Below are 136,422 nucleotides of genomic sequence, written 5' to 3' on the forward strand. Positions count from 1 at the left end.
CGCTTGTACAAAAGAACTAGACAGAGACACTATTCAGGCAATTTGGGATGGCAGTCGTGCTGCAGAGTCTAAAGATGTTGCTTATGTAGCCGCTCTTGACTTAGTTCAGACAACCCCAGTACCTGATCTCTTACCAGCCATCAGTCATGCTGAATTGGTAAAAGCACAACAAGATGACCCTGTTATAGGCCAAATTGTTAAACTAAAAGAAACGGTCAAAACACTCACTAGTGAGATGAAAAACAAAATTAGTGGTCTTGCCAGAAAATTGCTTTATGAGTGGGATAAATTACATATTCAAGACAGCTTACTTTACAGAAAGACTAGTCACAGACACCAACTTGTCCTTCCAAAGCTTTACCACGAGACAGCTCTAAAGCTCTTGCACAATGACTTGAGTCATGTAGGCACAGAAAAGACACTGACATTAGTGAGAGACCGCTTTTACTGGCCCTACATGAAAAGGGATGTAGAGACTTATGTGACAAGAAAGTGCCCCTGCATTAAAAGTAAAAAGCCTGTCACCCACATTAGAGCACCCATGGGTAGCATCACAACCAGTCAGCCTTTAGAGCTTGTGTCCATTGATTATTTACATTTGGAACCTAGTAAAGGTGGTTACCAGTATGTCCTAGTTGCAGTTGACCATTTTATCAGATATGCTCAGGCATACGCGACTAGAAACAAATCAGGCAAGACAGCTGCAGAGGAACTTTTTGAAGATTTTATTCCCAAATTTGGCTATCCACACAAATTGCACCATGATCAGGGAAGAGAATTTGAAAATGACCTATTCAAAACCCTACAGCAGTTAAGTAAAGTTGGACACTCACGTACAACTCCCTATCATCCCCAAAGTAACCCAGCAGAGAGGTTTAACCGCACTTTGCTCCAGATGCTGAGGACTCTGGGAGAGAAAGAGAAGGAGAGATGGAGAGATCATCTAGCACATGCAGTTCACGCCTATAACTGTACAAGGCACGAGGCCACGGGTATGTCTCCATTTTACCTAATGTTTGGCAGACATCCGAGATTGCCTGTGGACCTCATCTTTAATCTTCACCCTGAACAAGACCCCTGTACTCCTCGAGGTTATGCAGAAAAGTGGGCTGTGAGGATGAGGGAGGCATACAAGATCGCCACAGAAAATAGCCAACAGTCGAGTGCAAAAGGGAAGAAATCTTATGACAAGCACCACAAAGGCACTGTTCTAGAACCAGGTGACCGTGTGTTAGTACGTAACTTGGGAGAGAGAGGAGGCCCAGGTAAATTACGATCATACTGGGAGAACACTATTTATGTTGTCAAAGAGAGGATAGCAGACGGTCCTGTGTACAAGGTTACAGCTGAAAATGGAGGTAACAGAGTCAGAACACTTCACCGTAACCTGCTCCTTTTAGTCAATGATTTGCCAGTAGACAAGCCCCCCAACTCACCCGTGAAAAACAGACTAACACATTACACAAGAGTGCAGAGACAGACAAAATATAATCAAAGACTCAGTGACACAAAAAGCAATACATCTTCAGATTCAGAGGATGAAGGAGTTCAGTACTGGTTAAGGATTCCACAGCAGGTACCAAGAGCTCCGCCTGCTGGACAACAAAGACAAAACACAGCTGTTCCAGTAGAGCCCAGGATTCACATTCCTGTGAAGAACACAAGACAAACTAATCCTGTACAAGATAGGCTGCATATGAATCCAGATCAGCCTGTACCAGTTGCAGACTATCCCGAGGAAGATGCACCCAGATCACCTGTGCCTGTGGAGGAAAAAGCTCGGGGTGACACAGACCATGAGGACATCGGTGAGCCAGCAGCCCCACACCAGCATACACCGGCCAGTGAGGGAGAAGAGGATGAGCCACAGGTCCGGAGGTCTACTCGTGCCCGCAAGCCACCACAGATGCTCACCTACGAATCCCTGGGTCAGCCATCGCTCCAGTCAGCATACCAGCCACCACCTTCTGCCCATGCAGTCAACGCCTTCTTCCCGCCAGCTGTCTGGGGAATGGGCTCTAGCCAGATGGTATATCATGCACCCTACAGACTCATTCCACAGCATTATGTATATCAAGTTCCTGCTCCTATACATCACATGCCTGTTTATTAAGAGACATATAAATGCAGAAGAAAAAAAAAAATATAGTTTTGTTTATGTAGATAAATGTCCGGAGCCATTTTCTGTTGTCAGGGAGCGTGTGACGCACACAAAATGTGCAGTCACATTTTATGTTATTAATTTTTGGATTATTTACAAAGAGACTTACTTGAGGCTCCTGTTGCTTTAAAATATACTAAATCTTTCAATTATTATACATTTTTAATGTGACTTGTTTTATTTGAGATTTTTTCATGTTTTGGGAGAGTGCCACAAGGGGGCGGTGAAATGTAGCGGGTCTTCCGGTCCGACCCTACCTGGAGCGTCTCGTGCAACCCTCTTTCATAATATGAAGCGAGGCTGCACAGAACCGAGCTCACTGCCTGTCGTCTCATTATTTTTCCTGGTTTTTCAGGTAATTTAATGTTGTTCACACATAAAACTGGATACAATGATAGTATATATTATTTAGGATGTTTAGCGCCAATGTAAAAGTATGTCTTTATAAAAGTAGACCGTGAAATAATCATTTTCATTTCTGCAAGTTACCGTGAATTGAACACGAGGTTCTGTAATGGCGTTGCTCTTCTAAAACTTGAACGGCCATGTGAGACAAGCATGTGTAATGAGACTTTATTGTTAATGTTAAGAAATCACTTTTTGCACTTGTTTTATTAGTCAGAATATTTGTAAAAGTTGGTAAATGTTCAATAGTAAATAGAAAATTGTGTTAATGTGTTAGCCAGACTTTTAAAAGAGTAAATTATTATTTCAGATATGCTTAAGTAAGAAACTTAATTCAGTAAATGTATAAAGTAATACAGATTTACATTTTTATAAGTATGAGTACTTATTATGCTGGTATTTTGCATATGAATGTGTTTTTGTTTTAGTAAAAAAAGGTGATTTATTTTCATGAAAGTAATTGGTGAATGCTATTGTCAAAATGTGTATTTTGAATTATTTGTCATTAAACATAATATGAAGCGAGGCTGCACAGAACCGAGCTCACTGCCTGTCGTCTCATTATTTTTCCTGGTTTTTCAGGGATTTTCTTCTGTTCGGGTCTGCCCCCTAGACCGGACCCGTAACAATATCAATGGGCAAATATAACGTTCAAGGTGATTTTTTCTCAATTGTAGCTACTTCATAACTTTAACAAAATATACCTTGTGAAAACATAATAACAGAGATCATTTTTACATTCATAGTCTATAAACCAGAGAACACTGATTAGTTGTACATAAAGTTGGGACATTAAAGTTTAATGATTCGGTATTTGCGCAGGTTTCATTTGATCTGTGGCTAAACCACTTTAATACCAGTAGGGGGCGCTGTTTACCTTCTATGCCGTGCCAGTTCATTAGGCCCGAGCCTGGGACAACGTCCCGGCGAGGGACTCATTAAAACCGCGTCTGGAGCGTGGAAAATGGCAAAAATCAAGTAGTAAACACGCCCCGACATGGCAGTGAGTGGTGTCAGAAATTAGAACTCGACGAGCTCTAATTGTCACAAAAGACCCAGAGAAAAAATAACGAAACATGACTCGGTAGCGCCACCTCAAACTTTGATTTTCATGGGGCCAATTGGAGCCCGACTCGGAAAAAAGTCAAAGTAAAAATCTGAAACTCACATAAAAAAATTGTACATGTCGAGACATGACAAAAATGATATTATGGCCCCGCCCTATAATGTACAGGAAGTCTGCCATATTGGAACAAACCCGGGAACGACAAAAGTGCACACCCTCGCATTCAGGACATTTTCTCGCACAGTTTTCATCACAAACATGTCAAATTTGGTCAAATCCCACTAAACACATGTGTGATTAAAGATTATCAATTATATTTTGATTATGACTTTGGGTGTGGTCAGGGTGAATTTTCAACAAAATCGCAATTTTTGGAATAATTCCAAAAAATATTTCTCTTTCACACATTTTTTGTTGGGAAAACGCTAATACAGCGTTTATGCACATTTGTGAGCTGAACGCAATGATATGCAAATCAAGGCACTCTCTCACAAAATGGCTCTCTAGCGCCCTCTTCAAGTTTCATTTTCAAAAATTCGTTGAAGACAATCGATTTGTCGTGCACTTGTGAAAAAATTCACAGGGGCCTTATTTGTGATGGGGCACAATGTGAGAAAGTCACATGACTGTAGCTGTTATGGTTTAGGAGAAAAATAATGGGTGGAAAAAAAAATTTCCATTATTATTATACGTGCCGGATTGAACTCATTTTTGACCCCCTGAATGTTAATGAAAACTCAATTTTATTGGATCCAAAATTCAAGATTGGCGAAAAATTTAGTTTTTTTTAAAATTCCTACTGAAAAATATTGATGATTGATGCCCGTTTGCGCATGCAAAGCCCGATTTTGCTCAAATTCGAATCAGTTGTAAAACATTCCGGCCTAATTCTAATGTTTGTGAAAGAATTAAATTTGGCGCGACAGCGCCCCCTACAGAATAACAAATAAATTTGTATGGAAGGCTGAAAATTTCGTTTTTCTAAATGTTACCAAATTTGACACAAAATTCCATTGGGTCATCCCAATCAATAAAGTCATTCAGACCCATGTGTTTTTTTGCACCGTGTTGCCATGGCAATGCACCAAAGTGCCAATGTTATCCTAATGGGAAACCTTCCAGTTTTTCCCATTCATGGGAAAAATATTAGTTTGATGGAATAATGTGAAATTTGGCACCATGACTCTTCATGTCATCCTGATCAAAAAAGTCAATCAGACCCAAGTCATATTTTTCACTGGGTTGCCATGGTGATGCGCGAAAGCGCCCATGTTATCCTAATGGGAAAATTTCCAAATTTTTGTACATTTCAAAGTCTTATAACGACTTATTACCGTCAACGACGAACATAAAATTTGGCACAGTGATTCTTCACGTTGTCCCCGACAAAAAAGTCCGAGGGGCCAAGTTTGTATTTTGCACGGTGTTGCCATGGCGATGCCTGGAAAACCCATGTTTTTGCATTTTGTGCATCAGCACTTCCAATGTGTTTTGACTTGTTTGGTGACAAGTGCAGCCCAAAGCCACAATAAAAAAGGGACAAGTGGCGCGTTAGCGCCACCCACAGGGAGTGCGGGGTCGGCCGAGTGCGAAGCACGGCCCGCGAGGGCCGTTCGATGCCGCTTGCGGCTTTAATTTTCATTGTTTTTTATTTAAAAAAGTAGCTTCTCTAAAAAAGCAGGACTAAGGCTGTTCCGCTTTTTTGTGAGGAGTTCTCCTGCTTTAGAAAATATCCTCTCACAGGGCACACTGGCCACATGTACATGGTGGCCAGTGTGAATAAATGTGGACATTTATTTGTTTGCCTTCTCCAGTATTGCAGTGGGTCCTCCCGTCTGTCTGTTTTGTTCTGCCAGGTATTTCTGTACTTCGATGCATTTACTGTCGGTGATGTAGATGTGTGTATACATACATATATATATATATATATATATATATATATATATATATATATATATATATATATATATATATATAGAGAGAGAGAGAGAGAGAGAGAGAGAGAGAGAGAGAGAGAGAGAGAGAGAGAGAAAGATAGATAGATACATATACTGTGTATATGTGTGCGGAAAACAGCCGCTCACAGGGCACAAATGAGGCAGGCGTACACAAGAATGCCACATATACATGGGCTCTGGATATACATTTTTCTGTCTCTCCCAGTATTGAAGGGGGTCCTCCAGCCTTGCAGTATTTAGCTTCATCATGTAGCGTTGGACCTCAATAATTGCGTCTGCTGTCACGTTTTGTGTTAGTGCCTGACACTGTCATCCAGGCGACACCACAGGTCGTTACCTAAATCCGAACCATTTTCTGAATCAGTCACGTGGTACAGCCGGGCAGCGAGGCTTCGAATGTCATCATTTTCAGCTCCTCCCCTAAATGAAGCCTCGATACACGCATCACGGAAACGTCCCCTCCCCGACTCGACACACGCTCCGAAGCCTCGACACGGAGGACACATCACTACTGCTCACCTGCCCACCTGTCCTGCCAGCCCAACGTCTTTATTGACTGTAAATAAACCTATTTGATTGCACTTCTGTGTTCTGCTTTCAGGTCCTGTATCAAATCGTGTCAATCCAACTTAAGCCTTTCACTTTTGAAATTTTAGCATGGCGACAACACTAGTAGGAAGGGAAAAATCTCTGTGTTTGAGCATAGAAAGTCATCATTTGGCAGTATCACTAAAATCGCATATTTCCACAGGAGTCAAATTTTAATTCAATGCATATGTCATATCACCAGTCCCAATTCAAAATGTATGAATGCTCAGGTTGATTTGTTTTTGTTTTTTTTTCTGATTCAGCAAAGACCCAGTTCAGGTATAAAAGATTAAGCTCCTTTCAGATATTGAAACTTCATTTTCATTGCCACTATACATGATTTCTCCCTGTATCTTCTTTTACAGCTTTTATTGAGAGAAATGTTGTCTTTTGATGTATGTGTTAGCCCTTTAACTACAACCACTATGCAGGTTATTCCCCACCTAAGGCCCATAGTAGCTCAGTATGACTCTAGGCACTGCAATGGGAAAAAGATAAATTACCTTTTCTTATTTACCAAGGTGCCCCTTTATTCTCACCTTTGGTCTGTCACATTCACTTCTGAGAACCATATATCATGTTTTCAATTGTGGACGCTCAATTTTTATCTTCAGCAGTTTATGGAACAATCTGCTACAAATACAACCACATTCTGTTTCACATCTACTACACTTTAATGTTTATTTTGATTATATCCCAAACATCTCCCAAGTTTAACCAAGAAACTTTTCTTGCTAAATTGCTGGTATAGATTGCAATCAGCTGTATGCACACATGTTGCACGGAACGGTCCCTTAGCTCAACTACAAATGACTGTATTCAAGCAACAGCACCAGCTTATTTAGCAAAGCGAGAGAGAAGACAAGAGATGATCATCTCCAAAGATCTCTCAGGATATACCGTCTGGGAACTAGTTTGTTTGATTTGTATAAGGGAATATTGAAGTTTAAGCTTGGTGCCATTGAGATATGAATAACCTTGTATGAAATGTCACTTTATTATAGGCCACACCAAGAATTACCTTCAGGTTTAAAGTTTGCTGGTGTCAAATGATAATATTAATTTAATTGTTTTGCCATTGAACTTAATAATAAAAAAATAAGGCACTACTTACATTATTTTTCTCAGTGGGACCAGTCTCAGTGGGATCAGTCTGCTTCTGAACACGTGCTGTACTAACACTGACAAAAATGTATTTCCAGATCCTTTTGGTTTCTTGGGACTGTATTCGGTTATATGGATGATAATGAAGGATTTTAACCCAAAAATATCACAATAGGTAAAATCCTCCAGCTAAGGAAGTCCTAACAAAGCTTAGCTCATGATCTGGACCCAGTGACATTGAGGAACTGATGACAGAGAGATACTTTTCACCAACAATAGAAAGGTGATTTAACATGCATTTGTTTTACAGGGACAAGAGAACATCATATGTCCAGTGGGTAAACAACAAGCATTTGTTTTACTCTCCATCAAGCCTAATGCTGACCTCTGACAAGCTGCTCATCACCAATACATGTCTGCACATGCATTTACAGGGTACCTGAATGCACCATTACACAACAGTAGCTCAGGACCCCACAACAACTGTCCTGACAGGCACATTTCACTCACCACATATATGCATGGTCACAGTGTTACTATAGTGAGGGAATAGATGCACCCCAAAACACTTTAAGAAAACAGGTCACTATTTGATGGTATTGTCAGAGATTTCTGGGTCAAATGCATTTTCACAGTGTGCTTTGTTCCATTTAAAGTCTATTCCAGTGTCTGAAGTAATAGCTATAATTGAACCTGCTTTGTGTTTTGTGTGTGGAATGTGGATAGAGGCAGAAGTGTTGCAGTTGCAGTAAACGCTCTGTCTTTCTCTCTCGTTCCTGACAAAACCAAAATGTGCACACATTTCACCAATGTTCTACAGTGGCCATTGTGGAGCTGGCAGTTTGTTTACCATCATTTTGTTAGAAACATATTTTGATGTTTTATTTATATCATTAGTTGAAAAATATGATGACAAAATGACAATGACTGAAGACCCTGGTTTAACATTGCACATTACCCCTGTCAGGGTTACCATCTGATGTCAGTTTGAATCAAGTATTTTACAAGCATTTTACATTTACATTGTTACCACTAGTAAAATAACTATGTCTTAAGGCAATCCTGCATCTCATCTAAATATATAATAGAAAATAATGAGGTGTATGGAGGATCAGAGCCTTGACATTTGAAGCATTATATTTTCCCATGGGCAACCACTTAATATTACAACAACATTTCAAAAATGTAGATCAGATGTGCATTTACTACGGCCATATTATCTGTATCTGTTACGCTATATATTCTTTCATCCTAATACAAATCATGTACAATGTAAATAAAACTCAATGAATATATGCCATATTTTCTATACATGCTGCTTAATACATTATCATTTCAAAATTATAATCTGCTCTATTGGTGTGCTATGCCTCTCCATTCTCCACCTGTTTTGCTGTTTTCTGTTTTGCTCTCTCAAAATGGAATAGTATGATTACTATCTTAGTTTAACAAGTGCAATAGTTCTGAAACTGATATGTGATTGTGCTTTTATAACTTTTAGATTTCAGATAATAATAATCAAATCTTTCAAGGAATTATCGGTATTGATGTTCATAATGACATTTAAATTCTTGTTTTTGTGCCTGTCATGCCATCCAGACATTCTTTTAGTTTAAAGTTGCAAATTGATCTATGGAGAAGCAAGCCCATGAATATATACATGAACATATATTTTAAGGTATTTTGTAGCCACAAAAAAATGCCTTTAACTGAATGAGATATACAGTTGAAACCAGAGGTTAACATACACAAAATAAAAAGATGCACATGCTCTTTTTCTCACTGTCTGACATGAAATCAGAATAAACATCTCCTTCTTAGATCAATTAGGATTATCAAAAATCTAAATTCCAGAATAATAGACTGTTGTTTTTGTTGTTGTCAATTTGTCATTACTTTCTTTAGAGTCAAATGTTTACATTCTGCAGAATTTGTATTTTGTACCATTGCCTTTAAACTGTATGACTTGGGTCAAACATTTTGGATATCCTTCCACAAGCTTCTCACAATAGTTGACAGGAATTTTATCCCATTCCTCCTGACAGAGCTGGGGTAACTGAGTCAAGTTTGCAGGTCGCCTTACTCACACATTCCTTTTCAGGTCTGCCCATAAATTTGGGTATAACTGAGATCAGGGCAATGTGATGGCTACTCCAAAACATTGACTTTGTTATTCTTAAGCTACTTTGTAACCAATTTGGCAGTATGCCTCAGGTTACTGTCCATTTGGACAGCCCATTTGGGCCCAAGCTTTAACTTTCTGGCTGATGTCTTGAGATGTTGCTTCGGTATTTTCACATAATGTTCTTTCCTCATAATGCCATTTATTTGTGAAGTTCACCAGTCCCTCCTGCAGCAAAACAACCCCACAACATGATGCTGCCACCCCCTGTATTTTACATTTGGGATGGTGTTCTCAGGCTTGCAGTTTCCCCCTTTTTCCTCCAAATGTAACAATGCTCATTATGGCCAAACAGTTCAGTTTTAGTTTTATCAGACCACAAAAATGAAGGTCTTTGTCTCTGTTCACATTTGCAAACTGTAATCTGTTTTTTTATGTTTCTTTTGGAGTAATGGCTTCTTCCTGGCAGAGTGACCTTTTATCCCATGTCGGTACAGCACTCGTTTCACTGTGGATAATGACACACTCTTACCAGCTTCAGCAGCATCTTCACAAGGTCTTTTGCTTTTGTTCTTGAGATGATGTGCACATTTTGGACCAAAGCACGTTCATCTCTGGGACACAAGGTTGGCTGGACATTCCCACGGGGTTTTTATTTACTTATAATTGCTTGAACAGATGAACGTGGCACCTTCAGGCATCTTGGAATTGCACCAAAGGATGAACCCGACTTGTGCAAGTCCACAGTTCTCTTCCTGATATCTTGGATGATTTCTTTTGGCTTTCCCATGATGTTACACAAAGAAGAGTTCTAACAGTAGTAACAAAAGAAGAGTGTTTCAGGTGTGCCTTCAAGTACATCCACAGGTGTGTCTCCAATTAACTCAAATGTTGTCAACAAACCTATCAGAAGCTTCCAAAGACATAACATCATCATTTGGGTTTTCCCAAATTGTTTAAATGCATAGTAATCTTACTGCATGCAAACTTCTGACTTTGAAGAAAGTAATGAAAAAATACCTTTAAAAAATCCTTCTCTCATTATTCTTGCATTCAGCACATAGAAATAATTTTGGTAAATCTAACTTACCTAAAACAAGAAAAGTTTGATTTCATGATTAGATAGTGTGCAGGAAAAAAGTGCGTTTGTCTTTTTATATAGTGCATGTAAACTTCTGGTTTCAACTGTATGAGTTTAATGCCATAATTTGGCACATAACCAGACAAAGCAATAACATCCCCATGGAAACAAGTACCCTCGACCATAATGCACCTTTAATATTAAGCTTCTTGTACAGTATTTCTTTTTGATAAAGCCCTTAAAACGAAGAATGTTCTGAGAAATTCCATGAATACTAATGATTTTTTTACTTGGTAAGCCCCCTCACTAAAGCCCTTTCTGGAATACTCCTGTTCCCTTGATAGGATTAAACTTGTGAATTTAGCAGTACTGGGAAAAGTGCAATGACTGCATTAATCTACACTTACACTATTTTAAAGCCTATAATATCAATCGAGTGCAAGGGAGTGGCCTGGGAATCTCTTTAGTGCGTCCAGTAAAAATGTACAGTTAGTGACAATAAAAGAATAAATAAATCTGTCATTTGAAATCCAATGTGATAAATTGATAACTGTACCCTAAAGTTCGTACAGTTTGATTCATTTATCAATGATTATGCAAATGTACTTCTACGCTTTGTTACTTATGTTGTAAGCACAGGAATTAACACATGAACTTGACAAGCCTCTTAACAGATCTGACCTGTAACCTCACAACCACCAGAAAAACTGCATATTTAACAAAATTTTAGATGCTGAATTAGCACTTATTATGTTTAACTATCATAATTAAAAAAGATTGAGAGTTTCATCAAGATAATGATATATATTAATTGATATTATATAAAATAAAGGCAAGAGAGACAGGTGAACAATGCTGTGCTAAGCAATTTTCAGTTCTTTTGGCTTCCAGTAAGCGCCAGGAAACACATTACTATAATTCTTCTTTATACATAATCCAATTTCTATAAAGCTTACCACCAACTTTTTTCCAAATTTATCCACATAAAAACAGAAAAATAATATAGCATTAAGAGTATAAGTTAATAATCTTAAGAGCAATAAAGCCATCCACATCTCGTTATTGGTTGGTATATACAAAGTGTGTGTGGATGTGTTGGCTCTGTGGCCCCCTTTGGTGAAGCACTTTGCACTAATGAGGAGGTGTCAAGTAAGCCTGGCCAGTGATAGATGGAGCAAACACAACCTTGGGATACATCTTTGGCATGGCACCTTCCTTATGAGTGGCAAAAAGAGAGAGGCAAGAGAGAGGGTGAATAGGGTATAGGAGAAAGAGGGGCAAAAGAGGAGAGAGAGAGATTGCGGAGAGGAGAAAGAGGGAAAAAATAGGGGAGACAAAGACAGGAAGGGGTAATGAGTTTAAAGAAAGAGAAAGCAGAGAGAGAAAGAGAAAACAGGGAGAAGAAACAGGAGGGAGAGAAAGGGAGGAGAGTAGAGAAAGAGGGAGAGAGAAAGGGGGAGGGAGTCAAGAGAGAAACACAAGACAGACATAGACAGAGGAGATATAGAATGTGGTATAGAAAAAGGAAGGTGATAAAGGCAGAGATCAAAAGGATAAGGAGAGAGGGAGAGAGAGCAGAGAAAGAAAAGAGAAAGAGATAGAGCAACAGAGAGGAGAGGAAGATGTGATTGATGCCATGGTGTCCAGGCACAGCACAATCTGGATAATCTCCTCACTGTCACTGGAGCCAAAGCCTATATCAACAATTTACTGATGGCATCTGGATATACTTTATCACATGTTTGTCATTTACAGCATGGATTGGATCAAAAGAAGCAGTAAAAATTGCTTCTAATATAATGTAAAGTATGCTTATGACTATGAACGTGTTTGATTTGACAGATTATAAAAGTACAAATTGATCCTATATACAATTTTATATTAAATTTATTGCATTCGCTGGTTTTCATTCTTTGTGTCTTGAAGGAACAGATACAGTAATGTTTAGAGAGTATTCTACTTTAAAGCATTGAGAAACTAGACTAGACTACTGCAGTGGTCCTTTGTGGTTGGAGGCTTTCCCATGCACCCTACCCAAGCCTGGAACATCCTAATTAGATTTCTAGCTTCACAACTGACTGCTGGTCTTACACTCAAATCCCTGTGAAACTTTGGATTTGCTCCATTCACTCCTCTCTGCAGAATTTCAAAGCAAAAACTGTTATTCTTTAGCAATAGAGAGTGGATATTATTTGCTTGTCAACCTTGACCACCCACTGACAACAAGGCTGGGGATGAGTCTTGCTTACACAGATCTGCTTGTGAAAAAGAACAAAATTAAAAACTGCTTATTAATACATAACATAATTTGATATTTGACACTTGCATTATTAATACATTTAATTCCATGATGTGGAAAATTACAGACAAAGCAACAATATCCCCATGGAAATAATCATGTGGTGGAGTTAAAAGTTACGTTTGTGGAGAGGCAAGTCTGCTTCATAATGAAATGAAATAAATACTATAAACAATACTTTATTTTTATACCAAAAAATGTAGTCACGTTGTAATAAGGTAAAGTTACATTCTGCGTCTTACTGCTTGAAGCTACATCTAATGAAACACACCCTCTATGATAGTGTATGTTTCATTTGGCCATGTGCCACATTAATCGCAGGGTAATGGGTTGACAGGCCTATTGACCTGTAGTCCAATAGGACAGAGGGCCAGCAGACACAAATCAAAGCTGTCCACTGCATATTGACCAGGCTGTCCACACTGTGAGAGATTCATGTGTGATGTGGGAGACAGAGCGGCCAGGAAGGGGCTGCAGTGGTTACAAAAATTACTACCCAGATAAAGAAATGTGGGTTAAATGTGCATTTAATAGGCTAAACATAAACTCAAAATGATGTAATTGGATTGACATAGGTCAATCCAATTACATCATTTTTCTATGTATCAGCGTAAAATAAAATTTAAAGTAGAATTTTTCACCTTTTACTTGTTTCTGTATGGTAGATTTAGCTGAATGCAGCAAGGACATTTTACAGCAGCATACAACTGCCAAATCCTTAAATAAAAATAATCAGTATCACATTTTATCGTCAGTATCACATTTTAACACTATCATGAAATTACGTGACAGTATCATATGATACTATCACACAATTATGTGATACCATCACAAAATGACTTATGATGTAGTAGTTTCATGTTAAATGTGAAAAGAATTTATCAGGAAATAATGTGATATATAAAACAAGTAACTAAGAATAGGACTACATGCTCATGCGTAAATGGCAAGGCCGCATCACCAATGGTAAGATGAGCCCATGAGGGAGCACTGAAATACGGCAGCATTCAGTGTCATTTCTGCACAATAAAAATCACCAGGTTCACGTTTTAACGTGATACTTCTTATTCATATTAAAATGTGATACAGTGTTATCATGACAAAGAACTACGGCAATAAAGGAAGATTTATCCACTTTTGTGCATTTGTATGGCAAGATATAGGCTATGCTAGTGATGTTGACATGGCTTTTCCCACCTATAGTAGTACTACTAGTAGTGCTACTACTCCTCCTACTGCTGGTATGTGAATGGCAAGGTAAATAGCAAGTCCATGACTGTGTGAAGTCAGCTCGGAGCTATAGGAGACGGATGACTTGAGTCGCCCCCTCTACGCACATATTGAGGTACATGTCCATAGTCTACAGCTGTGCACACAGCAAGAGGCAACTCTCTGTCATTAACAAAAACCTACACATTTAATAGCACCTACTTAGCCAGCCTCTGTATTCTCATTCTGATCCATCATCTGTGTGCCATGCAGTAATTATCCTCGTGTGCAAAGGTGCCGAGTGACAGTGGTAGGATCTGGAATCGTCAGACGTATAAACTGCACAGCCTACAATAGATGTTACATTTGTAGGAATAATGTAAATTAAAATTAGGACATTTTTGTGTTGGTCCCGCAAAGCTCATCTTCCAGGAGCCAGCACACCAAAACTTGTGAATGTTATATATAATATCCACAGTCCCAAGAATAACGGCGTGCAAAGAGTCCACAGTGAAGGACCAAACCCCGACTCTCTGCAGTGAGTCAGCCGCAAGAGTAGCCTCCAAGGCTGATAGACAGAACAAGGGGACAGTGGATGGCTCCCCAGCCCCCCTAAGGCAAAGAGACAGCTCGCCGAGTGTGGCGTTCTGTCTAGCAGCCTAAGGTACTGATCACTCTCCCTCTGACAACAGTCTCAGAAAAGGGGAGCCTAACTCGCAGACAGCCCATCCACACTCTTACACCAGGAGTCTTTCACCTATTTGTGGCTTTGCTTCTGTGCAGCACCCGGTGCTCAGTGCGCTTGCCCCAGGAAGATGAGCTTTACTGGACAATGGGCCAGCATGGGTTGTAGCAGGGCTCCTCCAGAAGGAAAACATGGACCAACACGAAATCCTAATGTTGACTGACGCTATTCATCCGAATGTAACATCCATTGTAGCCCGTGCAGTTTATATTTGTGGCCACATGCTCCATCCTACTGCTGCCACTCGGCACCTTTACGCACGGGGATAGATTACTCTGTGACAATGACAGCAGAGGAGCATCAGACAAATTTATTTACTGAAAGTGTATGCTTTGGTCAGCGACAAAGAGCTGATTTGCTGTGGGCACAGATGTAGACTATGGGCATGTACCTCAATCTGTGTGTAGAGAGGGCGACTCAAGTCATCCGTCTCCTATAGCTTCGAGTTGAGTTCAGCCATGGACTCGGATGTGGAGGAGCACAGACAGATTACAGCACTGGCACAGTCATTTCAGTGCCCCCTCATGGGCACATCTTACCAACTGTGATGCAGCCTACGTACGGACAAGCAGTAGTCCTACTTCTAGACAATACTACTACTACTACTACTACTACTACTACTACTACTACTACTACTACTACTACTACTACTACTGCTACTTCTACGGGTGTTAAAAGTCATGCTAACTTCAGTAGCATAGCCTAAATCTCGCCATACAAACGTGCAAAAGTGGATAGATTCTCCATTGTTCCCATAGTTCCTTGTTTTACATATCACGTTATTTCATGATAATTTCTTAGCACAAAAATGTCATGATAATTTAGTATCATGTTTTAATATGAAACTATCACGTATTTTTTAAAGTATAGATTTGTCAGTCTCACGCTGCCGTAGCTGTAGTCTCTTCAGATGGAGTGAGTAGAAATCCCAGCACAGCCTCCACAGAATGCTGCGCTCAAAGGGTATGATTGCTGTATGTGACTGACCCCTTGTGGTCAACAAATACAGCTTCTGTAATGCAAAAAGGCTGAGTATTTGAGTTATAGATAATGGGGGGCTTATAGTAGGACAATTGAAATTATAAACATAAATGATAGCTTCAGTTTTGATAGACTTTATTGTATCTAGTGATACCCCGTTAATTTATCCATCCCAGGCATACTTTTTTACACAGCCAACAAACCTTTTAGTAGGCCAGGACTTGTAGAATAGCCTCTAACAACAACCTTATTATGCGCATGCCTCCCTGGCAGTGGTGATTTCATTTACATCGAGTGACGTTTTACTGATGCAGTGCTATTCATTTTCACAATGATTTCTTATATTACAGTTGTCCATTCGAGTATGGACCCTGTTATTTCTCACGGTGTGAAGGCGGGGGTGGTTGCGGAGTCTATGGGCGCGGAGGGCGTCGTTGCCATGAGACCTGTCAGACCATCAGCACCAGCGACCTACACGGCACATCAATAGTAAGCATTTTTGTTCAGTCTTGTTTTTGCATTGCATGTTTCGTTGCGTGTTATTAATTACGTGACTAGACCAGTGCTACCGACAGTGCCAGCAGGCTATAGTGTTCAGTGCGTCAGTAAATAGGCTACAACGCCACATCCAGGATAATGCCTTTTCTCTAAGTGCGCAAAGGTTCCCTTCAGGATAGTTTCTGGACTATTCAGTGTACAGATGTAATTACCACGTAACGACGGATGGGCTCATTCACTGTTGTTGTCAATAAAATCTGTGTGTGCAATTTACTTGAAAAGCTCATGATGGTTAATGTTGATCCGAGCTTAAAATGGGTAATCTATAGACTACAATGACTGAACAAGGATCTGATTAGCCTTTAATTAAAAGCTGACACCAGACATATTACACCTGTTAGACCAGCAAAGCACACACGTCAGCACCAGGACTTTTTAATACAAAACTGACTGGTTTATTTTATTCTAAATAGTACCACCAGTGTATTAGCCTAATATTTGTTGACTCTCTGTTGTCTTGCATAGGCCACAATGATTTGACGCTCATATAAAACCTTGATGACCCTCCACACTGTGAAGATGCTACTCAAGTGTATGAGAGAAGACAACACATTTCCATCTACTACTGCTGCCTTAGCCGTGGGTATGGTTGTGTGACTCATTAGCTGGCACTAAAAAGTGAACATGGTTTTCAGGGTGAACTGTTGTGAGTAGGTGTGAAGCCTCAGGTGTAGCCATGGGCTGTGGGGGGAGCAGGACGGACGCGCTGGAGCCCCGGTACCTGGAGAGTTGGACCAAGGAGACGGAGTCAACATGGCTGACTGGCACTGACACCGACATCCCCTTGTCATCTATCCAGAGCATTCCCTCTGAGAACTCTGAGGCAGGCTTCTCTTCAGAGAAAACCATCAGTCCAGGTATAAAAGTAATGAATACATCTGTCCAGTAGCGTAGAGTAACATGTTAGTAGATCTGTAGGCAATAAAATGGGTAGTGCTGTGCTGTACTAGTGATTTTTTACTTAAATCAACTGTACTATAATCAGGTATAATAGTTTCAACGCTTGGTGGTGAAGTGATTAACATTTTATTCATTTCTTCTTGACATATAATGGTTGTGAGATTCTTTATGGTATTCATATTTAATACACAAATCTTGTGGGTGTTCCTGACTTGCAGTGCTCAAGTTCTCCCTCAATAATAGGCAAGTGCATAATATGTTTTAGCTGATTAATTGAAATCTGCTTTCTGTTCATGCCTGCAGCTTTCTGTAATGAAGGCTAGAATATAAAAATACAAAAAACTTACACTTTTGGCTTACTCAGAGCAGAGTGTATACTATAAGAGGTAGTTTGTTACTGTAAGTGCCCACTTACATGAAGTTGGTCTTGTCTCTATAAGGTGCAGTGCTGAATGTCACTAAGCTTTCTTTGAAGCTTTGAGGAGATGAATCAGTAAAAAGCTACTTCAAAAGCCACTGCTCTCAAAGGGACTCGGCTCTCATGGCAACAGATGCAGCTGTTAGTTAACAGAAGAGATTTGATTTGACCTAGACGCTTTCAAGGTCAATGAAAACTACTGCACAAGTACATGCACAGTTGTACACCAGTGTCAAGTTGTGTAATAATTAAAGTAATAATTGAAATGTACAAATGTGTTGTAGGATGTTTTCTCAAAAATATAGATAGGCCTAAAGAGGAAAAACAAAAACAACAGTAATTTTGTTTTTTACATTGCGAAGTGGGGGTACAAAGAAATCTTAAATAGATCTAATTTCCTTGGTCACCAAACAGCACCCTGGCATTTGAGTGACAGCCGCTCATTAACCACCCAGATGCCCGTCAACCCCACTCTCTTTTGAGAGCAAATAGGGAAATAGGGGATTTAGGGAAACTAGGGATTTGGAGTTTAATACATCATATACCTCATTTACCTTCATAAAGTGAAGGTGATAGTCTGTTTCAGTTCCAGATTTCTTTGAAGATGGCCTCCCTCCCCCTGCTCAGGCATACCTTAAGGTTTGCTCCGCTGTGTCTGAAGCCAGTTTGAATGATGTGAAGCCCAGCAGTCCTCCTGCCATGCTGACCTCTCCACAGCAGGAGGCATCGCCTCCTTCATCAGGCACCACAGTGCAGCGCAGAAGTGTTCTACACACTGAAGAGATTGTAAGCCTGTCCATTGATTAGCTAAAAGTCATAAATCTCATGCACATTTTTATGTTATTGTGTGGCACTTTTTTTCTTTAGACAAAATGGCAAGACAATCGAATGTCCACAAAGCAAGTAACTATCACAGTGACCCAGAGCATTCATCAAGTGGACAAAAATGGAAAGGTGAAAAAGTCGACAACCACATACGAGGTCATGAAGCCAGTGGAGTCCCTCCAACAGGTGGCTAAACAGAACTCTTGAACAAAGCTGGGGTCAGTCAAAGTCACTGGACAAACTGTGAATGTATTTATGTGACCAACAATGCGACAAGCACAAACTTTGTAAGATTTGACTTGTCAAAGCAGAAAACCAGTCTTAATGTTACATTTTCCATTAAAGGTTCACACTGTTAAAATAATGTAACATGTATTTTGAAGCTATTGGAGTATTTTTCTGTACTTGGAAGCCAAACATGTAAAAGATAGGTTTATATCTAAAACTTGTGAACTTTTCTTAAATAGCTTCAAAGCATAGGACAAATTTAAATGTGTCTGTATAATTTTACAGGGTTCACATGGTATTTTACAATGATGGTTAACATTCAGTAGCTGCTGCTGTGGCTCAGGAGATTGGTTGCACTATACACAGTGAAGCCTGGATAGGCAGAAAATAAGCAGAATATTGTATTTCTCTTTATATAAACACATTTTCTCAAATTATACATGTATGTTTTTCAAATGTAGAAACAATTTATACAAATAACAAATGGGCTTGTCACAACAAATAATATATAGACTTATCATTCAATATATGTTGGATGGAACAATAAGTTTTGGAGGTCAATATTTATCGTGGGTACTACTTCTTAGTAATAGTTAACTTTTTGTTATTTTTCCTGTTTTACGATTAGTTTGAGCTGCAGAGGGTTGAATAAATAACTTCTATGGCTCATTATAGATGAAAACTAACTACTAAGAGTTGCATTCTGCTATTTACTTATTGCTGTTTGTGTTTTTTAACCACATTGTACATTTAGAATAGTTTGTTGGGGCTACTTCTACTTTAGGGTTATTGTGTCAGTGGCATAAATTAGTTTGAATAATATTGCTTATCGTCTATACTTTCTCCAGCAATATATTGTACTTCAAAATGCGTTATCAAGACAGGCCTATGACAAATAGAAAACATATATTTAATAGTGTATTAAATATACAGCATGGCTGAAGCTATGGACAAAATATAAAAAGGAACCTGGCAATTGTGGACAGAACATTTGGAAGTAAACAAAAAATTACATTAGATGATTATCAGTTGTGGCATCAGCTCGGTCTTGAAAGTGTATGGATCAATTTATGCGTATCATAAAAGGCCTTTCCAGCTCTATATGAGGGCTCCTCTTCTTCCATCCATCTGCCAATGCAGAAATCAGGAAAGAAGAAATTTATCTCTGTATGTGCGGACTCTACAGAATCTGTGGTCAGAAAAAAGAAAATTCATCATTCATTTACTATTGCATAAAAAAACATCTCTTTTGAATAACATTTCATGAATAATGTATATAATCCATATACCACCTGAGCCATGGGTTGTGTTTCTTGTGTCTGTGAGGCCAAACTGACCCCTGATTGTGTCAGGGGCGGTGTGTCTGGCCTTGAATACTTTGGTTGGCCCCATCATTTCTCTCCAGTGATGTATGGCATCATCTCGAGCTAAAACATATGCCCGCATTGGACCACTATAGAAGATAGATCATGTGTGAACAACAACTAACCATATTTTTCATTATAGTTATTATAGTGCTTTATGAATACTGTTTGGAATGAAAGGCAACTTTAAAATTATTGCATTATCTAGGTAAAGCCAAGTTGTGCAGCTCAGAGCTGTTTCATTGTGATTCTAATTAGACCAACAGGTTGCTATAGCAACTACATCTCCACCGTTAGGTTGAAAGAATAACAATCATGTGATTACTAAAACCTCAAAGACATCTGCCGCATGTGGATGGCTGAAAGCTGACAGTTATTTTCTCACTACAGCATTGAGTATGACAGCTTGAAGACCTCTGCTGTACGTGTGTGATGGCTTTACCTTGACATAAATTCAACCAATCGTTGATAGAAGAATCTCCCTGAATAAGTTTGTCAAATGGTTAAGATTCAAATACTTGTTTGAACTTATGTGTTTTACTTGTGTGTTTAAGTCTTCTCATACCTGAATGTTCAGCATAAAACATCTCAGAGTTCTCCTTTTTCCAAATAAGATCTTTGCGTCTGACAATGATAAAGTTATTTTCCAGGATTTTCTCATGAAGGGTCTGGTAGGCAGTACATAAAAAAAAAAAAAAAACAAAACCAAAAAAAAAAAAAACCAAACAAACAAACAATAAAGCCGCATAAGATCTTAGCCATAAGAACAGTGTTTCATGCAGATCATGCAAATGAGACCAAACCCAGAGTTTTTGGCCTATCACTAAATAAATGTAACGGGTAATGTGAATATGTAACGTTGATATAAGTAGTAATCTAACCTCTAAGATCAGAGGATGAGCAACAGCATCGGGCTTGATGACCGCAAGGGTGAGCTGCAGGACTCTGGACAGTCGAGGCACAGTTATAAACATCTGAAATGAGAACATTATCTTCAAACTGGAATAAAGCTTCTTACATTACTTACACGATATAAATAACTTAAAAGCAACAATTCGCATGACAGGTCCTGAGAGCTTACTAACCTTTGCAGAAACAATTAAATGTCACCACATTTAAGAACGTCACTTAAAGTCCGCGCATCAAAGTCTATAACAAAAGTTGTAAACACTGCGCTGTGGTATTCAATCAAAGATAACTTGAGTAAATATTTTTTATCAGCTAAATGAACTGCTCTGCCCATTCTGTTGGATCGGTCCGTTATCAAATACGGTCCCTGGAAACACGTTCTCTGTTTTGAGTTCCTGAGCCAAGACCTACAAACTGGTTTGTACCAAGTGTTTATTTTTCTTATACTGTATATCAAATGATTTCGAGGTTTATTAAAACTAATAAAATAGACTAAAGACATAAGACGTATTGACTGATTGACCGTGAGTGCGATTTGTCATTATTCTCTTCAAGTTTTTTTTTTTTTTACACGTTTTCTTTCTTTTTTTTTTTTTTTTCAAGGGCTTTGCAAAGAGTGTGCTATGAGCCCAACTATTATGTCGCCCAATGTCTTATATTGTGCTCTCCCTGTGAATGTGGCTATTATGAACATATTTTTCAATTTAAAAAGGAAAAAAAAAGAGTAGGGTAGATGCTTAGTAGAGTTTTGGTGGTGGGTATGAGGTTGTAGGACAAGCCACAGTCACAGGCTTTAATAGTTTGGGACTTTTTATGAGTGATATTTCATAAATGATAGACGTCACACACAGGCAGACATTCCAACTATTTAAAATGAAGACCACACCCTTAAAAAAAGATGTGGATAGGACAAGAGAGAGAATAGCAGTAGTACTGGAGTTCCACCTGCCCGCCTCATGTGATCCAAAGTCAGACCACAGCTGTTGCCTCCCATGAGGCCCAAATAGTGTAGGAGACATTTTGGGTGGGGGGAATATTCAAATTATACAGCACAGACAGTTTTGTCTGGAATTTAACTTTTCAGATTCTTAGCTGTTTAAGTTACATCTGTAAACACCACCAGGCCTACTGTAGGCCAAGATTAACATCTAGATGGAGAAATCCTGAATTTAGGTGATTCAAAATATCACAAAAGGGATCTGAATTCAAGAAAAAAAAAATCTGTTCTACAATTTGTTGTTCTAACCATTTTACCCAGTAAATTTTACATTCAAACCTGATACTAATTACAGAGACTACAATTAAACTAAATTGAGACTAATAATAATAATAAAAAAATGTAATTCATTGAAGTTTAGGGCAACCAGTATGACATAAAACATGTAATAACTTTCTAAACACACCACCGTAGAGTGTGTGCATTGTGCTAGTACAAGGCTGCTAGGAGTGTATGAAAGTAGGGCAGCAGTAACAGTGCTGGGCTGATTCAGCTTCTGCTCTGTACATAGACCTCACGGCTGCTGTATGTGGGGTTCTGCTGCAGTTGTCGCTCCCTTTTGGTCGCAGCAGGCAGCTGACTGACCCCCACAGGCTCCTGTATATTCATTCATGAATCAAGAGCAACAGTGGGCTAAAATGCTTATGAAAGCATGCTTCACATACTATAGCAACATGAGATACTTTCATTTTTAGCTAGCTTTTCTGACAAAATATTCAGTTTTATATCTTTAAAACTGGGCTACATAGTTGTAAACAAAACACAGGCCTCTTATTACATGTGTCTTATCTGGAGAATAGAAAAAAAACACCAAAAAAACAAATTTAAACCTAATAAATAAGAAAAGCAGAACTGCTACTATTGTTGTCACATTTTCTGTGAGACTGGGTGACCTAATGCTGAGTTGAGCAGGACACTGTGTCTTTCATGTTCTACTGTATTGGCTTGAGGTGAGAAAAGTAGAGGGATGAGTTTCCTGTTTTAGCACCTTTTTGCTCTTTACTAACAGATCTGCCTCATTAGACTTTTGAAGTACACTTTTGGTTCCCACACCTCTGCTGTTCACACATCTGTGTCTTTTTGACAGTTTAACTGACACCTGTAGTCAAAAGAGTGCAAATGAAAATATAATGATTCTGAGAAGAATGAAAAGATACTGTACATAAATGCCAGATCTAACCTTGAACAATATAATGTTTACTTTGTTCCTTTTTTAGGGATGTGCAATATTAGCAAAAAAGAAACAAAACATTTAATTAGATTTATTTAGAATTAGTTTGTGCACCTTGCTACATATCTTTTTTAATATATCTTATGGCAGTTACAGCAGAAATGGCCAAATGGTTGTGGTTGAGGTATTAAACAAAATGTGAACGAACGGTAACATTAACCACAAAAGTGTAGACATATGACATCCCTTTATATGCTTATACTTTTTAATCTGCTCTTTTTGCTTCTTGTGGTATAAATGCATCAATGTTTTTCCCTTGATGCGCAAATCGTGGCTTAGACTTAGTCTTTCATTTGTTGTGCTGAGTATCTTCCATTACTGACCTCAAAACATCCGCTCTTTGTGTGACGCACAGGAATGAGATGCCCTCACCTCACTGTCACCTGTTCTCTGTTTTAGGCTAAATGCTGGTGACCTTTGACCTTTGAGCCCCACTGCTTCGCCAACACACGGGAGCTGGCTTCCTGCAGCAGCTGTGTCAACCTCAGCCCTGGCAACTGCCGTGCCCATGCAAGGACACAGAGTGGCATAAAGACATTCCTCCTAATGAGTCAGCATCACAAGTGATGCTCTCTAAGTGCTCTTATGTATCCTTTGTTTTACACTACATGAACATCATAGCTCAGACGGCATATATATATATATATATATATATATATATATATATATATATATATATATATATATATATATATATATATATATATATATATATATATATATATATATATATATATATATATATATATATATATATATATATATACACATACACACCCCCACACACACATACACATATATATTTCCTACTTTTTCTCAAAGCTTCCTACTTTTTCTCAAAGCTGTTCATAATAACAATCATACTGTTATCTCAGATATTTTTGTCAGATTAAGGAAAGTCTTCTCCCTGCTTCCTGTACAGAATTGTTAGCCTTTGCTAAGGAAGTGAGCAGTGTTGTGACCTCCCAGACGCTGTGGGTATGACAGAAGGGAACAAAGTCATTAGCAAACCAGTGCCCGCTATGGGAACACCAGACTAAAATAAACTCATGGCCCAATTTGTAGACAACAGCAGTGGCAGTCAGAGTTCAGAACTTGTGTTTGATTTCACCAAATGTGTCTAGTATGACAAATCAAGTCATTTTCATCCAGGCTTGAGACTTATAACGGCCTGTGGGCCATGTGTTTTGCCTTTGCAGCATATATTATAACTAAAAACAGAGAGTTTGTTACAAAAAACGCTTGTGATGGTGTTAAATGAAAGAGAATGAACATGATTAGATTGGATACTTTGATGGATATGTTTGTTTGAAAACCACTGGTATAGCCGTGCCTAACCGCCAGTATGTGCCAATGACCAGCTGTCCTGTTAAGAGGAACACACGGATTACAACGTGTCTTAACCATTGTGAATGACCAAAAGAATTCACTCAACAACAAAAGCCATCTGATATTCCCAGTACCCAGATATATACGTGATGAGGCCTTGGCACATAGCTGACATTATTGGAAATGTTGCATTTGTGATACACCCTGGCTGTGAGCCATGGGAAATATTGAACAACTGTCGAATTTAGATGACATCCTGTGGCAAGACAAGAAAAAACGGGAGCTACAAAGATGCAATGGGTGCTATTTGTGGACAGCGAGTGCCTCCAAAATAGCGAGCGCATTGGGTTACAATATAAGCCTCCTCTCTCTGAGCTGCAGCTTTCTGTGAATGAGGCCCGGGTTCCTATCACACCCAGCCCTGAGCTGATTTTAGAACACAGGTGTTGACCTTAGTGGAGCAGCTTGTGCTTGCACCAAAGGAAAATGAACCCTCTTTGCCTCTCCAGCGTTACCAATCACTGTATGGATCAGGGCTGCACAGCATTATAAACCTGATATACACAACTATGTAAGGACAAAGCAATGTAATTATTTGGTTATTCCTATAAGAGCAATTTAATTTAAATACATGAGGAGATATAAGGTTATTCAAAACTGAAGAATAAACCAGCTCTAAAATCAAAACGGACTGTATGCATTATAAAAGCTTGAACAAAATATGTAACACTTAAGCAAAGATGCCACCATCTAATTGACATTTTCGATGTTGTTGTGAAGTGCCGCAGTGGTGAGATACTCACCTTGAGAATTTATTGCTGGCTCTGTGGTGCCACAAGAACTCATATAACTTATTCATACCTCTCACATATCACTGGCTGTTCTTATGGCATGGTCTGCATTACAATATGTCATACTTACATATAACACACTTCAAGCAAAGATTAAATGTGGCTGATAAAGTTTCAACTACTTTATTCTGAAATATGTATTTTTGCCAGTTCCAAGCCTGGACAAATGGGCATTTGCCATTTTATAACAGAAGACTTCATAGGAGGCCGTAGATGAATATGAATGTGAAGACTTTTTTCACTAATACAATCGCTGGCCTTTCTATTCCAAAAGAAGCGCATTGACATTGGATGTAAAATGGAGGCCATGGAGGCTGGTACGGGGTATGTTGGAGGAGCAGTAGGAGGGTGTAGGGTGTCTCGAGCCCAGTGCGAACAGCTGAGAGGTGTGATTTCACAGGCTGGCTCCCCCCTGTCAGGGTCCTGATTGGGCCGGACAGGAGGCGCAGGAGAGGCCCGGGGCTTCTAAAGGACACCAACAGGTGGGAGGCCTCTTCGGAGGGGGGAGCTCCTGGCCGCCATAGAAAAGGGCTGGGGACCAGGCCTGCTGTCCACACAAGCGCCCCGGCAGTTTAGGGCAGGCATCACGCTGGAGCTTCCAAAGAGGAGTAGGAGGTTGGAGGGATAGTGTGTTTCGGCCATGTTTAGGAATAAAAAAGAGCCTATTTTTCAGTGGTAGATACAGAGATCTGTGTAAGGATTGGCAGTGCTTTTTTGTGCTTTACAGGCCTCTATACTCAAAGTTTGTTGCCTCTGTGTCAGTGTTCTTAGCATTCAAATCAGTGGCATTGTTTGTAAATTGTTGTATCTAGAGTGATCTCTTTTAGGAAAGGAGATGGATAGGAATAAGCTGGGATGTTACTGATCTAGAGTGCTTTATGTAAGTCTATGCAGATTAAAAGTAGTTGAATGATGCTGATCCAGCAGAAGAATGAAAAGGAGTGTGTAGGGAAAGATTTCTGTGGCCTTGATTTCATAACAAGACAACTCAAAATCAGAAGGTGAGTAGAAATGATTCAGTCTGTTTAGTTTTCAAAATTTTTTTGAAATATGTGTGGCTTGTCAGTACTGTTGAAGTGTCTTTTATAACTTTTCAATTATTTCTAGCTCTTTGTCATTCTATCAACAACATTCAAACACTAGCTTTAAATTAACCTAACAATTTTTCAGTCATTATCAAAATTCAAAATTGCTGGTTTATGTGACTAACATTATATAAATTTCAAGTTGTCTGATGCCATTGCTCCAGCCGTCACAGTTAACTATTGTCAAGCTGCCGGTTGACGCTTCTCTGCATCTGTGGCTATGAAAGGGTGCTTTGTGTCCTCTGAGCATCCAGTTGTTGCCCCTTGCGAAGACATGCTTCCTTATATCCCCATATTAATACGCCTCTTATGGAATGTAAGGAAGTGTGTGGTTGCAAGGGGAAGTATGCACAGATCCACCACAGAAGAAGAAGCCTGTTTTTAGACTTTTTAGGAGTTTGTAAGATGGAGGACAGCCTGTGTGTTTTATGAGAGGGAAGGGTGTGCGCCTGCAAGTGTGGCCAGAGACGACAGGTGAAGGGCCTGGTGTGTGTTGCTTCAGCTCATGGACGTAGGATTACTCTTGTGTGCCGCTGCTGTTGCTGCTGATCGAGTCTCAGGGTCCCTGCCCCAACTGCTGACCGTCAAAAAGGATTGACAGAGCACAGCTGTCACCCATTATAGCAACCACAGGGCTCTCAAATAGGGGAAGAGGGGGGAGGAGGGGGGCCGGGATGTGGCACTGTCACTGTGGACTGGGGTTTACCCCTATAGGCTGCTTTGGGAACAAACTAGGCTTCCCCCAACCTCAAAATAGAACCTGTCTGCTTGGTAACATGTCTGACTTGTTCTGTCTTGCAGCATCACTAATCCTGGCTTTTTTGTGTGTGTTTTCAGGTAAGAATCACATGAAGAAAAGATGAAATCCTTCTTTCCAGTTTTCTGTATCTGCATTGTTCTGCTCCTCTCTATCCCTGGCTCTTGCAGCTGAAGCAGCACACCTTGCTGTGGCTGGTCAAACGGAACCAAGTCAGGTGTTACTGTGAGGTTTGGTCCCCTTCAACCAGCTACTGCGTCGTGAATTCAAACAGCAGACACCCACGTGGAGAGACAGGGGCGTTGTGCTCTAAGGCTGCATTCTCTTCCTTTTATTCTTACTGTTTTATACTGTTTTTTATGTTGTTGTTCAGTTGAAAATATAATAAATACTTGACTATTTCAAAGACAAATTTAGATGTCTGTAATTTTTGCAATAAAATGTAAAATCATGTATGCGATATCTACCCTCCTTCACCCATCTCAAAAATCATTCCACCAACACTGTATACATGGCATTGCCTCTCTATTCATTACTGGCTGCAAATGAATACACTACTGTATTCGTACAGAGCTAAATTACACATATGTAATTTTTATTGACTTAAGTACTAGTTAATGACATAATATGTTGCTTTGGGGCCCTAACATGTAACTCCATTAACATTTACAATATTACATCAAAAAGGCCTACAGATTGCAGAAATGTTTTTGTGGGTCTGTACCATTTATTCTTCAATGTCTTTGTCAAGTATAGAAATAAAACTAAAAATATATTTAATAGACTATATAACTATTCAAAAAGAGTTAGCCAATCCAGTAGTCTAGTAGGCTAATAGGCTATATAATCACATTGCCTACAGACTAGCATTTAGATTAGGTTAGTTATAAATAAAAGTGTGCATTACGTTTAAACTACATTTGTAGTAGGCCTATGCCATAAATGTTTAGATGGATGATTAACATTTCCATAATTTTAACGTTTGTTGAAGACCAGCAGTACGTTTTACTTCCAGTAGGGGTCAGTATAGTTTAGGCTGCCCCCGCAGCAGCAGGAAGTGGAGAGCTCCGTAAACATGGCGGACAGTGGAGTGACAGGTGAGGATGGCAGTTTGTGACAGCTGACTTTAGCATATTTTCTTTGTATCCTTATGGTGATATGTTCAACGCAGCCCCGTAAAATCTTTTCCCTCATATTCCGGTATGAGCCCTTGGGGAAAACAGGTATTATAGGCTACAGGTGCTAGCCTTAGCGGCAGAATGCAAAAGGCTACTCTTCTCTCAGTGGGTTTGTGCGACATGTGTTGCATCATCTCATTATTGTGAATTGAATGTTAATTTAATGTATGGGAAATATCAGACTGTCAGGGTTAGGGTTATTATTGTAGTGAGGGACCAGACATGAACCTTACAACGCTTCAAAATAGAAACACTGCAGTAAGATTTAAAATACAAAACATTTATTGTTTCAGATGTATCTGAAAATAAAGGTGAAATTGATCGAGCAAAGGTTTGTGTACTTTTGCATTACATTTTTGGATTTCAAGGCAAGATTAGGCTTCTCTTTAAAATGTATGTATGTTTTGCTTAACAATAGAATGAGGGCAGAGAGTTGACTAAAGAAGAAAAACAGCGTCTCAGAAAAGAGAAGAAACAACAGAAGAAGGGGAAAGAGAAGAAAGATGACAAGGCTCCAAAGAACAGTGAAAAGGAAAAGCCTGCACCCTCCCCAGCTGCAGTTCCACAACCACCAGCACAAGCTCCATCACAGAAAGGTTGTTTTACCATTGTCTTTATATGATTTGAATTACGAAATCACAAATCTGTATTCATTGCATTTCCCTTTTTTGTTGGTCTGTATAGTTCCCTCTACAGTGCCAGCTCCTGTCGTGATTGAACCTGTAACAGAGACGACCACAGCTTCAGAGAAACCCACAAAGAGCAAAGCTGAGCTGAAAGCCGAGAGGAGAGCTCGTCAAGAAGCAGAGAGGGCGTCCAAACAAAGCAAGAAGGGAGATGGAGGCCCACAGGCAGCACCCAGTAAATCAAAAGTAGCACCAAGTGAACTACAGCCAGGTATTGGGAAATACTGGTGGTAAATACAACATTTAACATAATTACAGATTGATAAAGCCTTGATTTTTACCTTTTCAGTGGTTAAGAGACTTCCTGAACATATTCAAGTTGATAACCCAGAAGTTTTAAAGAAATTAGCTAAAAAGTTGGAAAGACAACAAGTAAGCTTTTATATTTAGCTATTCTAAGATATATTGCACCATAGAGTTTTTGGAAAACAATACTAATATCTTTATGTAAATAACATTTAAACAAAGTCTAAATGCATGTGGTTGGACCTAACATTTTTTCAGACACCAGGGAACATTGCAGTTAAAAAGGTACAACACTGAAGTGAATTGCTATTTTAGTGTTTTAATATTTATTTGGGTGAAAAAGATGGTATGTATCCAGTTGAAAGCTTAAATGGGGATTTTTTTTGCCTTTATGTGCTGTAGTACAGTAGTAGTGTGTCCATAACGTTTTATTTGCAGTTATTATTTTCTAACAATGTACTCAATGTAAGCAATGCTTGACTCTTTGATGTGTAGTTACATGTTTCTTTGCTCAGATTCCTTTCCGCTCTGACTATGGGTACAAAGTCAGCTTATTTTCCCACCTTCACCAGTACAGCCGAAAAGCTCCATTAACACAGCAACTTAGGTAAAACAACCATTTTATATATATATGTGTGTGTGTATATATATATATATATATATATATATATATATATATATATATATATATATATATATATATATATATATATAATTAATCACATTATTGTAATTTTTGTAATTATTTTTGTGGCAGCATTCCTTCCACAGTGATCCATCCTGCTATTGTACGATTAGGACTCCAGTATTCACAGGGAATCGTAGCAGGATCCAATGCCCGCTCTGTGGCTCTTTTACATGCCTTTAAACAGGTACAACTCAGATACAAAACCTAGTACACATCTGTATTTGAGACAAAAAAAAAACATGCATTCTTGTTTATAATCCTAGCTTATGTAATTCTTTGCAGGTGATAAGAGACTACACTACACCTCCAAGTGAAGAGCTCTCGAGGGACTTGGTTAATAAGCTGAAGCCCTATATCAGGTAAAGTATTTTTGTATGTTTTTTTTTTTTTTTAAAGAACGATGCTTTTTGTTTTTAAAGGTGATTGTCTTTTCACCCTAACCCCCTAGAAACTGTTTTTACTTTCCCCCCCAACAGTTTTTTGAACCAGTGTCGCCCTCTATCAGCCAGCATGGGAAACGCAATCAAATACATCAAGAAGGAAATCTCTAATATCCCTAGCCAGTGTAAAGATAAAGAGGTATCACATCTTAAAATAATGTAATACAATTATTTACCGTTAACATGCTCCTAAACCATCTGATATTTATTAGGCTAAAAGCAAGTTGCTGTACTGCATTGATTGCTACATTAATGAGAAGATCACTCTTGCTGCTAAAGCTATTGCCAAGTGTGCAATAGAAAAAATCAGTGATGGAGATGTAATTCTTGTGTATGGATGGTAAGCAGCTTAACCACACATCTAGAACACTATAACACTATACAGTGGTCCCTTGTTTATTGTGGTGTTACATTCTAAAAATAACCCGCAATAGGTGAAATCTGTGAAGTAGTCAGCTTTATTTTTTAACAATTATTATATGTTTTAATAATTACTTATACACTTTTCTCAGACAGACATTAACATTATCTCACATTTCTCTCTTGTTTGATTAATTAATAGTGGCTCACGCATATTTCACAGTTCCTCTGACTGTGCCTCTTTGTCCTGGCACCAGTCCACTATAGTGTTGATCGAATATTTATGCAAATTTGGCAAGCTTAACGCATTCTGTACTGTACAGCAGACATGGCAGAGGAGATTGACTGACAGTGGTCTACAGTCCCTTAGCCAATCAGGATGCAGAACACAATGCACATTCATACACTGTAAAAAAGCATGCAAAATTGCACCCAAAAAAATCAGTGAAACAGCGAGACTGCGAAAGGTGAACCGCGATATCGCAAGGGACCACTGTTTATTACATATCATGTCTTGACTGTCTCTCTTCAGCTCCTCACTGGTCAACAACATTTTGTGCGAAGCCTTTGAGAAGAACATAAAATTCCGCGTGATTGTGGTGGACAGTAGACCACGACTGGAGGGACGAGAGGCTTTGAGGCGTCTGGTCCAGAGGGGCATCAGCTGTACCTATGTCCTTATTTCAGCTGTTTCATACATTCTTCCAGAGGTATCAGTATTAATGCACTTAGCTTTGGTATTCATATTTATTTTAAAACTATTGTCCAATCATGCTGTACAGGTGTCAAAGGTGTTCCTCGGTGCTCACGCTTTACTCGCCAATGGGTATGTCATGTCTCGAGTAGGAACCTCTCAAATTGCTCTAGTGGCCAAAGCCTTTAATGTGCCTGTCTTGGTGTGCTGTGAGACTTACAAGTTCTGCGAGAGGGTCCAGACTGACTCATTTGTGTCCAATGAACTTGGTATGTTACAATATGTTACAATAGATATTAATAGTTACACAAAATGCTGAAGTAAAACTGGAACTGTTTTTTGCCAGATGACCCTGATGATCTCATAGTTACTCGTAAAGGGAAGACACAGTTGGAGAATTGGCAGGAGGTACCTCTCTTAGGCCTTTTGAATCTGGTCTATGATGTGACTCCCCCAGACTTTGTGGACCTGGTTATCACAGATCTGGGCATGATTCCTTGCACCTCGGTTCCTGTGGTGCTCCGTGTAAAAAATGTGGACATGTAAACTGCACTGTCGCAGTTAAACATAAATGAAGAAACACAATATCATGCTTCTAGCATGCAATAAATGTATCTCAAACTGCATTCACTTTTTAAACTGTGTTTGAATTTCTTTGGTAACAGATTTTATTGCAGATGCTTTTCTAACAGCTCTCAAAATACTTCATCATCACAAATTGCTAGTCATTGTCATCTTGGTAAGCTCTGTGTCTTGTTATTCAGCAATAATAGCTAATTCAATTTTACAATGTCTTAAATTGTTTATTAGTTGCATAAAGAACAACATCATTGATAAACCAGGACATTTAGTCCAAACAGAAATAAAACACGTCAATCACTTAAAATAATAACCACAGTAAAGTGTAGCTTTGTAACGCAATGTAACTTTGTCAGTGCAGGAAATAATGTAAACGTTTTCCCTTTTTATAAATTATTTTTTTCAAATAAACAAAAAGTGGTTTTGCACAGTTGACAAAATATTTTTCCTTGCATGTCAGCTTTAAAAGACAATCCATTTAAAAAGCTATAGAGTGTCAACTCATTCCTGATCCCTTCACTTTTAAAATCAGTAGTCATTTGGTAAATCAAAATCAGAGTGGTTTGGCCATGCGTCTTTGTGTAAACCACAGCACAAAAGAGATGACCACAGTTGATGCGCTAAGAGGCCCAAACACTTGAAGAACTGGAAACTCCCCCTAGTGGCAAGAAATACATTGTTAGGCAAAACAAATGTAAAGTTTGTTTTAATATATAGTTAAGTGTTACATTTGTTTATATTCTAGTTCAGGGGTGGGCAAACTTTTTGTCACATGGGCACATGGTTTCTAAAATTTGACAGAGGGGCTGGGCCAGGAGATATATATATATATATATATATATATGAGATATGGCCTGTAACAAGTAGCAAAGCATAAATATGCAGGCTCATTGTACAAACTGTTTTCCGAATGCATTCTTTTTAAAAATTGGAGAAAGGTTTGCTAGCTTTTGCTAATGAATGTCAGCAAAAAACTTGCCTTGGTAATTGACTCTTGAATCTGTTTGCCGGTTAAAAAAAAAAAAAAAAAATGTTACTGACTGTAAATTGGCTGCCAACCTCTGAGCCGTAGCCGCACGTTCCTGCGTTGACTTCTTGCTAGCGTAGTTGGCATGCTTCGTAGCAAAGGGACGGCTGATATTGTACTCTTAGAAAATTGCGACAGTTTCTTGGCATATTAGGCAAAAGTGAAAAAATATGTAAAAATATTTTGTTGTCCACTCCGTATTAAACACTCGGCGCTCACTCTCCACTTTTCTTTGACAAGATAATTTCTGCAGAAGGGCTGATAAGAGAATAAGAGAGTAATACACGCGAACAAGGTTGATATATTTTTTGGGAGAAACACTGGCATTACAGGAGAAAGGTAAATTGAACACGGTTTACCCTTACCTATTTTAATATAATTTGGTCACATTTGGCGGGCCGGATTAATAAGCCCCAAGGGCAGTGTGTGGTCCCCGGGCCATAGTTTGCCCACCCCTGTTCTAGTTTGTTACTGAGGGACTAACCTCCCGCAGACACTTGTACCCATGGTAGTTGTCAGCACAGCTGCATTCAAACAAACCAGGACCAAAAGGAGCACATTGGGAGTTTTCAGGACAGCCTGTGGCTTCAAAAGAGGATTACCAATCATTACAATGCCTGTTTATCTTTGACTCCTTAATGGGGACCTTTGTGTTATCAGTACTTACACATTTGTCTGGTTTGATTGCACATACTGTTCTGGCCTTCACAAAAACGATTTCCTTTCTTCTCCTCAATTTTCTTCCAAGATATGGCACCACCAGGACAAAGTACTTTTACTGGTAAGATCCTAAGAAACACAAAACCGTTTCAAAACACACAAACAATAAGGTTCTTTACTAAAGAAACATACTTACAGATAATCTAACTCAATAAATCCTTGAAATGAGAAATCACTGATGTTGTCAATTGGGTTGAGTGAAAGGTCTCTGCAAAACAACAAATTATTGACACGTGTTGATCATTCTTCAGTTTCACAATATTTAAATAGTATTTTAACTAAACAATTTTCAGTAATATATCCCAAACTAAGATTTACATACATAATTGTTGCTGTAGACGCTTCCTGAAGATTTCCAACCTGAGCCAAAGAGCAGTTGGAAAGGTCCAATCTGCCCACAACAATGCAAAATGAATAAAGGATACTTAGAATAATTATGGCAGTTAGTTTTGTTATGTTTATTACAACATAATATGACAACCACAACACAAAATAAACTCATAAGGCAACATGAGACAACAAGTACCCAGTAATTCTATCGGTGTCGCCCGAGGTTCCATTATTGAGACAGCAACGCCCCCCAATCCGACCTGCAGACGAAGAGCAAAACAGTCCCACTGTGCTGTTGCTCAGGACCGTCCCGTTACACAGCTTACATACCTGTTAAGAAACATCTGTTACAAGAATGTCTGTCGACGAAAACGCGATTTGTGCAATTGATCTAAGAACACACTAACAGTAGAATATGGTTACATCTAAACAAAATCTTACCTGCAGTTCACTTGAGTTAGACACACCATAAAAACATAGCTTAAAAACCAAAACAATAATCAGCGCAGGGTTTAGCTGGCAGCTCCCAGCTTTCATTTTTGTCTTATGATCATGTGATCAGTCAGGGCTGACATGTGACAGGAAGTAGTCTCCTCCAAATAGCATCCGAAATTAATTTATAACTAAAAAAACAACCGAGCATTGATAAAGAATAGATTAAATATCCATAGTATCATTTAATAAACGTATTTATTTTTTTAAGTCATTTGAACTTTGCTACGTTTTTTGCTGTCACTTTGGGTCGTACCAAATTAGTTTAATTTATAAACTCTCATCTTGGCCCCATACTAAAAAAATAAATAAACATTGCCTGCCAGAAAAATCTGACTCAAGATATATTTGACATAATAGTTAGTTATTCGTTTATATTTTTATTACAGATGACCAGTACCAAAGGCACTAAACAACCCCCCAAAGGAAGATGGTTCAGTCCAGGGAAATTGTTGCGATGCCTCCGTAGAGCTACCACAGCACAGACAGATTGCACAATGGACTAGTGGCAATAATTTGTGTGCAGTATTTGTGCTTTTAACCTTGCCTTATTTTACGTATGATCTCCTATGTTGTTCAAGACATATTTGGTCAAATGTAGGCAATTCAAGAGTCACGTAAAACCACAACACGTGCTGCTAGCTCCAATCTTATTTGGAAAGATTTTTGCGACGGCTGTGCGACGCTACTGCCGCGGGACTAGGATCCCTCGGCACCTCATCCTGAACTTCATCTGGCTCTCCTAATAACCAGGCATACCCGGACACAGTGAGTGGCAGTGCATATCCGATCGCTTTTTACTCCAAAAGTGGAATATTTCGTATGCAACGCAAACTGTGAATGTGTATCACTTAACACATTGCAACATGGCTGCTCCGTGGACGCCAGTGACAAAAGTTTAACACTGACGCTGGAGAGATTTGCAGTGAACGCTGGCTGGTTAATGACTTATTTGCCTGGCACAGATTTGGTCGGACTATTAGACCAGTGGGCACGACGTGACAGCCGCGTCCTGCTCCTCTGAGGGTCCCCACTGATAATCACTGCAGTGGGCTTATTGAAGAAGAGCTGCTGCTCTTAACGCCGTGGACTGGTGGCGTTTAGAGAAAGAAACATCTGGCACCAGTCTGTGTTTCAACTTAAAATGCATTTTTCCATACCCGAAACGGAGGTGTGTACAGGAGAAAATGGATCAACCTTTGTGGTGAGTATTCTTTGGGTTGGGGTTGTTAACAAGCCAGTAGACCTGCATAGCCAGCTGGCTTCAGCCTGGATCATTCCCTGGTATCGCAGTAATGCACATGAGTTTGTGAGTAGGCCTGTCTTTCCAACTGTTTGCCCTTAAGTAATTCTTACCTGAGGTTATTGTACTAGTAAGTTATGGTTTTTGTAGTACAGCAAGTTAATATTTAAATCATGTCACAAGCTTGTATACCTTACTGTCAAAGTCACTTGAAAAAATGTGCTTAATCTTTGATCCTTTGGTTTAAAACGCTTGTACATTTAGGCTTACAAACATTAGGTGTACAGGCAATCTTATTTTATAGGTCTAGGTAAAATATAATGAAGAATGGTAGAATTAATATTGGTTTGAATGGGTCTGCATACACACTTGTGGCCTATGCTGTGCCCTTTATATGTAATGATTATAATTTCCTTTCTTAGACTGAGCAGAGACTGGACTATACAGATAATTCATTATGGCTGTTCAAGAACAACTGTAGTACAGCATTATCAGTGAAGTGAAGTAAACTCAACTACCTCCAGAAAGTACTTGCACTGTGGGTATTTAGTGCCTGGAGGAGGATATGGTCAACATGCTGGTGTGTGGATATGAGGCTCTCCATTTGTGAATACAGTGATTATGTTGCTTGGAAACAGCTATGGTTGAAGTTGATTTTTCTGTCAGCCATTGATATGTGTAGTACATGCTTTTGTCCCATTCTTCTTAAGAGCTTTGAAATGCCATGTGATCTGGGTCTGCTCACAACGGCTAGTTTCTCAAAAATAACTCAAAAATATTGAACATTAACTTTGAGAGTTAATCTATTTTGTATAAATAAACTTCAGCTTCATGTATAGAAAGAAGCACAACCTTTTGAAGTGGCTACAAAAGATATGCTGAATTTGAAGTAACTGCATTTTCAGTACACTTAATGTTTCCTTTGGGAAGGTTCAGGTTACTTAATATCTAGTAGTATTGTTTATTTTCAGTCAGCTTGTTCAATGGTCCATGCTATGTTGTTATTGTACAGTATATGAAGAAGAAAGTCACCTGTTTTGCCCTGTCAAGCTCAGTTCTGTGACCTTCCTGCGACCCGCCCACAGGAAGCCCCTCCGTTGATTATAACGCTGAACGATGGCTTGTGTACCTTGGAACTAATACTGCCATTCTATTTGCTGAGTTTGCACAGGGTTTTTAGAATAACAGCCCAGCACATTTTAAATATAGTCCTGTTTTCACAGACACATTATTTCCTGATACAAGCACATAATATTTTATCAGATTATGAGATTGACCCCCATGGTTTGTGTAGCACGTGTATATTTTTTTAAACTGTTTTTTAGTGTGAATGTGACTGTAAGATTATTGGAAAGTTTACAAACATCATTTAGAATTCAACATATTGGAAATGATGTGGATTTAAAGTGAAATGAAAGAACTTGTTTTGTGTCTTATCGAGCTGCACTAAGCCTGCAGTAATTCATTCTTCCTTCCTGTGTGAATTTTGTCCAGTGCCTACAGTCACATATTTGAGTTTTTGTTGGCTTTTCTGTAAATGCTTCAATCCTCATCTTTCACAGTAAATAGTTATTATTATAGTTTGTGTGGATTCGAATACTTTTGTGTTGGGAGGTAAATGCTGTGTTAGATTAGGCTGCAAGTTGATCAAGACTATTCACAGGGAAAGAAGAAGAGGAAGACGAAAGTGCTGACTCTTTGTCTTTAACTGGCTGACAGCTATTGCAGAGTGACCACGACATACTATTAAAGTATTTATTGTGCTGATAGAATATCCTGTTTAGCTCTGATGTGGTGTTAACTTAGCTGTTTTTGTCAGATGAGCAAGTTTAAAAGGAAAATTAACTGACTATACACGGAAAGCAGTAGTGAGCAGTGGATTTGTAATGTTGGTTAAGCTACAGATGGCTTCTGTCAAAACAGAAATTGCTCAATGCTACAAGCCTCCTTTAATGTACTTATTCATCTGTGTACCTGTTATGGCTGTAAAAAGCAGGAAATCATATATTGTAAAGTGTATACTAATTCTATATTCTCTCTTCACAGGCTTATAACATCCATGTGAATGGTGTGCTGCATTGCAGGGTTCGTTACAGCCAGCTCCTCAGCCTGCATGAACAGGTATAAACCATCGACACATCATCAAATATCTCTAGGTCTGACATGAAAGGCCCCTGTGTGCTTCTGCTGCTAATCCAAAAAACACTTTAAATGTCACCACATCAACATAGTCCGGCTTTTCCATCCTCTGTGTAGCATGCTGTTCATTATGGCAGTATTTGCGCATCTAGAGGTGTACTTTATTTTTGGGGGAAGAATAACCCACTTCAGATGTTCTTAGAATGTAAAATGCTTTTCTTGTGCTACCACTGTCAGTGGGAACTAAGTACATGTGTTAAATTAACACTCATCTGGGTTGAATAATAGTAATGAGTTATGAGTAATATCTTCAACTGTCTTCACACTAAAATTGGTCCAACTGACAGCTGTTCCATGGTTACAGTGTGACTCTGATGAGAGCGTGACCCCCAAACTGATGATTACACATATTCTGATAAAACTAAGTTAATTGTTTTAGTAGCATCTTTAGAATCAGGGCAGTATTGGTCTGTAGGTTTGAGTGGTTCTTTGTATGTGATATTAGATGGAAACACATGAGTCAAAACCCTGGCAGACAGTACACTTGGAAAGGCTGTATTCCCAGACCTCCAGATGTGTCTGTCTGAAGGCTCTGAACGGAAACTCCAGCAAATACTTCTCAAAAGAGCTCAAAATAAACCTGTGATTCATTTTCAACTGTATGAATGTACCTACGTCTTTTACAGCACTCCACTGACAATACTAATTTTGTCCATATATTGATTAGTTGAGTTATACTTAGAATTAGAGAATTGGTCCTGCCTTAGTTCAGCAATACGCAGCTGTAGCATTGAAGCATCTGTTTTACATTGGCAGATAAAGAAAGAGTATGGCAGTAATGTGGTGCCCGCCTTCCCCCCAAAGAAGATTTTCACACTGACCCCCGCCGAGGTCGAGCAGAGACGAGAGCAGCTGGAGAAATACATGCAGGCTGGTGAGTTATTCATATACCATCAAGACCATATAGACAAGTTACAACAAGTACCACATCTGAATTATTCATTATTCATTATATTAGCTAACATTTGACAAAAGTGCACCTAAATGTGAGATATTGCTGTGTTAATCTAATTGCTAAGTCTAATTGCTGTAGTAGATGCCTAAAATCATTACTAGATATTGTTTTTCCTTTATGCTATTGTAAGCAGAGTAATGCACTATATAGACAGAATTTAATTTGTTAATTTAATAACGTTTTATAATTTGGGGGAAATTATGCAAAAATTGGCCCTACACATGCACTGCTTGAAAATATCTGTATGTTTATTTTCCATGAAAAAACAAACTTAACTACATCACAAAAATAAACAACATTTTGGCCAAAGCTAAAATCTAAATCTTGATTGGCAGCAATATATAAAAAGCGTTATCCCTTATATTTACAGTAATGTTTCAAAGTAATATCCCCATGCTAATTTTTGTATAACAATCAGGCACCATGCCATTGTGTCTTTCTTGCAAATTGCTCACATTTAGCAAACACTTTACAGTTGAAGTTGTCTTTAGACATGTGAAACTGGCAGCAGAGCTCAGTTTGTTTTAATCCTGTCAAGCCGCGGCAGTTAGAGCTGAACAAGGCTTCGTTGTTCCTCTGTGTATTTGCTCATAGTCGCTGCATACGCAGGCAGGGTGTTCTTAGCCACAACTCCACTCTGTTACATCATGGAAAATAAACTACCTCACACATACAAGTGCCTCTGGTCTGTCAGAACTTTAACTTTTTGATGAAGGTCAACTTTAGTGACCTCTGTATGAGGAAGTTTAATGGTTGTTTTTCACTGAAGGGCTGAAGAGAAATAGTGGATTATGTGCAGAGTAGACAAATGTTTAATTTAGAATTCCATAAGCTCAGAGTACTGTAAACTGGTCTCCTTGAAAGGACACATAGAAAAAAAAACAGCATAGAAAACTATGCTGTAAGTTCACGCGTAAAATGATTTAAACATTTCTTTCTTTCTCCTATTTTGCAATTACCGTATTTTCTGGACTATGTGTCACTCCAGAGTATAAGTTGCACCAGCGAAAAAATGCATAATAATGAAAAAAAAAACATATATAAGTCGCACTGAACTATAAGTCGCATTTTTTTGGGAAATTTATTTTACAAAATCCAAGGCCAAGAACAGATATTATATCTTTAAAGGCAAGTTATAATAATAACAATAACATAGAGAACAACAGGCTGAATACAGCACGCTAAATATAACACATTTATTGGTGTATTTATTCAGCTACATGAAGTATATACAGCAAACTGAATACGTGTCTGGTATGTTAACGTAAGATATTAACAGTTAATCAGATAACTAAAGCATAAAAAACAATCTAACAAGTTTACTCTCGATCTTACTCCAAATCACTAAATCCATTGAATTCTTCATCCTTTGTGTCGATTCTGAACAACTCCGCCTGCTCCGGAAGTAGAAGTGCTGCTTACTTGTGGCTGTCATACTGGTACAAAAGCCTAGAGTGCCACTGCATGGTTGTCAGTGTGACATTAATGAAGATGAAAATATATTTTAATAATTTCACATATAAGTCACATCTGAATATAAGTCGCACCCCAGGCCAAACTATGAAAAAAAAGTGCGACCTATAGTCCGGAAATTTCGGTAATTTAGTTATTGCTATGCAAACACATGGTTGGATAAAAACAATAATAATAACAATTGATTTTTGACCATAAATCTGCAAAATTTCAGAATTAATTTCTTCATTATTTTCATTGTGATTGTCATTTGTCTTTTTTTTTTTTTTTTTCAGTGCGACAAGATCCGTTGCTTGGATCTAGTGAATTGTTCAACAGTTTCTTAAGGAAAGCCCAACAGGTCAGTAACACCTTTGATAATACCTTGTGTACCTAATTGTGTCCTGACAGCGAGTGTGAACCATTCCTGTCCAGTACAATTACTAAACTGCGTGTTGGTGAGGTGGCTGCTGTCGTAGGCACTGTAGCCCACACTGTTATTTTGAATGTGTCATCAGTTTGAGCAGCAAGTTTGTAAGGCTGTAAGCTCTAATGCGAAAAATCACTAAAACACATTGGACTACAGATGAATCAGCACTTGCCAAATGTACAGTATTTCTTTGAGCTCGCAAACACTTTCCAAATGCTGCATAAGGATTTCCACTTCCCTTTTTGACTGAATCTTACAATAGCGTCTGAGTGTGGCCTTGTAAATTTACTAAACTTAATGAAATGCATAATGTAGCTTGTAGTGTATTCTATTATTAATTTTAACTACTACAAGCCATAAAGTGTTTTTTTTGGTACTGGCACATTAGTTATTCAGCACACACTTGCAGCATGTCAACATTGATGATTGGCTTATGACTTATTCAGAGCAGATAGTGTGTGTTCATTACTCAAACTGTGACTGGCGTTTCCCCGTGTGTAAATCCAATAACCTTCAAGGCCAAGCCCGTATGTCACCCCCCCCCCCCCCCTCTACCCTGCTCTCTTTCCCTGTATAAAACAGCAGGCACAGAATAAGAAATGACTTACCACCCGCTGTTATTTCATCTGCACCTCGAGTGGCTACGATGTACCCACAGACCCCCGCCTGAAAACATGCAGGATAAGAGACGATTTAGCAGAATGGCTCTCAGCCACATGAAGCCTGGGTTTAGATGGAAAATATGTATTTTATAGAATCAGCTTAGAAACAATTATTTATTAGTGTGAAATATTCATATAATTTAGCATTTTCTTTGTTCTTCTTTTGCCATCAATTTTGGCACCCGGTGGCAAATAAATAATAAATATATATTATTAAATAAAAAATAAATAAATTATTGTAAATTAAAGAAGATGGTCTAATGAAGAGAAGTCTTCAATTAGTTATAAGATGGCATTGTCACCTGTTACCCCTATGTTAGCGTTTTTTATTTTGTTGATACATGAAATTACAGGAAATGTTTACTTCCTGCTTTATAGTACTATTTTCTTCTTTCTTTCTTTATCTCATTTTCACGTAGTCTGTGGATGTCTGAAAGATAATGTGTGCTTCCACAGGAGACCCAGCAGATTCCAACAGAAGAAGCTGCTCTCGACATCTGCCTCTCCAACGGTCAGAAGGTCACAGTCAACATCCTGACTTCAGATCAGACAGAGGATGTACTCGATGTAAGCGGCACTCAGGATGGTTCTCTCTATACAAGATCCTTTTTACATCTATTGATGTATAAACAGAAGATTATGGCTATGGCTGCAATCACACTTGCACACACATATCAGGGTTGGGACTAAACTAGGAGTAAACCTGGACTAGACCAGGACTAGAACCAAACTAAGACTAGAACCAATTAAAGCCTATATCAGAACTAAACAGGGATGAAACCAAAAACAAACCTGGGCAAGTGTGTGACTAGCTTTTAATGAAATATGTAAGTGCCCTTATAATCTGTTTGGAGCAGGTGTTTTTGTTGGCCCTGTTGACATAACACAATGGTCTTTCCTTTGTAAGTATAGTCATTTGACAGGCAAAGGTGTGACAGCAAAATGTATGCTTGGTGTCACTTGCTACCTCTAGCAGCACAAAAAAACTCATTATTTCCGATTAGCCGTATTATTTATTTTGCCTGAAAATGAAATGCATCCTTTTTGTCTTTGGCTAGGCTGTTGCAACAAAACTCGATCTCCCAGAGGACCTTGTGGGTTACTTCAGCTTGTTTCTTGTTCATGAAAATGTAGATGGAGGTTTAACATGTAAGTACCCACATACAAGAGGAAAAATATTTAATGGTTTTATCTGTCACTACTTTTAGTTCATTTTTGCAGCATACCAGACCAAATATTCACTAGGTCTAGAAGTCTGTTTATAAATTGTCTCAAAAGATGCAGCACCGTGTGGAGAGGCACTGGAGTGTAGCTGAGAACCCCACTGCTGGGTGTCTTATTTGAAGCTTCCCACAGTGTCTCCAGCACGCCTGCTCAAAACATTTATAAAATTCATTGTATAGTTTTCCCCATCTAGTGTGCATAATGGTGTTTGCCTGCATATCAAGTAGCCATCTGATGTTAAGGAGGTTGTTTCCCCAATCCCATGTATCACACTAGGGACCAGTGCTTATGGAGGGCATCTCTGAGTATGTTGTTCTCATCATCCACATGTTTTTTTTTACTCTTGTAAGACTCTCTTCCTGTGTCTCTCAGTTGTACGGAAGCTGCAGGAGTTTGAGCTGCCTTATGTATCCATTTCCAGCCTTCAGAGTTCAGAGTTCCATATACTACTACGAAAAAGGTACTCAGTCACATGTCCCTAGCATATTTATTGTTAAATTATCATGTTCATTATATCATTATATCATATCATTTCATTTCATCTCATTTGATTTTTTAAGCATATCTTTTTAACTTTGTGCATGCCCCTATTTGTATTTATTCAGTGTGTTTATGTTGCACTTTTTCACCGAAGCAAGTTCCTAGTTTGTGAACTGTGTTCACAGACTATGGCAATAAAAGTATTCTGATTCTGATTCTGATTCTGATGTAACTTCTGTTAAGAAGATGGTGATCAGATTCTGGAAAGGCCAGAAACAGGGAAACTGTGGATGGAGGAGGATGAAAATATCCAAGCTGCATAAAGATAACAATTAGACAGACCCATAAGTATGGTCTCTGAGTTGTGAATTTTAATCTTGATTGCTATTATTGGTCCAATCAAGTACAAACATTGTGTTATTGCAAAAAAAGAAAAAAAATATTAATTCAATATTAATAAGTGGCTATAGTGTCAGCCTCATACGCTTATTTTTACTTCTGTGAAACCTTTTTTCCCACATGATTCAAGTTTTTAATAGGATAAAGAAGCATTTATTATGTTGATTAGTCCATCCAAGTTTGATTATCCTTAGATAATTCTGGATTGATAAAGTCAAGCCTCTGCCAAGTTCTTTGGTTAAATTTGGCTACTTTGTAAAAGACAATGGATTAAAGATTACAAAATAAAACAAAGACGCTCTATTTTGGGAATCAGAGTTCTTAACAAGATTCTTTATAATCAGATAGTAATCATGATCAGAAAGTTGAACCTCCCAAGAAAATAAGAGGTATAGAAAACACAGAAATGTTTATAACTCTTAGGCGGGCTAGTAATTCATGTGGTAATTTCCACCTTCAGATTGGAGACCATTGCATTTTGCCCATTTCTTCTAAGTTCTTTCCTCACCCTGCCCCCTGCTGACTGAGGTACACCGGATGTTTATTTTCTTTCTGCCTGAAGGAAAGTGCAAGTCCTTCTGACCTAGTTTTTCAGCACTGAGTGAAATGAACCCAAACAACTAGGAACTGCTAACACAGCCCCCTCCAGAGTACAAGACCCAGGGGAGGATTGGGTTGTTTGTTTTGGAAAAAAGCATGTTGCAATTTAGTAAAACACAGACTCCAGCAATGCATCTATCAACATTTTGGACTTTTTATACTTATACATTATCCCACAACTAATTTTATGCGCTGTTGGGCTTAGTAGTAGTATACAAGGTTTCTTAATTGAGGATTTAATCAAACTTTCTTACTATAGTAAACCTATCCTTTTCTTGTTGGCTGCTTTGAATTACTGATGTGGTCAAGACGTCTGGTTTATATCAGAGTGAACACTTTTTTTTTTAAATCTCCTAAACACAGCTCTCCGGGACTTTTAGCGAAAACGTGTTAAATTTCATGCCCCTGTAACGCCTGACCTCATAAAAATAACACAAGGCTCTTCTTTAAATCATGTCAAGTGAGATTTCACACAGGATTTTCAGAAAGAATAGAGTAAACATAGACAAAAAAATGCAAAAACAAAAATTATCCCAACTAGTAGCACATGGCGAAGTTATGAGGAAGTTAAACACACATTTTGAGCTTGTAGTAAGAAAATGGACACACAAGCACATGATAAGATGAAAGACTGAATATACAGATTTCAAAATATGGCTTGGCGATATGACATTCCTTTATGTTCATTATTCAGTATTTATTTTTATTAGATTTTAGTATTTCTAATGGTGACTGCCACCAAGTTACACAATAAAATAAAAAACAAATCTTCCAATGGTTGAAATCTGCCCAAACCATATTGTTTGACTAATAAAAGATTTGCTGTAGACCTCTGTAGCAATGGGATTTTTCACCATTTGAAATGAGTACATCTCAGTTTGATCAAAATGCAATTAATTACACAGGCCTATTTAAAAAAAAAAATACATTTAATCAAGTCAGCAATTAAATAATTCACATTTTGCACACAACTGTTTGTATATGTCTTTCTGCCCCGTTGTCAATACCATGCATTTAAATATTTATGTATGCACTGCAGCCCTAGATCTGAATCTTTCAGTCTGTACAACCTACAGCTCTGAATGTCACTTTGGATTTTCTGCTCTCTGGAGCACCCACACGTCTCTGTGTAAAACCCACCAGCACTATGGCTACAAATATCCCTGAGCCTTTTCAGAAATACTCCCCAAGATACACACTCTAATCTGATTATCCCACCGGTAATCTAGTTTGCAGCTGTGCTATTTGAATAATAATACTCATTCTATTATTCACACAGTCGATGCAGCTATCTCAAGGCTTTTGTTCTTTCCTTTGTGCAGCTACTGGGACATGGCCTATGACAGTGATGTGATGGACAACAGAATTGGCTTGAATTTGCTGTATGCCCAGGTAAATTGTGTGGTTTTTTTAAATACAAATAAATTACATCATTTAATTTTTTGTAGAGATCTAAAAAGGTTACACTGATAGATTCTGTGTGTAGGCTAGAATTCGATTCAAACTGAGGCCACAATGACAAAAAACATAGATTTTTGTTTTCACTTCTAAATACGTTGAGTGTACATTTGACATTTGGCTAGACTTGTCATTCGATTGCTATTTAAAAAAAAAATTATAATAATTTTTTAATCTAACGAGTGTGTAATTGGTTGCTGTTGTGTTGTTGAAATTAGTTCTTAAAGCCATAGTTTGTTCCTTGTATAATTAAAGTTTTGATGCTTAATATCTTTGCACATTGTCCTGAATTAATGTACGCAACGTGATGGAAACTATACGCTTAAAAAGTGTTAGTTTGTCCTTTTGACCACTGCCTTTTCCTAGAGCAATGTCAGCATGCTATGACTTTGCACTATTTTAGTGTTAGCTCTTTGTGTTCCCAGTGATCCTATTAATAGTGGACTGTCTTTGCAGCAAGAACTGCGATCTGATGTATTTTTTTTTATTTTTTTTTAATAATTCTTTATTTTCAGATAGTGGTATACAGTTACATTACATTATTCATTATTAGAAAGTGGATGACTAAGAGAGAAGGAACCAGTGAACCAGTGCACCTTAAGTAGACATGTATAATAAATAAAAAAGATTAAATTAAAGTAAGTACAAAAGCATAAACAAAAATGAAGGGACAGCTTCTTTACAGCAAGATGGGCTAATTATTTAACCCAGTTAGACCATAATTTAATGAAAGCAGGTTTTCTGAGACAAATAGAAAAGGTGATCGCTTCCATCCACTCTGAGCTTCTGGGCGGGCTCAGGAAGAAGCCAATGTCTTGTTATTGCGTTTTTAGCAGCTGATGTCAAAATTCTAAATAAATATTTGTTTGTTTGTTGAAGCTGATTATCAAAATGGCCAAAAAAGAGAGTTAAAAATTGTAATCTTACATTATAGTATACTGACTACTGTGCGATCTGATGTATTAAGCATTTTTGAAGAGGCTACTTGGATTAAAACTCAGTGCTAACTGGGGTCATTAGTACACATTTTGTTAACCTTACAGTAGAGTGAAAGGGCATGGGGTAGGATTTCACCAAATATGTATTCATTTTGTTCATGTGCACTATAAAATCTGCAGTCTGCTGATGCTGCTGTTTGTGCCCCCTCAGACTGTGGCTGACATTGAGCGAGGCTGGATTCTCGTCAACAAGGATCAGCACAGGCAACTGAAATCCCTGCAAGAGAAAGGCTCCAAGAAAGAGGTATAGGTTTCTTATAGATGGATTTTATATAAATTAGTGCTTTAAAAAAATGTATTGAGCATAGCCAAACCCATATTGTCTTGTATATTCAGTTGCATTAGTTTTCTTAATGAATACTAGTTTTATGATAATTTATTAAAATTTACATCTTGCAATTTCACATGGCAAAATATTGACATAGCAGGTAAGAGAAAAAAAATGATAATAAATTTCAATGAAAAAAAGGGTACTATGAAACATAGAAACACTGTAAAAACTTGTTATTCTGCACTTTTACTGTATGGTGCAAAAAATTCTATTATGAAATGTATACTGACCTTATATTTTTGTGACTTTTTACCCTTTTTCTTTCTAGTTCATTCATCTAGGACAGACACTAAAGTATTATGGTTACATCAAGTTTGACCCGTGCATAACAGACTTCCCTGAAAAGGGTTGCCAGGTAATCGTTAGTGCTGGCAACAACGAGCTCAACTTCCACGTCAAACTGCCCAGTGACCAGATGAAAGAAGGCAGCTTCAAAGTCACGCGTATGAGGTGCTGGAGAGTCACATCTTCTGTAAGTCAGTTGTACTGTACTAGCACCATATTTATAGGTCTCTACTTCTCACTGTTGTACCACTGTCTTAAGTCGTGCCAAGTCATAGTTTTTACTCCAGGCAGCTTGATAAAAGTGCTGACGCCTGCTCCATCTGTCTTCATCAGCCCAATTACCCAAAACAGGAGAGCCACCCGAGGAATGCGCTGTATTGATCGACACAACAGCAGCCGCCACTGTTAGACCGATAATGACTTTTGGATAGCGAGGACTGTGTGTTGTTCTATGCATTTATATAATTAAGCTAGTGGTGCTTTGACAGTCAAATCATCATAGTAGGAGAGGAGAGTTAATGTATAAAGTTGCTAGACCTGCAGGCAGCAGCACAAATAATGGTGCAGTCTGCCAGCATCACACAATATAAACATTGTTGGTGACATACACTTGCAGTAATGCACTTTTTAATTGTCTTTGCATCCTACCGCCACATACCGACATTATAATATTTATTATAGTTTCCAAAACCTGAAGTGCTACATTGTTATTATTATTAGACATTACAGTAACATGTGAAATCTTAAGTATGTTGACTTCTGTTACACACTGTAAAAGGCTATACTATAAACTAGTCTACTGAACCAGTTTGTTCACTGCAAAACTAGTTAAAACATAATAGGTCCAATGTCCATTATCCAGCTGTTTTGGCTTGTGTGACTATGGAGTATGCACAACACTGCTGTTTGCAGTTAATTCCTGAGCCACATTCTCTGAGGTGAAAATCATTTTAATGGGCTTAATCCTCTCCTATAAACTATTCAGAACATCTTATTTCTTTGGCAGCCCCCATGTTGCTTAATTTCAAATTTTATCCTGATTTTTTTCTCTCAGGAACTCATATTTTTTATTGTCTTTGTTCCTGTAAAGCAAAGAATTTAACAGCTCTACTTTCTAGTGACACAAGCTCACAGGCATGAAGGTTACAGTGTTTAACTAATTACAAAGAACTACCCTGTTATTTCAGCAAGTCCCAGTCTCCAATGGTACAAGCAACCCCTGCAGCTCATCCAAGTGTGACGTAAAACTGGAACTGGCCTTTGAATATCTCATGAGCAAAGATCGTCTCCAGTGGGTCACAATCACTAGCCAGCAGGTTTATATAACAATTTGGGTTTTCTATTAGTAACATACTCTATACAGTATTTTTTTTTAGCTGTACATTGTCAAACTCTGTGTTTTAGGCCATTATGATGAGCATCTGTCTCCAGTCCATGGTGGATGAATTGATGGTAAAGAAGTCTGGTGGAAGCATCAAAAAGGTTAAGACTTTTTTTTTTTAAGTTGCACTGTGTAACTTTTCTGGGGGGTATCACCTCATTGTCTGCATAGAGATGTTATTGCTAGGCCTGGAATATTCCACATGTATTTAATTACAGGTGTTTCATTGCTTAAAAATGCCTAACATGCATTCTTGAGTGGAGACGCTTCTCCACAGATCTTTGCCTGGTAGTGTCTCCACGGAGATGGACAAGACTAATGCCATACCATGGAACATCCCAGGCATGGCAATAATATTTCCATGGAGGCAAGCTGGTGTTGTACCCTCCACCAAAAATCTTGTATAGTGAATCTTTTATGTTATCAAATTGAAATATATGCTTTTTAGTTCCGTTTAAATGCCTTTTCACACACTTTTTCTCTATTCAAACATTAAATCCTTGTGTTTCAGATGTTGAAAAAGCGACACAATGGTTCCTACCACAGGTCTGATAGTCAACAAGCTGTGAAATCACCCCCTCTACTGGTAAGACCTGGCACCACTTGTTCTAAGTTCAACATTAACCATATTTCAGTCCTTCACAGTCTCTTTATCTGTACATTTCAGGACTCACAGGAACCCAACCGCGAGCAAATTGTCAAACTTTCTGTAAATGTTTTTTTTTTTTTAATCTAAACTCTTTATTAAAATACAATAAAGTTAATATTTTTTCTCTGTTTCAAATTCAAATTTTGTTTAGACAAAGCTGAGTTCGGTGTCACTTCGAGGGATCAGCGCTTCCAACTCGTCCAATGATATCAGTGGTAATGATTTCCATGGTAACTACGCTTTTGAGGGAATCGGGGACGACGACTTGTAACTCCCATCAGGCTCTGGCTTTTTCATTCCACCCTCTCACCCTGCGGGACGTCCCAGACCACACGCTGAACTGAGCCGAGAGCCACACAAGTGTTTAACTCTGCCAGATTGTAGCCTCTTTAATGAGATAGGTCGCTGCCTTAAGCTCTCTTCATCTCAGCTGTGCCCTTTGAAAACATTTGTATCATGATATCAAATAGTAACATTAGCACAGTTATTTTTGAACAAAGCTAAAATAGCATGAAGCTGCAGGTATTGAAAGAACCATTCCATTTGATATGTGGCATCTCTTAAACAGTTGAAGGTACAAAGGTTGATTTTTCTAGCTTTCAAGTGCACGTTTCTAAGCAGAGAGCCATATATTTAGTTAGACCTGGCACTAGTGATTAAAACAGCAGAATTAAGCAGCGAATGTGTTAAAATGTCAAACTTGTTAAACCTGTGCAAACCAAACTGCTATTTTCTTGTCATTCTCAATGTGCACCAAGTGTCTGGACATCTGTGCAGTCTGTAGTTTGAGCTTGTGGATACTGCGTTCAGAACTAGCCTTATCTTTGTTTTTGCCTCACGTTCATTTTGTCTTTGGGTCATCTTGCAGATGTTGGTATGTGATTGGCCAGACTGCTTGCACTTGCTTACTCTGACATTTTGCACAGTATTACAGGTGGAGGTGAATGTTTCCATTGTGTGGAGATTTCTTTAGGGCTCTGGAAGTTTGTGATTTTTTTTTTTTTTTAAGCATTTTTAAGGTGTCTCATAAATGCCAAATTATAGTTTACTAAAGCATTTTGCACAAAATGACAATAAAAAATAAAATGTCACTTTTTATATTATGTACATGTAATAAAGTATTCTGAACATTTACTAATAGCATAATTACCATAGCCTATTGTAATCAAATGTAATCTAAGTTGTATAGAACAAATGCTTAAATGGACTAGCATTTATTGTTTACAAATGTTTATTAGGGGACTTTTTAATTGAATATTTTTGTTTACAAATTATGATTTCTGTGTCTTGTGTCTTTGGGCTTCTGTTCAACATACATTGTGCCAATCATCTCAGAGGATTTAAGTAAAGGTGCTTTGAGGTGGCTAAGGTGAATTGCTGGAGTGAACATGTCTTATCAAGAGCACATAACCTAATCTGTTCATGATTATAATCATTCCATTTATTTTCAGCTTTATAAATTATGTTGCCCTTAGCCATTAATCAATGCCAGCAAATCCCTCTGGTTTTTAGAACTAAAATAATCTATTATGCTATCATTAATGCTATGAATGTCTGATGATCTTAATTATTTTTTTAATTGGTCTCAAATCAGTCGACTGTGTGATTTACTGTGTATTCTTATCACCAGCATCACAAATGTTAAGGATTGTATTGACTGTTGCCAACGCCTGTCTGGTCTCGTCATCAAGCTAAAATAAAACTTAAATTAGACAACCTGTTACTCTGTTGTCTGCTTTTTGGGCTCAATCTAACTATTTACAGAACAAAACAACAAAAACTGAATTCTCACATAATACTAAATTGAAAAAAATAAAATAAAAAATAGAGCGACACAACACAACATGGTGAGGATAATGGTAAAATCTTTATTTGACATTCATCAAAATACTGGATTTTTCACTTAAGGCATTTATGAATTACTGCATAAAACAACGGTAACAAGGAGCATGTCAGTGACCATATAATGGCATGTTGTCAACCTGAAACCTCTTGCATAATTCTTCCAATTTCCATGATAAAGTTTACATTAAACACACTTCCTATACTAAGTCAATGTAACATAACTAATAAAATACCACACACATGCTTTACTGTCTTTTTTCAAGTAAAACATGGTGTAAACAGATGGCTTTTCTGATCAAATAATACATTCATTAAAAACATGTCCACTGCATGTTCATGATATGGTAAGAAGGGAGGGGTTTAGGACACTGCTCAAATAGTCCAATTAACAACTGATGTGCTTTGAACAGTTGTGCATGCCCGGTGCTACTACTTTATAATGTAGGTAAACCTGAGTACTTTGGTAAAAGGGGCTGGGTTACCGTAGATACAAAGTTATCAATTACAAATAGAACTCTATGCACATAGGAAAAAAGTATATATTTGTTTAATGAAGGACCAATAGGTTTAACTACATTCAGTAAAATTCAATGTGTAATTGTTACTACACGTCTTTGTAGTACACTACAAATGAGGTATTACAAATCTACACAGTGCTGCTGTAAACATGCATGACAATGAAACACCACTAAATAAAGAGCTGATCTTGACATCAAAATAAACATTTATAGACAAACCTCTTCAGTGGATCTCAAACAGTAGCACATTTACTATGGGTGGTGGCATTTCTGGTTTCTAGTATTCACTTTAGTTTGATACACTGTCCAACAACAATGGGGCTTAGACTTGGTTCAAAGCTGAAAACTTAAGTTTGACACCCATTGTCCTAATAGTTTCTGAAACAAGAATGATCAAAAACATTAGCAGCCTCTGGACATGACAGACACACAGTTAGAAGGGACACTCAGTAATAACAGTCCCTTGCTGGTAGTTTCTCTTATACAACCTCCAGTTTGTAGCATGAGTGTAGAGTCTGGCCCTCCCTTGGCACATACTGCATATTGACAGCTAAATCCTTCCTGTGAACTCCCACACCGTCCTGTGTCCCTTCCCTGTCCTCCTGAGCATTGGGGGGCACTTTAACCCAGCCGTCTGTGGCCAGTCCGTGCTTCTTCTGGTGCCGTTTGTAATTGTCCCAGTGGCCCGTGGTGTAGCCACACTCCTCACACTTGTAGGGCTTCTCCCCTGTATGTCGCAGCATGTGCCTCTTGAGGTTCATGCTCTGGTTACAGCTGTAGTTGCACACAGTGCACTGGAAAGGCTTGGCGCCCGAGTGGACTCGCTGGTGCCTCTTGAGGTTGGCCAGGTTCCCGCAGGCATACTCGCACAAATGGCACTTGAATGGCTTCTCGCCCGTGTGCACACGGTGATGTCGTTTGAGGTTGTCGAAGTGCGCTGACGCGTAGTCACACTGAGGGCACTTGTACGGCTTCTCGCCACTGTGTGTCTTCATGTGGCGGGCCAAATGGTTGGGGTAGTGTGTGAGGAAAGGACAGGCTGAGCAAGTATATACTTTGTCACTGCGCTCCCCTGGGCTGTGGGGAGAGCCAGAGTCTTTAGTCAGCATCTCCAGAGTGCACTTGGGACATATCTGAGCAGAAGTGCCATCCTCATCCTCCAGAATAACACCACACAGTCGGCAGGTGAAGGGGAAGAGAGTGGAGGGCAGATTCCTGTCTGTGTCTGTGCTCTGCTGTGGGGCAGCAGGTGGGGGTCCTGGCGCAGGATTTATGGCAGTTATAGGTGGAGGTGAGGCTCGCTTCAGGCTTTCAAAAGCAGACAGATAGTCATCATCTGCTCTAGAAGTCACACTGGATGTCAATCTTGGCACCTGTGAGACTTTAATATGAATAAAAGGTCAGTTTTTGTATGACTGATCACACAGTTTAACAATAGGGAAAAATTATCTGAACAAAATGTAACAACTGATTATGCCTGTTACAAAGTTTACCTTTGGCTGAAGAGAGTTGTTCATTGGCCCTTTGTCCAGGTGGGTGCCTTCTCTCAACCGTGTGACCAGTGGCAGGGCGAGGCAGAAGGGCCTGTCCCAGCCCTGAGACCATGTGCATGCGCTGGTGGCGCTTCAGGTTTCCGAGGGAACTGCATGCAAAGTTGCAGCGGTCACATTTGTAGGGCTTCTCTCCTGTGTGGATGCGCAGGTGCCTCTGCAGGTTAACCAGCTGTGCAGAGGCATACGTGCACAGTGGGCAGTTGAAAGGCTTCTCCCCGTTGTGCGTTTTCATGTGGCGCTTAACGTGGTTAGCATAGCGAGATGAAAAACCACAGAGATGACAGGAGGGCAGTTTGGAGGATTTATCCTCACACGGTTGTGCTTTGTCAGCCATGCTTTTTTCACCATCCACTTCAGTTTGGGAGTGAATGCCACTGACTCCACCACCAAAAGGTAAACAGAAGTCTGTTGTTTTTGCTTTGCAGCATCTAAGGCAGAAAGGACCAACCTGGTCCATCCCAGGTCCCAAAGGGTCATGCCAGATCTGACCACAGCCTCGACAAGACAGGTAAGGTGGAAACGAGTGTTCAGTCTGGACCCCTCTGCTCTGGTCTCCTCTCATGCTGTGTGAGTTGTCTGTATTTTCCATTGTGAGTGGGCTGTAGACAGAGCTCTCCTCATCACCCAAAGAATACACAGAGAAACCGATCTCAGCCGCCACGTCTAGGGAGTACAAACACATAAGAAATCCATAATCAACAACACCAACTTTTACTACTAATCAAGAAAAAAAAAAAAAAGTCAGACAGAGACAAGTAACATTTAACATAGCGCGGACTAACCTTGCTATCTCCAATGTGCTGCAGTGAATGTTTGAACTTTAAGATACAAAGTAAAAAATAAAATAGTCCATCTGCAGCCCGACAGCGGGAGCTTGTGAAAGAGTGCGTTCCTTCCCAGGAGCTGAGGGCATGTGAGGAGGACGAGAGTGAAGGCTGGCTTTTTATCCTAGCCCCTGCAAACCCCTGGTGGATGATTACAGGCCTAATGATAATGATGATGACTGTAATGGTGAGGCTGCTGCCGATGATGATTATGATGATGAGGCTACATGATGATGATGATGATGATGATGATGATGATGATGATGATGATGATGATGATGAATAAATGCCCTCTCTAATGGCGTCCTTGATGGTAATGGCCCCATTTTATGACCTTATATAATAATGGCGCCTCAACTCCTTTCTCCACTTTTCCATTTTTTGTTCAGTTTATTTGACTGAGAAATATGAATTGTAAGATATTCTATTCTTTTTGAGTGAGACAGAGACAGAGATTACCTGCCTGGTCTTTGCAATAATGGTCTTTTTCACAAAAAAATACCACTGGGGCTCTCCTCCAAAGACCATTTAAAACAATGAGGGTTTATAATGATGACAGGAAGACAAAAACATATAACATCAACAATAAAATCCTTATTTTTAAACCAAAGCACACATAGGCAATGCATAATGAAGCAGAAAAATATATTTTTACAAACCTGCAAACTTCTCCAGGCCTAAAATTTTGTCATGATCAGAATCGTCAAACTCAATTTCAGGTCCCAGTAGAATGTCGGTGTCTAAGGGAAGGCTTCCAGGAACTTCAAAGGCTAAAGCATCTTCAGAATCCACTACAGGAGCAGACAACAAAAAAAATCTCAATAATGTATAAAGGCAAAATATTTTCTTGAGCACAAATCATTACATATATTATACTGTTCTCTGGTCTTACCATATCTTGTGCTGAGATTTGGGGAAACGACTGTAAAAGTTCAATTTTGCTAATCATCCAGTTACAGAAGAAAACCGTAAGAATTTCGAATGCACCGATACAATACTGGTATCGGATATTGGTGCCGATACTGAAAAATTAGCTGGATCGGATATCCGCTTCCAAACATTGGTTCATCTGCAATCCTGATTAGACCCATACAATGATGTAATATGACTATTTACTTGTCGTACTCAGTCCATTAAGAACCTTTATTTACACAAAGCTGTTCTTGTGTTTGTTGAGACATAAATAACACACATATAACACACTTGCAGTAGTTATGTCTTATTTTTATATATTTTTTTGTTTTAAGAAAAATAAATGCTGTTCTCAGTCTCTGTACTAGAACTATAAACTATACTGCCGGAATCGGTATCAGAACTGAAAAAAAAAAAACTGCATCGGTGCATCCCTAATAAGAATGATCTTGAACATGTTGCTTTTTAAATCAACGATTGTTAAGTTCACGGACCTTGTAGAATATCAAACAGCTCAAATTATGTTTAGAGTAGAGCAGAACTCTCTATCAATAAACAGATAAAAACATTTTCATCAGCAACACAGTCTAACACAGTCTCTCACAGTCTCTAACCTCAGGGGCAATGTCAACAAATATACTATACGCAAAGTCAGGAAAACAATGGAAAGCTTTTGCATTTCTGTCTTTGTGGTTAAACTTTAGAATAATTTAAGAAAAAAATATTAATGACAATTGATCAGTTATGAAGACTGTGAAAGGGCTAATTTGAGTGTTCTTCTGTTAGTTTATTAATTATTATTACCTTGTGACAGGAAACTGATTTTTTTAAGTTCCAATTAGGAAAGCATAATAAGTTATACTTCTTCCCACTCCTTTTTAGACATGTACATTTGCAGCTCTGTAGTCTTTGTATAATACCCTCCATCTGGATTTGTAACAGCTCTTGCGATGGCATCATTTGTGACATGACTTGTGTTCATATTGCACAAGTCAACTTCCCTGGCTTCCCAGAAATATGTCCTACTTTGTTATTATTATCATCTATCACAGTACAACTTTGTTTGAAATAATTAATGCAAACATTTAACACTAAAATCTAACACAAAATAACGCAAGTATTATAAAGTAATTTTTGACAGATGGTGCTCATTTACTGCACACATACTTAATGAAGCCTGATTCTATCTCAGTAGCTTAATGGCTGCCAAAGCACTGCTCCACAGCTGTTACAAAAAACTACTATCAGAGTTCAAGGACAACATTGCAACGATCCTGGCTTTATACTACCCTCTACTGGACACCTACTACTACTGACACAATCTGATTTGTTATTTGACAAGAGAATGTTTGCAATTAAACCAATTAAAAAGACAAGACTTAAAGTGTTGTCATCATACTAAAATTTAAAACCTGATTTCGATACTAAGTACCCATTACTTAGTATCGAAATAAGGTTTTAAATTATAGTTTTATAGTTTTTTATACTTGCCACCAATTTCTATACCACAATGATAATAAAAACTACATTGTATACAAATAATTTTCAACTCAAAAAAGAGATGTTTCGTTAATGTTATGATGTGGTCTTATAATAATTCTGATAAAGATCAAGACTGTTCCTAAACTGTTCATGTTTTTTTTTTTTCACACTTTTAACAACCCTAAAATAGACTTACAAGATGTATTATGGGAAACATAAAAATCAACATCATCAGTCACAATCAGATATGGCATAGTGTGATTTAGTAGAGTACGTACACTTGACTGGTTGTGGATTCTGCTGTTTTTTTCTGGGCATCTTCTGGTCAGCCTCACTTTTGTTTGTGGTGTCCCTCCACACACCTTCACAACCATCAGTGATTCCAGTACAGACCTGGATGCATAATACACATTTAATACACATAATAATGCGATGAAACAAATACAAGACTGCTATTGTTATACTGATGTAATAAAATGTCATTAACGTATTTATTTTGTTATATGACAAATTACTGCTGTCATTACTTTTACTTGTATTTTGGCATCAAGTTAATGCAAAATAGCAATTTCAAGTACAATAGTTACAAGACCATCTAATAATTATATCCACTTATTGAAGAACGTACAAAATTAGGCTCTGTATATTAATGAGAGAGATACAGAAAATGCACATGGGGCATTAGTCAAACCCATTGCACACTGTTATGGTAGGAAGTATGACACCAACTACAAATTCAGCCATTTGCTACACAAATTGTGTTTAACTATGAGCTAATTTCAGGTTTGAAATGTAACGCCCTTATTTCAAACTGACTTATTACAGATGTTGCTGTTGATGCCACTAAAAACGTGAAAACCAAAAGAGCTACTGTAACTTCAACACTGGGCTAACAAGCTAACTTACCAAAAATAGATAAATATTCCTCGCGGTCTGGTTAGCGACGCAAGTAGCTATAAACCTGTTATTACCAACGACGATTTCCTTCTTTAAAGGTCCATCGCGTAAAGATCCGCCATGTTTTCAGTGCTGCTGTGACAAAGAAAGGCAATTAATGGTATTCTTCATAACTTAATTGATTTTCTACTGGTCTTTAGGTTGTCAACATCAGTAAATAAAGAAGTTCCGGAATAGACCTTCACAATAAAACAACAACGTATTTTCACAGTTTAGCAACAAAACGATTATATAGAAAAAGTTTGTTGAATTTGTGTCTTAATGCAAGATAATTAAGATATAAGTCTCAAATTTATTCAAGTAAGCTATTATGCCACTTGGTAAACATGTATGCCCTGCACTTAAACTTTATCTTTGTTATAAATTGAAAGATTTATAAAGAGATGCTTCTGTTTCCGCCCAAAAAAAATCAGCAATGTATTATGGTTAATGTAGTTTATTGTTTAACTTTTTATTTTAACCTAAATACTAAAACTAAATTTGATGTTGATGTATAATCTGATATGCCATACATTTATTTATTGAATTGATTATAAGTAAATGCTAATTTAAATGCAAAAACTGTTATTATAGACTGTAAACAGGGTAAACTTTAATGACAAACAGCAAAAACATAAAATAAATACATGAAAACAAAGAAATTATAATAATAACATCGTTCACTAGGTATTTGCTTAATGAAATGGATAATGAAAAGGAGATCCTGGCATTTTTGCGTGATCCTATTGGTTAAGTGACTGCAGTGAAGCTCTCAGCAGATCTATCAGTCAGTCGCTGTACTGGCTGCATCTTCGTCTCGGCTGTTCCGATGTACCTTCCCTCTCTGCGGTTTTCCCGGTCACATACGCTCGTCGTGCTGCAGTGAGCGCCAAGGAGACTGGGGATAACTTGGCTGCTGTTTGGTCCTTCAGGGGAGGAGGAGCCATTGGTTGATGCTGCGCTGCAAAGAGAAGACACCGCACAGAGGTAGACCACCTTTTTACGCACTATTTAATATGTTTTTATTGCTTTATAACCATTGTTTGGTTTATTTTTCCTCATCTCACCTTGTCGCATTTCGTCTTGTTTATGGTTGATGTTTGAGGTTAATGCTATTAGCTGTAGGCTATAGCGACTAAACTGTGCCACTCCCTGTAACATTGATGCTATGAACAGCCCTGATTTAAAAGGATGTCATCAGCATAATTTAAAACCATTGAGCGTTGAGTTGTATTCTTTCAACGGATTTAAAAGAGCGTCAATCAGTACCCACGTGCTTTATGTTGTTCAGAATTGCAGAACCTTATTTTGCACGGGCTGTGGAAAAACCTAATGCTTTAGGCCAGAATCAACAAAATCTAATTACTCGGCTAAAGGCAACAATAATAATTTGGGAATTCTATGTAACTAAATTATACAATAATGTATTTGATGTATGTCCCATGCCACAACCTACTTGGCCATATGATATATCTCTTTTGAGTGATGTCAGGGATGCCTATAGGAGTAAGGCAGTGTGTGTTTATATGCAACAGACTGAGGTCATTCTCATTCTCCAGAACCCGCAGTGCTGATGAGGGCTGCTGTCCGGTGAAGGGGAATTTAATAGGCTCTATTCTAAGCTTCACCACTCGGAGAAAAAAAAAAAAAAATCTCTTTTTTTTATTTTTCACACTTTGAACAAGGCTACTGCCTAGCAACAGTTCATTAACAAGTTTCCTATCCTCCCAACACCTTTGCACTGAGGTGAAGATGTTTCTTTCTCGTGATAGGCTTCCTACAGGATAAACCTCAGGGCAGATGCTAGTTGTGTAATGCCATCTGTCATTTTATGTCATAGATGCTGTAAATGGCTAGGACACCTCGGTTCTAACAACAAAAACTGTTTCACTTATCCTGACTGATATATATATATATATATATATATATATATATATATATATATATATATATATATATATATATATATATATATATATATATATATATATATATAATTTTAAATGTATTGTTAGGCCAAAATCATTAGTTTACTAGATTGTATATGGTTGCATTTGTAGGCTAACTGAAAGTTATCTATATTGAACAAGTTGCATAAATTTGTTACTAAGACCTTGTTATGATTAATACTATTAAATATGGCCCGTTATATAAAAGCTTATGTTAATGGTCCTTTGGCCCAGCTGCTATGATAAAAGCCCATGGTTGTCTGCTGCTGTTAAACATAGTGTACTGTGTCTCCTCAGTCCACTGTGTCACTCAAAGCTCCACAATCCATCTGTTTGGAGGTTTCATTGATGAAATTATAATAGTCTTATTTTTTGTGTTTACTAACTAACTCTTTGTGTGATTCTTTTTTCATACAGTGGTGGTATAAAAAGTGAGCAGACAGCACAACCATGTTGGGGAGAGGATCCATTTTAGTAATGTTGCCCTCGGGCAGGGATTACCTCCTTCAGCTCATGGCTCCCCCCCACGTCCCACACAACAGAGGCCCAGTTCACTGAGCTCCCCCTCCTAAAAACAACAACCACTACACACAGTGTTAGCATACTGCTAACAACTCATGCTCATTGGTCTGTACTCCTCCGCTGCTGCCTCTGTTCTAGTTCTCCGTCATGAAGCGGCCCAAACAGCAGACAGGGCCCTTAAGTTTCCTAAATTTCTTCAGTCGAAAGCCCAAAGCTGAGCCAAGGCCTGAGAAGAATGTGGAGGTCAGGACCAAAGAAGAGGTGGCCATAACTCTTACCCTGAGTGAGCATCCAGAGCAGGTAACACCAATTAGTATCAATATTTCAGATCTATCGGAATTTGCTTTTAAAACTGGTATCTTTGTGCACAGGAGCTCAGAACAGAAGAAGAAGGAGAATCAGGAGTTTCTGAGGCAGAGAGAGGAGATGGAGGAGTTGCACTGACAGTGACTGAGGCAGGTGAGACGGCTGTTACCACAGCGACCGCTGAAGTGGGTGGAGTCAGCACTGGCCCCACGGGTGTGCTGTCCTTCTGCTCATCCAGTCAGGAGCAGCTGTTGGATGAGCACCTGGAGGAATGCCCGTTGTGTCTGCTCAGTCAGCCGCGCTGCCACTTCCCGCACCTGTCGTCCTGTTCGCACCGGACCTGCACCGACTGCCTGCGCCGATATCTGCGCATTGAGATCTCAGAGAGCCGTGTGGGCATCGCCTGTCCACAGTGCCCTGAGAGCTTGGAGCCTCTGGATATACAGGCCATCCTGGATGACCAGGCCCTGCTAGAGCGCTATGAAGAGTACCAGCTCAGGAGGTTCCTGGCCTCTGACCCAGACACGCGTTGGTGCCCTGCACCTGACTGCAGGTAGTACATTCTACAAAGCATCAGGGAAGAACACAAAATTTACTCTTTTATATAATGTCAATAAAATACCATTTGCTTTTTTAAGATAAGGAGTTTGTATTGGAAGGCTTGTAGAAAATGCATTTTTGCCCCTGAAAATCCTCCAACTTTAGTCATAGCTCAACATACTCTTACATACACACACATTCCTCATGGTCTTTATGGTTTAACACTGAGACTGCAGATTATACTTTGTCAACCTGCATGTGTAGGCTAATTTTCTCTTAGATCTGACAATGGTATGACGGCTAATTATATACACCAGCTTAACAAAATACAAATATATTACTCAGAAATAAGTTCACACAGTCACATTGTAATTGCATGTTTACTCCCCAGCTATGCAGTGATAGCCTATGGATGTGCAGAGTGTCCTAAACTGAGCTGTGGGCGGGAGGGCTGTGAGACAGAGTTCTGTTACCACTGTCGGCAGCTGTGGCACCCGTATCAGACCTGTGACCAGGCCCGACGCCAGCGCGCTCGCCACACCTCAGGGGGCAATGATGCCTCTGCACTGTATGTCTTCAATGAAGAACCTGGAGGTGAGAAATTTTTATACTAACCAGAAACCTTTTTGATAATTTTCCAGACCCTTATTTCTTTTATAACCCTCTATTGATTGTGTTACAGATGCAGAGGAGATTAAAGCATGTCCACGCTGTGGTGCCTACATCATGAAGACCAATGACGGCAGCTGTAACCGAATGAACTGCACTGTGTGCGCCTGTCAGTTTTGTTGGCTCTGTATGCAGGAGATCACCGACGTGCACTACCTCAGGTCTCTTATCCACAGAACATAGCTCTATCATACAGATTGTACTTTTACTTTGATAAAACAAAAACACTATTGATAAGTGGTGTTGAAATTAAAACCCATTCAGGATTTACATAAGGTAATTGAAATCAACTTTATTTGTCTCAGCTCTCCAAATTTAAGGCTTGGACAAGATACATGTTAGGAAGGCCATAAAGTCAGCATTTTCTGGACCACATTTCTCAAAATGAGTTCTTAGACCCATCCAGCAGCAGGTTCTAATTGTTTTTTTGTGAATTCTCTCAATACATATATGGTTTGTTATAGCAACTTCAGAGATTATAAGACAAAAGAAAAAAGAAAGACCAAAAGCCTTAACCAACCATTGAACCCACAGGATAATTTATTACTCATAATAACATGCAATGCATTTTAAAAAAGACAGATACAAATGACACTACTTTCCGACTGTTTCCATCTCTTGTCTTCACACTATTTGTGACTCACATCGTAGCATCTAGTAGCACATCAAAACTGTTAAAGTCAGCATTCAGCCTGTCATTGTTCAGAAGCTGCATTACTCTACACTCTTCGTCTGGCCTCCTATTGATTTTTCCTGCCTGGGATCCACTGCTGACTTGTCATTATTGCTCAGCTTGGTTCCACATCCATATTTTCTTGTGGCACCAGATGTAAATCCACCTACAATACCAAAGGTTTTCTAGCATACTCCAGACGATGATATACACATTCTTAAATTATAGTATATGCTATTTTGATTTATTTAACAGAATGTAATGCTCTTCTATATTTTACTTTATTTTTCTCATTCATTTCAGTCCCTCAGGTTGTACTTTTTGGGGGAAGAAGCCATGGTCACAAACCCGCAAGGTGTTGTGGCAGGTGGGCATGTTGCTTGGAGCACCAGTGGTCATCTCTCTAATTGCTGGTATTGCCATTCCAGTTATAATTGTGGGAATACCTATCTATATGGGTCGCAAGGTACATAATAATAACAAACATTTTTTTTTCATTAATCTCACGATAAAATAAGCAAACAAAATAACAATTCTGTTTTTAATGTTTTATTTTAACCAGGTCCATGGTCGCTGTAAGAAAAACAATATCTCAGGAAGTAAGCACTACTTGACTGTGGCCAGTGGGGTGATGATGTCCATGTTTGTGTCTCCTGTTATAGCAGCTGTCACTGTGGGTAGGCCATTACTTCATCAGAACATGCACACATGTGTACACCTCAAGAAATAACACAGGTTATATTGCAACATTTCTTTAAGATTTCTTGATGTTATCCTTTGCATTTCCTTATGAAATTAATTCAAATCACAGGAACTTGTTGCACATTCAAATGCATAGCCGGACCAGGTTTTACCCTCACCTGCCCCTCTCTGTTGCTGACACATTCTTGTTCTTGTTTCATGCCTGGATCAGACTGGTTCAAATGCTGCATTCTCTGTTCAATGAGAGGTTGGCAGTGGCACAGGCCTATCCCGCTGCCCTGGTTTTACCCTGGTGATGAGTCAATTGTGCTTCACTGTCCCCGCTGTGCTAATGATGTCCCTTTTGTCTCCTCTGTGCTCTGCATTGTATTGCCAGATTCCCAACAATCTCTAATACTCAGTATTTTAACACAGACACAAAACTCAAATGCTACAGAAAATTGGTGTAGGGTACCTGTCATATGGAGGTTAGGTTATGGCTTAAAAGTGCAGCATTTAGTGCTTATTGTCATCCCCTAAATATTGAAACAATCTCCCTCTTATGTTAATTTTGTGCTTTTCCAAGTGTAAAGTTTTGAATATCCTAATGAAAATACACAAAATTACAATAAATAGGACTTTTGTTTCAAACTGAAACTTATACTGCTTAGAGTTAGTACACTCAGTTATGCTGCAAATATACATTATATGTTATAATATACATTATAATGCATATACAAACATACATTATACAAATAAAAAAATATAAAAATACAGTAAAGTGAAAATTTTACACATTTGCTGAGTGTTAATTAGACTGCTAATTTTACTTTTTTTCTGTCTTTGCAGGTGTGGGAGTTCCACTTATGTTGACTTATGTCTATGGAGTTGTTCCTATGTCCCTGTGCAGGAATGGCTGGTGTCGACCTCAGAGTGATCCTCCAGAACCTCATAATATTCAATTGGAAGACCTTGCCAGCTGTTAGTGTATCATTTACCCTGTCAATAGATTGCGTTCATGTGACATGACAGCATTCTTGAATGACTATAGCTCAAGTTGGGGGACAGGTCATAATTCTATGGTGGAATTTCCTGTTTAAAGGGCCCGTATTATGCTATTTTCTGATCTATATTATAATGTTGTTTCCTCATCACAAACATACCTGCGGTTGTCTCTTGTTTCATTCACACACGCGAGCTATGTTCTGCTCTCAAACAGAAAACACTCTGTTCCAACTTGTGATGTTACGTAGTAATACAGTGTTCCACTGTGTTTTTAAACTGCATACACTGTCACTAGAATCATTTTGATAATGCCAGCCCTGGAATTGCCACTATCTGCTGAACTAAAAGTAAAAGGTAACTTGAAAACTACCGCTTCATGACATCACAGGATGGAATAGAGCATTTTGAGCTTTGGAGATGTAGACAGACTAATAATGCAGAGTTACTCAAACACACGTGAATGAAACAAAACACAATTCCAGTTGTGTTTTTGATTAACATTATAACATGGCTTAAAGTTCACAAGAGTCAATTTTGTGTAATGTAGGACCTTTAACTGGCAGATTGCAGATTTGTTGTCCTGGTTTATGGTTATTATCACTGTAATTACTGGGTCTTTCTGACACAGAGTTCAACGTCTTCTCTGTCATCCTGCATAAATTATTCAACTCTAAAAACTGTATTGGTTTCAGTTGAAAGAACTTTTATTCATAAGATCAACATGGAAAGTTTGTGGAGCCACTGCCTTAATAATACTAAATATGATATAGTCAATCTCCCATAGCAGGTCCCTGCCCTCCACCTGAAATTATCACATCATCTAATTCTAGAGAGTACAGAGAACACAACTTATAAAAACTTTGTGTATCTAGAATCAATCTGATCTGAATTTGCCTTTATTTCACAGATCTCCTATTCTCTCATGTAGTCAGCGACCACTGGACAGGCCAGAGCAACACAACGCTTAATGACACCAGCCTTCAGGAAGTGAGGGTCAGTGTCCAGGAAGTAGGTGTGCTACCCAGTACAAGCAGCACTCCCCAACAGATGAATACATATGAGGTTTTAGATGAAGCCACCAAACGCCATGGATACCACCAGCAGGACAGCCAATCAGACTGCGAGGTGGTTATTGTGCCTGATAGTAAGCTTACTGACCAAGAAGATGTTCCTCTGAGGTAAGCAGATATAAAAATAGTTTGAGCTTTTGGGGATTGTGTTTGTTAGAAACTAATATGCATAGAATGTTAAAGGTGTACTCTATAACTTTTCCTCTACCTGCTTGTCTCCATGGAGATGTTATTACTTTGCACTTGAATGTTCCTCGGTATAACATAAAACCTATCTATATGGCATTCATTTCATGATGGCTATTTTTATTGCACGCACTTGGTGTGTGTGGGGTTGCCTCTGTGGTAAGAACATAAAAGTTGCATAGTGCACCTTTAGTGTTTGTGGAGTTTACTATTTTAACATGGTCAAATATCCAAACTGCATCAAATGTTATGATCTTTCACATGACAGAAACGTACTCTTCCTTAGTTTGGATCTAAAACTTTATCTCACTATACACAGGAAATAGTTGAAAAAAAAAAAAACTTTAAAATTAATTAATTACATTTACTGCATCTAATCTGAAAGTACTTGTTTCTGTTGTTTTAATCAGGGATGGGACCAACATTGAAGTTCGTGTTGAGATTGAGACCCAGCCTAGAGGAGCGCGCCAGTCCAGCCTAAGTAGCATCCTGTCTGTCGAGTCTTCAGGACAGGCCCAGTCGCAGTCCCAGGACCACGTGTGTGCCTCAGAAGTGGAAGAAAGCCAAAAGAAAGAAGAGACCAGACCGGAGGGGGCAGCAGAGGGAACATTTTTACCAGTTTTTGAAATGGACACTGTATGAAATGATGCATTTTGACATTTCATTAGTTATAAGAGATTAACTAAAGATTTTAAAACTAAAAACAGGATTCTATTGGAAAATTTAAAGGCCAAGGTTGTCCTCCTGCTTCCACGACTGACCCTTCCACCAGATGCCTTCTAGTTCCAGCCTCTAAGGACAATAAGCAGACAAATTGTGTGTTTGAATGTATATCACACACAAATACATTTTAGCATGAGACTGGACCAAGCGGAAAGGATAGAAACTCCTATTAATCTTAAAGAGAGAGCATGCCTAATTCAGGGTTGGCACTACCTAACCCCTAATGCTATTAATGGACTTCAGCCCCCTCTTTGTCTGGCTGTATTATTCGATTGACTTTGTTTGCCAATAAAGAGGCCCCTCAAGCATGAGTTGTTTTATGGGAAAATTCAAACAGCTTAGTCTTGTATAGATAGACCACAGTTATTTAAATGCAAGACCTTTTACAAGATTAAAAAAATCACAAATAATGTTACTTTACTGTTTTCTGCGTTCGGAAAAAGAGACAATTAAACTGCGATGACAACCAATACCCAGCAGAGGGAGCCAAGGTACAATAACTTTCAAATCCGGTTGGTTTGATTATTACTGTTTTGAAGAAACAAAGTTTACTTAGCTAAAAGTACAACTATAATGTATTTCCATATCAACAAATTATCTTTAGATAAAGCTTTTGTTGAAGCTAAATGATAAACTGTAGCTCATGTCTCTTAGGAAAAGAAATATTAATAGCTTGGAATTTAAAGGAAATGATTAGGCTGCATTGAAAAAACATCAATGCAACTATTTAAAGTCTGACTTAATAGGCATTCATTTAGGCCATATAGTGGGCCTTAATCTAAAATTTAGACCTATTGAATGTCTCTTGAACGAGAAGATTGCACAATAAGCTCAGCCTAGTGTTATTGGGTAAGGTTGCCCCTAGAAAATAGATGACTTCAACACGAAGCCCATCCTACGGGTGATAAGACACGCCCTTAAGTTTAGGAGCGATGCTGTGAGTACAGCGGGCTGAGCTGCTCCCGCTCAGTCTCCTGCAGGATTGGACCGTGACTGCGGCTCGTTAACACTACACTGTGTCACTTATTTGGCGCATCCTCCACGCTGCACGCTGCTGTCGGGGCTCGGGACTGTGCAAAGTGGAGAGATAGCAGCGGAGACCGGGCAAAGCGGAGAGAGAGCAGCGGAGGAGAGCACACACGCCCCGGGATGGACGCGCTCAAATCCGCCGGAAGAGCCATCATCAAGAGCCCCGGAGTCCCGCGCCACACCTGGGGAACTTCCAAACACGAGAGTGAGTCAAACCTTTCCAAATATTTTTTTTTAATGAATTTAAAGTAGGCTATTTCCTTAGTAGTGGCTTTTGCTATTAGGAGTTTGGCTTACAGCTAACATTTGACTATAGCTCACAGCTTATGATCACAAAACAATGAAGCATGATTAATTGTAAATACAACATGCATTTCTATATTTCTTAATTTTACTAACAGACACTAAGAAGAACATAAGGTAACTTTTTGATCCCAAGATTTAAGCATCCTCACACTGGACAGTGCATTGTGGACTCTATGTTACCATGGTAACCGCATCAGCATCACTTGCCAGTCAAATCATCAGCCATAAAAGGAAATGGATCAGTTTGGGTGTGTTTTGGTTTATAGCTAGATATTAAGGAACTTGGTTATGACAACAGGAATAGGCCTGCATATAGCATATAGTGCTGGACTTACTTTGGAGTATTTATATATTTAGCATGTTCATATGCCTCCCCAACACCTTTAAACAGTGGTGTTAAAGTGCCATATTCCACAGAGCTGGAGCTATAGCTGGAGGCCTGTGAGTGAAGGGTCAGTGCAGTGGCCCTTGTCTCCATCAGTGCACGCTTCTGCCGGGGCTCTGCTGTCTTATTGATGTGTGAAGTGCTGTCTGAATACTCGCTCCCTGCAGCCATACAGCCAATTACTACAACTCGCACTGACAAAAACCCGAGCATGTGGGTTTTGGCTCAACCTGAATATCTGCTCAATGAATAATCTAGTGCCAGTTGGAGGCTTTTCATTAAGGTGCACTGGGATGTTCTTGTTCATTGTAATAATTGAAATTCCTCTTTAGATTGTTACTGTAATGTATTTCTGATAATGAGTTGTAATTCATGTGGATATATAGCCCTTTAGTTGAGTTTGATTGACCGTAGAGGCTCATATATTGTCACTCTAGCTGTGGAGAAGTTGTTGTTGTTTTTTTCTATATTGAAGATAAGGAAAGCTGACATTTCCCAACAGCACACTCTCCTGAAAGTTATTGTCTGTGTCACTTTTGAAACCTGTGCGTTGTGCTTTCTCTGCCGCCTTTTTTATGATTTCAAAGTGTAAGGGTGTTGACTACTTCTCAGTGCAAGGTGTCAAAACTAGTTTACGTCTGGGATTAACAGGGTGGAAAAGGTAAGCAGTCCTTATTTGTTCAGAAAGGTGAAAGATTGTCATTTATATACAGTTTTGGTTAATAATCTTTAATTTTATGGCTATTAGCATCTGATAAAACAGTTGTAATGAAAATAAGGTCCATCCGGAATTGTGGGCTACATTCAAGTTGAAGGCTGATGACTCTTAGTAGTAGTAAGTAGTAGTTAATTGATTGTTAATAATAATAATGATAATTGCAGTATCTAGGCTAAGTTTGGCATTGCAATGATGTGGCATGAACTTGAACACTAGTGTGAATTTCAAACTTCGCTTCAATACTGATATATCATAAATGCATTGATGTACTGTACCGTGAACTCTAGGCATCATTACAATTTAAAAATTATAATCCTAAAGGTATCATATGATTTTTTAAAACACAGAATCATAATTGTTATTGATTTTACCATGGGAACCAGCTATACATTTTCTTCTGCTTATCTGGGACCAGGTCACGGGGACAGCAGTCTAAACAGCGACTCCCAGACTTCCCTTGCCCCACAGACTTCCTCCAGCTCCTATGGAGAGACCCCAAGCCTTTCCCAGGCCAGCCAAGAGACATAGTCCCTCCAGTGTGTCCTGGGTCTTCCCCCTATGGTTCCCTCCCCGGGGTCATACTTATGAAAAACTTTAAAGGTGTTAATACCACTTCAAATCTAGTTTTAGTACTTGCTTTAGCAATGACTTGTGTCAAATATCTCAAAAATAATACAAAACAATTTGTTTGGTAGAGTACAAAAAAGCTGACCATGGACATTTGGGTTGTAAGAGCACTAGATCAAACTGGTATCTTGATTTACTAATGCTAAGGTAATACACACAAAATGGATTTGCGTGGGGGATCACCAAGATGCCATGCAGACCAGCGTAGGGGCTTATAAGGATGTGTGGACAATAAGATAACAGCTATGTTCTGGTCATTTTGGTTAAGGCCACTTCTAATCTGTAGCCTTTCTCACAAAGGAATGTGTGACCCCCACTCTGAGAGGGTTATAAAACTCTCACCTTATTTGACATTGCCTAAAGTTTCTTAATGTGTAAAGCCTGCAGATCAGAAGAGGAGCCGCCTTACACACACATACATTGAAAGACACTGTAAAAAGCTGTCAACATACACATCCCGGGGCTCTCCACCTGTCCTTTCCGGAGATTCCGTTGTTTCATTGTTCACTTCACCTGTGTAGAACCCATTAAAACCCTTCTGACTTTATGTTTCAGACTTGGTCCTCTTTGATTCTTACACCAGAAACAAACATTTTTATTATTGTGGTGCACCCACTGACGTGTACTGTATTCCCTCATGGTCTGCCATTGTCATCTGTTGAGGTCAAAGGCAGTGGATGGTACAGAAGAGCACACAGCAGGCGCCCAGGGAATCAGCCTTCACCTTGGATCCTGTCTCCGCTCCACAGACCCCACACTTGACCTTGCAAGGACGTAGTCCACAGTGTGCACCACTTTAAAAGCAGGCTTTGGAACAGGCCCAGGAGCAAAAGGACACCTGCATGAACTGAATAGAAAATTGCAGTGTTGTCTTCACAACAGCTTTAAGATCACTTCTGAAGCTGTCATGTCTGCTCCTCTTGCATCTCTTATCCCCCCTTGATTCTCCTTTGGACTGGTTGACCTTTTGATATGATTTAAGAGTCACTTGCTGGGGACAAAGAGTGAAGTAATCATGCATAGACCAGATGCACTTATAAATGTTGATCATTTCTGCCTTTTCATTAAATAATCCTGATTTCCATTACTGGCAGAAGTAGTGTTTTTGTTGTTGAGGGACTAAAAGCCTTAGCCTCCCTCGTGTGCTCTACCAATGACTACAATCACTTGCAGACTGCGCCCCCTACTATAGAAACTTTGCAAAGGTTTAAACTGGTAAAAAATCTGAAGTAAATGTTTTGGAGTGGGCTATGACAACCCACCAGGCTGAATACAAACCAGCAAACTTTCAGTTCCCCAACAAAAAACTCTTAACTTTCAATTAACTTTAAAAATAAAAAGTACATTCACAAATTTAATCTGAACTGACACACATACACTATTTATAAGACTGCACTACTATGCTGCATCACTTACTCCACCGCTTTCTTGTTTGATGCTAACTAACTGCTGTTTAAAGTGTGAATGTCAAAACATGGCCTCTCGTGTGTCACTGCAGGCGTGATCTGAAATTAGTGGTCTGCATTGACTTGTTGTTCTCGTTGCTCTCTTAGTCCTGACAGCCGTAGGCTTGTATCAGAGCTGACAGGGGCTTGACAGTGTGACATTCAGGAGGGGGCTGGGAGGGGGTATGGGTTAGCCTGGGACCATCCAGGAGCAATTATCTCGAGATGGCTCGTTAAGACTCAGCCGCCCGTGAGCCACAGAGAGATGCCTGCACATGAAGCAAGGCATTGTGGGAATATAGCACATAATAGAGGAGAGGATGTCAGCTGTAGAGATGTAGCTCTGGATCTCTTATGGGGGGGATTCCTGAGTTTAGTTGATAGAGACAAGGAGAGGATGATAATTGGTGGTGATGTGTTGTGATGGGGATGGGGGAAAGCACCTTTTGATATTGGGGTTATCAGCTTGTTATTGTCAAACGTTATTGTGCCTTACTTTATTAATAATTCATCTCCTTACAAACTGGAGCCAGCACAGAAGGTATACCATGTTGATGGTCTTAAGGTACTTTATTGTTGACGTTAGCAATGTTACCTCTGCATTTTACACATCCTTTATTACAGCTGGGAGCCCTGTGCAACTGTAGTACAGCACTGGCTCGGGTACCCTTCTCCAGATCTTGAGCCAAGTTTATTGTACTTGGCCGGTCAAATTTATGCCCTAAGAGCTGCATTTACAGTATATGTGTACTGAGGCGAGACACATTTTACCGTCTATTACAGCCCCTTTAAGCAGAGAACAAACAATAATGGTAATATTACTGGTAATTAAGGAAGATTTTTCTTGCATTTTAGTCTACAAAAATCAAACCAAAAGATATAACCTTGACTAAGTGCACGCTTAGTTTATCTGCAGTCCGTTACGCAGTGATTTCACAGGACAGATTTCTCATCTTTACTCTGCATAATTCACGCTCACATCCGACTCAGACTGAGCAGAGATGTAGCGATAAAGTGCTGCTAATGAGTTTTCACGATGCTGGGAAACCTGTCCGTGTCCAATAGATTTAGTGTTTCAGAGATCAGCAGATGTCTCATGTGCACAAATCACAAGCAGGTTTGATGGATGCTGGTTCAAGGTGAGATTTACTTTCAACTCCATGGGAAATTATGCTTTCAAGTCAAATATGAAAGGAAACCAACTTGTTTATTTAATGGATGTCAAGGGATATACAGAGGAGTAGTAGAGTGTAATGTAATTTATCTATTGAGCCTGAGCACTATGGAAATCTGGGGGCTGGTGCTGATAACTAAATTGAGAGAGTTGGAAATGCAAATAGATAATATTTAAGTTAAAAAGTTAAAAACATTTAAGTTAAATGTTGGGGTTAATAAATAGTGTAGATTATATACATAATTTGTATATAATTAATTCTTGAGCCTGACCGATATGGAAATCTGGGGACTGATGCCGTTACCTACACTAGTGGAATTGGAAATGACACATTGGATAAAAATAGGCTATATGTCATCTTATGTTCAAATTAACTTATATAATATCTACAGAACCATATCTACAAAACACAGCTTGAAAGTATTTGCATGTTCTCAGACTGAATCAGGTTTATAAATAGTTTTTCTTACACCATTGCACAAATAATACGCCACCTTACACTTTCACTTGTCTGTGCCTGTTACTGTTGGAGTGAGTGTATTTTCCTCTCTGTCACATTGATTTTAAAGCCTGAGCCTGGTGTTATTAAAGCTGCAGCACGTCATATTCTCTATTGATTTTGTCCATGGTCCTACTGGGAGCTGTGATATATGGCTGCTATATAACACATTTCATGGCTTATATGTTTTTGATATGCCATTTATTTTTACAGCATCTTTCAGTTTATGAACTGTTAACCAGGGCCATTCACAGATCTCAACAGTTTTTGAGTCTGTGTTGGCCTATAATGGTCCGGGATACTGTTTTCGGCATATCTCTAAAGGGAGTTTGACACCAACAAGCACAAAGCAAGTTATGCAACACCAGGAAATGTATAGGACCTGTCTCTGGAGTGTTCACACACAGCTCTGCAGGCAAATATAATCTCCACTGTCTGGAATCAGGTGTGCAGTTTTATATCACAGTCCACTTACATTATGTATTTGAGATCAAAAGGTTTTGTTGGCTGTAACATTGCTTGTGGCTTAAAGAGCTTCACTAAATACAATTTAAAATGTTTGCTATGGCTATAGATAATGCACTTTTGGAGATGATCTGAACACTATTGTAAGATTGGACTTGGCAGAGGCAAAGGCTCACTTTAGAGGTAGAGATGGGCTATATGGCAAAAATAGGCAATTTCTTAAAGCCAAGTTATTATTTAGATTTGATCATGAAACTTTTTGTTTTTCGATTGCCTTTAAAATATAGTTAAAGTCACCTTCACTGTTATTGGTAAAAACCTGCTCACCCTCTTTCCAGTTTTGTTTCTTTTATTTTAATAATTTGGTATGTTGACCCAATGACCCCCAAATATTTTACATTGTAAACACAACATATATTACCATACAATAATATAACCATTTCTATTTTCAGCCAGCCTTTTAGCTCAAAAGCATCATGCTTCAAATTCAATAATCCCTACAAACCTTGCTTGTGTTTGCCCTACCTAAGCTCTTCCATTGATTTGAGCTAGTCCAGGACGAGCCCAGTCCAGAGAGGTCAAATATCCAGCAGTCAGACACACATCCATCACTGGGCTGGACAGCTCTAAGTGCTTCATCGCATTAAAGGGGATCCTGTGGGATGCCCTCATCTCTTACAGGAGTCCAAACAACATCAGCATCTTTGGAAGGTGCCCTCAGAATGGCAAAACAAATCATTACAGCAAAGTGTTCTCTTTCTATAGCTTTGTACTGAGATTCAATATCGTATTTTCACTCACCTTTTACTACAAAGCTTTTTATTGCCTTGCCCTTAAAGATGCACTTTGTAACTTTTCCTGTCTCTTGTCTATGGAGATATTTAAGCTGTGTCTAGAATGTTGTAGTATGGCAGTAAACTAATACATGTCCAAGGAGACAAGCAAGACTAAGCCAAGGGACTGTTCTGATCTATGGACACTCATCTTCATAGTAAGTGTTTCAAAGTATTAAACTATTTGACATAGATGCTTTAGTCCTACCTCATTCACACTGTTAGTTTAAGTGTGTGGTTTTATGCAAACATGCAGCGCTGAGTCACTCTGAAAACAAGCAGGGACTGATAGCACTGCAAGTCACCTCTATTTTAGCACTCAATAATAAACTTCAGTATTTCCCATCAGATGCTAACCATGCCTTTTGAAAAAGAAGCGTAGATTGATTGAGTAAATGCATTTTTGCACATTATATAGGCCTACTGTATGGCATTTTGTAACCTTTAAACCCTTATCTGTTTTCTCTTATACAGGAACACAAGGAGAACGCACCAAGTGTGTTTGTCTTCAAACTAAACATTAGCACATTGTTTACAGTGGCTGCAGTCTTACCATTTATTTTGACAACTCTAAATGACCAAGAGCTAGATTGTTGACAACTCTTTGCCATCCTCATAATTAATTATACAAGCCCCTTCGACATGGCTTCTGTTTTGCATGATAATTACAATATACACTAATTAGCATTCAGGATATAAGACGTTTTTTACTATGCCTGATTACTTACTATCTCTTTATACTGCTTCCATAGCTCCATGTTCTTATCAGTCCAAAACAGCTTACGCAAATATGAGGTAAAGGAAGTAAAGACACATAGTTTTGTTCTGCGCCATCCAGTCCCACCACATTAATGAAGATATACATATTTTATTGTACAGGAGGATTAATTAACATAATTAACAGCAGAATGAACTAGTTATTTGAACAATTAATTAGAAAGAAAATAATATCGTGTTTAGTTATTGGTACGTGAAATAAATAAGTAAAATTAGATATACTTCATTCAGTTGTTTATCATCAATAGTAATACCCCCTATCATTCCAAATCTAAACTTCCCTTCTGTCAATGTTTTATTCAGTATTATCAAGTTTTGGCAAGTTGAATTATTCAGGGACTCTTTAGGGACCTGGTGGCATCACCTCCTTGTCCCCTTAGAAAATTATACGTTTAATGCCATACTGTTGAACATTCCAGGCAAAGCAATAATATCTCCATGGAGACAAGCAGGCAATGGAACTTTAAGGTAGATTTTTAGGTAGAGCAGACACGTTATGGGTTTGATTTCCCAAATGACTCCCCTGCCTTTGTTTGAGATGTCTTGAATTGAAGGAAGAGTGACAGACAAATGATGCGCGTGTGTAAAGCATGAACCCAACCAGACGCTTGTCCCTTTAGGCTGCCAGTCCTTTCATAACTCATGAATCATACTATGACGTTATTACACAAACAACATCTGTGTACTGTGAATATATGGCACCATAGACTTGTCAACTCAAATTGCAAATCTTTTCATCCCAGATATAATAGCACTGGATTGACAGAAATTTCAGAAATGTTATGCAAATTTTAAACATTACAGATTCAGCTAATGTGTTTACCAAGCACTTTTGCATAATGTAGTGCTAAAGTTTTCTTTCTCTCCACTTGTTTGTAAAAGTATTCAAGCTGGTGGGTGGTATTATATCACTGTCGCAGCTTCAGGTCGGTACTCAGCTTTTTAATGTTTAACAGGAGTGGTCTGGTTTGCACATTTTTCAGCTTTAATCATTCTACTTCACACTTTAGGTGCTTTGTAGTTCCCTTTGAAGCCAGGCCAAGGCGTTCAGTAATAGAATTTGCAGGTACCGCCTCCTGCTGCCGTTTGAGAGGGATGGAACAGCAGCTGGTCGCTATAGCAACCTGGACTGTTTGATCCATTGACTTGTCAAGATTGTTTTCTATGTTGTTTATAGGATTGTTTGTAATTGAATTTGGAATAAGTGCTGCTTAATGTGAGCTATTTAAAAAGTACTTACCAAATGATTAATGTTTGGATGGTTTTGTGTTTAGGAGAAATTGTGGTCTATCAGAATTGATGATGGATGGGTTGGAGAGAAGAACAAGATCTTAAAAGGAAGGGCCAGATTAACTGCCCTTAAGGCAGAGTCTGAAAGCCAACCAACCATACACCCCCACCATCACTGAAGCCGCCCACCAGCTCCCCTCAAACTGCGGCCTATTTTCTCATTCAAGGTGCTGTCCTACATTCAAAGTTCTGTTGAATGAGTGAAACAGTAAGGCCACATTCTTGAGAAGTGTGGAGGAGGAACTGCATTTTATCATACTAAAACAACCTTCCCTTTACTTCTGGCATTTCCCTTCTGGCATTTCCCTTTAAGCATTATGAACATTTGAAGGTTTACATATTGCAGTATTTGGGAGATGCTTTCCCCAGATGCCCTTCCGACATTTTAGTTCAGTTCATTTCATATGTGTTGGATGGAATATATGTTACCAATTACTTACAATACAATTCTAAAGTTACAAAAGCCAATTCTCAACATATCCTGTACATAATTGAGTACATGTATATGGCACTATCCTTACACTTATCCTTCCTTAGAATTTTAGGGGTCCATCTTTGTTCATGGTAAATCTGGAAAATGTATAGGTTTAAAAAATCAAGAAGAGGATGTTTTTTCACCACGTCAGGACTATGCACCAGACCCGTAAAGAAACACTATATTCCAGAACAAGAACAGGATTGAATAACTCAACAAAAATGTCAGATTGAACCTTATTTGTGCATCTTCAAAATAGTTTAGAGAAAGGATACAAAGCTCACAATAACACTCCATTCTATTGTTTGTGGCAGAACACATTTCGCCTGGTCCAATTCCTGTGCAATGAACAGAAGGCCCATGGAGCAGAGGGAGACAGCTGGTGATCACTGCATGTCGCTGAGGGGGACCAGAGAAAGAAAAAGCTGCCTTTCGCACTGCAGTCAGCTCTTGTGAATACCAGATGTTTGTAAAGCTATGTTATTGTATAGTTCCATAGTAGGATGTGTCTGCGTGAGACCATAATGAAATCAGGGTGCCTTCAGCTGAAGTGGAGGTGTGAATCGTTGCCTACCGTCTCAATATTAACACACGCCATCAGAGCAGCAGGGCCCCTCTCCCTAATCCTGTCAGTGCTTTTTAAATGAAATCACCTGCTGCTGTGCCTCCCCACACTGTACACAGGTGGGCTATACAAACAGACATAGATACAAGATACTGCTGCTAGTGGATATTTGCAGATTAATGTATTTATTTTGACCATTATTTACCATGTAGGTCCATTAAAAACTATAATTTTCAAGATGGAAGGCAGGAATAATGCACTGTATGTTCATATGACAGACTCAAATGGAAAATCCTTAAGATGGGTTCACTAAGTTCTGCTTGTAATACAGTTTAGTATCACTACTAATATATCTAACTATAGTACATGTATATATTACTACTATCTCACTACACCATACCAAAATCTCCCAATTAACTACCAGCTGCTCATTTCAATTAAACTCTATGGGTCTGTGGCATGTTATCTAAATTGCAGCTTGTGCTACTTCTTCCACCAGACAGGACTTATTTCTTTTGCTGTTGGTAACACAATTATGGTCTGCTTTTTAATCATTAAGTGCAAACTTCTACTACAAATACTATTGGGTAATAGAGTAGTATTAAGAGTAATGTAACTTAGCCAGTAAATTCTCTATAGTATAATGTATTGTGCCTCCCTTCAGCCCAGTTCTCAGTTCAACATGTAAATCAGAAATGCAGCCTCATTCCTTGCGCAACTGTCCTTTCTATCTTTGGACCCCAGCCGGACTCATTAAACATTTAGTTACTTCTTTTTAGAGAGAAATACATTGGAAACCCTGCAGCAAAAACATGGTTAGTCTTAATAATTCATCTGGTTGAGTCACAACATGGACAATGCGTATTTGACCATGATTTGTTCCTCCCCTTACATTTACCTTCATTTTATGTTAATCTTTATCTTAATACATACATACATACATACACACACAAACCTCATCTCTGACCTTTATAATTAACACATGTGCTCCACGGGAATAAATGAAGTTTCTAATTGAATCTCGGAAGAACAATTAGGACCATTTCTTTGCACAAACACAACACAAGGCTTCATCGTATGCCTGTGGCTCCCCAGCACGCATCCACAGCCACATTTAATAACATCAAACGGTGTCTCTGGGTTTGAAGCAGGCCCCCGTTGTGTGATTGAAGATGGTTTAATAATTCAGGGCTGTTGGAAGCTGTGTAAACGCTGTCAGGCTCTATACAGCTGCATTGGACCTGCCAATAACAGATGGTTCGGTCCATAGAGGGAACTAGCAGAGGATTCGACTCTGACAATTTGTGGCTTTTATCCTGTGCATTCACTTCCTTAAAGAGTGAATGTTGTGAATGTGGCTTGTCAGTCTAAGCCTCTCAAATGAAGCCAATAATATCAGTGAGTACTTGAAGAGAGGTACTCAAGGTGATGGGATATTTTAGGCTTTGAGTACAGTAGGCTGCTAGAGGAAGGCTAAGTGCTAATGGAATTCTCAACAGGACAAACAAATCTGCTGGTGTAAGCTGCACCCCACTAAGAACAAAACACTTGACTCTCTTGTATTGTGGGTAATCCTGATATTATGGACACACTGTAGTTTGTGATGTTAATGAAAACTGAATCTTTGTGCCATCATCTTATAACTCTGCTATACTATGGTAGAAGCTATAGGCTATGATTTGAGTTTAAGTGACAGATTTTCAGAAATCACCTACACATTTCCTTTGTACTGGCTGTGATTTATACTGTAAATCTTCTACAAGACTCTTGTCATTTCCTGTGCTTCCATGCTTTTGTTTTTATCTCAAGTGCTTCTATTCATAGGCCTGTCTGCTTACTTGTGATGTTTTTATGCCAACTTTGTGCTGCTCAAAGCTTTGTAAACAACGTGCTTGAAATAGTTCATGTGTTTTTGTGGTGTCTTATTGTTTCTTTTTCTTCTGTTAGTGTGTGCAGTTTGCCATACATTATAATAGCAATATACAATCATTCTCACAACTGTACTGTATTAAATCCTCAATGTCTGTGCAAACCAGTCAGTAATTTTATCTTTTCAACAACAAATTATTAACATAAATAATCTAGACATTAAGTAAGAATTTAACACAAAATAATACTCAAATTTCTTCATGGGAATGTGCCAATGTTAGTAAAAGAACAATGTCCTGAGCAATTTGGTTATGTTTCTTGTTTGTTCTTTTTGTCTAAGCAGAGCTGCCGGAGAACTGGACTGACACTAAAGAGACTCTCCTGGAGGGTATGGTGTTCAATGTCAAGTACCTGGGTATGACTCTGGTGGGACAGCCCAAAGGAGAGGACATGGCCTCTGCAGCCATACACAGGATTGTGGCCACAGTGAGTCAATCATATGCACTATATGGAATATTTTTACTTTTAGACTTGCATTATTTATTTAAAGAAATACTTAATAGTGCGTAGTTATACATTTTTACACTTTGGACCCATATGAAAACGTGAAGTAGAAGACATCAATTACACAGATTCTTTTTATAGACTGTCCCTTGTGGATTTGACTGAAATGCCACCCTCAAACTGCAATCTGCTCAATCTGGTGAATTTACTGGAGCTAGCAAATGTAATGTAAGGTGCACTAAGTGCAACTTTTCTGGTTATGGAGATACTGTTACTGTTTTGCATGATGAAACCAGTATATATACATATTTTCAAAACACCTAATTGAAAAAGGTGTATGGCAAAGCACTAACATTTCCATGGTGACAAAAAGGTGACTCTCTACCAGAAAAGTTACATAGTGCACCTTTACGAAGTGTGAAATGTTAAGATCAAGACACATACTATTATGTATGTATGCAAAAAAATTGTAACTCAACTAACTACAAAAGCTGAATTACAATTATTACAAAAACCAAAAGCCAGTATCCTTGAAAATGAACAACTGAACAATATCACTGCAACTTTCTCTTATGGTTGGGTAAAGACAAGACCCAAGGACCAAAATGTTAGACAGCGACTCCATGAGCTGTATCTGAATGTGACAGATTGTTTTTTCTTCTTTGCCTTGTGGCCTGACACAAATACACCAGTGAATGTGGTTATCACCATCACATAAATTAGCTGCCACAGTCTGTCTTCTACTGTAGACTACGATGTCACTTGTTTTAAGTATGGCACATTTCGCTGTTCTTCTCCAGGGCATTAAGGCGGCGTCCTTGAAAAGTCCTAGTTTTCTCTTCTTTTGTTTCATTTCATTTCATTGGCAGCAATTTGACTAGAATTTTTATGTGATAGCATAAAATAATGGTAATAAAGTCTTTGTGCCCAAGACAAATTTCTCCTGGTGTGACAATAAAGTTTATCTTATCTTATCTTAAATGTACTAAGATACTACTTACTTTGGGCTACTAGTAACTCATTTTCAATCCAGTATGATCAACGTTATACATTTTGTCAATGTCAGAAACCAGGGGCCACACAGACGGCTTGAGTGGAGAGAAAGGCAGGTCTACCTCACTTACAGTTCATATCAATTAGAAAAGAAGAAGATGTGCTGTGCAATTAATCAAATCTAATTGAGATTCAGTCATTAATCGTCAGTCATAAGCTTGGGTCGTTTTAAGTGAGAAGTCTACAGCCAGTCCTCTGTTAAATGGCAAGTCTGTATGGTTTATGTTCAGGAAATTAATGGTGAAATCCATATTTACTTGACAAAATAAAATTGAATCATAACTTGTGATTGATCAATATGACAAAGAAAAACCCAATTATTTTTGTTGTAATATCGCCCAGCTCGTACTGTGGAGCTCTGCCATATAAAGTGCCAGGCAACAGATATGGACAGCGCAGTAAAACTGTTTCACTGACAGGAGAGACCAAACCCACAGGAGTTCAAATTGTGTTGAATTGCCAAATCTTTTTTTTCATTATCAGCTAATTGCGTACTAAAGAGGTCAACAGGCGTTTCCACAGACCGCTAGCTCAGCACCACTGTGGCATTAATGTGTTAGCGCAGATGGAGCAGAGCAGCAGGGGGACACACTGCCTGCCAGATCCAACCTCAAACTTCATTCGGCCCACTGGTCTCCCACTGTCACTTTTCATAAATCCAACGCATTTCTGGGACATTCGCTCACTGGTTGGTCCTCAGTGGCTACAGACACAGTAAAGACATTACTAATGTTCAGTAGTCATGATTTCCTGGATTATACCTAAAGCTAGTATTAAGACGTGATGTGTGTGAAGATGTGTGTTTGTATTTGATCTCCACAGGCCCGAGCCAGCGCCAAGAAGTTCAGAAAAGTTACACTTACAGTTTCACCCAAAGGCATCGTCATCACGGATACAGAGACCACTGACCTCATAGAAAACGTCTCTATTTACAGGTAAAGTATTTTAAGAAGGTTTTCTACATATGTAAGAGTAGGCCAATAACACATTTTGAATTGAAGAACATTTAGAAACTATTATATTGAAACTAATTTATTCCACTGACAAATGATAAATGTATATCGTTAAAAATATGTACTACAGGAAAATAAATAAAGGTTTCCTACTAGTACTAAGAAAAAGAACTCACAATAAATACTAACCCCCAGAAGTTGATCTAGTAATTATTGTGACAGGCCTTTATACATTTTAGATGCTGTGCAGACATATAAAAAACTTGCCTCAGAAAGGCTACCAAACTGATCTTAGACTATATTGCAGATGAGGAAAAACACTACTATTAATAATTAATATAATAATACATTTTATTTATAATGCACTCTTCATTCAATAGAATCTCAGAGTGCTACAATAAAACAAGAACTTACTACTGCTATACTAGTCCTGTGTGTCTATAAACCTATACCCCTCATCTTCAAACCTGCATCAGTCCAGTCTGTTTATTCTTAGGTTTAATATGGCTATTTTTGTCCAGTCTTTTATGTTGGATCAGTGTTGTGTCAAACCAATAACACGAGGGCAGTGAGGGATGCTAGGAAGCTGGCCTTCGCTTGATAACCTTTCCCAGCAGTATCTCCATTGATTCAGTTGAACCAAAGGCGCTGCAGCATGTTGTGTGGTTGTGTGGGGTTGCTTTCTCTTTTCTGGAGATAGCAGCCTCCCATAATATAGAGCTGGCTTTGTGTCATGGAGACTCACCGGCTCACAGTGTAAACATCATACAGCTGGCCACACTTTACAGGGTTAGGGAATCAGTGGTGCTTTTAAAGTCTTGTTTTTCGTATTAGATTTGGTAGAATTTAATAACCATCATATTGAAAAAAATGCTGATCTAGATTTGTTTATTTATAATAGATCAAGACAAAGATTAACATATCTATGGGTCCTGAAAGTGTCACCTAAAACTCATGAATACAATGTACATCCAATGTACACTTAAATATAAAATAACAAATGACCGTGATTTTTATTTTGTGATTCATTTTTGCTTTAGGCTACTCTCTCTCAGAACTAGTGAATATTATGTAAATTAGAGCATAAATTGTAGAACACTGATCATTTTTTCCTATTATTTAGTTTCATACTCTTACTCTACTTATAAATAATTCTCAAACACCCAGGACTTACACCTTTGTGGATTAATTTTCATAAACCGCTTTCATTTTATCTTTATTTTCTCACCATTTGGCCTTCTTAAAGTTGTTTATAACATTCGACTAAAAACAGCATTTCCACTGGGGATTGGTTTATCCTCTTTATGATCCCTCCCCCCTTCTCAAACCATGCTTCTTGTCTTATATTTTGTGCATAATCCATTTATTGCCCATGAAACCAAGTGAAGGGTGAAAGAAAGTTGTATGGATAAACTCAGGAGGTACGCAATATTTCTGCATATGATTTGTGTTCATGTGTCAGTGTGTATGCAAATGTGTGTGTTTGTCAAGCTAATTGTGTATTCATACGGGAAGACAGGCGGTTTCCCTCGGGCAGAGCTTAGTGGAGGAGAAAGAACAAGTAAAAGAGACTTTGTGCATCGGAAAATTGGACCTTCACATGCATGACCCAGTCCCTCCTAACAAAACACACACACACATACACACAACACACACACGCTCTCTCCTAGACAATGGGAAATGCAGTATCATCCAGGATCAGTGGCATTTATGTTGTCTCTGATTGTATCCAGCAGACTCTATAAAGCTCACAGTTGTTGACAGCTCATTAATTTTGCAGCATCATTTTCAGATTATGTTATACCATGGCCCCAGTCTCAGTCAAGTGTGCAGTAGCAGGATAACAATATAACATTGTGGGTCTTCGTCACTATAAACAACTAATATAGAGCTCTTTAATGGTGTCGTGGCTAGCAATAACACCTTACAGAAAGAAGATCTGGGTTCAATAACCAGGTCACCCCAGGTTTCCCCCACCAAAAACATTCACCATAGGTAAAATCTAAGGTAGTCCTGAAGATCTGGAGATTAGTCCCTAGGGGCTGCACTATAGTGCCCACTGCTCCTGACTGGTTGCCCCAGTGGCATTGAAGGATGGGTCAAATGCCGAGGTCAAATTACAGGGACAATTAAGTGTAAACCTTAACTAAAGTCTAGCTCAAGAGCTTAATCTGAATCTTCTTAATCTTAAGTGAGCTTGGTAAAACAAAACTATAAGCTTTCACAAATAAGTAAAATAGTCATGGAAAATCTCCCTTCAAAGCTTATTTTAACATTAGGGCTAAAATGTATGTAAAATGTCTCCAACTCAAAGGTAATACATGCAGTAAAGAAATCTACAGGATGCCATTATTTAGGTTATTTATAGCAAATAACTGGTTTATCATGTAAGCGTGTAGTGTTTAGACCTTTACGAGTGATCTTTGTATTACTGTAGTTTAGCTGTGCATTGCCCATGGATGTTTATACAATTTGCCAAGTTAAAGAAATCTCGAATATTTTTACAAAATTCTTAATCCTTGTGACAGAAATGAACATAGCAACGGCTAGTGACTCAACTACCAAGAAGACATTGTGATATTTTTAAAGATTTAGCTGAGCATATTCAGGTTTTTAATATGCAGTCATCGTTCTTCTTTGCACATAAATAATCACGTCTAATTATTCCCAAAACATGTAGGTTGATCCTAATGTCAGTCAATGAGCAGAGCATGTGGTGGATCCATCTGGTTCGGTTGTTGTCATTCACATTCTGTCAGGAGCTGTGAGGGGCTGAGCTGCATCTGAATCACACAAATCAAACAGGTCACATGGGTTTGACTGACACTCTGCCTGCTCGCCGTGACAGGTTTGGGAGACGCATCACTCCATAATATTTTCCATCAACTAAATCAGATAACATTCACCATGCCCCATAGACAAAGTGTATTTCTTTTGATGACTTGTGAATTAGGTGAGGCATTTTATACGTGTAAAGAACCATACAGGCTTTTGATGTGAATGTATATTAAAATATTTTCACCGCAGCCAGCAGATCAAAGTGAAGCCCCCCTTTGGATGTGACGCTTGCTGACAGCCTGGCTTCTGTTGTTCACTGTCTGTCAGTTATTTGTATCAGATTTGTGCATCATCGGAAGGGAAAAAAAAAACGTAAAACATTTTTAGAATGGCACTTGCGAGTTAGATTGATTTGTCAATGTTTTGTGCAGAATGAATGCATAGATTGTCTTTGTCCCAACTCTGATGAATCCATGACCTTTACATTCTTGTTACTGTTTGTGTATCGTCTTTTCTCTTCTTGCCTGCTTCTTTTGCTAGTTTCAAAAGAGAAATGTTTGGAAAAAGGCTTGCAGATAAAGCAAGGCAATTTGGTGTAATATTGCATCAACACAACACAACACTGTTTTACCCATGTTGAAGGTAAAATGGAATGGTAGATTTCTAGTGTTGGCAATCAGGAGTCTGATTTGAAAAGCATTTATGTTTTAGTAATCCTCTGAGTCCACTTGAATGTTTTGACTATTATATTTTCAGTGTCTAGATGACCTTTCTCAAAATGTAATTTTGGTTTTAGTTTGCGTTTTTCTTTGTTTATAGATAAGTTGTATAGACAGATCTATAAGTTTAGTGTAGTCCCATGCACATGACTTAATACAACATTTACTGAAGGTGATTTTAGATAACAAAGAAATATGCCTTTTAATAATTCAGTACCTGAACTGAATTAGACCAACTTTTAAAATAAGCCTTAGCTGAAACAACAAATGAATGCATCCCACTCCACACTGTTATTGTACTTAAGATTTTAAACAATTTAATAACAATTTGATTAAAATTCTATTAAAAGCACAGCTCTGTGTGTGTAGTGTGAATGTTTTATTTGTGCTTAGCCGTAAACTATTGCTAACCTTCATAAAATCAAAATGTCTGCATATTCCTCGTACATCACCATAACATCTTTTTCATCAAATATTTATATCTTTATCAGTGAAGCTGTGACAGGAGCTCATAAATCTTTATAATTCTTTTGAATATGCTGATGAGAAGATCATTATTTCTCTAGTGTCTCGATCCTGTTTTCCACATATAAATAGGTCATGTCTTTTAACTTTCCCTCTGCTTCTTATGGTGCAATTAAGGGCCAAATATAAATCCAAACTGGGGAAATACTCATATGAGGGAGCGGGGCATCCTGGGCTTTGCAATGTGGGTCAATCATCAGTGGAACCCAGCAACAAACAATGTACAGTTCAACACAAGCAGAATGAACAACACCATTGAAGTGTGCATCAGAGTGGCAACAGTGAGAGCTGATGTGTCCCATATACAGGAGACACATGTAAAATTCACTATGATCTGAGCTGAGACTAAATGAAAAGAAATATGACGACAGCCTAATCTGATGATGAGATGTAATGTATATTTGCCAAAAGAGCTGATTCAAATAGAACAAACTTGCAGTATGTGTGTATTTTGTTGGTATGCAAGGTCCTCTGGAGTTTGAGTATTTGTAGTATTTGTTTAATTTTTTAAATTAAGGCACATCTAGGCCTGTCATGATAATTACTATAGTGACTTATCGTTCAACATGTTGAATGATGGAATAATATATTTTTTTCTCCATTTTATTATTATAATTTAGCTATATGGTAAGATTTGAGCTGTAGAAGGTTGAATTAATAATTTCTATGACTCATTACAGATGCAAATTAAGTACTAAAGTGTTTAGTTTTGTTGTTTTATTATTGCAGCTCATGTTTTTTTTTTTTTTTTTTAATATTGTAGATTTAGAATAGTTTTTGTGGTATCAATCTTATTGTGTCAGTGGCATAATTTGTATTAGTATTATTATTGTACTATTGTCTATATTTATTTCAACAATATTTCACACTTCAGAATGTGTTGTCGTTACACGTCTAGTCATTTCATTAATCCATTTATTCAAAAAGCCTTCTACAGTGTGTGTTGAATGTATTGACAGAGTTGTCTGAGCCCATAGTCCTAATTGTCGTGAAAAATTATTAGAAGAACCGGTAGTGCATTGAAAATTTAGGTCAAACTAAGATTTATGTGACTGAAAAGTAAGATACAGGGTTATAATCAGTTTTGCTCTGTTATCGAAAGTGTAGGTGAAAAAAAATCAACTGCTGGAGAAAATGTGACATATTTCCTGAAACAGCATTTTGTAGTTTTTGAGGTGACACATGAAAGAAAACACTGAATTTCAGCTGGTTGAACAAAATGCATATGTCATCATTTAAAGACGAGCCATCATCAGTCTTCAGAGGAAATTAAGCTCATGCTGCAAGAAAAAACTGTCCAATCCCTGTGGCTATAGGTTTGTCCTCTATAGACTATTGTTAAGTCAAAAATTGTGTCATACCATGAATATCTACATTGATGTTTGTTTATGAATGTAAATATATGGTTAAAAGGGGTATACCTGAAGCCTAGAGATTGTTTTGACTTGATAAATATGGCCTTGCAGCTGCATCTTGAATGAAACTGGAGACACAAAACTAATTGGGCATAATAATCTTTGTTAATTTTTAGATTTTGACATTATTAAAGATGTACTTTGTAACTTTTCTGGTGAGGGGTTCTACCCCTGCATGTCTTGTGGAGATATTACATTACCTAGTAGGTTTCACATTATGGCCATATAAACATACATATCTTAGATTTATCCAATTACCATTTGTATTGCTCAATCTGATGTGTTACTTGACCTGACAGGTTTACCTGCTTGTCTCCATAGACAGAAAGGTTTAATGTCATACTGTGGAACATTTCAGGCAAAGTGATAACATCTCTATGGAGACAGGCAGCTGGCAGACCCTGCACCCGAAACGCTACATTAGTCACCTTTAATTACAAGGAAAGTATATGCATAATTCAAATACAGAATACAGTGAAAATGAAACATTTGCCATCAGATCATTATCAGTCAGTCTCAAATTTTCACTAAAACTAATACAATAAATGAATGATGTTACAGGTTAAGTGGATTGAAATAAACCCTCTCCACCCAACTTTGATGAAAGCTTGAGTCATACTTTGCGTGTCGCTGCTTCTCATTAGTCTCTCTTAACTCTAGTAGTTTCAATTGTGAGTTGGCAAAATATTCATGAGGTCTCATGCTCTGTCCTTCACTGATTACCTCCTGTATGCAAATGAGAAAGTGCAAACTTCACTGTGTATATGCATATATGTCATGTATTTAGTTGTATTCACCGTCCATATTTGTTTGTTTGTAGCATGTAAAGATGTGGGCATGTTACAGCAATATTTATTGTATTGTGAATGTTTTGAAGATATGCAAAATCTGACAATCCGGTGTTTCATTTCAATTAAAAAAACGATGTAAACTGATTTATAGACTGTTGGTTGATATAATTGATATAATGTCTGAATATTGTTATCAAGATACAGCCAATACAGCCTTTTGTTTTTTACTTTTTGTGTGTGTGTGTGTGTGTGTGTGTGTGTGTTTTTGCAGAATCTCCTACTGCACAGCGGATAAAACTCAGGACAAAGTGTTTGCTTATGTGTCCCAGAGTGAGTTCAATGAGACCCTGGAGTGCCACGCCTTCCTCTGCCAAAAGAGAAAGATTGTGAGAAAATTATATGTTTATTTTACAGGACATTTTATACTGTAAATTATTATTTACGATGTAGCTCGATGTTGCACCAGTCATATTTTAAGTGGTGTTGGGCTCCATCTAGTGGTTGAAGCTGGGATTGACACATACTGCATCATATGTAGTATAGATTATCTGAATAAGCACACAGTTAAATTCAGCAAGATTTTTTTTTTATTGTTAAATACTTTATAATTTTATACTTTTTTCAATTTTTTTCTTTAAAGGCTCAGGCGGTGACATTAACAGTGGCCCAGGCCTTCAAAGTAGCCCTTGATCTTTGGGAAATTGCTCAGGAAGGTAAGCGCAAGAACTTTCCTTCTACTTACCTGTAATTTAAAACCTAAAAATAATATAATTAATGGCTAGGGTACTATGAGCTGACAGGTAATCTTGTGAGAGGGCTGGCTCCAGTTCAGAAATGCTTCAAAATACTAGGTCAGCCATTATTCGAACACTCCTGTTCTTTTCTGGAGGGTCATCTGCTGATTTTGCACTGAAATTCTTTTCCTGAGCCAGGCCGTGTACAGTGTAAAACTAATGATTTATTGAGTTCAACACTGTTCACCATGAGTATCTGCATATTTATTTACTTTAGTGTCCTGTATTAGTGAATTTTCAAAATGTAATTTTTTAGACCTATAACAACACTAGAGCATCTTATAATAGCAAACATATGGGGCGTTCAATTATTTCAGCTCAAATGAAATGCCTTGCCCAGCTGGATTGTAGCATAAACAAAGTTTATAATAATGTATGCTTTTTGGCTCTCTTTTTGTGTTTCACTTTTCATTTTCTGTTAGACTCTAAGCATCTACAAATCCAAGAAGAGGAAAATAGATTGATGTGGTATATCTGTGTTGTATACTACTTTATACAAAAAAACTAATGGGATGTTATAGTATAACACAATCGTATTTTAAACATTTTTTTACAATGTTTAAATTTAAACATTTTAAGTTATTTTTAATCAACCCTACTAAATTAAAGTTGTTACATAGATTTGACTTGTTCACACTTATATTTCTATTTTGTTATTTGTTGACAGACAAAAACAAAAAGTCCGGGACCTGCCCATGTTCATGCTCTGGGAGTAAGAGTCAGACAGAGACAACTGGTGCAGAAGGTAAGTGTCTCTGAATGTTAATGAGACAACAAGGCACCATTTTGATTTAATGTTGTGGGGGTTACAATTTACGATGTCATGATTAAGGTTGTAAACTCCCCTTTATATTAATCGTGCCTCTTTTAGAGGACAAATAACTTCACACCAATGGGCTCATTAGTCCTGGAGGGAGGAGAGCTGAAGCTGTTTCCAACAGCGCTGACATTTATAGGTCAAAATGTTTTGTCCTCATAAGGTCACTTTTGGCAAAGTGAGATCTAATCAGGCTCAGTGTGCTCCTACCTAATAGCAGACTTCTTTCAATTAAAAGTGTCCTGAAGAAGCAGTCTTTGAACCCAAAATGAAAGTTCGATGGACTAACTTTTCAGACTATGCTGCCTCAGAGAGGAGTCTTCATAGATGATTTGCACTGCAAGCAGTCTCCACTATTTAAAATATATTTAAACTAAATATCTTGTCCATGTCTTTCATGTCCAAAAAACAGAGGTACAACACAAGCCAGTACAGACAGAAGAGAAGGTGCGGAGACCCTTCTTAGCCGCTTTACTTCACTCTCCTTTACCCCGCAGTAACCCCACACGCAGAAGACCCATCAAACACGACTCATGGGTAAGTCACACAAACACCAAACACCAATTTATGCTATTTTATATTTTCTTATTTGCATGAAAAATCAATTTTGTATTTCTACTCATTTTTATGTTGTGGCATGTTGGCCAATCCTTTAGGAGATACAGGAACAGAACACTAGATGGCAGTATATAACTGCGTGAACTTAAAGAGAGACATCTCTTCTTACCCTGTCATGAGTTTTACAGTCATGTATACAGTTATGCATACAGTGTGTACATACTAAAATAGTAACTATATCCATATCCAGAAAACACTCGTGTGCAATTATTTACAATGTTCTTGAGATGGCAGTCATGGATATTGTTTTGTTGACAGGATGTGGATGACGGTCTGGAGGATGCATTTTCAAGGTAAAGTTTCTTTGTAGAGGCCTGTTGTGTACATACAGAGGTTATTGTGCTACACCAAGATAATTGATTGAAAAATATTGTTTTTTATTTATGTTTGTTAATTATAAATGCTTGTGTTTTTAAATTTCCCACACAAAAGACAGTACTGTATCACAGTCACCAGGGGAACATCTGTTTATATTGGCAAACCATTGTCAAACTGTGGTAAAATCCAAAAGTAAAATTTGTCAACTGGACAAAAAGTTGTAGGAGTGAAGCCGTTTCGCTACTCATCCAAGCTGCTTTTTCAGTTCTGGTCAGATTACTGGTGGACACTGCCTTATATCTATCTGAAGGGAGGAGCTAACTACACTGAAACTGACTGACAGCAGCTGTTGTTTACAGTTTCTGTCTGAAGGCTAGGTCTGTTGAGCTGTTTTGTTTACTTTGTTTGCTTTGGGTCTGGGGATGGAGTTGTAGATGGGAGAAAGATGGACAACTCCATCCTGCTAAGTATGCTAATTATGACTCAGGCACAGTGTACACTCAGTGTAGCTCAATAGACCTAGCCTACATGTAGAAACTGTAAACAACAGCTGTTTCCAGTTTCAGTGTAGTTAGCTCCTCCCTTCAGATACATATAGGCAGTGTCCACCAGTAATTTGACCAGAACTGAAGAAGCAGCTTGGATGAGCAGCGAAGTGTTTTCACTCCTATAACTTTTGTCCAGTTGACAGATTTTACTTTTGGCTTTTACTATGGATCAGACCTGGACGACTGAGGGAGCACACAGACATTGGCAAACTGAATTCAATAGAATGACTGAATATCTATACTGGGCCTGGCCTGTTGGAGACATTGTACACTCTCTTTAACAATCATATAAACACAAATGATGACATTAAATTATGGCATTTTGTTGACACTGCATACAATTTAATCATCAAATTACACAGTAAATGTGTGTTGCCTTTTGGCTTAAAATGTATCATATTTGGTGAAGAAACTTTCACTAATATTACAACACCTGTAGGGGTCAGTAGCATTAATTGAAATGTATGGTGCTTTATGATGGTTGCATTATTTCAATTGTTCACTTTATTAAAACAATGTGATAGTCAGAAGCAAAATTGCAATGCAAGCTTAGTATCTCAGTAAAGGATTTGAGAGTACATGGGTTGTCCTTGGATTTAGAGACATTTTTTACCTGTTTGTTGACTTGGCAGCACTTAACCTTTTGTCTGGAGTCACATGGTCTTGTCTGTCTCACACGCAGCAATATGGAGGTGAAGGAGATGGACACCGGTGAGTAATAACAGTGTTTTATGTGACAGCTACTGTTTATTTTGAAATGCTACAAGAAAACCAAACATGAATCATTCACTCTTCTTTTACCCTGCCCATAAATCATTCATTCATTGCACAAAAGGCTTATGTAATGTCAGGGTACAGTAACAGAAAATAGCTAGACTTGACAAGGCCTGTTATTACACCTTTGTTTTGTCCATATGGTATAATGGAAAAAATACAATTGTGCAGTGTAGCCATCTAAGTATATAGTTAATAAAACACATATATTTGTTTTAAGGTTGCATGCCACGCCAATCACATTATTTCATATTACCGAGTAATTCATTTTGTCCAGCTTGATTCACAATGTGTTGCCTATGTGCCTGTGTTTCATGTACATACTTTATTTACTCATTACCACTTTATAATAGCTAAGCTTTAATTAGCCATGAACATAGACTTCTATTATAATGAACAAACTATTTATTAAGAATGATTCAGGCTTAATACCTGCTTAATTAAAGGGGTTAGGAATTAAGTTTAGGGTATTAAGTAGTTATAGCCTGAATCATTCTGAAACTATTTGTTCATTGAGTCTCTGTTCGTGCTTTATTAAGTCTAAGAAAAGTGTAGTTATTAAGTGTTACCTTTATTTATTGTTAGTTCATTTGTAATATACAGAGTCATAATTGTGAACATATCCACCCTGTGCTCTTTTTAGACTGCCCGAGTCCAAACCCTGCCCTGACGATGCAGCTCTGAAGTCTCAGACGCAGCCACAAAACGCTCCTAAACCTGCACTGGGCTCATGGTGAATCTGAGGCTCTTCTGTATTCTCCTCCTGCTGCAGAAAGGCCATGGAGACTTACCCTTCTTTTAACAAAACTACTTTTCTCTGAGCCAGTGCCAGTTCACACACTCCTCATTGTAAACAGACATTCCCCGCTGTACTCTGATTCACAAACTGCAAGATGAAAGATGCTCCTCACAGTGTGTGCGATATCGCAATGGATTACTGACACTTTGATTTTTTTATTAAAGACTTTTTAAGATCAGAGTCTACCGTTTGATCCAAACTTTTGAAAACATCATCAAGGATCATTTGTAATTTAACTAGATTAAATATTTCTCATTTTTATCGTTTGTTTGTTTGATGAAGCTGCCAGATCTGTTGGAGATGTTCCAGTGTAAAGAAATAGAGAGTGAGTAAACATGAATTACTCAGTCTGGTCCCACTGGAGTTTGATTCAGTATCCACTTTCAAGTTAGCTGGTGTTTATTACTACATATATGTGGATATAATATTATGAAAAGACCGTTTACTTGCATAATTTTAGAAAACATGCTGAGACAATTGAGACTTTTCTATATTTTGCCCTTAAGATTATTTTAACCACATGTCCTCTATGTTTATTCTTTGTTTTGAAGTAATATTTTCCATAATGTTACCAATAAAACCTAATGTAAAAAGTATAATATATTTATATAAACACCTCCAAGTTACAGTACTTTCTGTATTTTCTATCAATTGTACTATTATGTGTTAATTATATACCATGAGACTAGTAAGAGAATTACTATTATCAGGTCTGTGCATTGTTTTAATATTGTTTCTTGTATCTCAGTATTACGACTCTTTTGTAGAGCTCCATCAGTCATTTAAATAATGTACGACCAAACTACTTCTTTTTTTATTATTGTCAAACTGCTCTGTGTTGCCACTCAGTAATTAGTTTAATAATTGACTCAAACGTTACACTGAGCAACTTTTACAGGAAATGTACATTCTACTCAAACAGATTACCCCCATTGACGACAATTAACTGTGTTACATGTGAGCTCCACCTCTGTTGACTCTCAAAACTCATGTCTATGTAACATTCTGGTGAGGGGTTCTGTCACCTGCCTGTCTGCAAGGATTTATCGCTTTGTCTGGAATGTTCCGAAGTATGGCATTAATCTAATCTATCATATATGTTCAATTATAAGTGTTTTGTTGCTTAAGCAATACCTTGAAAAATAATACACTCAAAGGCAGGGTCGCCTTTCCACAGATCAGACCTGTAACTTGGCATGTTACATAGTGAACCTTTAACTTCTCAACCTTTTATTTTTATCTCCTGTTAAGGACACATTTTGGCCCAGACCAGCTGCAGTGGCCCTTGCCAACACCACAGTTGGGAATAATAGTGATGAAGAGGGGGAGGCGGAGTCAGGCGATGCTGTTGTTGTCATGACACCCACTGCAGAGTAATTGAACTGCTTATCAGGTTATTGCCATGAAGCTTAAATTGTACTATTATACGAAAGATAGCAAGCAGTATGGAGTGGAATGAGCATTTCAGATCAGATCAAATAATTATCCACAAACAAGACATACTAAAAGTCAAGGTCAACAGAGGTCATGATAGAATTTCATCGACAATAACAGTATGTTCTATGGCACACTTATTTTTCTTCAATAAACCACCATTTGTCTGGTCATATATTGATGTGTGGATGATTTAGTACAAGCTTATCTATTCCAGGAGGCGTGGACACTCAGAAGTGTTATGGAAATTAGATTTGATTTACACTCAAAAATATAAAATTTGGTGTATTACCAAAGTTTAGTATTTTTCATGCAAGTGGAGAGAACCTTGCTTGTCTCCATGGAGATGTTATTGCTTTGCCTGGAATGTTACACAGCATCTCATTAAAGTTATCAGTCTCTAAGTCAATTAACAGGTTAGATCTGTGGAGAGGGGTGACCCCACTCACAGTAAGAATTCGCATTTTTCAAGTATATTTGAACAACAAAAACACCTATAATAAAATGTATGCAGATATAAAGAGGTTTGATGCTATACTGTGGAACATTCCAAAGCAAATCAATATCATGCAGTAATATTTCCATGGAAAAAAAGCAGACCCTTAAACAGAAGTTATATAATGCAAGGGCAGAATTCTACCTTGATGATAATGGCGATATTTATGACTACTTAAATTTATCTAGAAATGTCACTTTTGGGATCCATCATTGAATCTACCCTTTAGCAAAACAGTGTGTCTAAACTGCATTCATAGAAACATTTTACCATTTTATTTTTTTAAAAGCATTACAGGCAATAGTAAATTTATGTAACTGTGGGATTATGTAACCTTTTTAATTTTAATTATACCAGTGCATTAGAAAATGAACTGGCGAGTCACCCAACCTTTCTATTCAGTCAGGTTGGGCACAAGCTCACACCATATTGCATTTTGTTGGTTTCTCATCCCAAGTGCTCATGACTTCAAAGATCTGACAATGCTGATGATGGTTGCAATTCCATATGAAATTCATGTACACTCACTACTTGCTTTTAATGACTATATGGTTATCTAAAGGAATATATCTGATAGACTACTACTTACAGTTTACAGTATTTGGTGCTTAGTTTGTACTATGCAATTAGTAGGTTTTGAAAATTGTTATATTGTAATACCAGATATTTGTATATATCACATCTCCCATGTTAAAATTGTACATAAGGTATAAATATCATGGTTTGGTTTCTGCACAATAAAATTTGTATAAATATGCTGTGTGTACTTTTATTTTATTTTTTTATTTTATTTTTTTCAACTTCAATTGTTTTGAGATTTTTGGTCTTGATAAATAGGTTTGTGTTTGTCTTTCTGTAGCAAATGCATTGACTCCAAAAATTGCCTCAAAATGTGATCAATAAAACCTCCTAAGCAAAACGTAATGGATTAACTGAGCGCTGCCCTCGGCTCAGACAGACCATCAAAAATCAAATCTCTGATCTTAAGACCTTTTCCTTCCTTAAATGAAACATGAAATCTAATCCATACTGTTGCTCTTAGAAATAGTTCCCAGCTTGCAGTGGTCGATTAGGGGCAAGGACACGCTGCTGTTTGCTCACATCAATACTGTGCTCTGGCCTTTTGCCAGTGAATGAATGACGCTCTTTCAGAAATATGCACCATTTTATAACTAGAATGGTAAATAAAAGTGACCTGATTTCTACAGAGATGTAGTGTTTATTTGAAAGAGAAAAACATCGGCAGAGTCTGGGCAGTGTCTGGTCAGAGTCTGGGCAAATCACTGCTGTTTGGAGCCATGTCGTTCTCTATAAAGCAGCAGGGAATTTTTATTTTTTATTTTTTTAACTAGAAACTGTATGTGGGCGTCTTAACATAGTTGCGAATTAAATTTGTCTAGTCTAAATTGCACTATAGTATGGGATATTTTTTCGAGATATAAATGAAAAAAGCAATGCCCGGAATGCTCCATGGTAAAGCATCAAACTTATCTTTCTTAAATCTATATTATGATTATGGTGTTTCTTTTGCTCAAAAATAACACAAAATTTGCCATTCTTAGTGTGAGCGGGGTCACCTCTCCTCAGACCTGATCCGTAACTCAGCCCACTGCTTTTCTCTATGATGATGGTTAAGTTTACACATCTCCACTGAGACAAGAAGGTGACATACCCTCCACCAGAAAAGTTACATATAGTGTACCTTTAAATACTTAATGTAATGTGATATTGATTGACATAGGAAATTATTAAAGCCTTGATGCACTTCTTTCCATAATCAAAACAAATATAAATATATCAATACCTTAATCACAGGTTACAAAATATTAATATTGAATGCAATGTGTGAAAACATATGGCAAAGCTCAAAGTAATCCAAAATACTCTATACACTGGTAAAACTGGCACATTAAAATGCACCGGTCTCCATAAGTATGAGATATGCCACTATTTATTCCAGGCTCATTGTTCTCTGCCATTGCCATAATTGCCTGCTGTGTCTCGGGATCCGCGCACAAACAGTCCATTTAGGATTCATAAGTGTGTAATTAATTGCTAAAGACAATTTTGAAATGGTTAATTAGCCTCAGATAAGGTGCCTGGTTGGCTCGTCGCTTCATATCGTGAGGCGTGTGGCTTTTGATAATGAGAATCTATAGAGAGCACTTTGTGGAGGGCAGGCTCTTTCTCATTGCTCTGCGTTACAAGATACAAACACCGGCACAGGTTTCCTAGATAGGATCTCCCTGATATAATATAATATGTAACATCAATCTTCATATATCTTTGTAATCCTTATGTAATCCATGGCCTACATAACCTGAGATAGTACAGACTTAGATTAAAGGCCATTGTACTCACCAACTCCCTGAATGCGCTAATCACTTTCTATATAAAGCTGTGTGGTATTCTCTGTGTTATACTTCCAATAAAAGTGTTCTCGTTTAAAGGCCAAGTGAAATGAACTTATTGAATTGGAGTTTTCTTGATAGATCCACATTCATAATGGTTTCATTTGACAAAAAGTGACAAGCCCTAGTGTGTTTTGAGACTTATTATAGTGAAACAAGGCTTTTGCCAGATATTTTTAGTATAGATTTTTAGCCCTTGCGAATAGTTGTTTAAATTAAAGTTTCAATCAGGCATGGTAGTCATAATATAATAGATTTCCATATGCATATCAGCCATTGCGTGATTTGGCAAACAATAAGATGCTATCTGTAAAAGTGTGTCCATAATTAAACTACATCTTTTGCTTCAGTTCTGACAGACCATTTATTTAAAAAAAAAAAAAAAAGAAGAAGAAGAAAAAAGTTTATTATTCCTTTGGGATGGATAATACAGTGTTGTTTCTTAATGGTTCATGGTTAATTTGCCTGGCAAGCCAAAACCACATGCTTTGACAATACATTACAAAGACAGAGTGTAGAAGGGACTGGCTGGTCAGGCAAGTACAGAGGCATGTCTAACGAGATAAACTGATGCATAACTGTTCACCAGAATACTGAAATTTAAAATTCAGATTTTTTACAGATGTGACCATAAACAAATTAAATCTGGACACACCCCTGCAACTTAATCTTCCTTTTCACCAACTAAAATACATAATAATATCTATCCCTCCTTATGTAATAATAAAAACATCAGGTTCACTCTGGGCTTTTCCTCCTCATTACTGTCTCTCTACACCACTACATGGCTGATCATACTGCCCTGAACACCTTATCTTATTTACAAGTGTGAAGTCTAATATAACCTTAAGGGGAAAGTGATGATGATGATGATATCACAGTACTGCAATACTTTTGTCCTCTAACTTTGTGTACACATCAACCTCTAAATTGCATGCAGCTTCATTTGGTGAAATTAAATAAATAAGCGGTATGACAATATATACAACTGAGTGTGAGAAACAACACCTTAACTCTTAAAAAAGTGCCCTTACATTGATCATCTGAAATGACTGTAACCTAATATATTACATTATTTTGCTGTCCAATTATCAGCTAATATACATCTGTCATAGGAAGCAATATACACAACAGAAGACACGGGCTATTAGCTAAATCACTTCTATTTGCTAATATCGTAGCACATGCAGTTATCAAAAATACACTGCGTATTTACAACCAGGCCTCCCAGAGATGACAGGTGTGTCTTGTATTGCAGAAATGTACAAAGCACCTGGCAAAGACATCCACGTTCATCGGTTGATCTGCTGCAATGGCGACCGTACATGCCACAGTCTTTTATTTCTTTTCACTCAGAAGGCTTTGGCGCAGTGGCACAGGACGGGACTTTTCAGACTTCAATAATGTTGATAGAAGGTACTGAAGGATGGAACTGGGAAAAAATAAAAAGTTTAAAAGTTGAGGCTTACATGTGCAATATATGATTGTTTAGCTATGACTGTTTGCTCCGTCTTTTTACAATATTGGGTTTTCTTTCCATACCTATAAATTCTCTTTCACCCAGCCTACCAAGTGCCAAGTGTGCAGCCCAACAACAACAACAACAACAACAACAACAACAACAACAACAACAACAACAACAACAACAACAACAACAACAACAACAACAAACTTTATTTATAAAGCACTTTTCATACAAGAAAAATGTAACACAAAGTGCTTTACAGTGCATTAAAATCAGTCCCACCCACCAAACCCACCCAACCACCCCACAGCCAAACAACCCAACCCCAACACATCAATAAACACAACCAGACAACCCCCCACCCCAACGCACACTCCCACCCCCCACCCCAACACATGTTAAAATACCTTTGGTTTCATTAAAATATGTTTAAGTGCCATAGGCTGGATTAAGATGAACCAGATGAGAGAGCGCCACCAGAGGAACCATCTGCACCAGGAGCAGGGTCACCCACAGCCACAGGACACCAGCCCAGGGCCCAGAGAAGAGATGAGGTCAAGACCAAACCTCCAGGGCCCACGAACCAGGGCCCAGTAGCCACAGCCAACCACAGCTCCCGGTGCAGAGGGCTCCTCAGAGGAAACACTGGCAAATCTAAAATTATTAAAAATAATAAAATAAGTCAAAGCTAAACAAGTAAATAAAACCATGGATATCAACATAAACACACTGGCCAGCCTAAATAAGCCTAAATAAATAGAGAAGTAAACTAAAGTGACAACCAGGCACGTTTTATAGTAACAAACCTTTCTATATAGTGTAATTGTTATTGTTCTCCCTGATGTAATAATAATGGCTTACACTTGTAATGCACGTTACAGACTTGGTGATGATAAGCTACTATTGTAGCCACAGCTGCCCTGGGGCACTTTCATAGTGAAGTGAAGTGTCTTGCCTAAGGACACAACCACTTGGTCCGAGCGGGACTCGATCCTCCGACCTTCGGATTGGGGGACCAACACTCTAACCACTGAGCCACTGTCGCCACTGTTTACATAGCATACATCAACTGACTTATTCTATGTCCTTTTCCTCATGTTTCTTCCATTGTTCTCTGTGAAACTAATGAGCAGATAAATTTGTTGTATGCAGTTCAGTCTGGGAGCAGCAGGCGCATGTCCTTTCTCCCAGTGCAGACGCTCTTGTTTATCGAGCCTCATGGCCTCATTATTGAGACCTTTTTAACAGTCCATGCCACATTCAAGACAACCTTCAGAGATCCCCCACAGTCAGAAACTCTAAATATTTAATGAGAAATCCAAATAGACAGATGAGCCTGGTCTGAGGAAATCCAAATGCATTACTTCATGACTTTGTTTGGAGCCAACGCACTTTTTACAAGTAAAAACAAATGCATTATTTATAATATATACCTAAACAATCAATCTTTTTTTTTTCTGGTAGGTCTACTTCCTAGACTGGATTCTGACTTTTAATTCCTCTTTTTTTGTTGAGTAATATATATTTTGATAACGATACAGATACACCCAATATTCACATTTTGCATATCTTCAAAATGACATTCACAATATTATATGGATAATCTGATATACCCACCTCTAGTTCTACATTGCCTCAAAATTCAAAAATGTGGGTGCAATATTGTGAGTGTTTAAGCTAATTAATATCATGTCAAGTTGAATTCAGAGCTTGAAGTTTAAGCTATGCTCTAAAATTTTCGAAGAGGATTTGCTCTTTTACTGTATTAGTTTTTAAAATGTTGAACTTGTCATAAGGCTAAGATGCATCTCATTCGTCCAGTAAGGGAACTCATTAGCCTATGTCAGCTGGCAGGCTCTGACCTCTCACTAAATTACCCCACTGTGACTCTTTGGTGACCCTTGCTCTCACCTTGCTCCGGAGTAGGCCCCCGCTGTGGTGTTCGGGCGTGCTGTGCTCAGACGATGGCTTGGCCTTCTCTTTGTTATTGCTGGAGTCATTGTCCTTGATGATGTCATACTGACGACAGAAGAGGGCAATCACAGCTACAAGAGGTGAGAGAGAAACACACTCAGTCACTGCGGCATCTGGCAAGGCAAGTTTATTTGTAAAGCACAATTTATCCATAAAGTAAACAAATTAACATAAATAATCATCATAAAATGAACATTAAAAGAGAAGTGCAGAATAAAACCATTTCAGTCATATGCACAGCTAAACAGAACTGTTGTGATCCTGGATTTAAACATTGTCAAAGTAGAGGCCTGTCTCACATCTTCAGGACGACTGTTCCAGGTTTTAACTGCATAAAACTGAAAAGCTGATTCCCCATATTTAGTCCTGACTCTAGGCACCGGCAGGAGGCCGGTCTCTGAAGTCCTCAGAGTGTGAGATGGTTCATGTGGAGATGTACTTTGAACCACAGGAGCCAGTGCAGAGACCTGACCACCTGGTTCTAGTCAGGATCCGTGCTGCAGAATTCTGGATGTACTGCAGCTGTCTTAAGGCTCATTTGGAGAAGCCAGTGAGCAGGGCGTTATAGTAGTCTAACCTCTATCTGCCCAATAGAGGAGAGTAGCGAAAAATGCAAATTATGCTCAAAATGTGATTTTTTTTTTTTTTTTTGTGAAAAATAAAATCATAATTGAAAGAACAGTGCAAGAAAGAAAGTAACTGAGTATGAAGATACTACTTTCATATGAACAATTACACACTTAAACATTAAATATATTTTCTTTGTAGCATTTTTCATCTCCAAATGCCTCCAAATTAGGTCTTTAGCGTAAATTAGGTCTCAGCGTAATGCTAATCTAAATTTAAATAAGAGGATATCATTAGGGAGTGATAGCACAGATTGACTAAGGAGAACTCAAGGAATCAAGAAGAGAAATGAAATACCAGACAGTATTTTATCTAGTGAGCCAATTACATATGCATTGGAGTATTATAGTTGTGAATCACTGTCCTTGATGCAGATTGGGTTTCATTTAAATGATGTGCAATTACATTTTATCAAGCTAACACACATTCATTTATAGACATTATAACACATTCATTATGCATAAACTATCTCTAGCTCAAACAATAGTGGACTTTTCTGGGCCAAATAGATTTTCCTCATTTACACATATATGCCAACTTTCTGAAAAGCAAGGATTTTCAAGTGTCTTTTGGGTCAAGTGTGTTTTTGATAAGGTTTTATACAACACTTATACAGCACCGCTTGTTTAATCTTCAAGTGAAACTGAAGTGCACTTTGCATCTTGTAGTGAGATAATGAAGCACAATGTATGAAAGCTTTCAAACAACAAATAAACCACATGGTTAATTTGTATGTTTTTGGTAATGACGCTGGCTTGAATACTCCATACACATGATATCCATACATTTTTCAGAATCTTTTTGAGTATTTTAGTTATTTGTTTTCAGTTATTGCATAGTCTAAATATTAAAGGACTCTTCTCTCACTGATGTTGAACTATGATAGAAAAAAAAAATAGAAAAACATGTCTATTCCTGGCAACTGTTTCTTTATGGTCCTCATCCAGCAAAATGCCTTTTAAAATATATGTTGTCTTTGTCTCGTACTGTGTCCTTGAGTGTCCTGAAAGACACTTTCAAATAAAATCTATTATTATTATTATTATTATTATTATTATTATTATTATTATTATTATTATTATTATTATTATTATTATTATTATTATTATTATTATTATTATTATTATTATTATTATTATTATTATTATTATATCAGCAATTGTTGGTCAGTCAAATATTTTTCCATAACATACTTTCACAATAATGCAGTAAAATAGATTTTCTTGAACTAGAAGATGTAAGATTGATTCAATATGGTTAAATATGAGTTTGAGTAAAATAACTTCTCTAACCCAATCCTTCCTGAGTTTGTGTTGAGTTTATGTACCCTGTGTACCCTGCCTTCTCTCATTATAAATGTTATTTAACAACATTTCTTTCAGTTGGGAGAAAAGCTTTGCTACTCACATCCAGTCAGACACACACTTTCCATTGTGCCTAGTCTACGCCATTAGGCAGCTCCCTCTGAGGAGCTCACAAACTTTTAGTGAGGAAGTGCTGAGATCCAGGGAAAGAAAGCATGATGTTAGTTTGACACGACGGCTCTGAAAAAGGCCAGAGGGGATGTCAGGCTTTTTTAACAGTGAGACTCGGGGCAGCAGGGCAGGGACCTAAACTGCAGTTAACAGGGAGGCTCCAGGTCAAGCTGTGGGTGGCTGAGGATTAAGCAGAAGCTATTGATTTTCAGCTCAGTGTAACGATGTGACAACAAGATAATTTACAGGTGAATCTGCCACGTCATATGCACCAGGAGTTCACAGAAGAGCTGATAATACATAATATTAAGATGGTAAAAATGTACTGTTTAAGATGGAAAAAAGTGCACTGTCTAACTGTGTAAATGGTGTGACGTTCCACAATATGGCATTAAAGCTATTGATCTTGCATTATTCAATTAAAGTGTTATTATTGCTAAATACCTTGAAAAATGTGCATTCTTACTGTGAACGAACTCATTTGTCTACAGATTTAACTTGTAACTTGACTTGCTTGCACCACCAGCTTGTCTCCATGGAGATAGGTAAGTTTAATGCCACACTGTAGAACATTCCAAGCACATTATTTTAGTGACTTTTTTGTACTTTATTAAATGCAGTGAAACAACTATACCCACTGAATGCATCTTATCAATGAGCATATGTACAGTAAGAATGAATAGTACTGTGTGAGTACCTACCCGCCCACATGACCAGAACCACCACAATAATGATCATCTCTCCGGTTTGGAGGTGTCTTGACTTGTCCAGGCCCTGCACTGTGGGGTCATCTGGAAACCAAAGAAGCTGTACGTAATAAAAAATTCAAACAAAATAAAACTGGAATAGATGATTTAGTCATAATTTCCAGGTAATGTAAGTGTCAGTTACAGAAAGCCAGTTCAGATCCGTGTCAATTCATTTATCACCAATGATGCTGCTGCATTTAACAAAAAGTGTAGCAGTGGGAGAATGTGCATTACCACATATTAATCTTGTAGCATTAATCCTCCTCTAAGTGGATTGACTATAGGCTCTTTCCCACTCTCCAAACTATCTCTCCATGGACCTGATCCAGACCAGCACTCTGCCCAATTGAATCTTTTAGTGAAACCAGTTGTCAGGACACTAGCTCCAGTGAATACTACGGCTTTATTTATGCAGCATCAATGGTACCATATTGTAAATTTGCAGTCATCTTTTGAAATATGGTTCAGAGGCTTCAAGAGCACGCATATGGTTTACATTTTTAAACTTATGAGCACTATCAAGGATTGTTTTGTAATATGTATTTATTTGAACTTATTTTAAGCTCCCGGTTTTACCAATGTCACAAACCTCAAACTGATAAGGCATTTCATGGATTTAAAAATCATGCCATGCCAACTGTTGTCCTTTCTAGAATTATAACTTCCATTATTCTTGCCAATCTTAGAATTCACCAAAATATATATAGTATTAATATAAAGTATTTTACTTACTACACGACTGTCTATAAAGCATGTAGTCCATGACAGAAGAAAACCCAGCACTATAAGACAACTGACCTCTCACTTGTGTTTAAGGTCGTTATGTGAGAATCTAATGTAAGGTTCATCTCTTGTATAACTTCCTGTCTCTGTAGATGAGGTAATATGGACCTAAGAATTAATCTCAAATGTCAGGTGAAGACTGGGCTCTACACTGACCATCACAGCCAGTTTATTAGTACATCATCATTACCAGACTCTATCTCAACCATAACCCACATAAAGAAGCTCCCATCCTTCTGTCATGCCACTAACAAGGCTTTTTAAATACTCATTATTTGTGCTGTCAAGATGTTTGAAAATATCACTTGGAATGCAGTAGTAGTAGTAATAGTATAGAACACTGTACAAAAATAAAAGCATATCATTATTTTATGTTGGAAGATTTTAAGTTGACCTTGTTTAAAAATATTTATGTTCAGTTAACATATTTAAATGGAAAAAGGTAGGCTGACCGACCAGCCTCAGGTGTATTCTCATACTTCTCCACTAGGTGCTATCTATGTTACTGCACAGGTTTCACATCTGCTACCTGGTTAAAAAAAAAAAATCAAACAAACTTATAGATGGTAGCTTTTTTATATTATGTTAGGAGTAATATTTCATTTTTTGAGACTATATGGAGTCCAGTGTCTACATTCTACACCGTATAGTGATACCGGAGCAGATGCTTTATTGTTTAAATCTTTTACTGTTAGTTGTAAAAAGAAATAACAATGTTTCAACACACATTTAATTTGAAGTCCCAATCAAATTAAATGAGCGTTGAAACACTTTTTGACCTCTTAACACTACTTATACGTCCACCAGCTGGGAATCACTCCAGTAATTGCTTGGTTTCATCACAATAATCTCTCAGACAATCATATTTAATAGAGATGGGGGTAACTAAAATGAAGATTGTTAAGTGCATCTTTGTAGTAATACAGTATACCAAGTACTTAGTCACTAATAGAAGTGATCAGGCTAAAACATTTGTAAATTTACCTTTCTTTGGCTTAACCTGGGCTCCACATGAACACACACGTGCTTAGGCTCACACAGTCTTTTACAGTACACATATGCACCATGTCTCCTGAAGCATGTTTGATGCATAGCCCCACTTCAAACAAACAGCAGTCTCTTCTGATGACCTGAATGGGCTGTGTTGTTATCATACATATTTCATATCTCTATTTCTATACTTGCATAGGCTTGAATTCTGTGCTTTCTTCAGATCTCACAGAGGCAGAGGGCCTTGTAGAACCTCCACCGCACCACTGAATTAATGAGTTCACCTCACTCCCCAGCCCTGTCCAGAGTCCAAATCCCTGGATGTTGTTTGTGAACCATGTCTAGAATTCTTGCGATAACAAACTAGGGCTTCTGCTCCACTGTCATATAGATGTGTTAAGAAACAGCAACAACAGATGCATCGGCTTGTACAGTATAATGACTTACAGAAGTAAACATGATGGAAAAGGTGCTATTGTCCAATACAGAGATGTGTGGATCAGTCAGTTTTACATTTAAAATTGATTAAAGGTGTACACTTTTTGTGAGAATTTTAGAAAAGGCTATTTATGCTTTCCAGCTTAATATTATATGTGTAGAACTGTTAAACCAGTTCTACATTAAGGTGTCTTCTCAGAAAAAGCTGATATTTCAAAACTTGTCTCTGTTGCACTATAAAATACTATTGGAAACTTACACCTGGTGAAGTTTCCATCTTTGAACTGTATCTGCTTTCCTCCTGTGTCAAAGTGTGTGACAGCTCATGGGGCCACAGATGCCATCATGTCCGTGTTTGTGGTTGTCAGGGGCAACCGTTATATAACAATTTGATGTGACTGAAGAGTTGGTGAATAGTGATGTGTGCTGTTGTATAAGATTAGATGTGACACTCCAAATGGCATGTTAATTTCATTGAGTTGAAAATGCAAGCTGATAAGTTTATGATAGTTTATTGATGTCAGCTTGCGAAAATAATTATGTTTGGCAAAATGGCCCCAAAAGGCAAATGAGGAAAAAAAAAAAAAATCTGAACCAACTATATGAAACGAAATAGCCTATATAAGCTTTTCGAGCACTTTGTAATAAATCATTTAAAAGCTTCCTGTTAGGGAAAAAAAAAAAAATCCATGCCTTTGGATATATGGTTACATTTTGTACAAAAGCTAAAGACTTACTTCTAAATACCACAGTGTACTCTGGTTGTTGAGGTTGTGCGGTTTGTATTTGTTTTCTCTGTTTAATGCAATATTGTAAATGGAATAACAAAATATTTAGCAGCCAAAGAAATGTATATTAGCCTAGTACCAAGAAATTACTAAAATGTTTCTTCATGTTTCGTCATTTAGAGTGATCATACTGGGTTAGGGTGATACTAATGGCATTTCTATGGAATCATGCAGAATGGCAGATGTATTTCCAAACAGTCTTTTAGTTATCATGGTATCCCAATCCATGCTCTTATTACTGTGCTGTAAAATGCGAGCATTCTCCAATGGAATCACTAGCAGTTTTCTGTATAATGTTTGGCTGTGTTTATCAAATAAAAGGTTTAGTAAGGTTTTCTCTCTATCCCCAAATAGACCAGTCTTCAGTCTCCACACACCAAAAGTTTATGACTCAGAAAGAGGCTGCCGTTTTGGGGCTTTTTTGTTACATAACGTTGGTGCTTTCCTCTCCGGGCCCAAAGTGGAACAGCTCATTTATGTGTAGTTGTTGTTGTTGTGAGCCTGGTCTGATGTACCAATGCTTTTAGGCCCACACAGTAAAGCACAGAGCCAACAGAGTTAAGAGCAAGTCACTGGAAGATTCTGGAAATGTACACCTCTGTAAGTGTGTGTGTGAGTGTGCGTGTGTGTGTTTATGTGAGGGGCACAGGGCTTTGAGCCAGCAATTCATTATCCATTTATTCAAACCTCCTCAAGCATGACAGCCAGGCATCTCCAAATATGAACATTTTATGTAACTTTATCTGAATATGAATTCTTGGAAGACACTGCACTGGCAACAGCACCCTTTCCTTTTCTTTCCTTTTCTTGTTGTTCTGTATTTATAGCACTAGCAGAAAATAATTACTTATTTTTACATTAGTATGCCAGGGAAAATGTACGATCTGAAAGTAGTTAATTTTTTATATTATTGTCAAGAGTTGATGATGTGAAAAAAGCATTGAACTAAACATGGAGTTAAGATGATTGACTGAGATTCAGGAGCCGGACCACGCCTCAACCTCCTCCTGCTCCTCTCCAGAGCACCACAGCTCACCTCAACCACACCTCTAATTACCCAGAAGTCCTATTTATACAATCCTGTCCTAGAAAGACTGTCTGTCTTCACTCGACCCCTCCCTCCCACCCGTGTCTCTTGGGGTGGAAGAGGGTAGATCCTGAATCAGGGCAGCTAACCATCTGAGAGAGCTCCCATCCTGAGTCTCAAGCCAGCCTCCGCATTTATTCATATCATCAATAAATACCTTTAATTGTTGTGGCATGGTCCTTGCTAGTGAATGTGAGTTTGAGTTGATCTGGTAGTGGTGGTAACAGTAGCTATGACCATTGCTATACTCATAATATACAGTTAAGTAATAATTACTTAATTTTTATTACTTTAATACTTAATACATATTCCTTGGAATTAATATGCTGTGAAAAAAATACTAAAACGTCAATTGCCGACAATATCTAAAAGTGACTGTTATAAAATTCTCTTGACGTTGTCGAGCCTTACAGTAAAATGCCGCGTGCGCAGTTGGCTATCATACAAAATTAGTGCTGGTTTATTGATGCCTTGTGTTTGACTTTGACCAAGAAAGTGTTTTCACTGATTTTATGGACTGGTCCTAGTGGTGAAAACAGGAAGCGCTGACGAAGGCCGTTCATAAAAGTGTTGCTTTCGCTGACTCAGGTTAGATACCATTATTAAACTGGCAGGACAATCCACGGCCAAAGACAGAGTCACCAATTCAAGTCTGACACGTTATGTTTATTTTTACGTAGAGTATTTCCTATTTACATTAGGAAATTGTTTAGACAGCTATACATTTTCAAGTGTCCAGGCAAAGTGCTGAGATTAAGAAACACTTTCACTACTTTTTAAAGAGGTCAAGATTGAGTATGCAGCATTAATCAAGATTTAGGGCCTCATGAGTCATCCAAGTAGGTCAGAAAAATAGTCCTTGTTTTTGTTTTTCACTCGCTCATATTATTTAATACATTTGATGACTGACCCAGATTGAAAAGTATATTTGGTAGAAAGTCCATACAATTTCTTATAGAGACGAAAGGGGAAGCAGTGACTCATTTGAAGTGGATTCTACCAAGTTTAGGTCAACCTCAAGTGATTATTTTATCTCCCACTGCTAATTGTCTGAAATCCTCTGTTAACATGCCTTGGCATTACATTAATAATAGTCTCATTACAGTCTGATTTGTCCTCATAAAGTGACAAATGTTCAGTATGTTTTAATGGATGACTTGACCTTTACAAAGGTTCTATAGTAATCAGTGAAGTAATTAGTTTGTATTCAACCTGCGTCCTTTAAAATCTATAAGGACATCCATGAAACTAGAGGTTGTTTATTTTGCAGTAGCTTGGACTTACCTTTAAATAGTTCTGCAAATGATTTTTTAACATAGACGTGTTTGTTATTTGTTGTATAACCAAGTCTCATTGTAAATTTTGCATTGTATAAAACATTTCTTTTGCATGTGCACTTCTGTTGCCCTGTACCCCTGACAAGTTGCCCTAGTAGCAGCATTGTAAGTCAGGTCAAATAAAGCATCTTGTAACCACATTTTAACTTAACCTTAACCAACTAAACTACTATCATAATCAAGTACAATTTAATCAAAAAAAGATATAATTTAATGGCTCTTGTTACCAGAGGGAGTTTGACATAGTGCACCTTTATGCTGACTGGGCTTTAAACCTTATTCATCTGGTCTATGTATCCTATATCCATTTAACATTCCCTTTGTCACAGTCAAGTGCCTCCTATAGAAAAGTAAACCAATTTGCGATAGATAGATACCAAGCACAACCAAAAGCCTGCAAAGCCCCCCTCTCTTATACATATAAATCAATGGTGCTTTTATATTTCCTGCGTACGGCCTCTATAATGTGATTACCTTGCTGAATGTAAAGGTAGCCTGGAAACCCTCTTCCATATTAAACATCCACATGAAGCAGGATCATTTGAATTTCAATAGACTTCTGTGAGTTTCGTTTCCTTGGATCAATATGTGTGTTTTCTGAGTCGACCACAATCCCATTACTTTACTGTAAACTTTTAATTATAAAATGTGACACACTGCAATAACTGCCCATTCTGCAGTGTTTGGAAAACAGTACTCAAGGACTCTATTGAAAAGCATCTTATTAAATGCACCTTGGTTTGAATAGTGTGGTAAAAGTTTAGCTATGAAGCCATTTATGAATTATTTGTTGATTTAGCCACTATTTCTATGAAGTGCATCAAATAACTATAATTTTCCTTGTTCAAAATATTCACATTGAACCAGGACTATGAACTGTCAAAGTGATGAATCAATCACATGCATTTCAGAACATATTTGAGGGCAAAATTACAGCTTTGACAGGTTTTGTACAGTGGAGATGTGAAATTGTCATGATGTCTGTTTGTTGCTGTCCTCCTGTACTCTCTCTCTCCCCCCCCTCACCTGTCTGTCTGGAGCTGGGCGGAGTCTCCGACTCCTTCTGCTCACACCTGGAGCGCATTAGCGCAATCACCCTCACCTGTGGTGGCGCATAAGAAGACTCGGCAGACTGCACTCGGAGCCAGACTGTCCGCGTGTAAAACACTCCTGCCTTCGCCCGCTCCTGCCTCTACACTCCGGTACAGTCATCTCCCTCTGCACTGCCTGTCTTGGTCTCTGGCGTCCCGCCTGCCTCTTACCCTGGGTCCCACTCTTTGGACTACGCCGGCCCTGTCTGTCCTGGTCTCGTCCCCGCTCCCGTCTTCACTCCAGCCCCGGCTTCCCGTTCCCGACCCGCTCTCCGTCCGTCCTGCCTGCCTCCTGTTTCCTGGGTCCTCGTGTGTGTGTCATTTGAACTGTTTAAGACTTTGATTCACAAGACTTGTAAATAAACACTGTCAACCTGCTCTGAGTCCGCATACTTTGGTCCTGACCCGCACCGTTACGACAGAAATTTTGTTTTCTAATGTCATACGTATTTCTCCTACTAGTCCTAAGTAACTGAAGTACTTGCAACTCATATAGTTATTTTGATTGCATTGTATTTAATCTTGTGGTTCTATAATGCTTGCAAACACATTTTATTGTAAGTATATATACACAGTCACAATTACAGCAGTACAGTGACAATACCCTAGTGCCCCATATTGTTGCATCCTTAAATGTGTGATGTTTGACGTAGTTTTCTCACCTTGATTGGAGCTGTTGGATGGGAAGCGGTCAGTCTTCTTGAGCGTGCGGAAGTGGACCTTCTTGCTGGCCTGGCTCTCTCCGTACAGGCCGATGGACTGCACCTGGATTATGTAGTCTGTCTCCTCCTCCAGGTCCCAAAGCACACAGGTGCGACTGGTGGTGTTTACCTCCCGAATGAAGCGCTGCATGTGCCCATCCTGCCTCTGGAAACACGCACACAGAGACAGAAGAAGGGATTTTAGGAGATAGGATTACCATGGTGGTTTTCTGCAGTCAAAAGAACAGTGAGCATAAATGGGGGCAAAGAGTGGGGAGAGACAATCAGTAAATAATCAATCTGAAGACCAGCACATAGCCTTGTAAATAACACATAAAATAGGACATAAAATAGGCCTACTATCATCATAACCATATAAAAAGGAGACATTTACCTCACATTTCTCTAATAATTAATAGTATAAATATAAAAAAAATGAGAGTTGTTGTTAAATTATACTTCTATTGGATATTAACTGCTAACCCATACCATGTTTAGAGCACCATCTTACCTTTTATTGTTTTTAAAATGCTATATTCGCCAAAAACAATGTATTAACATGCTTCACTTTCATTTTTGAGTCCCCCTCCCTTTGTACCTGCACTAAGTCACTCTCCTCCACAGCACTGTCACAAAACAATGCATCCTGCTACTGAAACTACTGCACATCATATCAAGTTTTATATAACATGTATGGATGTCATCTAAAACCTCTTCAGGAATGTTTTTGGTGAATATTCTTACATGGGAGAAGGCAAAAAAAAAAAAAAGTTTTGAAAAATAACATTACAGTCTTATGCATAGATATAGACATTTCAGTTTTCCATTATGGGATCGCCAAAGCCAAGTCATCTGCTGCCTATTGGGCTGTGATTTGCATTTTGATTTGACTTAGGGTGTCCTTCCTGATGAAGCTCTTTCACGGTGTTTACAAAAGTAATTTTCACACACACAATGCAACACACAGCTCTTCACCAGACATTATCCTGATGTTTGTGCGAATGTGTGCACCAGACTTATCCTCCTAATATCTTATGCAGAGGTTTAACTGCGGCGTGCACCAGGTGCGCCAATCAGCTCAATGGGCACAACACGCACAAACACAGAGACAAAGGCAACCAAGATGACTCCTGACCAAGAAGAGGACAGATATGGATATGGTTCAGTGGATACAGATATCATTGTATAGTGCGTAATGCGGTGAACAAACTGTGACTCAACCTGTGATTCATATTATTTATTTATTGCTAGACCGGGATCGTTCATTTGAGTATTTATTTAGCCTATTTTATTTATTTATTTATTTATTTATTTATTTATTTATTTATTTATTTATTTATTTAGTTGTGACCAGTGTCCTAATTTATTTTTCATTGGACTCTCATGGCAATTAAAAGAAAAAACAAAAACAAAAACATAAATCGATCTGCAATTTTGCCTTATTATAAAATCTTTTAATCGCCCTCTTTATTGTGCTGATTATGAATGTATAGGACCTTGTTTGGCCTATATCTAACACACACACACACCTATAATCCCCACACACTCAGTGCCATCCAGAGCTAAATCACACTGCATTAGCGGAGGCGCATGAACGGCTCGGGAGACGTGTGGGGAAACTCAGGCTAAACTGTCAACAGTAACTAGTGCAGCCGAGTCCCAGGCAGACCACGAACTACTTTGAGCAGAATTCAAGGCAGAATAACAGGACATGAACAGAGACACAGCGCGCGCAGTGGTGCATTGGAACCAGCGCTGCATGTGAAGAGAAGGTGATCTTGGTCCGCAGCAGGCGCACCTTTTCTCGTAAAGCCACGTGGAGCCCGGGGTGTCTGCTGTCTGGATTTTAAGGATATGAGAGTGGCACATCAAAGCCCAGCTTGCAAAAAGCAGCTGTCCAGTGTAAGAGTTTACACTTATCTACTCGGCGTAATTTCATAAGCATTTGCAGCCCTCCTCCTTGTCATGATAAATAAGACCACCAGCTAATGAACTTATTTTTGGCTACATTTTCTCTGCCTCAAAATCGGGCATTACAGCATTCACTCCAGGTTTGGCAAATTAAATGCTTTTGCAATTCTGTCATTATGCAAGCAAATACCACTGAGGCTGAGAATTTTCCACACAGACCTTTCCTGTCCACAAAACGCTCAGTAGCCCTATAGGTTACACTTACTGCAACCTTCTTTTCAGGCAGAAGTCTGAGTGTGCAGCATGTGAGGAGGTCGTATTCTCTTCTTTGATGGCGTTTTTATGGTTAATTTTCTTGACGCATCATAAGCCACAGATCATGCCCAACAGCCGGTTCTGCTGACGTGTGTGAATGAAATTGTCAGGACCTGATCCTTCTGAGATTCTCCACACTTTATCCGGTGGTGATATGTGGAAATAGATATATAGATTTTTATGCATGATTTCTGAATATTGAAAGAGACAGTCTGTACTTACTTGAGACAGTGATGAATGGTGCACTAAAAAAATAAAAACATGTTACAAAAAACACCATATCTCAGTAAATGGAGTGTGACAATGAGGAAGCGAGGTGATCAGACAGAACATGTTAAGGATCCGTGTAAACAGCACCTAGATTGCTCTGTTACACTAACAGTTGGCACCTCGTTCTCACCATATGGAGTCTGGGCTGGAAACTGAAAAGTTGTCTTGTGAAAGTCTGGTAAGTTTTGAGTAAACACTTGGGGGCATGGACGTTCAAGACAGTTTTATTTATTGACCTTTTAGACTGTTGCTTGTGCTATTTTTGGCCACGAGCAATAAGAGATTTTTCACTGCTCTCTGCACCCTCAGCCCATCTGTAAGAGCGGGGCTATGCCAGATGTCTTTAGCTTTATTGTCCAATTTCATCAAGGTATTCATAGAAAATGGTATAACTTTAAACAACGGGGAATGCTGTTGTAGGCCTAAAGAGTCTAACGAGTTAAATTAAAATGGTGTTCTATATAAACTATCTGACCTTGCCTGGAATCCTCCACAGTATGGTATTAAACTCATTTACTAATCTTATCTTGCTGCTATTAAATTACAGCTGTTTTATTGGTAAAAATATACAGTGGAAACTACTACTATAGAGTTTGCCTATGTTCAACTCTGACCTGTAACTTGGCCTGTTATCCTCTGCTGATCTCCTTGACAACAGGTCATACTGTCATATTGTGGAGCATTCCAACACCAAAGTTACGTAGTGCACCTTTGAGCTGCTTGGCAATATCATAAAGCAAAACAGATCACACCTCTTTGCAACTTAACGTTCATATATCAGCATGGGCTTGTTGAATTAGTTTTGTTGCATAGGGGCAGGGGAGCCATATGGTTTTCAATAGCTCTTGTACAAAGTTGGTAAAGATGTTGTGTCCTTTTTGTTCTCTCAGTAGCTGTTCCATTTATTGCTCTGCATTCAGACTGCAGCCCGATAGTCACTCTTGACAAATCAGCGGAGCCACATCTCCTTTTGACTTGGGGCTTAGCAGGCACTATGTATTCCATGCAAAACAACAAGTTACTAAAAATACACACTGCAATGGAAGCAAATGTGCTACGCAGACCAATAACTTATAAAAACATTCAAGTTTGATAATTTGTTTGCGGTGTGCCACAGGATTTGGTGTATCTCTGTTTACCTGTTACTGGGAGACAAGCCAGGACATTTCAGCACAATATTATGAAGGCTCACGGCCAAACCACAAGATTTGCCAAAATTGAACTCCTGCAGTTTTCCCCTTGAAATTATTCAAAATGAGGACATAGTGTCGCAGCCTTGGCCTTTACAATCCACCTTTAGTCTCAGTTGAAGCTAAAACAAAGAGGTCTCATACTTGCTGAGAGATGGAGAAGCCGATAATTGTGTCTCCCTCTGGAACGTCCCAGGACACAGTCGCGGAGTCGGACCGTAGGTGCATGACGGACACATTGACGGGAGCTGGGGGCCGATCTGAAAATAATATACAAAAAATACAAAATGATCAATCAAATCAATCAGGAAGTATAATTTATTTGTCAATTTAATGTTAAAAGATTGGGAAATATTCAAAATCTGGTTTATTTCACAAAACGATGCATTAATTGATAAATGTAGTATGTAAAGGTGCACTGTGTCATATTTCTGGTGTTGGCTATCTGCTTGTTTCCATGGAAATGAATTGCACATGATTTTTATTGCTCAAAAATATTGTTACATGCACTACAATCAGACAAGTATGTGGCAGACTTCCCAGAAAAGTTACATAGTGCATCTTTAACTGTAACTTCAGTGTAACTTGCAACCAGTTATAAGCTACAAGAGTATATGCCTTTAAAATACGATTGCACTTTATTATAATCTGAGAATGCACGAACAAAATCACTTAAACAGTTCGACATCTTTTAACTGCTTTTGTACATTATCACTACCTTTTCATTAGAGTATTTTTCTATCTGGTCTTTTTAAGGCCGATGAATTGGCCACACTGTGAATAGTACAAAGGCCTTTAGCAGAGACCCCAGAGACAGAAGGTGACAGATCTTTCTATAGCAGTAAGACACTCGTAGCAATGGCTGCCTCAGATGGCGAGGGGAGATGGGATTGTGGGTAGAACAGGGCCCACAGGCTGTCCTCTGGGCTTTTGTTGTTAATGCCTCTCTAATGGGTTTTATATGTATCGCACTAAAAGTAACTGACGCAATGTGAAATGTCTTCAACTGACATGTATGAGAAGAAGGCACTGAATTAGATCCACTCTTTTCAAAAATGGTACTTTTTCTCAAAGTTGCATTTTTGTAAATTTTGTAACTTCTTAGAACCGTTATGTAAAAGACCAAATCTCTAGTTTGCTGCTTTTGCCAAATAATAGAGTAACGCAGCATAGTGGAGCAAGTCTAACCTTAAAATATATTGCATTAAACAGTAATAAAAAGTAGCACAAATTGAGCCGCAAGAGGTCATAAATCTGTGTACTCTTTGTGCCAGTCCCATGCCTGTATAAATGGAAAGGGGTGCAATGGAAAATGAAAAGCCTATATATTCCATTTGATGTGACAACTTCAACAGAGAAGTGAGTTGGTTGATTGAGTTTTATTTTTCCTTGAAACCCTTGATCTCTGAATCCAATTATTTTTACTTGCAGAACTGTATATCTTCAAAAAGATGTCTTGTTAATTTGCTCACAGAATATGCCATATATCAGGGCTATGCAATTAATCAAATTCAATAAAAAAATCTATCAACATGGATCGTTTTAATGGAGAGATCCACAACCAATCTTACATTAGTAAAAGCTGAATTTACACATGCTCTCTCCGGGTGGGTGGTGAGTCTCTGCCCCAAGTGGAGGAGTTCAAGTATCTCGGGGTCTTGTTCACGAGTGAGGGAAGGATGGAGCGTGAGATTGACAGGCGGATCGGTGCAGCGTCTGCAGTGATGCGGTCGCTGTATCGGTCCGTTGTGGTAAAGAAGGAGCTGAGCCGGAAGGCGAAGCTCTCGATTTACCGGTCAATCTACGTTCCTACCCTCACCTATGGTCATGAGCTTTGGGTAATGACCGAAAGGACAAGATCGCGGATACAAGCGGCTGAAATGGGCTTCCTCCGCAGAGTGGCCGGGCGCACCCTTAGGGATAGGGTGAGGAGCTCGGTCACACGGGAGGAGCTCGGAGTAGAGCCGCTGCTCCTACACGTTGAGAGGAACCAGCTGAGGTGGCTCGGGCATCTGCTCAGGATGCCTCCTGGACGCCTCCCTAGGGAGGTGTTCTGGGCATGTCCCACCGGGAGGAGGCCCCGGGGAAGACCCAGGACACGCTGGAGGGACTATGTCTCTCGGCTGGCCTGGGAACGCCTTGGGGTCCCACCGGAGGAGCTGGAGGACGTGTCCGGGGTGAGGGAAGTCTGGGAGTCCCTGCTTAGACTGCTGCCCCCGCGACCCGGCCCCGGATAAGCGGAAGAAAATGGATGGATGGATGGAATTTACACATTGAAAGCAGAAATTTGACTAATATGAACTGTCATTCCAGTTCTTGTTCATGAAGTTAATATTAAAAAACACTTTATTTTGTAAGAAAAAAAATGTATTAGTCATATACATTTACCTAAACAAACCAAAAACTTATGGAAGTATGATTATTGAAACATCAGAGATAATACATGCAATAAAACATCTCTTATCTTTTTTAATACAAGTGACATCTCGAAAAGCAAAAGATGACATGAATTGCAAATTAATTCAAGTGGCCTCCCTTGAACAGTCTGGCTCTTATCTCTCTTTGCCTTTATCTCTTTCTCTGCTCTGTCTATCACGTCTGTCTATCGCATCACATAGACAATCAAGATGGCCTCCCTGTTCAGTCCAAAAGGTGACATTGAGGTGCACCGCAAGGCTAAGGGGTCAGACGTTGGCTATCGGTCTCCGGGTAGAGTCATCGGGCTGTTTAAAGCAGCATGTAGTGCGGAGGGTAAGGTCACAGACAAGTAGGCACACTTCTTCTCTGGATCATATCACAGGAGAAGATTGCTTTTGTGCTAATAGTAATAGAGTGTGGTGAGAAATGTGAGAGGAAATTCATTCTAGGGCTAAAGCAAAAGAAGCAATGCAGCTCGTGAAGACAGAGGTGAACAGGTCAAGCCTTTCTCATATTTGCTGTTAAACAAGAAGTCCTTGGAAAAATATGTTAATAAAGACAAGTAAAGCACATGGAATTGTATGAATATTTAATGTTGAATGAAACACTTATTTTGACATGTGGTGTTATTTCAGTACAAGAATACTGTCTGTTAGCAAAATAATACTCATTTAGGGCTGCAATGATCACTCATATCACATAATTAACAATGATCACATAATTGTGACCAATCTACTATTAAAATAATCGCTGATAAAAAGTTTTAATATGGTTCCTGTGCAGTTTAGTCACCTATATATTTGGAATAAGGCTACGTGACATACAAACTGGGATTGTTTATATTAGAGTATAAATATTTAGAGGTTCCAGTTTCATGATTTTTCCAGGTTATTAGTGCCATTTTGAGGACTCTGGACCATTTACAAGATGTAATATTATGTTCTGTGTTAATTACTATGGCAACAATTACTATTCAATTCTGACAGTCATGGACAGTATTAATAGCAATAACATAGTCATAAAATAAAGGTTTATTATATTTTTAGTTACATAGTTGTTATATTATCAATTAGTCTTGTTTTATGTTGCAGAAGAGAAATGGAAGTTGCACTTGATTGAATCTGCTTAAAAAAAACAACACAGCAACAAATACAAGCAAATTGTAGTAATAAAAATTAAACAGTCAAAATATTAAATAGAGATTTTTTATTTATTTTACTCTGCGGATAAAGGGAATCAATGACTTTGAAATGGCATTACAGTATCTAGTATATAGTATCCCACTGTGCACACTCCATAGAGACCCAATACATTTATTTAAGGCCTGGTACATTCATTCCCTCTGACTCTCGTCGTCCTTTAGGTAATGGGGGTTACAGACAGGTGCGAGTCGGCAAAACAGAGCCTCTACCCATGATGCATTGTGCTAGGGTCATTTACTGGTGATGGAGGAAGTGACAACTCAGCTGAAGTCAGCCATGGATCATCACTAATGTATAAGAAGCCTGTACCTATATGATGCTGTTTCTGTTACTGGCAGGTGGAATGGACAAGTGTATTCTCCACTTGAACACCTGTGTAAGGTGACTTTGTCCTGTGAATGGAGCAGAAATGAATGAGTCAGCATAGTAAATGGAAATGATTCATTTCCCTATAAAGCTCCAAAGCAATAATTTAATAACAGTCTAATTCCAATGTGGTTAAACCGTAATAAAGTAATATTTCTTGATTAAAAAGTCCTGAACTTGGAAAAAAGAGACCACCCCTGGAGGGTGAGGAAAAGATGATAAGACAGAGGATTCTATATTAGTGTCCCTTTTCCTTTTATTTCCCATGTCAAAACAATGTAATGTTCAAAGGCACATTATGAAATACTAAATGTTTTTGTAAATTCTGCAAATCATTTTGGTATTCATTACATTTTTACAGCACACAACGTATTCTGAATTTGTTTTGTCTAAGCGACTGGGGTGTTTTGTTATTAGTTACTTTTGCTAATGATTAAATCTAAGCTTTTTAAAATGTGTTTTATGTTCATATAATAATACATGTTAGTCCTTGATCAACACAATATGTTACATAAGACTTGTAATCAAACAGCAGCAGGTCTCCGTACCCGACCCACGTGTCAGAACAAATAAATGGTAAGAGCGTCTTGGGATACAGCCACATTCCAAGCATGAATCATAAACTATAGCGAAAGAACATTAGCTTCCCCCTTGAAGCGGAGAGCACAGACACTAAAATGGGAGGTATATCTTTAAATGTACGTTAAGGGACATGAAACACAATTATAGCCACTTCAGCCTGTAACGTCACACCACATATGTACTCTGCATTTGTGATGTGATGTAAAAAAAAAATAAAATAAAAAAAAGTCATTCATTGCATGTTTGCAGGCCTTGAGATCTTAGCAAGCAGTTTTGCATTCAATTCAGATAAAAAAATAAATAAATCATGGATAGATTTGCAAAATAGATAGATAGATACTTTATTAGAATTATTTAATTGCTATGGCTATAAAGAACTGATTCCTTGATGAGTTAACTTGAAACCCATGAAAATAGTGCTCTACTTGAGACACCAAGCTGTTAAGATAGACACCTGGCATGTTATTTATACTCCTCATAATGTAATTGTAGAGATATTATGTTATAAAGTAACATATGATTCATACTTGAGTCATAATTACGCTCCACTTGTGACAGTTGGAGTGCTGTTGAGGAACTTGGCTACATATGCTACACACTAGGGTGCAACATATTGTATAATGAGAGCTATAATTTTGAGCAACAACAGATTCTGACACTTGTGTATTGTTCCAACAGCTTGTAGATGTATTTTCATGTCAGCCCTGGGAAGTCTAACTAACAAATCAGCAGGAGGCCGACGCGCAGCTGCAAATCGCCTTGTGCAGCTCTCATAAGCTACAGAAGCAACAGTTTTATCTCTACTTCTGCTCTGTTCAAATCCATCCTGAATCTGTTCAACTCCCAACGACTTCTCAAGTGCTGCTCTTCAGATAAAGTTGGCATCTCTGTGTACTCCACCAAACTTTTAATACATAACACTATACACACTTAATTTCAATACTCAGAATAGCATTAGGATATTTTTATGTAACAGCCCGTGGTGCTAAGTGTGGATAATGAGACTAAACTAAAAAACAAATTATTGAACATTTGAGCTGGTTACAAGCTCAAATGTTGCAAGACAGGTCCACAATCTACATCCCTAGTCACAAGGGGTCAGTGAAAAACATTATTGTGACAGCTTTATGAATCAATCAAAAGAAAATTTGTATTTAAAATAAATTGACCTTCAAAGCAATGAGTTTTCCATTTATCAAACAAGTACAACACAACCTATGCCTCATTATGTATTTTTATTTATTTAGTTTTTATTATATGTATTTTTTTTATTTATTCTAATCTGTTGTCTTTTGTATGACCATGTTATACTACTGAGGAAAAAAAAAAAAAAAACATATACAAATACATACATATATAATATAAATATAAATACATATATTAGCTATTTCCCAGATAGAACTGCACTGATCACAAAGAAATTCACATGTCAAGGTATGAGGCAGCCTCTTAATGTGTAGTAGTCAATATTCATTAGAAGGAATAATATATTTTAAAAAGATCACAACAGTGCATTTTTTTCTAGGATTGTTTGTTCTGATAACTTGTAGTTGAAGCAAGCACAGTCTCATAAAAGCATTTTCCAAAAGTAGAAGCCTTGACCAGCCATGCGTGAAGCCCTGTGCCTTTCTCTTTTAGCGTTCCTCCTGTATACAAGAACTGACTGTGCTGTCCTGTCTTTATGCTCACATCTATCACAGCCAGAGGAGGTGCTAGCGTCAGGTGTGACTGTATGTATAATATATATGTAATCAGTGACAAAGACCCCAGGCTAATTAACACTTAAGGATTATATCATAGAGAAGAATGTAGAGGAACAGTTTCATAACAACAAGCTCAAGGTTAAACTCAGCATTGATCTGACGTCCAAACAAGTCTCCAGCAGTGAAGAAATTTAAAATGACATAAAATGATTGAAACAGACAGCGCCATATTTGACAGGAGACAAAATGATATGAGTAAACACTTCTTGCAGCTCTAATTCCATAAATCTATTTGTCCACAGTGTGTCACCAGGCTTACCAACACTAGATTGGCAATTTGATAGAAGCCCAGCCGTTCCAATGGACCCAATATCATTTTAATCCCTGTTTGTTTAACGCCTGAAGCACATCTCCAGATTAATTTTCAAGCATGATTGTCTCATCTAGCCCTGCAGATATAAACACGGGCAGTCCAATCATATTTGTCAGTCAAGTCAGCGGCAATAGATCTGACCTGTAACTTGGCCTAATGGCATCACCTGCTTGAATGAATGTTGAATGACTTGGAAATTTCTTGAAATCACCCATTTTTACCGTGTGCATGGAAAAATGTAGTCTACTCCACATGTTATCAGACCTACGACGATGCTTATTTATAGATGAGTTAATGTTTAGATATTTTTAAAAGCCTGTTTCTTCTTGCTCCTGCCAGCTCAATGAAGAACTCCACGGAGATCAGGAGAAGCTTCTTCAGACTCGGCACCAAAGATTTCAAAAGCTCAGAACCAAGACTGACATGCAGCCACACAGACAGTGAAGACAAGATCACAGGAAGCATCAGTCCTCCAGAGAATTCACCAGGAAGAGATGGGACTGAGATACCAATGTTCAGAAGAAAGAGGAATGTAAATGGGATGAGATGGTGATAGCCCACTCTACATAACACAGGCAGTATAAGCTGTATCACACTGCAGAGGCAGCTTAGCTAATTATTGCAACTGGTGGCACATGCATTAAGATAAGTGTACGTGGGTAATGTGATGGCTTTATAATAGCCTTACAATGTGTTGTAAAGTGCTGTCGCTGCAACAAAGCAACAGGATGTAAGAGCCAGGTGCTTCAGTGCTAAATTCAAGAGTGCGTAATTGTCCTTGTAAAAACATGTAAAATAAATTGTGTTTAATTCTTAAAGTCGGAACGTATTGGTTAAAAATAGATCAAGATCCTGACTTAAGTTGCCTAGTCACTCGTAAGACATACTTTCGTAAACGTAATGTTGCTTTGCTGTGTAATTATCCACTTACTTGCTCCCACCAAGAACACATCGGTGACAAAAAGCAACAGGATCGTAGAGTTGATCCAAACAAACAGACGTGCCATGTCTCCGGCGGCAGCAGCAGCAGCAGCAGAAGCAGCGGGATATTGGGGATTCTCTGTAAGTTCAAAAACGATTCTTACGCTTGAAGACTGGCTCAATGTCCGTAGTTCATCGTAACAACATCAGTGCGTGGTCTTCATTGAACGCGGGTCAATAAACAGATACAATGTCAAAGTGCGTAACGAGCCAAACACCTTGCGTCTTCATTGTCGCCCGGATTCCACAAGTCATCCGTCCATTGCTTTCCGTGCGTGACCGTAGATTCCCATATTCTGTCTTAAACCATCGAGCATCAGGTTGCAAAAAGGCGTCTTCTCTGTACGCGCTGCAGTGAGTTGGGGGGACGGGGACGGATTAAGCACCATGGACAGCGCCTCTAACTTCAGACAGTGGAGATTGGTTCATTCAGGGATGAGGGATGCGCAGAAGGTTTGGCCAATGGCGTCTCAGCTCCAGTGCGTGATTAGCATATCCAACATGAGTGATCACCCACGTGTCATCAGAACAAAAACTCCACAAGAGCTTTAGAAAACACTTACAGAACTGTTTTGTAAGGTTTGTTCTAAATATAGACTATGTAGTAGCAACTGCCTTAACTCTAAACCCGATTAAAGTAACTAAAATTCCCCTCCAATTTCGGGGATTTTGCCAACAAAAAGTAGGCTAGTAGCAAGGTGTTAACTAGGTGGTCATTTATAATCATTTTTTAAAAGAAAGAAACAGCCTGAATGATGTTATAAACTTTCAAATAATAGTATAAAGGAATATTTCTGAGTATTGTTATCAGGATCCAAATTTGTTTGCAGATTGGATGAACTGACCAGTAAATTATGAAAACTGTAGTAGTAGCAGTAATAATAATAATAATAATAATAATAATAATAATAATAATAATAATAATAATAATAATAATAATAATAATAATAATAATAATAACATTTGCCCTTTTTCAGTGCAGTCAAATTTAGTTGTAATAAAATATATATATATATATAACTTTTGCTACTAAGTTTAGCTGTATTCTTGTTATCAGTGATATGTGGAAATGTAACATATTCTTGCTGGTTCAAATTACACTTTACAATGCAACAAAGAAAATTGTCTCATGAGAAGTCGTATGTTCAGAAGATTTCTAGTAGCAGTAGTACAGTTAAAGACAAAAACATGTTAAATATGGAATTTTAATTGAGTTTCAAGTATGCATCATTAACCTTACAGAGCACTTTTTGCTAATTTGTCCTGACTCGTGAACTATTGTATGCATGACAGAAATATTCTACTAATTATTTAAAACAACCTTCGGCCAGTAATTAAACATTCCTAAAATAACTGTTTAGTTTTTTTCTCTTTGTGCCGACATGGAGCTGTGAGGGTCTCTGTGTGCTGCGCTCACACATCACGTGGCGCACAGCAGAGTGGAGAGGACAAGCGTGTTATCAGGAAGATGAATCACATTGATAAGCTCAGTTCACTGCCTTCTGGTCTCACTCCAATTGCTTGTCTATAAAAGAATCTGCCTGCCGCCACATGCACAGTCCTACACACAATAGTGCTGGTCTGTATTTGACATCATAATCTGCATTGCTGCATAGTTACAGTTGTAGCTGTCTGTTTAATCCACAAATTTATCCACGTATTGATTCCATTAAGCACTTCAAACCTTTTAGCAGAAAAGGTTGTCGTTGTCATGGTTTTTATTCACTCTCCAATGCTCTTGGCAAAATACATACAGAAAAACAGGTTGAGAAGTCCAAGATACCGTGACATTTATAGACTGTTGTCCATTGTTACTGTAAGAATTTGCAGATAGAAATGTCAAGCTCTGTCCTTTTACAAGAATTTTTAGCTAAATTTTTGTTTTACAAAAGCTAGAGTAAGGTCAGCAATGGACAGAGGGCAAAGTGAATAATTTTGTGTATTTGTGTTGTGGACTTTTGTAGCATTTTGTGAGTTGGATCCAACATACTGACGTTGTGAGGAAATGTATTGTATGCCATTAGATTTTATTTTAACGTTCAATATCGATACAAGATGAGATGTATTACTGTACTGTACTGAGTATTCTATTATTTTTAAAATGTTACATAACCGTGTATTCAAACTGAGCTGAAAGAGTGGTCAGAAAGAGGAAAAGAGCACATTTTCAGGTAAAAGCTACTTATGATTGTGAAACATTATGTCATCAATGTAAAATGACTCATAGGGACAAAAAGAAAGGTCTGAATGAAAAGGGTGATATAGTTAGAGAAATGCAAGCTTATAACTGCACCAAGGCCCTGGGCTTTGAAAAGTTCTTTTGAATACAAATAGTCATAATACAGACTATAATACTTCTCCAACGGCTTCTTACAAAGGTGTTAATTACAGGAAGAGTGATTTTATATTTAAGTCCTGTGTGGGGACTGTGTGCCACTGTTACTTCCTCAACCCAAAGAGTACAGATATATACAAACATCAGGCTAATGGCATTCTAACTTCAGTTTCAGAGTTGTTCCCACTAAATCATGCTGAAAATAAGGCTGAATATTAATGATATTATGATTAATGATATAATGATATTGATATTATATTCTCATCCAGGGATATTGACAAGAATGTTCTAATGCCCTTATGGAAAAGTTCCACTAATAAAATCTGAGGGTAGGTCCAAAAATCAGCATTTTAATGAATATATTAAAGAAGGATCTTTAAAAAAGTTTAAAAAGGCAATTTTATAAATATCCCTTTTTTTGCAATTTCACCCTTCACTTTTCTCAAAGCATTTAGGTTTGATTCATTTCAGTCTTAAAATCCCAAATGATAAAGTTTTGTTCTTTAACTTTAGGAAAGATTTAAAAAGTTAATTGGTGTTCAGAGCAAGTGGTGCAATCTACAGAAGAGCTGAAGTGGCTAAGAGCTTTTTATAGCTCCTCAAGTGGTTGGAGATAAAAAGAAGCCATAATGAACACTTAATGTTTTGACCAGTGATCACAGACCTAAAATGCAACCCACAAATCTATTCTTCTGTTTAAATGCAAAAAAAGTTTGAGAACACAATTTTCACTCCATTGTCCAATATGTTCTACCCACTCATTATTATCATATATTTGGATTTTTATGCCTACATGCAAGTATGCATTTTTAGTAATAACGATTTGATAATAATTAATCTAATACTAGATGTTTTTTTGTTCACAGAAAAAAAAAAAAAAAAAAAACTTGACGTGACACTGATGCAACAGAGACGTCTTTCCAATCCAAGGTCAAACCCGTATGTAAGAATATTGACAGTGACATTTGCTACACAAACAAAAAGGCGAGGGAAGACATGACGATGGGGATCTTTGAATGGAGAGGAGCGTGGAGATGAATACTGATCAGGGCATGATGAGCTGTCAGCGCTGGTGAGCTAACAAAAGACTGTATAACACAAGTGATCAGGTGTTATGTAAGACCGCCACATCCAATACAGCAGAGTGGTTATGGCTGTCCTCAGAAAACTTCATATGTTCTATTTTACATATTTTTTCATAAAAGAACCTTGTAAAATAATCACAAAAGTCGTTTTGCCAGCAGTATCCGCCTGTAATTTCTCACTGCACTTGGACCCTATAATTACATTTGCCCTTGAATCAACATTGAACTGAAGGTCCATTAACATGTTCATTTGGTGCTGGGGCTCCTTCTAACTCCAGGCACTAAGGCTTTCTTTCACTAAACAAGTTTGGGTTTGACGTGTTGCCTATAAACGCATCCATTTAGCAGATGGTTTTGTAGAAAGCTTCCTTGTCCAGCTCGAGGAAGAAGGAAGAATCCATGGAGACATTATTGCATGTACTGCAGTCATCAAAGACAATTCTATTAGCACTAGTGGCGTCAGTCTGTGTAGGACACACTGGTCAGTAAATGGTTTGGCTATAAACTTGTTAGTTCTGTATCAGACAAATGATGTGTAGAACAGAATTTGAACATTCAACATTTCTGCTTTTCAAAAACAAGGCCAGCATTTTTATTTGGCATGAATTCCTTTGTTTATGCTTATCAATTTATCAAGAGTTTGGCACAGATATACACTGGCTTTTTCATTTTTGCATTTCCTCAATTCCAACTACTGCCAGCAAGCAATGATTGACTGTTGAGAATGAGACACTGATTTATACCGTCAAATAAATATCTAAACAATTGTACATATGAAATACCAGTCCACAAATGAATAGACATTATAATTTACACCCATATCCATAAAGGTTTTTTGGTTTTTTTTAACCTGATTTTATTCATTTCAAGCACAGAAATTCACAAACTTCAAGAGCATCCATTCATAATTTGTTTTTCTTGGGTTCCCTTTCCAAGATAATTAACCTAACAGTTAATTAATCCTGATTTTACTGGGAATTTATTTGAAATTCTTCATGAAATCCAAACCCACTAAACATGGTATTTTCTTGTTCCGTTTCAAGGGCTCTCATGCCTGTTGGACCAAAGGCACTTGATGAACAGAGCCCATTAAATGAAGACATCAAAGCTCTGGAAAGAAAACATGATCACGAGGAGCATAATGTCAACCAAAAGCATTGAAAACAGCCACATTACTGAGATGAAAGTGTACCTTCTTTCATCTGTTCTGGCGCTGTTATCCTCACAATGCTAATGATCTGAAGCCATAGACTGTATATAGATGCCCATACTGGATAAGTCATCACCAGTGTGTTTTTATATTGAGAAGATATCATAGCTCTTACTCTGCTCTCTTGACTCATTTTTAGGAAAGCTGTCACTCATAAAGCTTTATACCACTTCAATCTATCAGATGTAACACAGTATAAGGAAGCATACATCTTTCCAGTTCTCTCACTTCACAACAAATTGAGTTCTGGGTCTAAGTCTCCAACCAGCAGGTACAACTTGGTTAAAACAGACAGAAGGAATCAAATGCAGAACCAATTACAGAGTTTTTTATTTTTTCCAGTTAAATGCATTTATGCTCTATTTTCTCTCTTTCTTAGTACATGTATGTTTTGGTAACTTGGGATCTTTAGGTGATATACAAGTAAAGTAGCCAGTTGTCAGTACATGCAGAGAGACATATGCTCATATAAATTTATTTAACAAATATAAGCCAACACATTTTGTCTTTGTACAGTGGCAGTAATCTTGAGAGTTCGTAGCGACAACAGAAAGGAACTGCCACAGACGTCTGAGAAACTAAATTAATACATTGTATGTTTCACCAAAACAAATTCATTTCAAATAAGAAATTTTGGACTTGCCATACACTCAAGTTCTTTGTATAATAATTTGTATTATGCAGTGTGAGCTTGACATCTGCTGGTTACTACTGGGATAACAACATTTATAATATCCTCTCCTCTTTATTTTGCAAAAACAAAATACAAATCATTACTTATAAGCAATATGCAAAGGCAGTTAATGTATTTATGGGACAGCAATAACAGTATTGTGACTTTGGCAGCACCTTTAAATGATAAAGGAAATGAAACAAACACATTCACTTGAAGGTGGTTCAGCGACTTCCCCTCCCCCCTTCAGCTGGGCTCTCTCCAGAGGTTACATCAGTAGGTTTTGCAAAGGCCAAGTTCCACCTACAGTAAACAAAATCCTAGTTTTGATGATACAACAAAATGGGTTTCCAAAATACACGAATATATATCACTTATATTGTTTTTGTTAGGCAAAAAGCTGCTGTGCCTGATCAACATAATGAACACAACAAAGCCACTTATCCAATAGCCAATAATTTATTTTATTTTACATAATTAACTAGAAGATATTTTATGTACAGAACAGATAGGACTCTCCAGCCTCCTGCTCTAAATGTGGTATTTGAGGAACGCTGACGCACACTTCCTGTTTCCTTGCAATCAGGAAATGGCTGGGTTTAACCCCTGCTTGGTGGGGCCATTCTACTGTTATCTTTAAGATATTGTTTCGCCCACCAGGGATCAAACCACAAGATCTGAGGCTTTAGGGCTTCCTGTTGGCATCTCCAGATGAGTTATATGCATGTGCACACCATACTGTATTTATACAGTCCTATGATGTGCACATACAAAAAAGTAAATAGTCGGCTCAGCATCTATATTGTTTGTTTACCCCAAAGTTACCAAAATACATGGCATGACAACATAGCAACTAATAGAAACCTAGAAACCTATAAAGGAGTTTGTAAAATGTGCTTGATTGTAACTCTTCCATTCCAGGGATAACATCTTGAGATTGTCATGTGTCAGATGTTTGTGCACTCAAGGTGCATTCAGAAGTAGTAAACGTCTATTTTGTTCATTATCCAAGGTCATCCAACAGTGGTTATGGATGTAACTCATACTGGCCCTCTGTTGCAATGAGGAAGTCATTGAGAGTGTTTTGTAAAAATTCAAAAGTGGGTCTTGCTACTGCCTCCTCTTTCCAGCACATCATCATTATCTCATAGAGCTCGTTGGGACAGCCCTCAGGACATGGCATCCGATAGAACTTCTCCAGCATCTTCACCACCTCAGGATTGGTCATTCCTGGGCAGAGATAGTGAAAGAACCAGTGAATCATAATGTTTGGAATATAATTTAACGTACAACATCGGTGTATAGTATAATGTTTCTTTCTTTTTACCTGGATACGGTATTCTTCCATAGGTGACTATTTCTGTCAGAAGGATCCCAAAAGACCAGACATCAGACTTAATGCTGAATGTGCCATAATTAATGGCTTCTGGAGCTGTCCACTTGATTGGAAATTTAGCACCTAATCATCAGACAAAACATGAGCAGGCACAGTGAATGTGGCATTGTAAGTTTGTACTTAAATTTGTACATACTGCATAATAATAATCTCAGTGTGGTGAGATTTCAGTGGTTAGTCACAAATAAACATCGCTTGTTTTAATGCAGACATAAGTCAACATGACACAATAGATTGCATGCTTTTAAATAATTACATAACCACACAATTTTGTTTTTTATATATATATATATATATATATATATATATATATATATATATATATATATATATATATATATATATATATATATATATATATATATATATATATATATATATATATATATATATATATATATGCGTGTGTGGGGGTGTGTGTGGGGGTGTGTGTGGGGGTGTGTGTGGGGGTGTGTGTGGGGGGGTGTGTGGGGGTGTGTGTGGGGGTGTGTGTGGGGGTGTGTGGGGGTGTATGGTCTGTGATAAATAGCCAACCTTCTTTTGCAGTATATTCAGACTCAATGATTCGTGCCAGTCCAAAGTCTGCGATTTTACAGTGAAGGGTCTCATTGACCAAAATGTTGGCAGCACGGAGATCTCGGTGGATGTAGTTTTTCATTTCAATATACGCCATGCCCTCAGCTATCTGCAAACAAAATAAATCAATACAAGTTTGTCATTTGTTAACTCTAACATTGGGTTACTCTACCAGACCTCCAGATCTGACAATCTTGAAAACATGAAAACAGAAATTAAGTATGAAAATTGCCCAGTTTCATTATTAGAGTTCAGTCTCGATAGAAATAATATGGTTTCCTGTCCGGATGTTAATAACTGACGTAGCCTGAGCCTTTCACGTTTGGTACATTTGACACACAGCCACAGAAGCCACACACACACACACAACATTTTAAAATTGTTCATATTTATTGGAACGGTTACACAACATAACCCTTAACTCTATTATATTGAAACTACATTTCAGCTGCACTGCTGCTAACATGAATTAGAAATAGTTGTAGCAATTATTGTAGCAGTGATGCCAAACTGTAAAAGAAGGGCTGATCATGTGGAATGTTCCATACCAGCTCAAACTCATATTGCATTTACGGAGTTATAGGAGGTTCTATTGATGGAAAAATACCTTGGAAAAACATGTATTCTTTGAGCAGAATAGACTCTCCAAATATCTGAACTATAACTTGGCCTGGTGGTGTCATCTGCTATCTACATGGAGATAGATCATTTAAAAGCCATATCATGCATTTTGGGCAAAGCATGAGCATTTCTATGGAGAACAGCAGATGGCAGACCATACTAGAATAGTTCAAATTAAAAAAATAGGAGATACTCACCTGGGCGGACATGTCTATTAATTTAGTTAGCTTCAAAGTCTTGCCTTCACTGGTTTTTAAGAACTCTAGAAGACAACCTGCAAAGAACAACATACATATTTTTAAAATCTTTATGATACCAAATTCTTTGGTATCATTTTCTCTGAACACTGACCTAGTTCCCCATTTGTTCTTACCATTTACCATGAACTCGGTCACTATGAGGATGGGTTCCTTGGTGACCACAGCGTGAAGTCGCACCAGTCGCTCATGTAGTAACTGTTTCATCAGATTGGCCTCTTGAAGGAAGGCCTCTGGCTCCATGGTCCCCTCCTTCAGAGTCTTGATAGCCACTTTTTGTGTGTTCTTATAGTAGCCTAAAATGTAAAAAACTAAATAAATAAGACTGAGCATTTTACACTATAATGCTGCAAAATATATCAGAAAATTATTCAAATCACAAAAAAACTAAATAATGTATTGTAATGTTGGTTGTTGAAAATGAAAACGTAAAAGTACAGTTTTAGTCATTGGCCTTGGTATAGTCTGAGTTAAGTTTCAAAGTTAAATCATGTCATTTACAGCTTTGTTTCCATTTTACCTACCTTACTGTCTCCAAAAGTATATTACAGTAATATATAGCAATTATATTATAGACGCATTACTGAAAATAGTTACATATAAACTCCACAGCATTTAGCCCTATTTTACACTAACATTACCCAGGCGGCATGTTAATTTGCAGTCTTACCCATCCAAACTTCTCCAAACTGACCAGCTCCCAGTTTTTTCACCATTTTCAACATCTCCCTGGGGATCTCCCACTCATCTGCAGCCCATGGTAGCTGTGGGGGCCTGGGTTTACATGGAGCAAGAAGCCGCTGACACAAGCCATCTGCTCTACCTATAAACAAAAATAAATAATATAAATTTAATATGCATTACTGTGAGCTCTGACCACAAAAACACACAGGAATTCAATTCAGTTTTCAACTAGGTCCAACTGCCTCTTAAATATAAGCAGCACACACCATTTCAGTATCATAATAAAGACTTACCGTTGTAGTATTTCACCAGGTCCTGCAGGGACACAAAGGTGTTTGTGGGGGTGATGTAGAAACCTCCTTTGTCCAGATTACGGATCTTGTAGTGTTTTACTACATCTCCCTCCTCTGGAACAAGATCTCTGACTGTCAGTGAGAAAGAACCTGTAGAATAGTTTGGGTATGTTATTAATACAGCATTATCGAGTTTTATAAGAGATATAAAAGGAAATGTCTTAGTTACCTTTACAGGTCTCACTTTCTCTGACCAGAAATGATCCAGGCTTGTTTCCTGGAGCTAAAAGAAGTCGCTCGGCTTCTCTTCGACTCACGTCCTTGAAAAACCACCTGTAAAACAAATATAAAACAAACAAACACATTACCACACAAATGCACTTCATTCTGAAGGACATGTATTACTTTTCCACTTACAGTGTATCTGCTCTGGCCACATAATTTGATGGTATTAAACCTTCCTGACCAGTTACCAGTGAGCGGGCCACCCACCACTCTCCATTTCTGCAAACAAACAGTAGTTTATGGTATGGACAATTCCATTGCTTTCAGATGCCACTAAAGTAGTCTATTTAATATTACATATAAGTATCACTTACTCTTGTAAAACCTTGAGTTTCTCTCCCTTTTTGAAAGATAGATCAGTGTTGTTGGTTGCTACAAAGTCATGTTGAGCCACATATTCGTTATTATCTGAAAACCAAAATAGAAATAATATGTTAGTTTTCCTGTTGCTCTTCACATGTTTTAGTGCATAAAACTACTGTGAAATGAAATAGTTCTGAATTTTCTTAATCTCATCTTTTTCCTTTAAGCATGCAAAGGAAGTCAAAGCAGATTGTAATCACAGTGTGCAGCTCTGTTAATTTTGTTATATTGCATGGGACTATTACTGGTATTTTTATCTTATTTTTTTGCTAAATAAAACTTTACATTGTTACCATTTTTATATGCGTTTCCATTTTTTCCCTGTCGACAGAAAGTACAAATAGATCAAAGCAGGTAGATGATATATTGCAGGTGATCTTCTCCTTCGATGTGCTTACTGTGTGATTAGAAGAGCTCAAGGCCTGATGTTTTTGTTTGTTCTTGTTAAAATTGTAATCCTTCTGACCACTGCAAGCACAGCCCATTCTAGATGATTAAAATGGCACCTAACGTCGCCTGGAAAATAATTTTTAAAAAACTAAATAATAATTTCAACCATAAAAGTTAAATTGTGTGAGAGAATGAAGAGTGACCTGTCAGTTTTCAGGCTCTGCTCCTTCTGGATGACAGGTTTAGTACATTCATGCTGCTGCTGACATAATAGGACTGGTAAAAGTTTCTTTATGACAAGTGCAAACCAATGACCAACCTAAAAGAGGAAATGAGATTTGTTGTTGCCATAACAATACAGCAAGAACCCAAAAGAGTAGCGCATTACTGTACTGCATATTTTCTTTAAAAAAAAATAAATTTTCAAATGGGTTATAAACAATTTGAATGAAAAAAAAAAATAGATACAAGTAATTATATTTTCAGAAACAAAAACAAATAAAATAAAATGAAAAGCTACAGACCTTAATCTTTTCCTAGTGACTTATTAGTGAAGTGTTCCAGTGGTGCAGTCTTCTACTTCCTTATATCTCTCTTATCAGCTCAGTTTGCCGCTCTCTCTCTCCCCCTCTCTCTCCCTCTCTCTCTCCTCCTGACATCTCCCAAGGGGGCTGCAAATGAAGCCTAATATTACCGTAACAGTTTAAGTGTTTACACAGGTGATATTTATTTATTTATTATATTATGAAAGTCACTCACTCTCTCTAACTACATAGACCTATTAAACAACTTGACCATTTCAGTGGTAGTTGTTGGTTGTTCGTCACAAACAGAAGAACACTCCAAACTCTGCCACTAGATGGTGCGAGAGTTTCTACAATCATAGAAAATCTGCACAGGTTCTGGACATAATGCTGCATTATCCAATACTACTTTGTACTGCTGATATTACAGTCAATAGTTAAAGTCATTTCATTTTATTTTTGTTTAAGCTGATTAGGTTAAAGCCTTTATCACACGTTTTTACAGACAGTGGGATGTTATTGTATTTAGGGTAGAATATAAAACACTGGTTAACCAAATTAATAATAGTTGGTTATTTAAAGTTGATTCATCTAACCTACGTTTGTTGTGTCGTTCTTCTCTGCGCAGACACAGCACGTTTCGGTCTAAAGTTGCAAAAGTTCTGCTTACAGTTCTCTACTTTTGTATGTTCAGCAGAGGGCGATACACTTTAGGCAAAGAGGCCGCTGCTCTGGTTTGAGGTAAATCTTCGTTTCATCATATGAACTGCAAGAGTCATTTTCGTGTTGTTTTATAGGTCTACTTACAAAATAATAATAATTTAAAAAACAAACAAACAAACAAACAAAAAATCACCAGGGAAATGCATATTTTGCATTAGCCAATGTTTAGAAGCAAAGTAAGTGTGCTGATGTTCATTATTAATGTAGCTGGTACAACGCTTTTGAATTCCACACAATGCAGCTAACCAGGTCTTTCCTTTCTCACACACAATACTCTGAAAGGGACTCCTCATAATCCATGGAAACAACTAACACTAAACAATATGCCCTTGCATACTTTATAGCCTCCTACTTACCAAACAAAAATGAATACTTACCATATTAAATTAATAAAAGGGCTTTTAAGGAAGAAACAGCTTCAACATAGTTGCAACATGCAAGTGCAAGGGACAATAAATCTTACAGCACCGGATGTGTTTGCTTCCTATGGGGGGCTTTATACAACACGTAACATGGGGATATTACTCTCTGGGCAACACTTCACAGGTTTTTGTTTGGACCACCTGTGCGCTGTGTGGGGACTGTGCTGTAGTTCAGTAAACACAAGCTGCAGGTGCACGCTGAGTGTTATTGAGTGAATCTGGTTAGTAACTGCTCCCTCTCTTTACACTCTCTTCTCTGGTTTTCCATCAGGCCTTGTTTGGTTCCCAGGGCCTGGCGGATGCTTGTGTACAGCTCGACTGGGGTCCCCCGACATTGCATCCTGCCTACAGACGGAGCATAAGTGGCCCCACAGGATAACCTGAACAACGGTGGGAAAGAAAGGGAGCGTGGGTCTCCTTTAGTTATGCGCGCTGCTGGCCGATGGTGAGGCCAAAGCGGACATGCTGCCCACTAGTGCATCATTAATAATGTGAGTATGCACAGCGCACGACTGTAAATCTTCCTTTGTCAATATGCGACTTTAAAATATAAACTTACCATGGGCTTCATGGGTATCAGAAAGGACAGCCAGATAACCAGATCATTTAAAATATTATACACACATCAAACACAATAAATATATACAGAAAATTGCTCTAAAAGAAATAGGCTTAAAAAACCTTAATACTACAAAATACAAAATAAATAAATACATAAATAAATAAGGAGACGATTTTTACACATTGCAATAAAATATTAATAGATGACTTAAGGTAAGGCACTGCAGGTGGGTGGGAGAAAACATTTACATTGGTACATTTGATATCTTATTACATTTTCTGTAAACTAGAGCTTACTGAAAATTGGCATAAACAAAACAAAAAACATATTTTCAGAACATTAATAAATTTGGTTTAGAATAATTACACATTCTTCTTAAATTTAAGATTTGAAAGTGTGGTGTGTTTTAGGGAGGTAGATACTTTAAGGGTGTGATCATGCAGAAAAATGCACTTTGAGAAAATGTCCCATCAAGTAGATTAAACAAACGTATAAAATCTTAAGGTACTGGACAATGTTGTTATTTCCAGGTAAAACATTTTATGTTGAGAGAGCAAGCTAACCTCAAAAAAGAGGGGGAAAAAAGAAAAAGGGAGTTGCTTGTTTTGCCTGTCGTGTCACCTTAATATTATTATCACCACACTTTAAACACACATTGCCACTCAATTTGAATTCCCTCCAAATTCACAAGAGGCCCCTCTTGGACTTCCTGCCAGTGTGGGAACCATTTCTATCGTCTCTCACACATCAAATACAAGAAGGTCCTGATCTCCCTTTTGGCTTTAAAGAGTAAGAATCAAAAGCAGGGGACAATTGAACACTTAAAAACATATTCAGTAGGCACATCAGCTTTCCTCTGGGATAAGAGTGATGCACATTTCCTTAACTTTTACTCATGTCATGTTAAGATGTCACCTCAGCATATCTTTTGTTTAAAATGGGATTACATTAGATGTACTAGTATAATAATAATGAAATCGTATCATAATTACTTCACCAGTTCTTACAAAGACCAGTGCAGCTGTGAAGGGATGGGTTGCACTGAGGTAAACATAGCTGAGGGAAAATCCCTTATTCTTGTGCTCCGGATGACGTTCCTCACTCCTCCAATGTTTACTGTGGAAATTACAGAATGCCAGCAAGCAGGTGCTTCCTCAGAAATTTTATTTTTTAAGATGAGTGCATTAATCTTCTCAAATTCAAAAACATCTATTCACATTTTTATTGTATCTCTCTTTGCCTCCATGTTTCTTTTGCTCTAAAATTTCATCTCATTATGTTGTATTTAGCATACTCAGTTACACTTTCATGTTGGTATTTTATGTAATATGCAAAGGTCATTGCTTGATGAGGTTTTGTTACTAATACCTGTTATTCATCATCCTTCGGGTCGTGGCATGCTTTCAGCCAGTATGACACCAATTACACAAGTCACATGAGCACTAGAGGCCGTGAATATACATTTCACTAGGACACATCCATCACTTCTGTCACTGTAGCAGCAGAGTGAATACAATGGAAGTCACATCTGACAAAATTTCTTATACCAACGCTGCTGACATCACTGATAAAAATAGTTTGACCCATGAATAAACCTCTGAACTCTGAGCTCTAAAGAAGGAATGTTTAGAGTTGTGTAGCAAATTACTGATAATTCATACCATCCAAATAACACAAAGTTTTAACATTTCATTTATTTCACAATGAAACATTACAGTACATTGAGTGGTGCAGATCACCATTGTGACACACATAAATATATTTTGTATCCTTTCAATAAGGACTATGAGACTGTGCAAGTAATAGCTTGAAATGGCCTCTGTTACTGTACAGAAAAGTGACTTGTGTTTTGTTTTTTAACATAAAGTGACTTGGTTGACAGTTTAAAATACATAAGAATTATCAATCTCACATAGCAGAAAAAAGTGCAACATATACTAGAAAAAGTATATTATGTAAGTATATATTTTTGTATACCCATATGTGCATAATAAAATATTTCAAGTAACATTCTGCAGTTCATTCAAGAAAGACATGCTGAGATTTCTTTTTAAATCCCAAATTATTATCAGCAAGTTAATATTAGGTGTAAGAATATACATTAATTTAAAATATCAATTTATGTTTTTGTTTTTTGTTTTTTTTTGTGTCTGTTTTTAGTGTTTGTTAAATCTAAGGCTCAATCTTATATTGTAATCTCAGGGACATGTTTTCATACTGTAGTTATATACATTCAAGTTTTATAAATATTCCACATTGGCGCTATTTCAGATTTGAAAAGTTGTAATATTATACAACTAATTAGGCTAAAATATTTAATAAACAGAACAACCTAAAACCACATTGGTTCATAGTGCAGTATGGTCATTATATTGTAGCTTCAAATTGCAACTTGGTTTTCAGTTCATTGTTTCTTAACAATCACAATCATGGTGTAGTATCTTCATTTTTCCTCATAGTGGCTATTTCATTTTCAGAATCTTCTGCATCTCCATCTTCACCGTCTGCAGAAACTGCTCTCTTTTCAGTTTTCTCTAGTGTGACATCAGTTTCTTTAGGCGCATCACCTTTTTCATTTTTTTCTTGTCCTTTATCAACCAAGACTTCAGTAGAGTTTTTAGTCTCCTCTGTTATTTTTTCCTGGTCATCATCATATTCTTCAATGTCTTCCAATTTAGTTTCTTCGTTTGGCTCGTTCTTCAGTGAGATTTCTTCAACATTGTCAACAGCATCAGGCTTGACCTCTGTGACCTCTGTCTCAGTAACGTCCTCTTCCTGAGACTCCTCTGCTTGGCCATCTTCCTGTTTTTCATTGTCAAAACTAGAGTCATTAGTGGTTCTCTCATCATCTGTTTCACTTTGAGATGTGGCATCATCTTCATTCTCTTCACTATCAGCAGATTCATTTTCTTCAGTCTCTTTTTCTTCTATAGTCTCGTCATTTTGTTCTGACTTAGATTCAGTGCTTTTTTCCTCATCTTTATCAAGTGACCCGTTTACGTCTTCTGGATTATTTTGCACTGTAGTGGCTTTTGAGACCACCTCATCTGCTGATCCACAGTCACTATCTTCTTTTTCATTTATGTCTTTTTCATCATCACTTTTGACAGCACTTGATTCAGAAATGCATCCATCGTTTTCATTTTCTGACTGAGGTTCGGGTGTTTTGGAATCATCATTCTCCTCACCTGCTTCGTCAGTCTCTTCAGCTTCATCACTCTCACTCTCATTCACAGACTCATCTCCACTCGT

General features: G+C 38.1%; 10 protein-coding genes across 14 annotated transcripts; 5 read left to right on the plus strand and 5 right to left on the minus strand.

The window, feature by feature from the left end:
• Positions 1–16,071: 16,071 nt before the first annotated feature.
• baalcb (BAALC binder of MAP3K1 and KLF4 b) lies at positions 16,072–19,463 on the plus strand. Of its 2 annotated transcripts, none has more exons than XM_055232210.1 (5): positions 16,072–16,208; positions 16,743–16,860; positions 16,932–17,134; positions 18,182–18,381; positions 18,463–19,463. In XM_055232210.1, exons 3-5 carry the CDS (start codon positions 16,954–16,956, stop codon positions 18,625–18,627), a joined length of 546 nt encoding a protein of 181 aa, XP_055088185.1. In that variant the 5' UTR covers positions 16,072–16,208; positions 16,743–16,860; positions 16,932–16,953; the 3' UTR covers positions 18,628–19,463. The 2 variants fall into 2 exon arrangements, with proteins under 2 accessions (XP_055088185.1, XP_033847021.1); XM_033991130.2 differs by having other exon boundaries at positions 16,146–16,208; positions 16,743–16,856; positions 18,463–19,008.
• A 222-nt stretch (positions 19,464–19,685) lies between these two features.
• nme6 (NME/NM23 nucleoside diphosphate kinase 6) lies at positions 19,686–21,260 on the minus strand. Its single transcript, XM_033990958.2, has 6 exons — positions 21,098–21,260; positions 20,894–20,986; positions 20,578–20,680; positions 20,455–20,494; positions 19,941–20,101; positions 19,686–19,837 (listed from the first exon to the last, which is right to left on the minus strand). Exons 2-6 carry the CDS (start codon positions 20,984–20,986, stop codon positions 19,686–19,688), a joined length of 549 nt encoding a protein of 182 aa, XP_033846849.1. The 5' UTR covers positions 21,098–21,260.
• A 6,954-nt stretch (positions 21,261–28,214) lies between these two features.
• Positions 28,215–32,089, plus strand: eif2b4 (eukaryotic translation initiation factor 2B, subunit 4 delta). The gene is made up of 13 exons (XM_033990412.2): positions 28,215–28,268; positions 28,643–28,680; positions 28,768–28,945; positions 29,034–29,246; positions 29,325–29,407; positions 29,797–29,888; positions 30,039–30,153; positions 30,252–30,328; positions 30,446–30,548; positions 30,622–30,749; positions 31,302–31,479; positions 31,552–31,732; positions 31,810–32,089. Exons 1-13 carry the CDS (start codon positions 28,247–28,249, stop codon positions 32,007–32,009), a joined length of 1,608 nt encoding a protein of 535 aa, XP_033846303.1. The 5' UTR covers positions 28,215–28,246; the 3' UTR covers positions 32,010–32,089.
• Positions 32,090–32,115: 26 nt separating this feature from the next.
• atraid (all-trans retinoic acid-induced differentiation factor) lies at positions 32,116–34,669 on the minus strand. Its single transcript, XM_033990417.2, has 7 exons — positions 34,561–34,669; positions 34,316–34,449; positions 34,112–34,180; positions 33,926–33,997; positions 33,737–33,858; positions 33,554–33,654; positions 32,116–32,700 (listed from the first exon to the last, which is right to left on the minus strand). Exons 1-7 carry the CDS (start codon positions 34,654–34,656, stop codon positions 32,596–32,598), a joined length of 699 nt encoding a protein of 232 aa, XP_033846308.1. The 5' UTR covers positions 34,657–34,669; the 3' UTR covers positions 32,116–32,595.
• Positions 34,670–35,048: 379 nt separating this feature from the next.
• snx17 (sorting nexin 17) lies at positions 35,049–51,077 on the plus strand. The gene is made up of 15 exons (XM_033990416.2): positions 35,049–35,815; positions 37,901–37,975; positions 38,810–38,927; positions 40,757–40,821; positions 42,009–42,119; positions 42,611–42,701; positions 43,149–43,236; positions 45,578–45,647; positions 46,863–46,955; positions 47,311–47,514; positions 48,515–48,643; positions 48,732–48,809; positions 49,220–49,294; positions 49,376–49,417; positions 49,509–51,077. The coding sequence occupies exons 1-15, from the start codon at positions 35,756–35,758 to the stop codon at positions 49,626–49,628; spliced, it is 1,419 nt and encodes a 472-aa protein (XP_033846307.1). The 5' UTR covers positions 35,049–35,755; the 3' UTR covers positions 49,629–51,077.
• A 136-nt stretch (positions 51,078–51,213) lies between these two features.
• Positions 51,214–57,604, minus strand: znf513a (zinc finger protein 513a). The gene is made up of 5 exons (XM_033990733.2): positions 57,398–57,604; positions 56,770–56,884; positions 54,757–54,888; positions 53,214–53,936; positions 51,214–53,101 (listed from the first exon to the last, which is right to left on the minus strand). The coding sequence occupies exons 2-5, from the start codon at positions 56,807–56,809 to the stop codon at positions 52,200–52,202; spliced, it is 1,797 nt and encodes a 598-aa protein (XP_033846624.1). The 5' UTR covers positions 56,810–56,884; positions 57,398–57,604; the 3' UTR covers positions 51,214–52,199.
• Positions 57,605–58,195: 591 nt separating this feature from the next.
• si:ch211-278j3.3 (E3 ubiquitin-protein ligase RNF19B) lies at positions 58,196–66,058 on the plus strand. Its single transcript, XM_033990732.2, has 10 exons — positions 58,196–58,414; positions 59,794–60,198; positions 60,270–60,757; positions 61,136–61,338; positions 61,427–61,574; positions 62,390–62,552; positions 62,649–62,763; positions 63,617–63,748; positions 64,680–64,950; positions 65,439–66,058. The coding sequence occupies exons 2-10, from the start codon at positions 60,046–60,048 to the stop codon at positions 65,668–65,670; spliced, it is 1,905 nt and encodes a 634-aa protein (XP_033846623.1). The 5' UTR covers positions 58,196–58,414; positions 59,794–60,045; the 3' UTR covers positions 65,671–66,058.
• A 694-nt stretch (positions 66,059–66,752) lies between these two features.
• Positions 66,753–94,294, plus strand: si:dkey-71h2.2 (low density lipoprotein receptor adapter protein 1). Of its 3 annotated transcripts, none has more exons than XR_008649235.1 (10): positions 66,753–66,985; positions 78,552–78,694; positions 80,588–80,700; positions 87,218–87,332; positions 87,587–87,659; positions 88,408–88,485; positions 88,970–89,094; positions 89,434–89,468; positions 90,674–90,752; positions 91,459–91,527. XR_008649235.1 is itself a non-coding variant. In XM_033991045.2 (10 exons), the coding sequence occupies exons 1-10, from the start codon at positions 66,901–66,903 to the stop codon at positions 91,497–91,499; spliced, it is 837 nt and encodes a 278-aa protein (XP_033846936.1). In that variant the 5' UTR covers positions 66,753–66,900; the 3' UTR covers positions 91,500–94,294. The 3 variants fall into 3 exon arrangements, 2 of the variants coding, with proteins under 2 accessions (XP_033846936.1, XP_055088186.1); XM_033991045.2 differs by having other exon boundaries at positions 90,724–90,752; positions 91,459–94,294; XM_055232211.1 differs by lacking the exon at positions 90,674–90,752 and having other exon boundaries at positions 91,459–92,125.
• Positions 94,295–96,298: 2,004 nt separating this feature from the next.
• Positions 96,299–121,186, minus strand: fndc4a (fibronectin type III domain containing 4a). Its single transcript, XM_033991042.2, has 6 exons — positions 120,722–121,186; positions 113,291–113,406; positions 109,422–109,626; positions 102,198–102,287; positions 99,332–99,465; positions 96,299–97,387 (listed from the first exon to the last, which is right to left on the minus strand). Exons 1-6 carry the CDS (start codon positions 120,795–120,797, stop codon positions 97,346–97,348), a joined length of 663 nt encoding a protein of 220 aa, XP_033846933.1. The 5' UTR covers positions 120,798–121,186; the 3' UTR covers positions 96,299–97,345.
• A 5,055-nt stretch (positions 121,187–126,241) lies between these two features.
• Positions 126,242–131,222, minus strand: blk (BLK proto-oncogene, Src family tyrosine kinase). Of its 2 annotated transcripts, none has more exons than XM_033990595.2 (13): positions 131,143–131,222; positions 130,948–131,065; positions 130,843–130,870; positions 130,501–130,594; positions 130,319–130,405; positions 130,131–130,234; positions 129,902–130,051; positions 129,595–129,747; positions 129,041–129,220; positions 128,865–128,941; positions 128,005–128,155; positions 127,402–127,533; positions 126,242–127,304 (listed from the first exon to the last, which is right to left on the minus strand). In XM_033990595.2, exons 2-13 carry the CDS (start codon positions 131,032–131,034, stop codon positions 127,102–127,104), a joined length of 1,446 nt encoding a protein of 481 aa, XP_033846486.2. In that variant the 5' UTR covers positions 131,035–131,065; positions 131,143–131,222; the 3' UTR covers positions 126,242–127,101. The 2 variants fall into 2 exon arrangements, with proteins under 2 accessions (XP_033846486.2, XP_055088222.1); XM_055232247.1 differs by having other exon boundaries at positions 126,529–127,304; positions 129,595–129,743; positions 129,898–130,051; positions 130,948–131,055; positions 131,143–131,207.
• Between the last annotated feature and the right edge of the window lie 5,200 nt (positions 131,223–136,422).

This window comes from Periophthalmus magnuspinnatus, chromosome 24 (assembly GCF_009829125.3).
Source record: "Periophthalmus magnuspinnatus isolate fPerMag1 chromosome 24, fPerMag1.2.pri, whole genome shotgun sequence".
NCBI lineage: Eukaryota > Metazoa > Chordata > Actinopteri > Gobiiformes > Gobiidae > Periophthalmus > Periophthalmus magnuspinnatus.

Bases quoted from the DNA above. Each gene is read 5' to 3' on its own strand.
- atraid (XM_033990417.2), bottom strand. From the start codon at position 34,656: ATGAAAGCTGGGAGCTGCCAGCTAAACCCTGCGCTGATTATTGTTTTG. The intron at 33,655-33,736 runs GTAAGTACTGAT...CCTCTTTTGAAG, and splicing joins CAATCAAACCAGACAAATGT to CCACAGGCTGTCCTGAAAAC. The intron at 32,701-33,553 runs GTTAGTCCCTCA...TCTTGCCACTAG, and splicing joins GGTACAAGTGTCTGCGGGAG to GGGGAGTTTCCAGTTCTTCA.
- baalcb (XM_055232210.1), top strand. From the start codon at position 16,954: ATGGGCTGTGGGGGGAGCAGGACGGACGCGCTGGAGCCCCGGTACCTG. The intron at 17,135-18,181 runs GTATAAAAGTAA...AGTCTGTTTCAG, and splicing joins AGAGAAAACCATCAGTCCAG to TTCCAGATTTCTTTGAAGAT. The intron at 18,382-18,462 runs GTAAGCCTGTCC...TTTTTTCTTTAG, and splicing joins TTCTACACACTGAAGAGATT to ACAAAATGGCAAGACAATCG.
- blk (XM_033990595.2), bottom strand. From the start codon at position 131,034: ATGGGCTGTGCTTGCAGTGGTCAGAAGGATTACAATTTTAACAAGAAC. The intron at 130,871-130,947 runs GTAAGCACATCG...TTCTGTCGACAG, and splicing joins TGAGCTCTTCTAATCACACA to GGAAAAAATGGAAACGCATA. The intron at 127,305-127,401 runs GTAAAAAGAAAG...ATCTCTGCCCAG, and splicing joins TGGAAGAATACCGTATCCAG to GAATGACCAATCCTGAGGTG.
- snx17 (XM_033990416.2), top strand. From the start codon at position 35,756: ATGCATTTTTCCATACCCGAAACGGAGGTGTGTACAGGAGAAAATGGA. The intron at 47,515-48,514 runs GTAAGTCAGTTG...CTGTTATTTCAG, and splicing joins GCTGGAGAGTCACATCTTCT to CAAGTCCCAGTCTCCAATGG. The intron at 48,644-48,731 runs GTTTATATAACA...TCTGTGTTTTAG, and splicing joins TCACAATCACTAGCCAGCAG to GCCATTATGATGAGCATCTG.
- fndc4a (XM_033991042.2), bottom strand. From the start codon at position 120,797: ATGGCACGTCTGTTTGTTTGGATCAACTCTACGATCCTGTTGCTTTTT. The intron at 113,407-120,721 runs GTAAGTGGATAA...TATTATTTTCAG, and splicing joins TGTGTTCTTGGTGGGAGCAA to ATCGGCCCCCAGCTCCCGTC. The intron at 99,466-102,197 runs GTAGGTACTCAC...CACCTCTTGTAG, and splicing joins GGTTCTGGTCATGTGGGCGG to CTGTGATTGCCCTCTTCTGT.
- znf513a (XM_033990733.2), bottom strand. From the start codon at position 56,809: ATGCCCAGAAAAAAACAGCAGAATCCACAACCAGTCAAGT. The intron at 54,889-56,769 runs GTACGTACTCTA...CTGCTCCTGTAG, and splicing joins GAATCCACAACCAGTCAAGT to TGGATTCTGAAGATGCTTTA. The intron at 53,102-53,213 runs GTAAACTTTGTA...TTCATATTAAAG, and splicing joins ACAACTCTCTTCAGCCAAAG to TCTCACAGGTGCCAAGATTG.
- nme6 (XM_033990958.2), bottom strand. From the start codon at position 20,986: ATGTTTATAACTGTGCCTCGACTGTCCAGAGTCCTGCAGCTCACCCTT. The intron at 20,681-20,893 runs GTTAGATTACTA...ACTGCCTACCAG, and splicing joins CTCATCCTCTGATCTTAGAG to ACCCTTCATGAGAAAATCCT. The intron at 20,102-20,454 runs GTAAAGCCATCA...TATCTTCTATAG, and splicing joins TTGGTTGAATTTATGTCAAG to TGGTCCAATGCGGGCATATG.
- si:dkey-71h2.2 (XM_055232211.1), top strand. From the start codon at position 66,901: ATGGACGCGCTCAAATCCGCCGGAAGAGCCATCATCAAGAGCCCCGGA. The intron at 66,986-78,551 runs GTGAGTCAAACC...TTGTCTAAGCAG, and splicing joins GGGAACTTCCAAACACGAGA to AGCTGCCGGAGAACTGGACT. The intron at 87,333-87,586 runs GTGAGAAAATTA...TTTTCTTTAAAG, and splicing joins TCTGCCAAAAGAGAAAGATT to GCTCAGGCGGTGACATTAAC.
- si:ch211-278j3.3 (XM_033990732.2), top strand. From the start codon at position 60,046: ATGAAGCGGCCCAAACAGCAGACAGGGCCCTTAAGTTTCCTAAATTTC. The intron at 61,339-61,426 runs GTGAGAAATTTT...ATTGTGTTACAG, and splicing joins CTTCAATGAAGAACCTGGAG to ATGCAGAGGAGATTAAAGCA. The intron at 61,575-62,389 runs GTCTCTTATCCA...CATTCATTTCAG, and splicing joins ACCGACGTGCACTACCTCAG to TCCCTCAGGTTGTACTTTTT.
- eif2b4 (XM_033990412.2), top strand. From the start codon at position 28,247: ATGGCGGACAGTGGAGTGACAG. The intron at 28,681-28,767 runs GTTTGTGTACTT...GCTTAACAATAG, and splicing joins GTGAAATTGATCGAGCAAAG to AATGAGGGCAGAGAGTTGAC. The intron at 29,408-29,796 runs GTAAGCTTTTAT...TTCTTTGCTCAG, and splicing joins AAAAGTTGGAAAGACAACAA to ATTCCTTTCCGCTCTGACTA.